The following is a 140,114-nucleotide window of genomic DNA, read 5'->3' on the forward strand; positions in this document are numbered from 1 at the left end:
TATCGGGATTTTGGCATCACGCAGCCGGCCGGAGTTCATGCCATACTGCACCCCTCCCCTCCCTCCTTGAGGCTCTTTTACCATCCTAAAGCAACAGCTAAGGAAAGAGGGCATCGTAGCCATTCCATTTTCTACTCCATAAGGCTCCTCGTGGCTGAAGCGAGGATGCTTTTGACAGAAGAGTCAGGGAAGAGGCATGCACCACACTGGAGGCAGCAAAGAGCATGGGCAGTGCTCTTTGAGTCAGTGGACAGACTGCGAACGCGCCTACCGTGAAGGAGAGAACGAAGCTGATCAAATATGACTTAGGAAGTCGGTCAGGATAGCACCCTGAGACACCTCTCCAGGCTGCCACCGGCCAGGCCGCAGGGACAACCCTTGCCCTGGGGGGGGGGGGGACACGACGCTGACAGGAGCCCCAGGCCCAAATTAAGTCACCGCAGCTCCTCTGCGGGGTCAAGCCTGGAGCAGGGCCAGGCACAGCTCTGCCCCAAGGGGGGGGTCACTACCTCAGGCCCGGTCCCCACAGGCGGTGGCGGCACCGAGACCACCCAACAGCCGCCCCCTCCCCACCGCCTCAGCGCAGCCCCCGACCCGCCACCGCGCCCCGCCGCCGACAGACGGCCACACAAAAGGCAGCTGCTCCCGCCCCTCTCCTATTTAAGCGTCCTTTCGACCAATCAGCGCCAGGGGAGGGATTAAAGGGGGGCTATAAGCTGGCGATTGACAAGCCCCCTCGATCCCGCTTTTCTACGCGAGGAGGGGGGTGGGGGGGAGCGCGCTGGCAGCCAATCCCCAGGTGCGAGTAGACGGCTTGGCCAATCAGCAGGGCGGTGGGTGGGGCCCGCCGCGGGGTCAGGCCGGGAGTGAAGGCGCTCCATCGCTCCTTCCTCTCTCTCTCTCTCTTTCCCCCTCTCCCGCTCCGCTCCCGGCTGGGACTTCTCACCGCGGGATCCCTCCGCCGCGGACTGGCGGTGCGCGCGCGTTCCCGTCCCCTCCGCCTGCTCGCTGCCTTCCAGCGAGGGATTATTTCCCGCGGTTGTGGCGGCGGCGGGGCGGCTCCGGCGGCGGCGGCGCGGCCCAGCGCGGCGGGACGGGCTTGCGCGGAGGATGGAGGCAGCCGGCGCCCGGCTGAGAGAAGGAGCCGCCCCGTGAGGGAGGACGCGGGAGCGCAGAGGCCTGCTCGGGTCCGCCGGGCCCTGCCGGGCGGGGACCCCGCGGCCAGGCCGCGCCTCAGCGCTCGGGCCTGCTCCCCCGGCGGCCGCCCTCGGGGGGCCCGGCCCGGCCCTGCCCGCCGCCGGGGGCTGCCCCCCGCGCTCCTCGCCGCCGGGCCTCCTCGCCCCCGGGGGGCGGGTTTGCCGGGGGGGCGGGAGCGCGGAGGGGGCCGCTTGGGGGGTGTCGGGGCGCCGGCCTTGCGGGCCCCCCTCGGGGCGCTGCCGCCCGCCCTCGCCGCCGCTGCCCCCAGCAGGGTGTGCTCCCTCCGGGCCGGGGGTAGGCGAAGCACCATGGTGGAGAAGCGGTGCCCGCGGCTGCAGCGGGACGGCGTGTACCGCTGGTTCTCCGAGCTGCCTTCCCCACAGCGTGTGGAGTTCCTCTGCGGCCTCCTGGACCTCTGCATCCCGCTGGAGCTGCGCTTCCTGGGCGCCTGCCTGGAGGACCTGGCCCGCAAGGACTACCACTCTCTGCGCGACTCCGAAATCAAGGCCAACAACCCCGCCGACCTGGGGAGCCTCACCAACCTGACGGACGAGGTGGTACGCAGCAAACTTTTGGTCTCTCTCGCCCTGCTCGGGTCTGCCCACCGAGAGGCGGCCGGGGTCCTCTTCCGTACCCTCACCCACATCGATTCGGTCATCAACAACTATGGACTACAACTCAATGAGGGCCGCACAGGGGATGAGTTCCTGTTGCTCTTCACGATGGCATCCAACCACCCTGCTTTCAGCTTCCACCAGAAACAGGTGCTGAGGCAAGAGCTCACCCAGATCCAGAATATCATGGCCAGCACCAGCAAGAATCCCAGCACCTCTACCCTCAACACCATGGCAACCTATCCTGGCTGCCATAAGGTGGGTATCCTGCTTTTGCACACCGTAATGGCACTGCTGCAGGGCACTGGGTTGTGTCTTCAACAATGATTTTAAACCTTTCTGTTAGTACGGGCCTTCTAGTGATGACTGGCAGAGATCACTTGCTTGGTTGATGATGGGGATGGTCAAGTGGGGGCAAAAAGAGGGGATGCATGGAGTTTTTACGGGCTTGTGACATTGAAATGAGAAGGGGTTCACAAGCTGATCAACAGGCAGCACTGTAAACCTTAACTGATTGCTTCTGGCCATACATCTGCTGAGGGGACAGTCCTGCCAGTTGCATGGAAGACCAGTGATTTAGTAGGGGAAACAAACGTGTAGTATCTGTAGATTCAGGAACAAGCGTCTGTTTAAAAGTTTCCCTGGAAGAAGTTGGAAAGGAGGATCAGCTTTGGGAGTAGCTGTCCAGTGGCAAAGGCATCTTGGTGAGTCTAGGTTTCCTTTAGATGAATGTGATGGCAAACATTTTGAGTTTCTGATACTAAACTTAAAGAAATGTTGTGGTTGCCTGTCACCCTGAATCTCTCGGGTGTTGATCCTGGTGTCAGTGGTTCACCGTCATTAACGTGCTATTCGTTCATTCAGTTGCCAGCAATTAAGCTAGACAGTAACATTTTAAGAGGTGCTGTTAGTAATTAGATACCTTACTGACTACTTGAGTGCTCTTAGCCTGCTACAAATTAGGGAGTCAAACTGTCTTCTTGACTGAGTTTAACCTGCTTTAAAGTTCAAACTAAGTACCAGCTAAGTGGGTGCATGTGATCGCTTAACAGGCTGTAGCTTTTGAGGATGTACAGACTCAGTCAGCAAGTGACTATGTTAACCTTCTATCGGGAAAGATGGTGTATACCTAAAAGCTATGAAAATCCCTACATTGGAGTAGTATCCTAAATAAAGCTGTTTCTGAGGGCTCAGTACAGATTCCATTAAGTTGAGCACTGAATTTCAGACTGAGACAGAAATGTATGCTCAGTCTTCCCCTGAATACAAATTTCCTTCCAATTTCATGTTTCTTTGAATACCGCTGCTTTAATTGTAAAATTTAGATGAGTATTATTAGACTTAATATTTCTCTTAATCTTCCCTTCCTATATGTTTAAACAGTGCTTGTTCCTGATGTTCTGTTTTAAGGGGAAAGAACAATGTATGTGAATGCCTCTTTATTCAGTTTAAACCTCTATGTGAATAAAATATAGATGGGAAGAATACTTCACACAGAATGTAGGAGAGTATAATTAAAACCAGAAAAAGCTTCCTTTCAGATATTTGACTACTTGCAACTTCCCTTATTCAAAAGATGCATGGACCCTAGGTTTGAAAGGAAAGACTGTAAATCATATACAAGTTTTCCCAAAATAAGATGAGCAAAAAAAGATAAAATTACGCAGGCAGGAACATTTTTTAGAGTATGCTTGCAAAGCTTCACAAGTAGTGCACGATTTATGTAGCTGAAAAACTCCGGCACTATTTATGTCAATCTAAGATGGACGGAGAATCCATCCTACCATTTTTCGTGCCAGCAATAAGGCATACAGGACAGTCAACTGATGATTGTATTTTTTTCTTCTGAACTCATTGGAGGGTTGTCTCTTTAAAAATACATTTTTTTAAGAAATTGGTGTTGAAGAATACTGGTCGCTAAGTGCAGAATAGTTAAGAGGGAACAAAAAAGGTGACTTTGCTTTCATAGTCTCTTGAATATGCATTTTGTTTGAACAGATGCAGATTTCCTTTTTTAAGATTGTTAAATTTTTTTGATGTTGATAGCTGGGTAATTTTGCTACTTTTAGAGTAAGCAGTTGGCTTAAAACAGGAGTTGGATGAAGCAAATGGAAAAAACAATGTCTTTCTCCATTCAGCCCTGTTTAAATATGCACAAATAAATTCCAACACTGTGGGCTTAGATCTTGTGATGTTACCAAGTTAAGTTGTGACAATACTTGTGTTGTAACATCACCTAGAAAAAAACAATGCAGATGTCAAGAGAAAGTGCGCTGCACTGGGCTGCTGCCTGCCAAGAGTCCTGCGCTCTTCGTCCTCTTCAGAATTGGAGGAGAATTTCTTCCCCAGTGCCAGCACTTTCTCCTCATTCTTGTTGCTTTGCTACAGCTTGAGCTACGCTAGGCTGGTACTTGAAGTCAGTGCTGTGTGTTGAATTGTATGAATGCTGCTCCTAAATTCTCAAGCGCAAACCTCTCTGAACTCATCCTTAGAAAATGAACTGGAGAAGTGGTCACCATTTGAAGTCCTGAGAAACTTTTGGAAGCTGGAATGGAGTGGATGTGTAATGGCATGCAAATAGGGAGCTCTTTGTGAACAGGGCTAGTTATCCTTCAGCGTTTCCCTTGTGCCGAGTGTGGGAATAGGGACTAATGCTTGTGTGACTACCTGTTTTTCTGTATAACTAGGGGTCCGTTACAATTTCTGATGATTTACGTTTAACTTGTTTATTCAGGGAGATGCAACAAAAAAGTTGAACAGTGCTTTTTATTCTCTTTGCAGAAACAAATGGAAATGTGCTGCTTCTGCTTAGTCAGTCCTATTAAAATATGATCCAACTTGATATTAGCTACAACTTTTTTCCAGAGGATTGGAGCTTGCAGTCCTCTTTCCATCTCCTATCTCTTTCACATCTTACAGCGCAATCTCTCAAAATAAATTGTGTATAATAGTGAAGAGACTGAACAGTTGATTGTAAACATTTCATGATTCTTCAAGTTGCTTTGGGGTGGGTGAACACGTTTCAAGTTGGTTAGTGATGCAAGCCACTGCTTTTTGCTGTTGTCTTTTACTGTCTGCTGCAATTGCTGATTACGAGGAGGCTCAAAACAGCTGCCCATATATTTTTGCTTTAATTTGTGCTTTTCGAGATTATTCTTGCATTATATGAATCTTAACTTTACAGGAGAAGGTGGCTGTGGCTGGCTTTAAGTAGGTCAGTAATTATTAGATTCATGGTTTCTACTTGATAGTACAAAATGAACATTAAGTTTCCTTGCCCTGAGTAGGGAGAACACTGCCCTCTCTACAGCAGACTATTGCTCTAGTCTCTGTAAAGGTGATCATTTCTGCCCCTTGTCTTGTCCGGTATTTTCTTCTGGTTTTGAATGGTGCCAACGCTTGCAGAACTTGAGTTGTGGATTCTTCAAACTTTTTGCTTGTAGGCATAAAATCTGAGGTGGTTGCGCGGTTTTTAAAAATTGAAACAGTGCAAATTGTCTTCAAATGAAGCCAAGGCATATATCTAAAGAATCAGGTCTTTAAAAACTTTTGTTCCTGGGATTAACCGTAATGGGCTTATTTTTAACTGGAAATGATGCAACTGAGTTTTCAGGCTGGTTTTGCGCCTTAAGATGCCTATTCAGCTGTCTTTTATACCTTTGCCACAAAGGAGATAGAATGGTTTTCTGGCCAGCACTTAGAGCCTAGCATCTGAAGGCTCATTTCTATGCTGATGTATAGTGCTTAGAGCTGCAAACTGCTGCTCTCTTCGTAGAGGAGGGGGAGCTGGAAGCATCAGGGCACACAAAAAACAGTAGCCAAATGTCTCCTGCTGTGCATGTACGCATCCGGGTGCTTTGACAGGCAAACAGCCACTGCTGAATTTGTGACCCACAGAGAAGGGAGAGATGTCTCAAAACTGTCTCCCGACATCTTGAACCACCTATTCAGACTTCTGTTGTGTACGACTTTTGACAATAAACATCTATTTTCGCTGTGGGTGAAAACTTAATGTTTTTATTCGTTCTTGGTTGCTTTGAGGCTGTAGTGATGCTGCCTTTACAGAACCGCTTAGGCTTATGTCTTGTAGATAATGACATACCAGGACCTACTTGGGTACTGGCACTCATCTAGACACAATAATACGAATCTCTGCATGGGCTAACTTTTTCTCTCAAGAAGTCTACATGCGTTAGTAATACTGAGGACATAACTTCCAGAACTAGATCTCTCTCCTTGTATTTCTTGGAGTTATTTCATCTACTCATTGAGATCATTCTGTAGAAACAGGGAAATAAGATAATGCTTTGGCTACTTAGCGCCTGCTCTGCTAGCTGACTGACAAGAGCTCTTCAGTGCAGCTAGTGCGATGATCTGGTTGTGGCTTCAGCTGCAGAACCAGGGTCATAAATAGTAGGTCTGACTGCAGTTTGTTTGCAGCTGAAAGGAAATAAGAGTCAGTGACACTGTAGTTATGTGGCTGTTTCAGGTTGATATCTTGTGAATGGGAAAAAGGGCTCTTGCCTAGTCAGCTTCCAAATACTGCACCAACGGCTATTTCAAGTTTATAGCATAAGATGCTATTTTTCACCCGTGCTAATTCCATAGCCTCATCTAAAACTTAGAAATAACTAAAGGCTATGTATTGGGAGCTGTGTAGAGCTGATGTTCTGAGGGGTCCATTTCAAATACCTTCACCTTTCTGCACTGTTTGCTACAGGTGATTGAAGTTACATACGCCATCTTCAGAAATATTCAGAGATTTTTATTTCATCTGTGGAATGATGAGTTGGAAAAAACTATTACTTGTTGGGTTGAAACTGAGTCCTTAAGTCCTCACAGAGCAAGCAATCTAGCTGTTAAGTGATCTATGTCAGCTGCCTTTATGGCTTTTATGCCTTTATGCCTTTATGGCTTCGCAGGGATAGAATAAATCATGAAAAAACTAATTTTTAGCCTCCTAACCCACTGAAGGTATTTCATAGCTTTAGTAGATAACCATGTTAATAGCAGTTGCTAGCTAGGATTAGAGGTGTTTACTCACTGATATCAGTAGTTGCTATCTCAGGAATGATCTCATTTTCAAAAACACATGAAACTAACCTTGGGAGCTGTAGGGGCAGGTCTTGTAGCTTCCAGCGGGTGACATGTGCCAATCTCTGCATGTCCTTTTAGTATTTTGGGTACTTGAGGCAACACGGATTACATATGCCTCTTGATGTTCCAGTTAAGAAATGTGAGGCTTCCAGTTCTGGCTCATTTCTTACTGATATTCTTGTTTGGAAATTTTTGTGACTCTGATAAAATGGTTCAGTCTCAAACCTGCGATATTTTCAGAAATGAGCTTAACATATAAAGGAATCCTTGGAAGACAATGGTCTCATGTAGTAACAGTATTAATTACCAGCAAATTCACTTAGTCTAATCATATGTTACGTGGTGAACTTGAACTTAAGAACTTAAATTAGTTTGCTTGGGAAATGGACTGTACATCCAAACATCAGGGACAGAGCAGCCAAAAAATTTGTGTTGAGCTAATAATGATGTTGTTTTTTCCGTGAACTGTTTTCCCATTTTTTGCGCAGGCTGAATGAAGTTTTTGTTTTAAGAGTGCGTTCCACTTCACTTTTTTAATTTACTCTTTTTTCTACTAATTACCTTGTAACTGTTAGCTGTCAGTTAAGCAACATTGAAGTAGGCCTCATCTCTTCTGGAATAAAAATGCCTCTTGTAAGGTGTTGGACATTTTGAACTGTACCAGACTTCAAACTGTTTTAATTGAATCAGTGTACAAGCTGTATGCAGATCCTGCTTGGAAAAGCAGAGCCAGCAGTAGTTAACCACACCTAACAAGCATTCCAGTGTCTAACTTCAAAGGTACTGAACAGCATCCTTGTTTGGAAGTATTTAACCATTTGGTTAGCTTTTTTTTTAAATGTTTGAATTGCTGAAACTGAGATCCTGTCATCTTTTACCTGGATATTAGATACAGCACTGCCTCTTCTAGCAGGGTAGAGCTCTGATTCTTCTACGGACTTCTCAGAGCTGCAGTACCTGTGATACTTTTAAGTGTGCTCTGGTAAAGGGACATGTATAGTCATCTTCTATATTCACATACTGCAGCGTCCATTTTACTACTTGTTCTTGAGTCCTTTTTCTCCTAAAAAAAGGCAAATACAGGAATGTTATTCCTGAGACTATAGATGAAAGTTTCTGTGAATACACAGAATCTTATTATAGAAATGCTAGATCTAATTCATCTGTAGAAATGAGAACCGTTGTCATGCTTAAACTGGAATTTGACTTTACTCTTTGGCAAAAGAATTGAAGCAAGTTGAATTGAAGTTGTTCCCTATTTAGATTTGAAATGGGTATTAAATCTAGCAGAGAGATGTTGTCCAGATCTGTATTTCTTTGCATGGGTTTTGTAATGAGCAAACATATAAATTCCTTGCTCTTGCTTCATACTAAAATAGAATTTTTCCTTTGGTCCCATTGGTATGATTATCCAAGAATAAGCATTGGAAGGGATAAACTTTTTAACAGGTGTTCTGGCCAGTATAGGGTTTCAGGATTTTTGTAAATAGCTGAAGTGATCCAGAAATAATAAGATCAATTACTTAAGAGTAAGATCTTAATTTTAATTAAAGACCTGCCAAGTCATGATGATAAGTAGTGAAAGTGAACATTTTTCATGCATATTATGAATTATTTTCCAGTGTCTTCTTTTTTCCACCATGAGTAGTTTTATTGCACTCAAGCCATTACTTAAGTGGATATTGAGGAGGGGAAGGAGGGAGAAATACAATTCAGTGAATTTGTGACTTGTCAGATAACTTCTGCCAACCTTGTTAATATGTGAATTGTTGCAGAAGAGATCGGAGTGGCAATGAGTCATTCTGCCAGGGAAAGGCTTATGGTATCATTGCTTGGATTATACTTCAGCAGATTTTAGAATTGCTTCTTTGACTATCCTTTTGCCTCCCAAATGTATGTACTGGCCCTGTGGGGGCAATTTCCCACCCATATACTGGCAACATAAGTATGGTAGCTCTAAAGTCAACATAATATTAACGTTTTAAAGGCAGATGTCATTAAGGGCTAGAGGCTTGTACAGGAGATAGGACCATGCTACACTTTGAATTCTCTTGGGAAGTGTAAGGTAATCTTCCCTTCTGGTGGCTGTGCTTTTAGCTTGTGGTAGCATTCAGGTGAAGAAACAGGGGCATACTTGTGCATCAGTGCAGAGATACAGAGCAGTAGTATCTCTTTCAGAGTCTGGTTATAAGCAGTTATCTGTTTTGATTTTGAGGTGTTTTTAATGATTGGTTTGTAAAATTCAGATTTGATTTTTTTTGTTTTGAAGGAAAAATAAAAATAAAATATTCTTGTCATCTGTCTTTTTTGAAATATGCCTGATGCACCAGAAGTCTAGAATGAAAGTGCCTTGAATTAGCATAGTGTGAGTGAACTGGTTGCACTTGCAGCTTGTCCAGTAAGCTACAGTAAATCGTGGAAGATCAAGTAGATGAAACAGGCTGTTGTTTTGTAGTTTATTTGTATTAATACTTTTTTTCTGTTGCCTTTTATAGAGAGTTTTTCCCTTTAGTGTTCAAACTTTAACTCAGTGTATCTCTTCAGTGGGAAATCCTATGTATTCTGCCTGTTTGGCAAGCTCATATGGTTAACTGTTGGAGACTGTAGTGGTGGCAGAAAACATTGCATTAGCTAATATTAAAGAATTCTGAAAGTTCTTTGCAGAGCACAGCTTCGCTTGTTTGTCTTACGGGGTGAGTGCACATCTTTGCACAAACTAGAGTTGCCAGATGTTTCCAAATGCTTTTTTTGACTCTGTCTTGAATGGCAAACACGCAGTGCGATGTAATTAAAGTCCAGTTACTCTATGGTAGATTTATGTTCCTAGTATTAACAAAGTATTCACAATTCTTTAAGCAAAGGATTTTTAGTGGAAATTACTTAGTGTGTAAAATGCAACCCAGACTTTTTTGGTCCATCTGCTCTACTGAATTTATAATGGAGCCTTGTAGCAGGTGTGTGATTGTCCCATAGCATTTAAGTACTACATGCCTCATTTCGTTCCAGTAATAGTCTCACAGGACAAAAGCATCTGATCTATTATCCCATTTCACTATGAATTGCCTCTTCACCCTTTGTGTTCAAAGATGGATACCTTTTTGCCAACTTCCTGTGAAAATAGGTGTGGGACCTTTTGTAGCTGTTGAGAAACATGGACACGCCTGACTTGATTGCACCTGGTGCTTACATCTTTTTTTGGTAGACCCTGGCTGTTGGAACTGCATGAATTTCTAGCACAAACCAAACACTTTCAGTTGCATTCATGTCCCAGTCCAACAAAGCAACTAAACACGTGTAAATTTTAAGTATTGAGCAGTGTTGAGGACTTTACTAGGCATATGAAAAGTTGGGTGTGTTTGTGAGTGTTCCTTAAACATCCCTGTGGAAGAGCCCAGATCTTCAAAAGGAGTAGTTTTTAATTTTGTTCTTCTAGTGGGAGAACAGTCAGGTATTTACATATATAAGTGAATGCAGAACTGGTGCCTGAGGCTATGGTTTCACAAGCAGCTGGGCAGACTAATGGCTTGTTGCTACTAAGAGGAAGATGTTTGCTCAGTCTTGCTCTTCCTGATTTTGTAGTCTCAGTAGATTTTGAGTTTCAGGTCCTTGCATTGATTGCTCTTGTTTCTGGCTCAGACTAGGCCTGCTGAATAATCTCATGCATTGGTAGACTGACATCTGAGTGTTAGCAGTGTATTTTTTTCGAATCATTTGGGAACCTGAGTTATGTCCCTGTGTTGGGGAAACAGCAGCTTATCTGCCTAAGCATGCAAGGGCTGTATCCTTGCCATCAAGCTTCTGCAAACAGGATTGCACTGTGTTAAAGATCTTGGTGTTAACCTCAAAATAAGCTGCTGTTAATACTCACTAGTACGAAACTGGCAGGAGTGAATGGAGCTGACTGGTTTTTTTCCCCCCAGACTTCAGTACTCCAGTTCTGGAGTGCACTCTTACATGTTATCTGCATCAGCCTCAAGCATGGAGGTCAGTTTTATGATTATGAAAAACCTTTTTTAATGGAGACTTCCAAAGCAAGTATTGGCAGAAGCATTTATCTGTGGGACTTCCCCAGTATATCATTGGCCACCTTTGAAAACTGAACGTCAATGTGAAAAAGTTTTCCTGCGTGATCAATGGGAGAATGTGTTTGTGTGGCTTTTAGCTGCAGCCCCATTTAACTGACTCATTGCTTTTATATTTTGTTCACTTTTCCTGTGTAATGCATGACCTAAATTTCATACCTAACTAGGTACAGAAATCAGTATTTTATTCCTGCGGATCTTATATCATTGTTTCCTTAAATTATAAGTCATGTTACACTTTAGGTAGTAAGCTATGTTGATTTTTAGTATTGGCTCCACTTCAAACTAAGTCAGCAAATACTTTGCTATTAAACCATGTATTTTCTGCGTTCTGTTTAGTTATTTTTAAAAGGAACATATAATTGCTGTTTTGGTAAAATTCTTACCACATTAAGTTTGACTTCTATCAGTCCTGTTATTTTTATGAAAGACTTTGCTATATTAAATGTTAGGCATTGTCCCTGGGGAGCAAAGCTAACAGTTACTGAATCTGGCTTCACAGATTTACCATTTTCCATATTGACTTCCACTGTCTTGGATAGTGGCAGAGCTGCTTCAGGTAGCAGTGGCTGAAAAAGAAACACTACCTGTTGAAGTAACTGCTCGCAGTGATTTTTGTTGTGTGATTTTTTTTTTTTTTTTTTTTGTGTGTGCGTGCGTGCTTTTTGATGGATCAAGGGTTTTGGAGAGCTTTCTAGAACTTTTTTGCTGTCCCAAGAACATCCGTGCCTGTTAGTACATCTCTGATGCTGAGAAGAAAATCACTGTGCTCTGCTGAAAAAAATGTTATTGTTTGCTGGCAGGTGAAGAGGGAAAAATGTGATAATGGCTAAAATTCTAGCAATGACTTCAGATACCTTGACATGTTTGTCTTCAACCCCTGAGTCAAAGCAATTTTTTCTCTTCCTAGTTAACTCCTGGGGGTGGAGGGCTTCAGGGTGGCATTCTGTGATCCTTCTGTCTAGCCCTTGATGGGAACGATGTGCTTTTCAGTAGCTGGTGCCAGTTTTGATACTGTCTTTATTACTGTGGAGAATGAGGCACAGAAGAATTCAGGCTGAGTCTCAGTTGGTCATTAGGTAGTGATGAATTTTCTTTGTTATTCTCAGTTATGGCTACTACTTTATCTTGAAATTCAAGAGACAAGCTGGGTTTTAATCTGGAAAATGAGAAGTTCATCTGTGAGCCAGATGCTTTTCTATGGAGGGAGTAGATGCAACATTAGAGTTGAGTAAAAATAGTTCAAGAATCTCTTCTGCACCCGAGTGGTGCATCTTCTAGAGTCATTGAATAAGCCTACAGGCCACTCTGATGTTAAAACAATTTCTGAATAATCTAATGAAACTATGGATAGGTGTCACAGAGGGCTTCCCCTCTCCTTGGCCCTCTACAAAATGCTGTGCTAAGGGTAAGATTAGGCATAGTAAAGAATATTTCTATTGCTTTAACTCTCTGGGGTTGCTGTTGCCTTTGATTAGTCTTCATGGACTGTTTCTGCTGATGTTCTCAAATAATTTCAGTTGAAAAATCCAAAGTCTTCTGTTCAAATGTCTGATGCTGTACCCTCTTAGACCTTGAATGATTAATGAATTTTTCTGCATTTATAAAATGTCACTCCTGTGGCTTGTTATGATATATACCCTGAACATTTCTGGTTTCTGTGATGCCAGCTTATTCACCTTTGCTGTGGACTGTTACTGCTTTAGAAAACAAGCCTTTAACAGTTCTTGAACAGCAGATGCTTATTCTTTAATGGCATCTTGGCTCTCTTCAGAGATGTTACAGATCCTAAAAAGTCCAAAGCAATTTGCTTACCACTTCTCAGAATCTTTATCTCACTGGAATGCCTTGTTCTTTATTCAGAATCTAGTGACTACTTATGGTAGTCGTTTGTGCTGAGCCTAAACTAGGGATTACAGTAGTGTTCAGATATGATGAACAGTCCTCCCAGAATTTACCTGATGTTGAGTTTCTACAGCTGAATTTGGACGAGTCCTTCCTGGGCATTTACTGTTAAGCTTTTGCCAGTATTTCTCCCAACCCTCACAGGACAGTATCTTCTGCAGTTCATAGCTGATGGGTAGCTGATGGGTTATTGTTCCTCTGTTTTGCTTGGCCTCAAATATTAAAAAAAAAAAAGCTGTTACTATTTTGGAAATAAAGATTTGATTTGCAAAACATTTTTCATTATTTTACTTCTCCTAAACAAATCCAAACCTTTGCAGTATTGGTATGTTTAAGTCAGTGGAAAAAATTATTTAAAATTTGGAATGAAAGCTTTAAGCAGTCAGATTCACTGGTTATAACACCAGTCAGCTCGCTAACAAAGTGCTCCATTTGGAACTAATCAGAGCTTTGTGATTTTTCTAGGCCAGTTTGAAACTGCTTTGCTTTGATGTGCGACTGAATCAGATAGTACATGAGCTCAGTCAGTCAAGACATATGGGCTAAATTAATCTTTACCAAGTATATAAAAATTAAATCTTTATGGAAAGAATTGGAGGTTATGTATAAACAAAATGCAAATTTTAAACTGCACGCGATGCTTATTGTAAGGCTAGTGGAGAGAAGGGAATACAAGATAGGAGGCAATATATTGTAACAAACTGCTTGTTTAGAGATTTTTCTGAAACCATGTGGCTGTGTTCTTACTCAGTTTCAAGTACTGTAAGTGTTTATATTTGAATATTTGGAACCTGGTTGTTTAGGATAACATAGTCTTGCCTGAATCTAATTTTCTAGCTAGCTCTGTTACTCGGTTGCTCTTCTGAAATCTCCCATTGCCAGGAGGATGGTGGTGTCATTGCTCAGTCCGCTGGAACTTCCTCTCAGCAGCAATCCACTGGCATGAGAGTTTAATGAGCTCCAGGAGAGCGACGGGAGAGAGCAGCTTTGGTAAAGACTGACGTTGGCGAGGAGATTTAAACTATTGCCCACCCTCCCCCCAAGCTTAAAGTTCAATGGCTAGTCTTTCTAATGTGAAAGCTTGATATTAAGTTTTTGTTATTGGTGGACAGCTGTGCTGAAGAAGCATACAAGTAAACTTTATTTTTTTGATCAAAAAGTAGACTAACAGTGCTGAAAAGGAAAGCAGGTGCTTGTAATCCTGCTTTCTTCTGACACTCATCTGTCTTTCTGGATTGATTTCTTTGCACATATAAGCTCTTTTATGGATGTCGAGTATACAAAGTCTTTCACTTGTGCTACTGCCTTAAACCACATATAAATCTATAAACGTCAGTCTTAAAATGGAGCTTACAATAGGTCATTGTATAGAGTAGGGATGTGTTATTTTTGACTTGCATTGTGTATTCCGATTGATGTCAATATGTAAGGCTAATGGTAGGGTGAGCAAAGTATTGTTTTAAGTGTAAATTGTCCTAACTCATGGCAGTGTTCAAGTAGTCAGGGTCTGAGTGAGCCTTTCTTCTTACAGGGACCTGTAGTCTCTAGTATTAGTTACCATGAATAAAGGATAGCTGCTTTTGTTATGTCGAGATGCACATTTTCTCCTGTGATTTGTGAAAGGCTAAAATCCATGTTAAGTTCTAACTACAGCTCTCCATACCAGGATTTCACGTTGATTCAAAATGTGGCAATTGAAATTCAAGTAATGCATTAGTTAACATGAGTGCTTTTGTTAGTCTTAACTACCTCTTTAAAGCACACTTTCCTCTTAAGATACTTAAACCCTTGTGTTCAGTACTGCTAATGTAACTGTTCATCCACTTCTGCTTCTCATTACCTAGAAAACAAGAGAGTAATTGCCTTGCTTATGAGGCAGGCGTTGAATGTTTTACTACAAGTAATAGATGTTTTTATGTGTTGCTACATAATTGTGAATGCTCTTGTGGACAGCAGCAGGAGTGGGCAGTGTTCAGTTCTGCTTTTTCTAATGACATATGTTTGTTTCTGTAGTGTTAAGTAATGGTGAAAATATGTTTTTCTTATGCTAAATGCGGTTTAGAAGGTACATATTAGGCCATGAAGCCTGTTTTGATGATGCAGCCTTCTGCTTGGGCATTTTTAGTGTGCAATTTTTCATTGAAATACAATCATGATAGCAGGCTTTTAAATGGCAAAGACAAGAAAATTAATTTTTTGCTAAATTGGAATTCATTCCTTGTAATCTGTGTGGAAATACTTTGAAATGCCTTGAGTCTGCATCTGTGTAGATAGGTGACATAACATAAAAATGGTATTTTCCAAGAGCCCTTTTCCCCTAGTTTTCTTGTTGAAAAGTTAAGAACTGCAGTGTGGAGAGGTTAAGGGTCTTGCAATATCTCTACAATTGACTGCTGTGTGACTATTGTTTAAAAAAGAATTATACTTTAAGTAGCTTTATAGATTAGCCAAGATAATCTAGATTTGTGAATAGCTGCTGACTAAAACAACTTCCCTGAACTGTTACTTGTGGAATATCAATAGTAACACCCCTTGGTTTTAAAAGAAGCAAACGTCTTGTAACCGCCTTCGAAGTGGTTCTGCTCACTCCGGAGGAAGGTGTGATGTTTGCGCATTGCCTCAGTTTATTTTATTGGATTTTTGTGGTTTTTTTCTTTCCAGGTCACTCCAAGGTCTGAGACCCCCATCAACAGTGTCAGTAACAGTTTGGAAAATGTACTACATACATCAACACATTCCATTGAGGAGTCATTACCCAAGAGGCCTTCGGGGAAACACTCCAAAGGTGTGTCCTTTTCCGCATGCGTACTTCCAGTGAGGGAACGAACTCGTATCTCTTGATGGCAATTAGCATTATTTTAATTGTGATTAGAGACTGGAATTTTGCTTCTTCACTGCTGGGTTGGGTTGAGCAAAGGAAGTCATAGAAGGGTTTTTGTAGGAAGTGTTAGTGTATCAGTGAAAAATGGTCAGCGAGAGACAAGTATGTATGTTCTTCTGTTGGGAAATAAGCAAGAAAGTTCCTTATGAGTTGAAATACCAGCTTAGCTCTCATGAAGTATTATATTCTCAAAGAGGGAATATCTCTGACGTTCCACCTCTCATCCTCATAGTAGCAGGTTATTTCTTGGATGAAGCATATGGTGATGAGTGTTGCTTTACTGGGGAGAAGAGAAGGCATTTAAAACAGCAGTTAGGCTTCCACTTCCACCTTTCTCTTGGTTCCTAAGAATGTGTGAGAACCTGAGGGAAGAGGAGTGGAGGATAGGAGAGAGAGCTTGCACCTTTTTCAGCACACGTGTGCACCCTGAATGTTGTTACAAAATAAGTCTTGTTTTTGTAGTGTTATATTGCATGCTGACCTGGCTAAAAACTGGGCTTAGCAAATTTGAGTTAATAAGTATGCATTCCATTTCCACAGTCCAGTCTATGATTACAAATATTAAAATGTCTAGGTTAAAATGTGACTAACAGTATTTTTGTTTAATGCATACAAAAAGCACTGTTAAGTGAGGAAAGTCTTTGAACTGTGAGCTGCTGTTTGTGTAGACCAGCTTTTGTGAACTCTTTGTGGTATTAATAAAAATAGCTCTGCATAGTAGAACTAATGCAGGGGAGAATACCATCACATTAGCAGCACTGGTATATTGCCTTCAAATGTCATTAAAAATACTGTCATGGACCATATACATTTTTTTTTTAATTTGGAATTGGTCTTCAGAGTTCTGTTTCCTTCTCTGCCACTGGCTTGCTGCAAAACCTTGCAAACATAGTTTAATACCACATAAATGGTGATCAAGAGTTTTGAAGCACATCTTCACTCAGAGGAACTGATACAGATTGGAAAGGGTTAAGTATCCCAAGGAAATGTTCTTAGCTTGCCTCCACCAGACCTCCTTTTCTGTGACATACTCAACTATAATCCCAGTAGCTATAAGTAGCAATAATTTTTTACAGCAGAATAGTGCTGTAAGTAGCTATTTCTCCAGCTGTAAAAGCTATCAGGGTAGAAGAAAATGCAACACTAAGCAGAAGCATGGCTAGGTTTGTGGCTTTCATCTGATTAAAAATAGGACAGGGTTCAACACTGTTTTCATTTGTACTCAGTGATTGCTATTCCAGTACCATATATGCCAAGATTAGTCATGGTACACTGTGAAAATTAATTAGGTTTTCCTCTGATCTGTTTTTCTCTTATAGAATACCTGCTTAGTTTTCAGAGAATGTAGCTTTTTAATTTATAGATTGCCTTAGTGATAGTTGGTAAAAGGAGTTGTGGAACAAATACAGTTTTCTTACTAACTGATATTCTGCTTTTTGGTTCACCAGCAGCAAAGATTGTGTTGAGTTCTCCTTGATACATGATGACCTGTCTGGTCGGGAGTTCTGCCTCTTAAGGTTGGAGTACAACTGAAGATTATTTGCCAGCCTGGAGCCACCATTGCTCGCTTACAGATTTCTAATTCTTGTTGCAAAGAGACACATCTTTCAATTTTAGCAGGGCCTGCTAACTTTTTAACCTAGAGCAGATGAAATTCAGTCATGAGAGTACGGGATGGACAGGTTGCTTGACCAGTTGTGTAGTTCTTGTGTTGATATTTTCTAGTGAGTCTTGTTTCAGACAGCTTGAGAGGACAGGATTTCTTCTCACTTGTGGTCAGAAATAGTGAGCTGCCTAAGTTAGTTATTCCTCTCTTGGCAAAGTACTGGAGCTGGAAGTGTCTCAGTTACAAAGGCTGTACTAAAACAGAAGAAAAATGAGAAAGCTCACGAAGTGCGTATCCTTGTGCTTAGTTGGATTAGAGACAGTTTGTATTAATCCATTGAATGGTTTTAATCCTGATTTGTAGAAATGTCAGTAATATAACATACTCTGTATATACTTGGACAGTGAATGGGTTTGTAGTAGGCTTGGACCTGAAAGCTATCAGTGGCTGTACTTTCCCTAATCCACACTTTGAAACTAGCTTTTAGCATAAAATATTTGACGTTTCTACATGGGAGAGATGAGAAGAGTGGAGTATATTGCTGAATACTCTTTAACAAACTGTGGTGGAAGTCTGTGTGCGCTTGTGTTTGCATTAAGTGGTTAACTGGAAACATTCATACATGCTTCATGTAGAGACTTGTCAAATACATAACTTTGGAATAATTTCACCATCCTATCTGCACAGAATATTGCTGCCTTGGGAAATGAATTTATAAAATGAGTGTCAGTCTAAGAAGTCCATAAAGCTTTCCTTTTGTCTTGGAGCCCCAGCTAACTGTGGGAACACTGTCAGGCATTGGGGTGTGGGATCCATGCTGTAATGCCCAAGTTGTTGGGAGTGGTGACCAGATGGGGGCAATCATATGGTGAATTTTGCTAAATAACCAATTTTTCTATGCTGGTCCTTCAGTCTTAGTTAAAGCCCCTACTCCCTTCTTCATGTATCAGTGCTAAAGCAGAGTAAACCAGATGGACATTTCTGCAAAATAGAGTTGTGACACTAGGAAGATCCTGTACCTGTTGACATAAGCATTTCAGGTATCTGTGCTTTATGTGGACTTTCGTTTTGTAAAATAAAGTTCAAAAATTTGGCCTATGCAAGTTTAGAAAAAATACGGATGAGTATTGACATAGAAGAATGTGGACCTCTTCTGAAGTCTAATCGCTGTAACATGCAGTATAAATTGTGCTTTTTACTCATATTTTTTGATTGGTGATTTAGGGTTGTTCAAACCTGTTTTCACAGACATGGAAGTTACTTTAACTGGAGGTAACGTCAGGAAGTAGAGACTTTCCCTGTTCTCAGGGACTGGCTATTGTTGTTGTGCTTGTTAGCTGCAGACGGGCTTATTTACAGGTTTTAAGGTATTGACAGATCTCACTGGTCAAGGAGAACAGAGGCAAATACAAATAGATTCTTGTGTTACATGTAACTGAAATTCCAAGAGCGATGTTGCTAGATCTTTCTGTCTCTTTTTTTTCCACTGTTTCTAGAATGTAGTCACGTTTTCACTATAGTTTTAACACTGATCTGAACAAAACAATCAAATTCAAATGAAGGTTGGGCATTTTTTGCATACTGCATGAGTTGAGTGCCATGCTGTCTTGCTCTTGTTGCCCTAGGCTTTTTTCCGCAATACTACAAGAATTGAACCAGCGCAAATATAGCTGCAGAAGGTGTCAGAAATGTTGATTCCAGTTTCAAAGATGAGATTTCATGCTTGCAAATGCTTGCCTGATAGGCACATACTTTAGCAACAGTGCAGCTGTGTAGTGATGGTCCCTTCTATAGGCAGGTTTGTGTTTCCCAGCACAATGCCATCAAAGTCAGCAAGCTTACTTGGAGGGATTCTGATAAAGGCACCGAGGCTGGTTGTCTTAAATTTAGGATTTTATCCTACATTTTCTGGGGAGCCACCTCAGAACCTTTTCCCAGTAGCAAGTGACCCAGGTGGTGAAAGAAGGTCACTGGTTAAAAATAGTATATTCACTAGCAGCTTTTATTTTGCAGGCAATCCTGTGCTGGTAGCTAAGGGAAATTCAGTTACTATGCCAAAGTCCAGAAGGAGCTATCTGACCTACGGAAAGTCCCATTCACAGAGCTAATTTGTAACAAGCCTATCTGACCTTGTGTGGCAATTCCCAAAAGAGAGTAGTGATGGTTATCAAAGCTGAATGAAAAATTCAGCTTATTTTGTTTCTTTTTTTTAAAGCAATAGGAATTTCCCGTACACCAGAGATGTTATTAATTACTCTTACTGTAAGGTTCCGAGCAGAACGATGTGGCCATTAGGTGGATAGCACTGTAGGCAAGTACTACTCTGCATGTGACATATTTTAGCAATGTATTAAACATGGTCGGTGACCACAGCATATTTTCCAAAAGCACAGTGGAATAAAGTACATTAGACCAGATGTTGAAGTGCAGAACAAAAGAATCTTTATAATAAAAGCAATGTAAGTTGCAAAACATTACGGTACAGAGACTGTGCAGTCTTCACACTGTAATTTCTCATAATGCTGGGTAAAATTTTGATTTGTCACAGCCTCTGTCTTAAATTTTCTTGCAGTGGAAGTTCTGTGTTGATACTTATAAGATGTTCATTACTGCTATGTGGTTTGCAGGTGGCACTTACCACTGTTTTTCTCCATAAAGCAGTCTGGAAGACGGTTTCCTTGACTGAACAAATCTCATTTTCTGCGAAGTGACAAAAAATTCCCCTATTCTTGTGTTTCCTGTATATTTATCTTGCCTTTCCACTGTTGCCACACAAAACCTCAAAATTGTCTCTAAGCCAGTCTGATTTCAAATGAAGCAACTGTCGAAATACGATCCTTATTTAGTGAAGCTGAATCACAATTCTTGCAATACATGCATCTAGTGATAGGCACAAACTGCTTTCTGTGGACAGAGAGGAGTAAAGCTTTTAGATGTAAAATGGGTGCAGTAGGCTTTATTCTACAATCTGTACTCCATTTAGTACTCCTGCTGAGCACGGTAAAACTTCTTGCTTAATTGAAGGTATGCTATTAGTCCACATACAGGGTTGTGCAAAGCCTTGACAGTGTCCCAGGCTAGAATACATAGAATAGCGCATTACTTACTGGACAAAAGGAGCTGCAGTCTGTGGACATGAGGAAAAACAAACTTTAGAGAAAATGCATCTCAGTAATATATAGATTTAATTTTGGATTAATATTAGGATGTAAAATATATCCTTGTTTGCAGTAATCCTGTTGACCTCAGGTAGGATATGAGGTGCAGGTAGGTTAAGCTGATTGTTATGTGCAGCAAGGTTTGGTATCTAAATTGTTTCATTACAATAGTCAACAGAAACATGTGGTGTAAGCTATCCAGAACTTCTAACCACTCTTTTTGCTACCCAATTTATTTTCCTTGGCAAAATGTATTTGTATGGTCTTGCACCTTTTTTTTGTCTCCCACTTCCTTGACTCATCCTTTTTCCACAAGAAATCAGACTGCAGGAGCTCTCTTAGTTAATGGCAATCAACAGTCTTTTCCTCCTGAAATGTTTGACACCAGTTGTTCAGTCTGTTGAAGGCAGGGAAAAAATACGGGGCGAAAAAGCTCTGAAATCCTTTCGGTTCGGGGTCCAGACTTTATAGTGCCTTGTTCTGCATCGGTTGTGTAGCTGGATTATTCTATTTTTAAGTAAATACATCATCTCCAACAATATTGGGTCAACTAATGTTAGAGTAGGGCTTAAAGAAATATTTAGGCTATGATAATCCTTCAGGAAAAATCTCCCTCTACCAACTGTATACAATTTTTCAGCTGTTTGTATATGTCTTCATTTTACCTCTGAAGTAGAACTCTGTTTCTAAACTTCAGCAATCTTAGGTTGTTAGATCACACACAAGGCTTTGCATTCCCAACTTACTGTCTCTAATATACTAGTTGTTTTAGGAGTATCAAGTATTTAGAGTTAATTCTAGCAATCAGATCCAAGGATTAGTGTACTTCAAAAAAATATTTTGATGTTGCATATTTTCCCCTGTGCTAGAAGATTATTGCGTATTAAGAAATTTCTTGAAGCCTGTATGTTGCACAAATCATGCAGCTTGGTCTTCAGTAGTTGAAGTTGGAGTTCAACTAAGGTTGGAGGTTTAACTTTGCAATAAAGACAATACTCATGAGGTTTTTTAATTTAGTTTTAAAATAATTCAAAAACATTGCATTTCATCTCAAGTTTTTACTGATTGTGCAGTTGTACTCTGTGCTTATGTAGGCAGGCATAGAAGCCCGTTTTATGTCCCCAAAGCCAGAGGCCAGGTTAAGTAGCTCACCCTTGGGTTGTGTCAGAGCTGGGAGTGGAGTTCCGCACTGCTGGGGCTGCACTTGGACTCTGGCAAATTTATGTTAACTGTTAATAAGTTAGCTTTTGTACTCTCTAGAGGTTGGAGTCAGTATTTCTTTGTCATCCTTGTACCTCCCTTTCTACATAACAACACTTGTCAGGAGAGATCAGGGATTCCTATGACAAGATACAAAGGGAGAAGAGGGGAGAACGGCATGAGGATTCTTCTAACTGAATGAAAAGTAGACTTCTGATCTGCCTACTCATGCAATAATTGTCATAACCTTTTTGTGCAAATACTTAAAGGTGCTTCTTACTGAAGTTTGTAATGCATGGCCTAGATTCCTTCACGAGGGCAGCCCTTTGTGGTTCACAGGCATTTTTCATGAAGACCAAAAGGTCTACCGCTTGGCCAAGAGCTGCAGTGAGTTGGCTTCAGTGGAAAGTCATGCTGTGTGTATTTGCCCATGGCTCTTGTTTAAGTTCATATGACGGAAGACTCTGTAATGCACATTTCCTATAAGCAGTTTTAGTTGTGTATATGCCATATGCTTTGTTCACATATTCACCTGAAATAATGTTTGTATAAAGCATATACCTAAGGGCATTATCTTGAAGCTGCTGAGTGGTTCTTTCTTTAGTCTTGTTTGGGCTTCTTACTTGTTTTTCCTCAGTAAAGGTGATGGAATCACTCTGCTCAGGCAGCTCTGTCAGTCCCTACCTTATTAACTGTTGAGCCTGTTGATTAAATTCATTCAAATTGGACAGAGGTATTTGGAGTTTTTATTTACAGTAGTGTCTGGATAGAAGAGATTCATTCATGCTTCCATCACGGGGAGAGGTGAGAACAGTTCAGCCCTTACCGTGTTTTATCTGCCCAGCCACTCATTATGTTTCTTCTGGACTAGAGGCAACATGTGCTGATTCGTTGCCCAGCTGGCAGTTCAAGAGTCACTGTAGGGGATGCAAGACTGAACTGGCACCCTGCAGAAGTAAATGGGTGTGCAAGAGAGGCAGGTGTCTTGCAATGGTAGGTGTGCCTGAGGAAGGAAAGTAGCTAGTTATGTGTGTATGTTTAGGGAGTATGTGGAAAATTTGAAAAAATTTAAGGTAGACGTGGTAGATATGGAAAGTAGTATTGTTGTAGGCCTGTCATAGGGGATATGGGGATGGGGTCTCTGCAGAAGAGAGGAGACATAAAGCATAGGTCCATGGGGAAAAAAGGCTTCATTTTGCTCCTTACTAATTAATCTTGCTTTTATTTATTCTTATGTTATATAAAGACTTGTTCTGAATTTGTGTACTGGGCAATATAATTTTCTTATTAAACATTAGAAAATGACCAGCTTTCTGTTAAAGTAAGATTGACAGTGAAGCACTTGATTTTGAGTACTCTGAAGCCAGTTCAATTTGGCTTTAGTGGGAGTTGGATGATACTTCTGTTTATAATGAATTAGAATCAAGCTACTCTGAAAAATAAAAATTCTAAGAATAGTATGCTGGTAAATTCTGCCGTGCCAGGGAGTTTACCTCACTGTAATGCATTCCTCAGGCAGATTCCTGATCTTAGATAATGACAACGTAGTTGTCAATATCTAATGTGAGACTATAAACTCATATTTAATACTATTTGCCTTTTTCCATGGCTCTTCAGAAGCACAGGAGGCAACACTTAGGCATGTACATTCCTGGAAGGACTCTCTTGTATTGCCAGTTCATGTCTATGAAGTCCTGGAAATGCCTGCTGTGGCACATTAGTTGTTAATGCAGATGAAATTAATAGCCGTTACCTCCACAGCTATGGAAGCAATAGCATGACCTCCTGCCAGTAATGGAAACAACATAAGCAACTTGAGCTTTTAATTAAAAATGCATTAAATGAGCAAAACTAGTTTTTCTGAGATCTTTAGGTAATGGCTTAATGCAGAGCATCTTCTGCAAAAAAAATGTACCAGAGTCAGAATAGAATGAGTTGTGAAAACTTTACCTGGTGTACATCTTGGTGGAACTGATGCTTAAACCTACATTTATACTGAAAATCCTTTGTAAAGGCAGGGGGTGGGGGGAGAGGTAATTTGAAATTTAAAAAGTTACTGAAGGATAGAAAACATGTCATGCAGGACTTCAAGAAAAAACAAAGGTGAACATTAACTGCTGATTTTTGTCTCCTGGCAACTCCTGCTGCAACCTGATGGCAAATAGCTTGCTAGGACTGGACATTTCTGTGTCTGCTGCTTGAAGATTGAGGAAGGGATGTGTGAAATGTTCAGAAGTGCTCAGCTGTTCATTTCATCTCTTTAGAACTTAACACCCTTTAACATCTGGAAATGTCTGTTTTGAAATAACCTGTTTCGCTGCCATGTTAAACAGAGGGATACAAGAATTTAAAATAAATGGCTTGCTTATCCTATGTAGGCTTACATTTCCCCTAGACTAAATTGGACAAAACCCCATCACTTTAAAGAAGAATAGTGATTCACATGTATTCCTAGAAAACCATAATGTCCTTGCCTATTTTTTTACATACTGTCACAAGTGTACTAATGACTAAATGGCAATTTTCTTGTGTATGGCATGCTTAAGAAGCTTTTACAGCTGGTTAGTTGTTAGCTGGTAGATGTTCTTTCCCTTCCCTTATCAGTTTATTGTTAAATCCCCCATTTTCCAAAGCACATTTTTCATTTTCATGTACCTTTACATTTAGATTAATTCTTTTCTCCAAAAGGTGGCTCCCTGGGGGTAATAGGCTTGAAGTACAATAATTTTATCAATAGGTAGCTGGAGTTTTTACAGGTAGTTGCATATACAAGTTAGAAATGTTGTCATCCCTTGCAGATTTTTGGGTCCAGACCTGAAAATTCATGAGAACTTAAAGTAAATCTTAGGTTTATTGCTTGACTTTTGATGTCAGCATTAGGATTCTCACATTGGGGCTGTTTTCTGCAGACACGGGACACCGGCAGTTTTTGAAAGAATCAGACTACAGTAGGGAAAAGATACCAGACATTAGAGAAAGTGGTATAACATTAGAGAAATTGGTGATACTGGGAATTGGAAACAATAAATTCTGGTTTCAAGTAGGGCAGTAAGTCACAGGAGGAGATGCATTATCCTTAGTACTAAGCACTGACATGACATATTGGTCTGGTTTGAAAATGAGGTGGGTGGAAAGGAAGGATGAGAACATGTCACAATAAGTTGTTTACTTTGCCAGCAATTTTCTTTGCCTCCCCTACTACTACAGCAAATATTTCTTTACTCTGCTTCCCTTCTTTCTAATCTGGAAGTGCCCTTATTTAGTAAATGACAACACTTTATTTCCATGGAAGTGATCATGATTTCTCACATTCAGTATCTGGCACAAGGGAACAGATGGACTGCAAAGAAGAAACAACGAATGTAATAATACTTACGCTAGTGAGAGAGACCTTTTGCAAATGGTAACTCATGAGTCTAACTGCAGGACGTGCAGTTAGAGGGGAGGAAATTGGTCGTGTTTTTTAAACAGTGTTCTCCTGCACTTTGACTACCAGCTGATGCCAGCCTGGATTCACAGGTCAGAAGACAGTGGGTGATTTTATTATTTTTTTTTTAGACTGCAGATTCAAACTCAGAAGGAATTGGTGCCTCATGTCCTTTGAGGATCACTGTGCAAGAGCTACTGATTCTTGTGTTCTAGATATGGCGTTGCTTGTGATTTACTGTAAAGTCTTGTTTACCCATCCATCAAGCTAGGGTAGTTCTTGCTTCACATGTTTGTATAGCTCTCTGAGAAGAAACTCAGGTTTATGTCAAAATATCTGGGATTTTTCTAATTGGTGGTCAGAAAGGCTCTTTGGACACTTTGTAGACAGAAGCAAGTTTCTTCTCTTTGTTTTGCTTAAATAGTTAGATATTATTTCTTAAATTATATGTGCCTTCACTAACTTATATCTGCTTTTGCTAATGACCAAACAAGAAAATGGTGCTATTAACATTGGGTTCGTTATGAATAGAATCAAAATGAAGACAGAATGAAGTTGAGAACAGTCAAAGCAGTGAAATTCTGTGTATTCAATTTTATTTGGGGTTGTTTAAAGAAAGCTGGATTCTTCTGTTTAATGCAGGCTTAACGTAGTTTTCATAAACTGCATCTGTTGAAAAATGCCAGAGCAGAGCCAGATATTGAGACCTGGATTAAGAGATTTGACAGCTGTATGGGTAATGAAAGCATCTAGAGTTGTTCTTGGGTTGATGCTAAGAAGTAAGTTGAGAATAAAATCTCATTTGAGGATTGCAGATAGTGGAAATTGTGAGAAGTTAAAGGGGTTGAACTGCCCCAAACCTGCATATAGCAGGGTGTCTTGTACTTTCCTTAAGCATTTGATGCTAGTGCTGTGTTCCTGCAATAGAGGAATTGTGGCTCTGATCCATATGGTATATCTGTTACTGTGTGCCACACAAGTAGAGGAGGAGACAAATAGTCAACTTGTTGAGGTGCTTTGTCAGATTTCATTTCTAATTTCATTTTCTCTTGCTCTTTTGTGCTGGAAAGTCATAGGCTGTAATTATGCAAAACAATGGTTTTGATTAAAGTAAATTTTATTTCTCAGGTGCATGGAAATGCTAAGCTAAAAGGTTAATGTTTCATTTGCTTTCTGACTTGTTTTTTATCTCCCTGGAAAAAAAGCAGTGGACTTGCTGCATTACTTCACTGCCTGGAGTGGATGCATTTCATCAGTGTATGGTGCAGATGCTATTTTTAACAGTAACTCAAAGGGGTAGCCCTGCTAAAATTACATCATTAATATACACAGCTGAAAGGAAATGGCATAAAACACAACAGTGCCTTAGATTATCTCTATTGTGTTTTCCACTTCTGTGGATGAATTATTCAATGTGTATCATTCAAGCAGAGATACAGTGGGACCACCATGTTTGCAAAGCATGCAGACTTTGTTTTCTTGTAAACAGTCCTGTGGAAGAGTGTAATAAGTGAACTTTGTCTGCAAAAAGAGTAGGTATGAAATAGGTATTAGTGGCCTGGGGAGCTCAAAGTTTGTGTTCCTTCCTGTCCCTGTTATTAAATAGTTCAGGGATTTGCTAGATATCCTACTATTGCAAAAGATGGTGAGGAACTAGTTTTGCTCAAGTGTTTTGTTTCATTCTGTACTGCATGCTGAAGAATCTAGTGGCGAGTGTGGAGATTCAAAGCTTCAAGACTTTGAGGTTTTTGGTGGATGGGGTTTGGTTTTGTTTCTGTTCTTTTTACTTCAGTTCCTGGGCATTCTCACTGCCTTGGCAAATACTAGTAAAATGTACTTTGGTCTTCTCTTCCCTCTTGTATTTGCTTCGCAGATGTGTTACAGAAACAGTTGTCTAGTAGTTGTACAGTATCTCAAAATAAGCTTAAATGCTGAATTAGAACTTTTTTCTGTCTCTTTGAAATACTGGTCAAATCTTGTCTGGGATCCAGAATGAAGGAACAATGATTTATACAAAAGTATAAAAGGGAACAAGAATATTAAAGCCTGAGACCAGAGACCTGAAAATGTCCAAGGACATAATTGCCAATAAAAGGAGAACCTCATAGAAGTTGTGCAGAGGGATATTTGTTTCTCACTGAACTAAGCACTTGAGTGCATTTGTGGCTCTTGGCAAGACTGTATGTACTCAAGGTTTTGCCTGTTCTAGATTAGTCCCTTAGTCTGGTGTTTTTATGCAGTATGCAAACAGAATATTTTTTCATTGTTAGCAAGGTTTTCATGCTATAATTCTTTAGGGGGGAGAAAAAAAATTGAAGCTGGTATAAAATTACTTTGTCCATGCTGCTCATGCTTGCTTGTTATTGCAGCCTTAGTCATGAGTTTCAAGATGCTGATACTGTTCTCAAAAATGCGGAAAACAGCACATGCTTATTTACAGGAGCATTAAACTATGCTGGTCTGGAGTAGCTGTCTTTCAAATAAGACTAGCTGCGTGTGTTCATGTGCCTTTGAGTTTGAAATGCACGTTTCTGCTGTATTTTTGCTTTGGAGTTGGAAACTCTTAACTCCTTTAGGTAGCCGAAGGAATCCTTCAGCCAAGGTTGGAGCAGCTGGCGATCTGATCTCAGCACTCTGGTGTTTTATCACCAGATTGCCCTTCAAGCCAGGGCATGCTGGCTGAGCAGCTGCCGCGTTATAATCTCACTGACAGGGGTCCATCTATGCCGATATATGGTTACATGCTGCAGCCCACAATCTGTATTTCACTGTGCTGTTGAAGAAAAATAAACAAACATATGTTTATATAATATGTATAATTAATATGTAGACATGCAATGTTCGGGTCCTGACTTGGTGGCTTTTAAGCTTAAAGTGTTGCTGGGCAAATCCTCATTGGATGCAATTGTGATTGATTACAACTGTAATTGTTTTTATGCAGAGGGGACTGAGTCTTATTAATAAAGAGTGGATAAATAAACAGTGGATTATGATTATCTAAGTGGGACCCAGAAGACTTGAATAAAATCTTGTGTGATGAGGAAAAACTAACGGGTAGCAGGTAACCTTAACTCAGTTCCCATTTTCCTCATCGCCTCCAAAAAGGTGGTTTGTTGTTAGTTCAAACTGCACTCAAAGGTGGCACCTTGCGTTATTTCACTGGTGGGTCTGGTGTGTTGGTGTGAGACTCGATTTGTCCATCTGTATTTAGGACATTGCTCAGAACTTCAAAGCAAATGCCAGCTCTAGATTCCCAGCTGTGGTGACTACCTGAATGTGTCATGTTTTCCCCATCTGGTTTCCTTTCAGGGTGCATCAGTGAGGTTTGTATTCTCTTTCTAAGCTCAGGATATGCAGACATGTGAACTTCAAAGGCTTCAGCTGCATTGGGTTTGTTTCCTCTGGTGATGTGTGGGATTTAGTGAAGCCTGGGTTTTCTGGGGTTCGGTACACTTTAGCACAAAAACTGTGATTAGGGAAAGGGCCTACACTACCAAGAGTGTTTTCCGTGGAAAACTGACTTTGCATTTTTAGTTTTGTGGGTGAATATAGCATTCTGATTAGAACTAGTCATCTGGCTCGCCTTGGGTTTGCAGGGGTTCAGTGAATTATGTGCCAGAGAAAACCCTTTCTAGGGAAGCGTGAAACTTCTCTAGGATGAGCTAACCTTCTCTTAAAAATAAGAAACAAAGCCAATATTTTGTTTAAAAGTGATCTAAGAGCAGTAAATAATCAGTTGATCAGATAAAACTAGACTAAATATACAACTGCATGTTACTTAGTAAAAGTATTTATATACAAAGTTGAACATCTCTCTTGATTGCAGAGATATTTTTACTAGCATGGGCTGTGTAATTAGATATGGGCAGCCTGCTTATTTTAATTGCCTATACAAGAACGTATGTTAGTGGTTACTGAAGCTGCCTTCAAACGGAGCATTTGGGCTTATGGTCACTTTTGCAGGAGTACTTTTCAAAATGAGCTGTGCATTCCTCCGAGAAGTCTACTCGTGTTAAATCGGAGAAGGAAGATGAGTCATTGGGCCGGATTTCTAAGCAAATTAAGTACACAGCTGCATTCATAACTTACACATGCTTTTCTCAGTTGTCTGAAAATAGTTAATTGGCTGCAGTTACATGTAGAATTAGCCAGCTTGGGGAATTAGGCAGTAAATGTATTTTACAAATTAAATTCTGAAGTCCTTTAAAAAACAAGCAGTCCCCCAGCTCCCAAGCAACAAAATCTGAGCACGTGCTTAATCTCAAACACTGTGACTAGTGTCTCTGAATTTGTTGTAGGATACCTTTAAGTCTTCAGTGTTGCAAGTGTTTACCTGAAATCGTGCTTGAAAATGCAAAAGTGTTTCCATGGTATTAAAAAACATAGTTAAGGATTCCTTTTTGGATATGTTCTGCCTGACATTATAAAGAGATACTTCTTAGCTTGATTAGAGCTGCTTGAATTAAGGAATATGTTTTACCTGTTGCTCAATTGTCCCTAACTAATGTCAAACTCTTGCAGCGTTTCTTGGCTCTGTATCATAGCTCTCTTTCTGCCCAGAGCATTATTATATATATTTCAACAGCATATCCTTGGTAAGTATCTGTTTCAAGGCACAGCACCTGTTTAGTGACATGTGTTGGTGCTCAGATTTAGTAAGGCAGTGGAGCTGTTACACAAATATGTCCAATACAGCAGCCCTTTCTGGATAATTTATTCTGGAAAAGCTTTTTCTGGCATTAGAAAAGAAAAAAGGCAACTTGTAAGGCAGTTGTCAGTGGCAATGGCAGGCAGTTCAGCAGCAGTAATGCAGAAGTTAGTACTCTTGGCCTGAAGTATTTGGTAAGAAAAACCTTCAAATTAGTGTTTGAAGCTGTATCTTGATTTTGAAAGCAGCTGACTGATTCTTCTGGGTTTTGCATTTTCCTGTCCAGATGGGAGTCTTCTCCAGCCTTCAGTGCAGACAGCTTTTTGTTTTATTTAAGCTTTTGAATCCAATGAAGTTGCGAAACCATTCTTTAGGTTGATTGGCTTTTGCGGTTGGCTAAAGTGCTGACAGTATCATTCAGTATTACTCAAAACAATGTATGAATTCAATTAAAATCTTAAAAGCTGAGATACAGACTTTTTTTAATATCTGTCTCTTTTGGAGAAACATAAGAAGGTCACTTAGTTGGCAAGTTAAATAAGCTAAACTGAGGAAATAGCAGGAACATGAAAACTACTAGTTTGATTGGGGGCGAGCGATACAATCCCAGCATATTATTGCTTCCTATATGCTGCCAAAAGAAAGCTAATGTCCTTGATTTTTAAAAAAGCTGTGTAATTATTTCCTGTGGAATATTGCAGTTCATAGTCTTCAGTCTTGGTTTGAAATTAAAGTAGGATTAACTTGTCACTTAAACTCATGTTGTAAGTATGTGTTGTTTTTCATCTTAAATATTCTCTAAGTTGGAAGAACCTTTTTTTTCTTACCAAGAAAAATGACAGTTCGAGAGCATTTCTTCTGCTAATGTTGCTGCTAACAGAAATTTTTCATTATGTCCATGAAGCTTTAATTTCCAGTGTCTTCCTGTGTGTTTTTGTAGAGGCAACAGCCAGCCAGAAGACTTTCTTGCTAACTAGTAAAACTGTTCTGTTTGGTTACGAGTTTTTTCCTAGCTGTAGCTTCCTTTTTAAGCAGACACCATGGAAAAGCTGCTGTCTGCTCTTCTACTTTTAGTCTTAAGAGATACCAGCAGAAAACTGGACGGTGGACCCTGTTATGAGGCTGAACTGGGTCCTAACAAGTCCAACATACCTTAAACTTGAGTTCTGTTTTCTCCCTTTTTCTCCACAAAACCATCTGTCTTATGAAGAGAAGAAGATCAACTTAGCATTGACTTTTAAGGAACCACAAACTCTTAATCTTAAGAGAACTAAAGGCCAAAAAGTGGAAATGCGGGGAGCAGCAAGTGATACGACGTGCTCAGTAACTGCTAGCCAGTAGTTCTTGCGTCATGTACTATGACAGACCCTGCTTCATCAGCTTCAGTCACAGGAATGGGCGAGAAGTAGCGGCCCCTTTTTGTCCTCTGCTAAGTTTTCCCTCCTTTGTTTTTCTAAATGAAAGCTGTGATGGTAATTAGTCCTGTTTCCTCGATTTGTGTTAGCCAGGCAGAATTAGTTCCTGCAGGATACTTGGCTTAAAGAATTTGGTAATCAGAAAATGACTGCTCCATTTGGAGTCTCAAGTGAATGTGTGACTTCTTTTGAAGAGTGTTTCAATGATTTTTGTGTTGCTGTGGTCATTGCTAAGTTTCAAAGACACTGTAAATGTAGTAGTCTTCTCCCTGGAACTCAGTCTTTGATTTCCTGGATGGGTCAGGCTTCATGGATTCTTTTGAAGATACCTGATGTGGGAAGAATAAGCAAAGATCTTACTGCGCTTTCATATCAACCACAATTTTTCTGCCCTCTTTTGGAAGGGGGAGGTAAATGCTGTGTAAGTTATGGTTCAATTTAAATATTTCTTAGCAAGCAGCCGCTTTATATTTGCATAAAGGTTTTGGGATCACTTAAGTGTCCCAGTTACACCTCTTCACATGATGTTTTCTCAGTCCGTAACCACTGTATTATGTGAAAACAGGTTACCACTAATATAATAATGAAAGGTCATTCTTACATGACAGCTCAGTATAGTGAACTGCAGAGAGAATTGCTTCATCCTTTCCTATATTTGACTTTTTCTAGAAGTAGTAAAGTAAGATCATTTTCAAAAAGAAACACTTATTTCCTTACCTGTTTTCCCTCACTTTTAAGGAAATAGTCTCAACACAGTTCTTGATGCTCTTGAGTGGAAACATTTTTTCCCCTCTAATATAGCTGTAGATAGACAAGCTCATAGCTGCGTGATATGCACTTGTCACTTAAGTTAAATTTACCTCTGATACTTTTTAAATTGTTTGATACACTTACATTTTAAGAATATATATGTCCTGCCTTTTCATGTTCTTTCCCTGCCCAGAAGCAGTTTCTGTAAGTACGAACATTACATACCAGAGAGCATCTCTTGTTATTCCATTATTTGGACTCTGGCCCATCAGTATTTTGATGCAGATTGGGTACCTCTTAAAAGGAGTAGTTTGTGTGTGAGTTAATGTATCATGAAACCATCCAAGGTGTGCTTTTGCTGGTTGTTGAATAGAGCAGAGTTCAAGTTGACTGGTTTCAGTGTCATCCTGTTTGTATTTAGTTATTCGGAACCTGTTAGGTCCAAGTTTGAAAGTTTGAAGTGAGGCTTTGGGGACACTCTTCCAGTGAAATCTTTCTCTAAAGAAGTCTCAGGGACAGATCAACAGTGCCAGCTCTTTCTTGGCTTTAATGACAAAACTATTACAAGCTAATATTGTAGTTCTCTGATTTGTTGAAAGGAGTTTTAGTAAATAAACATGAGACTGACCTGATTTGAGGTCCTGGGACATATCATTAACACCAAGTTCTTGGCAAGCTGAAAGATGCTGATCAATACCTGAGTTATTTAGATATCAGTTCTCACTAATCTGCTCATCTTACAGACTCTGGCCGACCATTTCTGTATGTGCTTTGAAAACCTAATATTTGATTCTGCAAGTTTTCTTCAGGCCTCCAGTATTCCAGTTAATGAATAATTTAAGTTTTGAGAAGTAGGAGGCTAGGGAAATAAAATAAATCTAGTTGATGAGAAAACTTAGTCTCGTATGTTTGTGGCAGAAGAGGATCAATATATTTGCTGGTAAGAAGAGTGTATCTTAGGTTTTTTTCATTCTCCATCATAGCCTAGATAAAAAGCTTTAAAAAGATCAGAAATGTGAAAGCAGGAAGCTTTCTGAAAAACAGGCAAAAAAACCCTCTTAAGCTGATACTTAAAGCAGTTTTTCAGCTTCAATTCAATTGATCAGTTGACCTTTTTAAAAAAAAAAACAAACAAAACCACAAAACCCAAACTTCGTAATTTCATGTGCTTTGTTGCCGTAAATATGCTTTGAAACTAGCAAATAAACTGTTTCTTCTGTTTTGCCTCTCTTGTGCCTGTATGTATGGGAATATAAATACTGGTGGGTTTGAGGGTTGAGTGGGGAGACTTTGTGGGTTTTTGTTTCCAGTTTTTGTGTAGTCGCTTGGGATTACCTTCCGATGTCTAATGGACAACAGTAATTGAGTAATGCTGCTTTTGAAGTATTTCTTTTAGAAAAACAAGAGGAGATGACGTGAAGGTCTTGGTGTTGCATATTTGGTTACCACTTCTGGGTAAACAAGGATGTGGGAAGTATTTTATTAGTTCCCTTTTGTTAGGTAGACCTTTTCAGCAAAAATTCAATTGCTGTATTTGTGTTTGAATGCTTGTTTCCATGAAGGTACAACTTCATGAATGAAAATTAATAAATCTTTAAATCCAGAAGCGTCAATTATGATTATGTACTTGGCCTCCTGTATAACACAAACTAAAGGATTTTACTTACGATTTTTTTTTCCTGCTTAAAAATAAATTGTAGCTTTTCTGCTCTTTTGTCAAGTACCATGTCTCAAGAGCTGCACAGGTTCAACCCAGTCTCATGACACTCAAATTTTACCACCTGAATGCTGGAGAACAGACTTTCCATGCTACATGCCACACAAGCTGAACCTACATGCAGTGATTTAATAAAAAGGAAAATGACTACCTAGGTATGGAGTAGAAATTACTCTTTCAGACTGTGTAGTAAATTCTTCCTAGTAGTTTCAATGTCATTCACTTTAACCCAATTGCTCAGCTCTCATGAGGTGCTCCTGGCTTGCAGTCTTATTTGTAGTTTTTGTCTAGTGTTGTACAAAAAAACCCTCTAGACTCTCATGTATGTTTTCTTTTGGTAAAGAAAACTGCTAAAAAAAAAAAGTGCTGTGTAAAACTTCATTAAACCAAAGGAAAAACATACTGGTACAAATTATACTGATATGCACAGTAAAACTGGTGAAAGATGGAATGGGTGTTTGATTTAATTCTAGAGTGCTGGTGTTAGTCCTGAAATATTGGATATTATGAAAAAGGGCTAGCCTTCAATCAACACTTGTGATTATCTTGAATTTTTTTACTTTTTCAGGAGGAACACAAAAATTTTTGGTGTGGATTGAGACCTTGATCTATCTAGTCCTTTTACTGGTTAACAGTGGCTTGATCCAGAAGTTGAAAAAAGGGAGTTATAAAAAACACAACCTACACAACCAGCTGGTCAGTGGCTGGTGGCAAGAAAGCCAGAGGGCTTAATACCTGGTAGTGAGGAGAGGGAAGGCGTTGTCTGTGCACTCAACTCATCAGATGACAAATGCACTAATATCAGCCAAATGGGTAAAAATCCCAGGCTAGAATAGGAAAACAGAACTGAATAAAATGTCTTCAAACTCACTGGATCTGTTTTATCTGGACACTTTGGAACGGGGGTGGGGGGGAAGCACTATTTGAAAAGGAGAAAAGATGACTTAGTTCCTCTAATGAGTGTGCTTTCTGACTCTGCCTCTGTGCTGTAGTATTTCAAATGCAAGCTTCCATACTTGATACAATTCTATGTACAATTGAAAACTACATGAAGAACGTTTCTTTTGTGTTTAAAAGAAAGCAGCAAATAAAGTAATAAAAAAAAAACCCACTTAGAAAATTTGATTACAGAAAATCTCTGTGAGTGAATGAAGATGTTTTTGTACTGTCTGCTGCCCTTGCAAAGCAGAGTGCAGCAAAAGACAAAGGTTCAGCTATTGAAAAAATCTGATTCCTAGTAACTACGAATGCATACTTAGGGTTGTGTGGCTATGTCCCAGTACTCTGCCCTTTTCTGAACGGTGCCACAACACAGTTTTAACACAGAGGGTGGCACAGCCTTGATGGGAGCCTCCTGCAGCACTGAAGTTCTACAAACCTCCTTTGTGTTTTTCTACCCCTTTCATACGTCATTTGTGATCTCGTCCGACTGTTTCACTTACCTGCCTTAATTTCCCAGATAATTATGGATAAATCTCCATGATGAAAAGTCTTCTGTGCCCCTCTGCCAGTGCAGCTTAGAAAGCCTAGCAGTGAGGGAGGCACGTACGCATCCACACACAAGCACTTTTCTTGGATCGTTTTACAGGGAAGTGCTGGGAGAGAGGAGCAGACAGAAAGGTATGTCTCTGAGATCTTGCATCATGACTGATACCCTGCCAAGCTGCTCTGGTCGGTGTCTGCCCCATGCACAACAACAAAACCTAACGCGGAGAGCGTAGCTGGGCTACTTGTGGATGAGTTCCCATTGATTAGTTCCAGACCTAAAGCTCAGATTTAAAGCAGTGCAAATATACTTGCTCTGGCTATCTCCTGGATCAGAAACATTAACTTTTTTTTTTATCCCGTGGGTTGGGAAGCTTGAGTTTTGCTGAATTCAGCATCCTGAAAAGACAACAGTATCATGTGTCCTTAATTCCGTACAAAGGTTTTTCTGGTCATGGAATCATTTATAGTGATATTGGGTAGAGTCAGCTCTTTGAGCAATATCCCACGCTTTTGAGAGTAAATACGGTAAAAAACAATTCTTTTTTTTTTTTTACTTTATAATTTGTTAGACAGCAAATTTAATATCCATTCTCTCCTGCTTGGTAGGTGGCACCTTTTCCTTCCTGAGTTTTGTATGATTGATTGCTCTGAATAAAGTTAAGCTTCATGGTAGGTTTAGGAAGGCTATTTTAATAAAACCAACCACAAGTTAAATAACACGAAGAGTATGTGAGAGGCCACATAACAAAAACATACAACTTGACAAATTAAACAACTAGAATTTTTTAGACAGATGATATTTTTCACAGTATTAGCTAGTTGGGAGAAAATTACTGGAGCACTTCGTATAGCATTAGAAATTATCCAGTCAATTGTCCCTAGAAGCATATTGCTGCTGCACAGTGAACTATATTTCATGCTCTAGAACAGACCTAATCTGACAAGATTCAGTTTAGGATCACTGCAGTCAGTGCAGAAATATCTACCTAACGGTTCACTTTGCTAATTGCAATCATTTTCCAAAGGATAAATTCACTGCAGCAGATTATATTAACTGCACAAGTTCAGACCAGAACTTTAGCATGAGAAGGTTATGTAACTGTCAGCACAACAAAATCCACAAGGTGATTTAAAGTTTGTTATTAACCCACATAGTAAAACAGAAATAGCTGTATTTTATATTGATAGGTAATGCTATTTTGCTTGAATCACTGTAGAGAAATAATGAATAGATAGAAAAGATGGTATTTGACTACTGTAGAAAATACCAATGCTAAGAACAGTTTCAGTAAAGTGACACTGGATTTGCTACAAACGACAAATGTTAAGTAACACTTGCTACGTCTTTCTGGCTTTCTTTGTCCTACTCCAAAAACAGATGTTGCAGCAGTTGATACTAGGCTTTCTGCAAGTTATTTGCTCATCCTTCAGCTGTTTCACCAACAGTATGGTGATACCCCCCCTCAATATCCACTTTACATGTTCTTTCTAATTATAATTCTGAAGTATGTATAATTCCAGTCAATATTCAGTATATTTTAACTGTGCTCACCATTAAGAGTGCCCTGAATTCTCTTAAGTAAGTGTACCAAAGTAGATTTTTCTTAAAATGGCAAGAAAACATCTGAACCGTGTGCATGTTTAAATCTTCATGCCACTACATACTGTCTAGATAGCTCATCGATATCTGGCATGCAGAAGATTTATTCCTGTGGTGCTCAGCATGTGGTGTAACAGCGCGGTAGTACTGTAAAATCATTTTAGAAGCGTGAGAGGAATCCACTGAAAACTTTAAGAGGAGCAAGTCTCTACAAAAAGCATAATACGCAGGAGAAAGTAGTAAGTAATGAATTGACATTATTCATACGCTCAGGGATTTATGTTATTGTAATTGGGAATTACATGGAGAAGGAACAGTTGAGATGATCACAAAAGGAATGTTAATTCTGTATTTTAGACAGGCACGAACATCTGTAGATCTATTTAAAACTGCCAGTTCTAAAAATTTTGACTGCAAATAAATAAGACTCAAAGAGGAGGTTTTTAAAACAGCTAAGACCTAGGTTGTAACATTTTTAAATGAACAGGACACAACAAAAATTTTTAAATGGCCACGATACAGACTTCAGGTCACGATTGTTTCAAGGTAGAGGAAAATCAAGCTCCAGATAGGCAATAGGGTGGCTTTGGCTGAAGTCTCGCTGTGGGGAACAGGGAGATGTGAGGCTGATGAACACAGGTTGCCTGTTGTAATGTTGTCGCTGTGACTTTTGCACTGCAACTGTTTTGTCAGTGATATATGATAAACATAGGTTTGAGTCTTATGGGTAATATAGTGTATAAATAGTCTTGAAAACAGGTAAACATCTTGTAAATGGTGATTCCCCAGAAACAAAATGGTAGGGCTCTGGGTTTTGCTTGTTAGAACCGCTAAGTGAAAACACAATAGACACAGCATGCATCCCTTCAAGCACCTGTCGCTTGGAGGTAAAATTCTAGCGACTTTGTTTTAGTGTAATTGATTTTGAATTTTTAAGCGAATGTAAATTGGCTTTTTACAAGAAAAATTCTGTGTGTGTATCCCCATGCGTGCAGTCAAAAGGCAGGAGGAACTTGCAAGAGAAATAGAGAGTCAGTAAAATAATCTTCATACAGTTTAGCATGGTAGAGTTTCTGATCTGTGCGTATTGGGAAATGAGAGTCTCTGAGAATTTAGCATATCAAATATCTGATGCGTAAGATCGTGTCTTTAAAGGCTGCATATCATATGTAGAGATGGAAGCAGTGACCTGTACTGTTATTCAACCCTTTCCACAGTAAGATCCTGTTTTTACTTACAACTCACTCAAATTGCAGTAACTGAGGCTGAAATTTTCCATGAAACTGCAGTCAAGGAGTCGTCGTGATGTCAACACAGCAATAAAAACACGCTAAACTCCTTGCAAAATCAGCCCCTGAAAACATGGAGACTTTTGCCCGTCTTTGTTTCTCTGTGCGCCAGTTTTCCCTCGGAGGGATGGTATTTGCTACTTGATGTTATTAAGATAAATCCATGCATGTTTGTGTAGCGTTCTGTCATTACGCCGATGAGTGGTATGATAAGGCCATGAGGAAATAAAGAAGTTTGCGTTTAGTGTATTGTTTGGGTACTGGTTGAAACAAAGCCTTGCTAAGGCTAGAATTGAAAGCGTCACGGAACAGTGGTATCAACCTTCCTACCTGCTGAGTGAGGCAAGCCCGAGCTGTGCACCTGAAGCACCGCCGCAAGTCGTCGAGTGCTCTCAAAGCAACTCCTGGCACTACCAAAGAGTTGTCACTTTTGCATGCATTTAAGAATATCCTCCTCATTCTTCTTATCTCTTTGCTTTTTCATAGTGAGTGTTGAAAAAGTGGAATTAAAGGGACTGGCACACAAGAAGAATGAAAGAAATGTTGAATATTCCTTTGAGGTAAGTTTTGGTGATTGGGTATTTTTTACTATGAAAGAAGGGAGGATAATACTTAAGGAGGAGTTAAACAAATTCTCAGACTTTATTGTTAGATCCCAGAAATTGGTCTAGAGGAGCTCCTTTGGGATAGATGGTAGTCATATTTTTTAATCAATGATTTGGAAGTAGTCATAAATAGCTGTTGATGAACATTTGTGGATGATGCAGAGATTGTCTGGTAAGTGGGACACAGGCAAAAAAAAATACTCACTTTAATGCAGCAAGTTGTGGCAGAGTATATATTTAGGGGAAAATATCATGCCACACTTACAGAATGATTATCTATGTGCTGGAATGCAGAAGCTAGAAAGAATTTAAGTCTTAACCTGGACAAATGAGAATTCAGACTCTTAGGGCACTGCTGCACATATGGGAAAAGAGGTAGGATGGTCATTTATCTTTGCATTCAGCACTGAGGGGAGTGTGAGACTGTGGCATATGGTTCAGGCGTTCCTGGTTTTAAAAGGGGTGTTGAAGAGTACAGAAAATAGCTATGGAAATTATTCAAGGCTGGAGGAGAATGCCATGTAGTGAGAGACTTAAAGAACTTGACTGAAAGATTACTTTCAGTATCATATAAAAGCATTTTCAAAGGGAAGAAAATATTTTACGGTAAAGGGGGCGTTAATCTAGCAGAAAAAGGCATAACAGGAACCGTTGTCTGAAAATTGAAGCCAGACTAATTCAGACTGGAAGTGAGAATAGTTTCTTTGGAACGAGAGTGGTTAGCCACAAGCTGCTAGGAGAAGTGGCTTCCCCCCGTTTTTACGCAGCTTTTGGAGGTTCGGTCATTGCTCACAATTTCTGTGGAGGGATGACTTCATGCTGTGAAACCTTGTGTTAATAGTGGAGACTGGATTCTGGGTGCTGGCGAGAAAGAATGACAAACTGCTTTTCTCCCATCTAGTTGGAACAACGTATTCCAAAATTCAGAATGCAAAGCCCAGAAAATGTCTTTGGTTTGCTTAATGAGGCAACGGAGCCAAACAGTTGGTGAGAAAAGGAGAACCCGAAAGAAAACGGACAGTAGAATTTCAATTATCTACAACTTTTACCAAAAAGAAAGTTAGTCTTTAAAACTACCACCCAAGATAGAGCATCAGTTCAGCATCTTCTTGTGATGTTGACAGCGTTAACCTCTGCATGACTTGATTCATGGATAACGTTCTGAATTTTTTGAATCCCATGATTGTTCCAAATGTCATCAATATTAGAAAGGATTTTTCAAGAGGCTTTAAAAATCTTCATGAATTATGCAGTTGTGCGAACTCCAGTTACATATTAGTATCTTGTGAAACATCTTTTCCTATTACAAATTTTTCTATAAATACCAGAAATTACTTTTACCAGTATTTCACTTGACAGCTTGTAACTAAAAGAACAGTACGTAGTTTAGCTGAGCTAATAAATTGCTGTTTGGTGGGTTAGAAACCCAACTATTAAATGTTTTGTTTAGTAGCTTGGGAATAGAAGGTCAATAGATAGAGCAGTTTAGTGTTTTCAGCATCGCTTCGCAACGCTATTGTTCCTTGCATTTACGGTTCACATTGTTTTATAAGTATTGAAAATTATAACAAGTTAGCAAAACATAAGTTGTAACAAATGTCGGGTTATTACAAAACTAGAAAGAAAGAAATTTCTGCTATATTTTCTGAAATTTCTCATGAATCTAAAAAAAAATTCATTTATCACGAACTTTAAAAAAACAAACAAAAAACCCCACAGGCTTTGTAAAACCAGAAACTGCTTAAGTTTATCTTCTTTTCTTTTTTTTCCCCCCCTTACTTTTTGTGTAACAGCTCTGCAGAGAGGAAATTCCTCCATTATGTAATATATTTTGAAATACTCTCCTCTCACCAGTCTTTTTGGCAGCATTCTGATGGCTGGAAAAAGTTTGTGTATGTTTTCAGTTGTCATTGAAACTAGTGTCATGTGAGAAGACGGCCTCCTAATTCTTAAATACATAAAACCAGCTTCTTCCCCTATAGAACTGCTGAGGATCCATATGCTTTCCAAACGCCTTGAATAGATATCATAAGTCTGAAGGGACTTATCATTGGCCAGTCTCATGCTGATATTCTTCATGCCAAGAAATCCTGACTTTTGGCTCAGTTAAACTAATCACCTACCAACCAATAAATGCCGCTGTATCTAAGAATGTAATGACTTAATGCAGAAAGCGTATGGGAAGAGATACTGAACTATTTCCTTTTTCTAGGGCATATACAAGATGGTGTCTAAAGAGCGTAGCTAGAGCAGTAGCTGCAGGTTTCATTTCTAAGGTTTTGCCTTTTTTTGCAGTGGGGTGATTTGCTGCCATCTTCAACTTTGCATGGCATATGGTGTTGATTAATTATAAATAGGCACTGTGGTGAGTTGTTCATATTGTACATCAGATTCTACAAACCAGCTGTTTTCTTTAACAATAATAAGAAAAAAAAAATTCCATTACTTAGTAGTCTGTTCCTTAGTACTGGATGTCTGCAGTGTGCAATGGCTGTGTAAACTATGAAGTGCTTTTTTAAGCATTCAGAATAGTTGTTAAGTATAATAACAGCAAGAATCGGACAGCGAGGGAGGACTGAGTAATAGTTACTTGTGCACAAAAACAGTTTTTCCTTATTGATGTCACACGTTGCAAACTTTCTTGCAGTCTGTGGGGGACATTTGATACCTATTATTGATCTTTTGGAACCAAACTTAAATCCCTTACTATTAGTTACTAAACTGAATACTTTTTACTTCCTAAGGTCCTGTGGTCTGATTCTTCAGTGACGTTGGTAACCAAATCTTCCACTGAAGTGACTGAATTTATTTCAAAGGTAAAGGCGATATGAAAAATACTTTGAAAACGGAGAGATGTTTTGGCCCTGTATGTAATTTTGTTCAATGACATTTTTCAAAATGTACTGAGATAATACAGATAGATTGAATTTCATAAAATGTTTGACTTATAAATTGCTGTGCCTTGAATCTCATATAAGTAGCAAGTCTTCTTTTCACTTATTATTTGTAATATCCTCCACCTTTAGCTATCTCAGCTGTATCCAGAAGAAAACTTGGAGAAATTCATTCCTTGCCTAGCTGGTCCAGATTCATTTTACCTAGAACGGAACCACATGGACCTGGAATCGGACCTTAGGTATGCTGGGTTTTTTGTTGTGGTGGCTTTTTATCTTGACACTTGGCTTATTTCACCTAGTGGAAGAAAAACAGGAAATAGAAATATTATGTTCATATTCCAAATTACTTTCAAGAAATTAGAGCCTGATCTTAAGCATTATTTCTTGATGTTCTACTAATTCCAGTGCATAAGAATTGTTCAGATGGTAATAATATTCTGTATTAAGCTTCCTAGAGAACTGACATTTCCTCATTCCTTGTTAAAAACTAGTAGAGGATCATTGGCTTTGCAGAAGCTTGGTTTGGGCTCAAAAAATAGCCAAAACTGCTTTAAAAAAAACCCCAAAACTCAGGAAAAAATCGTTGCCCCAATAGTCATCATTCTGTATTGAGGGAGGGGTTGTGGGGATTTCCCCACCACCACCACCCTTTCACAGAGTTTTTTATTGTCTCAGTTGTTTTAGGTTGTTATGGTGTTTATTTTACTTTAATTTTAAAAAAAAAGGTAGGTTTGTCTGTATATATTACAGCCATTACATTTTTGGAAGCCGTTAACAGCTAAGAAATTTTTGAAGCCTTAGATAGTACCTCCTCACATCATCACAAATCACCTGGCCATTATCTAATCTAAAACACCATTTTAAAAATCATCATCTGTGGCCCGTCACATCAGTTCTCTCTTTCTAAATACTGAAATAGTTTTGCTAGGAGAATTTGAGGGACTTAAATTATTTTCAGCTACTACTGTCTCTATCTATGCAAAGTATTACATGACATTTTAAAATACTAATTAACTTTTGTTAGAGCTTCTGCTGAACACCTCTTTTCCCTAAGTCAAGACAGACTTTCGTCCACCATTGGCAGAGCCACAGGGGACATTGTTTTTCCATAGTCAGAGCCAGCAGGTGCATGCCTAGATTATTTTTCACGGCAAACAGCGTTAACATTTCAAACAGTCCCTTCTGTGCTTTGAGGATCACAGCCTGTTGACGAGAATGAGGGAGAGGAAGAGAGAACGCATGTTGCTGCTGCTGCTGTTTAGCTAGCAACAGCCTCTACAAATCTAGGTTAATAGAGCAGCAATCTGCGTTTACACAGCAACGGTTGTGTCTTTGGAGCAGAGAAAGAGCTGTTCTGTTAAGTGCTACATATTTGAAAAATTCAGAAATGAACTGTGATTTTTCAAGGTGGAAGGCACATTTGTGTGTGTGCGTATAGTTGAACTATTTTTTACTCAAAGACTTTTTAAAAATGACAAAGATATGGCCAAAATGCTCTCTTTTTTAAACAATTTTCTATACGTTTTCAAATCTATAGAAGATTTGGCAAAAGGCAGTTGAGTTTGCATGACGACGAGTTCAGTCATGTTGATAGAACACACTTTATACATTGCAAAGTTTTAGGAGATTGCCATTTTTTCCCCCAAAAGAGTCACAGCAATCCCAGGGAAAATGTGACATAAGTTTTACAGCCTTTTTCCCTACACTGCCAGACTCTGCATCTGCTGTTTATCTCGAAGAGGAGAAAATTAAATACCAGATACATCTATATTTTATGGTTTTCAGGTTTGTGAATTTGAAAGGAAATTTTCAAGTTTATATTTCAACATTTTCTGCCTTACAAGTGTTCAGTGTTCCTAAATTAAGCATCTTTACTGAGACACTGAACAGAGTGAAAGCAACACAACGGTAACATGTGTTTAAGTAGTATTAAGGATAAGAATATCCATATGTTTCAAGTCTACTTTGATTCAGAATTGCATGGTGTTACTAATTGGAAAGGTCTTTTATGTTTTAGCTTCAAAATTTCAAATTCAATTTCAAAATTTCATGTGCAGTCTACAATCATCATTGCATAGGCAGCTGCAAATCGAATGTAACAGAATGGGGGGGGTTGTTTGCTTTTGATGAACATGCAGGTATTTGGCACCGTTACCTTCCCATGTGGTGAAAAATGACCACGTTAGAAAGTTCTTCAGCACTTCATCTCCTTCACAGCAACTTCAGAATTCAAGTAAGTTCAAAGAAAGTTTAAAAATGAATTTTTTGCACTGATGTACATTTCATAAACTGATGCCATTTGTAACTTCTGTTCCCTGTTTTTAGATCCTGGCAACCCCTCCCTTTATAAAGTAGGAACTACGCTGGGAACATCTGGAAGGTGAAATATTTATTTTGTTCACATGTGTTCTGGTTAGTTGTAAAACCCCGTTACATAGGTAATTATCTGTCTCCCCTTGGGGATTTATTCGTGTCTACACTTTCATATTCGTCAGTAGAAGATTTTTAAGAAATTCTAGCCTTAGTGTGTGGTCTGCCCAAAACAGACAAATGGTGAGAATACTGGTGTAAAGTACTACGAGCATTCCTAGTGTTGTCATTTGTTCATTCTTTACATGCCTTGCGAAAACACATCTTATAATAATAACTGCAAGAGCTCAGTATAGGTAATTGCTTGAAGAAAAGTTTTGCAGTGAGTTGATCGCAAAGACGACAAAACTTAGGTAACCGACAGTTTGCGAGTCAAAATATAATTACTGGAAAAGGAAGATAGAATTCAACTTCAGCTTCAAAAATAAAGGATATAAAATGTAATTACCATTGGACCAAACTTTCTAGCGCTGTGACAGAATCTCTCATCATTGGCAGTTATGAAATCAGCAGTGGCTCTTTTGTCCTAAGAAATGTGTATGTTCAGGGGAGAATTTAGGGAAACCTTTTGACCAGCGTTATATGGGAGATGAGATCAGACGATTGCAGTGTTCCTGCTGGCAGTAAAACCTATGAACATCCGTTCTAAGCAGCGTTTCTCAAAACGTTTAAAGCTGTAACTACTAATTGGCATCAACACTTCAATGTTGAGCTGTGGTGATGGACGATTTCTTTGTGATCCGCTGTTTACTGCATAAGTTGTAATGGTCTCAATCACATACTTAAAAGGAATAATGATCATCCGAATTGGAGGCACAGATCTGGTCATCCCTAGTATAAGTCTTCGTGGGCAAAGGGAGACTAGAGCATCTCTGAAAGGTTTTTTTTCTCTCTACAGCATATTTGAATGTTTCCTTGTACAGCAGGGGTTTTCCTTTCGGAGGGAGGAAGGAAACCTCTTCCAAGGGAGGTAGAAGTCAGCCTTGGGAAAAGAAGGAAAGAAATTCTCTTGCCTTTCGTTAGGATTTAAGAAACTGAGAACTCATTCTCTTAAGAGGCAATTTTCATTTTCTCCAACAAAACCCAGAACCCTCCAAGGAGCCAGTATTGTGGGTTATTTTGCCACTTCCACACATAAAAAAAAATTCCACAGGATTATATTTGGGCTTCTTTTCTTCTTTTTAATAATGCAAAGCTGAACCACGGCCGTTCTCTCGAAACCTTTTTTAAATCACAGAGAGGTAGTAGAACATACAATATCTGTGATTACAGAAGGAAGCCTCTGCTGAAGCTGATGATAAGGCTTACTATTTGCCATAAACTGCACTGGTTTTATTGTGCTATTGAACAGCATAGGTCCAAATCTGTAACTTGGAACAAACAGTGCAGGTTTTACCAGAAATCCTGGAAGTGGTAGATTTGTATGGCTGTAGTAGCTGACCTCTGGGTGACACAGATTCAATGTGCTAAATCAAATTATGTTACTGTTTTGCAGACCTATATGCGGAGTGGCTGGCATTCAGTCTTCTCAGAATCACGTTCAGCACTCGGCTGCTGCTCCTGTTGCACTACCCCACTGTTCCCATGCAGGAGGTACTGGCTCATCGCTGGCCTATCGCACCCAGATGGACACCTCTTCTTCACCCATGTTAATGTCTTCCAGTCCACAGACCCCTCAGACACAGGAGCAAAATGGGATCTTAGACTGGCTCAGGAAGCTGCGGTTGCACAAATACTATCCTGTCTTCAAACAGCTCACAATGGAGAAGGTAGGGCCGTAGATTAAGAAGAGGCCTTTTAAATCATCCTTATATTCTCTAGTGCAGAGAGAGAGGCTGCAAACATCTGCATTAAGAATTGCAGAAGTTATTGGCAAATGCTGTGAAGGTTTGCACTCTCTTGAAGCAATAACATTTTGATGAAAACCTTCTTTCTGTTTTCAATCTGTGTTGTGTCCAGGGCCGGGGCTGTTTGACAGCTGCCGCCTGTTTCAGAATTCTTCACTGAATGCTTGAAGATCCCACTTGCTTGCTGTCTTAGGAGCTCTGCTTTGGCTCCTTGTTCATCCCTTTGATGTGCAGTAGATAACTAAAATTTGTTGATTTTTTAAAATTTCTGCTTCTTGATTGATTTTTTTCCCAAAATATTTGGTTATCCTTATTTTAAAAAATAGATTCACAGAGACTTCAGACATGAACATTAGCATGTTCGCGTACCTGGAAGTGAATGTGAGGTTTTTGTTTTCTGCAGAAATTCTTGTGGAAGAATAATCGCTTATGTATTTGCATAGTAAGAGTCACGAATGATACCTATGTGTGCTGGATTTTATCTAAATAGAATGCTTTTACAGCATTTACCCAGCTGCATCTGTAAAATTCATGTCCTCTTACTGTCTTTTAGCCTTGAACGCCCTCCAGTGGACTAAGTGCTTAGGTTGAGCCAGGTCTAAATTGGGATGGCTTTGTGCTGATTGTAGTATGTTGTATGTATTTAATTATAATCTGTTACCAGAGTCTTCTGATTTGATTTTCTTCACTATGTCAGGGGAAATGTATAGTGTTTTTTTCTTTAATAAATTAGCAAAACTGTGCATATTCTAGTGTGTTTTAAAAAAGCATGTATTATTATGCATACTTTGCTGGCTTTAATTTTCATTACATTATATTATAAATGTATATATTTTATTTTCATAATCTATGCCTATATTTTATTACAAAATTTAATTTTGGAGTATATTTTCCAATTAAACTGATGAGATGACTACACATTGATTTCTGTGTTAAATGACACAACGAAGAAAACTAGAGTGCATTTTTAAGAGAAACAGATCCTTAAACTCATTTATAGCACAAAGTTTTATTTTAATATGTACACAAATGACTTCATCTTTATTGTGAATAGTTAATATAAGCACACACCTAATTGAATTTTATCTGCAGATGTTCTTTCTTTCATGCCAGTCCCCCCCACTTTTATTCTACACTGATTCTATAATTTAAAACTGGAGTAGAGAGTTTCTTTGAATTAACATGTGTTAAAAAAATGGCTGTAAACTTGCCTTTCAGAATTACTCTTTACTGAAAATGTAAATAAGAATATTTCAGGCTGTAAAACTAAGCATGCTTTTTTTTTTTACAAGTTTCTGAGTCTTACTGAGGAAGATCTGAATAAGTTTGAATCCCTCACCATGGGAGCAAAGAAGAAGCTCAAGACCCAGCTAGAGTTGGAGAAGTAAGTCGGGGGGGAAAACTGTCTTTTTAAGGTCATAAGATATTTAATGCAAGTTTTACAATGGTCTTTGCTTTCCAGACCATAAACCTACCAGGATTCCCACCTGTAAATATGGATAATGCTTATCGCCCTTCCTCTGCAGTTGTGTCGGTTACTTTGAAAAGCTCTTGAAATGAGGGCTTACTAGATAACATTTAGGCCTGTTCAGGGTTGTGGTAAGGATAACCAAACGTAAAGAATTTGTGAACTCTGTTTTAAAAGGAGTAACATAAATGCCTGTCTTCACCTGTGACGTTGACAGCTCTTCTAAGGAGGGGGACATTTTTTAAATAATTTACAAAAGATACATACTGTTGCTTAGGGTTTTTTTTAAAACGTGTGTAATAGGTATTGTAAAGCAGGTGTGCAAAGCCCATTTAGATTTTGGGCTTACCACCTACCTGAGATTCCTGGGGTAGGAGGGAATCGGGCAAGCAAGCCACTGAGCTGTAGGTTTTGCAAGCTCAGGTGATGCACACAGAAAGTCAGGATGCCCAGCAGGACTTTTTCTTCGTAAGACCTGACAATTTTTTGGCTTCCAGTCAGTGCGGACGGAGCACAGCTACTCTGAGAGCCTCCTTGGTGTCCCGCGGTGACCCAAGCCAGCTGTGGCAGCTGCGGCCGCTCAGGCCTCTGCTGACTGCCGGAGCTGGGGTGCGGGTTGCCAGATGATACCCGTATGGGATCTGGACTTCTAACGTTGTATGGGGACAAACCACTGAAAGGCAGGGCTGTTGCAGGTAACCCTGGTCTCGGGAAGATCACAGCTTTATGTGGTGAAGGTGATATAAAGAAGGCCAGTGCTCTGTGCAAGCCCTTTGGGGAAACTGATGCAACAGATTGTCCTATTTTTTATGTCTCCACTTAGAGGGAAATGTTTATTCTGAAGCTACTGCAGTTACTTCAAAAGCAATTAAAAAATCCAAATCCATGCCCATTTATCAAAGCTCCTTGGCAGCATATTTCATCAGTCTTAGTTTTTCCAGAGTGTGTTTGCAAAATGAAAATTTTGGACTGCATTTGGCTTCTCTCCGGTTTTGGTGTGCATGGCTAGGTTTGGGACGCGCTTACGTAATGTGTGATAGAACTTAGTCACCATTTGGTGATGTTTTACCTCGTACAATTGAGAGCATTAGTGTTGTAATCAGACGGCAAGTAGTCCAAATGTAACTGCTGGCAAGAAGCTATCCTCAAGATTGATGTGATTTCCAAATGTTTCCATTTGAAATTAGCATTACGTTTACTGGATTATTTAGTGGGCTTTGTCTGCTTCAGTTTCATTCAGAAATTGATTTATCTGTTGTTGTGCTTTAGCCAGTTTCTGTTTCTTCATATGTTTCTCCATCATCCTATAGAGAAAAATCGGAGAAACGGTGCCTAAACCCCACAACACCTTCTTCAGTTACCAGCAGCGGTGTGGCAAGGGTTCCCCCTACTACGCATGTAGGGCCTATCCAGAGTATTCGTGGCAACCATGCTGCAGGTAAGAAAGAGGAGCAGAGGACACTGTTGTGCTCTCAGGGCTGAATATGTCCTTGCACAAGAGCAAGCTCATTCTTTTACTGCTTTTTCACCAACCTGTCGTAAGCTTTATCTTCCAAAATGTCGTCGGCTTAATAGGGAGCAATCAAAAAGTCCGATTCCTGTGGATATGGAGTGCAATAAAAAGTAGTTTCCTCTTCATGGCTTCCGTGTGAATGGCTAGCTGCACTAGTCAGCAAACGTTATGCCTCCAGACTCCTGCTTCTTAGCCGATGTGTATCTCTGTAAATCTTGAGCATCACTGTATGTTAGATGGTGTCATGAAACAGTTGTAATTAGGTCCTGTCAGGTAGGTGTTACCACTCTTGTTTGCACTCCCTGATTGCTCGCACACCCTTTATCTTGCAGAGCTGCGAGTGGATGTGGATCAGCCAGCCCACCCTCTGCCCCGGGAGGGCAGCTCTTCCGAGTACTCCAGCTCTTCTTCCAGCCCCATGGGGATCCAGACAAGGGAAGAGAGCTCGGACAGCGCCGAGGAGAACGAGAGACGTAAGCAGAAACAACCCAAGAGGGTGCCTGTGTTGCCCAGCGTTGTCTAGTGAAGCAGTTGTATTTATAGATGTTTCTGTCCCTAGGTTTAGAGATTCACTTAGACGGTTCAGAAAAGGAGAAGCCAGTGATGTTACTGAATCATTTCACTTCGAGCTCTGCCAGACCCACGGCTCAGGTCTTGCCAGTGCAAAACGATGCAGGCTCCAATCCGTCTGGCCACCACGCTCTGCCAATGCAAATGATGTCAGCGGCCTCTACTCATATCACCCCCATTCGGATGCTAAACTCAGTGCATAAATCAGACCGTGGCAATGCAGACATGAAGCTACTTTCATCGTCTATGCATTCTCTTTTATCTTTAGAAGAAAGAAATAAAGTTTCTCCTGGACCTAGGGGCAGCATAAAAATGGAAAAGAGCTTTGGAAATACAGTGGTGGATGTAATGTCTGCATCGTCTCCCCACCAGCCCTTGCAAGTGCTGTCAGGGGCTGCTGAGAACAGCTCACCCACATCTACTATTAACTTTGGTCCTCGAACCAAAGTCGTTCATGCTTCGACTCTGGACAGAGTGATAAAAACAGCTCAGCAGCCAGGATTAATAGTAGAAACGAGTACTGCTGCCACTGTAACATCCAGCACAGTCTTCCACGTGGCTCGTCCACCCATCAAACTCCTGGTGTCTTCGTCTCTTCCTACCGATTCTGCCATTGCCGGACAGACTTCCTGCTCCAGTAATATGCAAATAACGGTGTCCCCTGCAATAATAAATCCTCGGACTGCTCTGTACACAGCCAACACCAAAGTTGCCTTTTCTGCAATGAGCAGCGTGCCAGTGGCGCCAATGCAAGGCAGCTTCTGCGCAAACAGTAATGCAGCCTCCTCCAGCAGCCACCCCTCCACATCATTTGCAACCATGGCGAATTTGCCCAGCTGCCCCGCACCCAGCTCCAGCCCCACGCTCTCATCTGTTGCCGAGAACAACTTCTACAGCAGCAGCAGCAGCAGCAGCAGTAGCAGCAGCAGCAGCAGCAGCAGCGGATCCGCAGGGAGCATCCCAGTACCAAACCAGAACCATCACCACCATCACCACCAGCAGCAGCAGCCGCAGCCGCCCGGGTGCATGGTATGCAGCTCCTGCGGGTGTAGCGGGAACTGTGGTTCGAGTGGTATGACCGTCAGCTACGCTAACTATTTCCAGCACCCGTTTTCAGGACCTTCAATGTTTACTTTTCCATTTCTGCCCTTCAACCCTTTGTGTAGTAACGGCTACATCAACACGCAGCAGTACAACAGCAGCACGACTTTCCCCGTGGTCCACACCGCTTACAACAGCGGTATAGCACCGGACTCCGTAATGACTGGGCAGTCGACGTTTGCGGTACCGCCAATGCAGAACTTTATGGCAGGGACAGCAGGGGTGTATCAGGCCCAGGGAATGATGGGAAACAGCAATGGTTCAAGTCACAAAAAAAATGGGAATCTCTCCTGTTACAACTGTGGGGCCAGTGGTCACAGAGCTCAGGACTGCAAACAGCCTCCGATGGATTTCAATCGACAAGGTAAAAGCAGGTGGAGGGACTGATGCGGGACGTGGCTTACACGCAGAGCGTCGCGTTTAGCCGAGGGGAATGAGCTGCGCACCCCGAGGGCGGGAGGGAGCCCCATGGCAGTGCCGTATCTTTTCCTTTCTGACTCGCGTAAAAAAAATCTCGTTCTTGAAAGCTGGTGCTTTTGAGCTCTATTGGCAAAAGTTGAAACTTGCTTTTGCGCAGCCCCGACGCGGGACAGGGCCCAAGTAAGGCCCTGGGTCAGAGCCGGGTGCTCCGCGGGGCTTGCGCTGGTTTCTGGGAAGGGGGGAAGCAGGCACTGCCGGAGGGAGGCAGCTTCTGTGGACAGGTTGCAGAGGAATTGTTGCTGCTGCTTATACCTTGTCATCCAGGTCAGCTTTGGTTATAATCGCAAGTTCCCCTGGAAGTTTACAAACAGAACAGCTCTGCTCCCCCTTTCCCTTCCTCCCCAAAATAGTAACCTGAATGAAGAATTACTGTTCAAATGCTCTTGAAGGTCCCGTGTTTGCTGCTATAAATATTTTGTAGGGCATGTTGCTTACATGGTTACAGCGCAGGCTTCTCCAGGAGAGAGTTGAAATCCTTAATTCCGGGTGGGAAACAACTAAGAGAGAAACATTACCGAGAGCACTTTCTAGTCCCATTTTTCTTTTTTATTTTGATTGACATATTGTGTTGAGATAATTTGCATGTGGTGTAGGCTTAAAAAATGAAATACGAACTTTTGACTGGAGCGAACAGCACTGAGGTGTTCTATTTTACATTGTGTCTTGTCTACAGTGTATGTCTGTATTCATTTTTATACGGTGCAGACAAGGTCTCGAGTATTTGACCACTAAAAATTAACAAGTGACTGGTTTTGAGGCAGCAATTTACAGCAATGCTAAAATGTAATTAATTAGTGGAGTTTCTGTGGCTAATATTTTGATAGTGGCCAATGGGGAAGAAGTGAGACTGCCTCATCAGTCCTAATTCAGAGAACTTCAGAAATGCAGTCTGCTGTCTTTTTAAGCTGAATTTCATTTCATTACTTAAATTTCCTTTTAAATTATCCCAAACGAATTTTTGCCAGCCCTAAAACTACATCTAGGCCGGTGACTTTTACTGTATAAAACTATGCTTTGATTTTCCTTTCCGCCAGCTGCAGACACATGCTTGTCAGCCTCTTCTGCAGCTTCACCGCGGCGCTGCAAGCCGCTGGTACGCTGTAATACTGCGTTACGTGCCTAATAAGAAGCAGGTTGTTTTAGAAAGTTCTGAGACGTAACGGGTGTGAAAAGGTTGATGTTGTTTAATTCTTCTGTTTCCTCTCCCCCAGGTACGTTTAGGCTGAAATACGCTCCTCCCTCTGAAAGTCTTGACTCCACAGACTGATATTTTATCTGGCAAGAAAATACTGTAAGCCATGGAGATATAAGGAGATTGAAATACAAAACTGAGACGTCCAGTTGCTGTTAAGCTTAATGTATTTTTTAATCCAAAGGTGCTTTACTTTATTAGACTAGGTAGAAAATCTAGCTTAGGGGTGCATCAAACCCATTTTTGATTGCCAAATTCAAGCTTGGATCTTATTGTTGGAACTTCTGACTACGTGTCATAGGACCGATGCGTACTGGATGGATGGTGGAGCTGGCCAGCTGCATTTTCTGTTGCAAGTACAACATCCGATGTACTTTTTTTGCTGGAGAATGTTGCCATACGTGGACTTTCTAAGGTGAAACGTCTAACTCCAGGGCAGCTACGTTCTGAAGAGGAAGCTGGAGGCTGAAGGTAGGAGTGGCCGTTCGCCAGAAGGACTTTGGCACCCCTGGGCTAGGTAAAATGTCTACTTTTTTTCAAAAGTGATCAGGCACTAATCTCTGGGATTTTTAAGGATTGCACTACAGAAGAATGTAAAACTCTTCAAGCTTTCTGCACTTTTAGCAGACAGTGTCACTCTGAGACCAGTGCAAGAGGCAAAGAAGTTCCAACTTTTAAAAATTGGCACCAGCAGGCTATGTGACTTAACTACACAATAAAAATCTTAAGTAAGTCTCTCCTTTCCCTTCCAAAAGAACACACACGGCAGTTTCGGTTCCTTCTGGAAACAAACTTGTGCTTCATTGTCTCACTTATTACTAGATAGTGCTGGGTTCCCAGCAGTGGAATAAACTTAGTTTCCAAGGGTCCAAGTCCCAGAGACTCCAGAGTCATAAAGGCTTCAAGGATATTTTCCTGTAATACACAAAACAACCTTTACGTCCTGTTACTGTATATAGGTCTCTTTCACAGAAACCTTATTATTCTGCTTTTGTAAATGAATTTTAAACCATCCTAAAAAAAAAGAACTCTGGCAGCAGAGTTTGTAAGCTTTTGCTTTACTTTATATAAAAAAAAAACCCTTTGACTCCTACCCCAAGGCTTTTGCTACAGGATTCAGAAGTGGTAGAAGTCAAACATGTAAAAGGTAGTAAACTTCATTATTATCAAGACATTGAAGGATTTATTGTCAGCCTCCTTCGTTGCAATAGATTGTAGATGACTAGCTTTGGTGTTAACTACTTAGCGTACATAATTTGTGGGTGACAAATCTAAATTAGGACTTGAGAGGAAGCCAAACAAATCTTGAACTGCTAATTTGAAACAGTTTGGTCCTGTCTGGTTGAAAGAAGATACTAATCCTCATGGCTCACCCGAGGAATTTGACGGCATTAAATGGGTGAGGCCTTCTCTTTAAAATGTCTGACATAGAGATATTTGCATACTGTAATTTGGAAGACACCTTTAAAGTCTGAAGCCTTGTTTACACTTGGAGGTATTTCTTACACCAATTTAAACCACACCAGGATGAATAGTATTTGTAGTGGCGCAGCTGACTTTCCCTTGGAAGCGAGGGAAGTCACATCCGAGAAGGAGGTTTTGAAGTGGTGCAGAGCTGCCCCGAGGAGATCGGGCCTTAGCAATGAAACATCAGTGTGAGGGGTTAATGCAGCAGCTTGACAGTCGAGACCTTCCTGGACCATGTTCATAGGAAAGAAATGTTCTGGGCCATCCTTCAGCCCTGGTCTCGTCAGCCTCGCCGGGGAGGCAAGCAGGATAAATGAGCATCACCGGAGAGGCACGGTAACATGAGATGGCAAGAAATCAAACTCAGTCCAGGTAGCGATCTGCAGCTCGTAGCGGATTTGGCTTCGTGAAAACCAAAATCTAAATTTGCATAACGTTTGGTTTAAAAAAAAAAAAAAAGGTATTTTTTTATTCCTATGCAATGAAAAAAAAAAAGGCAGATTTGTGTATTCTCAGCCCAGCTCACACTACCCGCAGTATTGCACACCCTGTTGAAATGCTTCTGGTCGCTCGGCCTGCGTTTGAGGAGGTTACCTGTACTCTAACGAACACCTTCAGACCTGCAACACTAAAGTGATGAAAACTGACAATGCAATTTACTTTGCCTTAATGAGCTTGAGACAATGGTAGGAACAATCGGTCATACTGTATTACGCTGAAGGAAACGTGCAGTTTTCAGTGACGATGTTTACTATTTACAGCTTTGAGGGTCTCTCCAGTGGCCTGGAACATGTGCTGAAAGCCAAACCTTAACTTCCCCCCTCGCCCCCCTCCACTTTTTTTAAACAATGTTTTAAAACTGAATTGTATTTAAATAAACTGTATTTCAACACACATGCAAGTGTTAAAAACCCTCTCAAAATAGCCAAAATCAACAGCAAAAAAAAAAAAAAAATTTCTGTACCAGTTGCATTTTGTTTTAATGCCCAAGGCTGGGCGCACAGTCTCGTCTAATATTCATCACAGAGTCGAAACCGTAACAAAAGGACTGTAACACTGAACTTCTGCCCAGCAAACTGTTTCATTCCTTCCTTCAGAGCTTTCTTTGGGATCGTTTCCTTTGTGTAAAGTTAAGGCTGATGTTTCTTAAAGTGGCTTATGTGTACTTTTAGGTAACGTTTTAAAATGGTGAAGTCTGGTTTTAGAGTAAGTTCAAATTCAGAAGTCTTGGGTACCTTAAAGCAACACGAGTGTAACAGAGAAATGTTTGATGAGCCAGCAGCAATTGCAGAGCCTTCCCTCAGTCAGAGCGAGTTGTGGCTTCAGATCTGCTAGTGAACGCTGTCCACTTTGTACCAAGAACAACCAAAGTTGGTAAGTCCCAACAGAGCACTTTAGTTCCACAAAAGAATCCTTAATCTGTTTTTAAAAGGCACAAATCTTATCTTTCCCACCCGAAAAGTAAGGCAGCTTGTTTTAGAATAGTAGTTCCAGCTTCACTGGCTGAAAGAACCCGTTCTTAAAACCTATTTTTATACGCTGAGAGATGGAGATTTCAAAGAATGCTATTTATTCCTAGCTTTGTCCTACAAGTATAAAAAGAGTTAGTTCTCAAAATGGATTTCACTGTGGAATAGAAATGATTTTTAAGTGTAAGACGGAAGGGAATCCCAAGTCATCTCCCTGCAGGGGCACGGAGAAGTTAGCGATGAGTCTTCCCTCGGGGGAGTGAGCGACACGCGGTGCCGTTTAAGAAGTGGTTTCCATTTGGGAGTGTTGGTGATGGAAATACTCGAAACAGGATGGGATTTACAGCAAACTCCTCCTCGCACTGGCAGTCTGCAAATTAAGCATTAATAAATATGCCAGGCTCGACGCTAAACGGCAGGAGAGCGAAGAGGGAAGCCTCATTTTAGCAAGCGAGGTATTGATCAGAGAGTTCCATGATACTTCTCCTTAAAACAGCATGTCACACTCCACTTTTTGTGAAACTTTTTCATACCACCGTCATTAAATCTTGGCAAATTAAGCGCCAGACTTCCGAAAACAATGGTCTAACACTAGAACCTTTACCGTTACCCAAAATTCTGTTTCATGCTATTTTCTCGCTGGCAAGCTTCAGGGTGAAGGTACTCAAAAATTAAACGTAGTCTGCGGTATTCGGCAGAGCAACACTCCTCCCCGAAACAAAAAATGCCGTCATCCGAAACCTCTGCGTATGGGGTAGCTGTCTGGGTGTTGGAGGTCACGGACACTCGGAGCTGTGGATTCGGGGTAGTCTAGAACGCCTGTTAAATGAGATGGATGTGGGCAAATCTGGACAGAAATCCATGTAACTGAGCACTTGCAAGAGTCTAGGAAACGCTTTTGGTGGTCGAGGCCCCGGTAACTCTGCCCATCGCCCCTGCCCACCGCCATCTCTTGGAATAAACCCTTGGAACTACCCGTTTGCTCTCTTAAATTTTTCTTACGGAAGCAAGAAATGTGTTGGTACTGAAGCAGAAAGCAAATCCTGTGTGTTTTCAAGTGCAGATTAACAGCTTCTCTTGGACATAACTTTCCACTAGGAATGAAGGAAACTCCTGCTCCCATTTGAGCCATTTCTTTTACTTCGGTCAATTCTAGTATTACGAATTGTGCATGTAACTTTATAAATATTTTAAATAGTTTTGTAAATATTTAATATTCAGCTAATTTGATTTTGAACTGTAAATGTCAAGTATTCTGGTATTGGGATTTTTATGTTTTATTATACTTTGTTAAAAGTAAAATTGTACATTTTTAGAATGTTTTTATCTGAGTAAATTTAATGTATGGAAAATAAAGAGTTAAACAGAATCCCTTTGTATTTTTTTAATTTTGAGGGGCTTCATCTGTGTGGGGGCTTCTCCAGCTTGGCAGTTACCAGGGACTTTTTTTTTTTTTAATTCCTTTTATTACTTTTGCTCTCTTTCCACCCACAGACATCTGCTTGTGAATCACGGATCTATTACGGTGTTTGCAATTGCTCTCCTCTCCCAGCCTTGGCTCCCGGCTGAGCCGAGGAAGCCGAGCTGCTCTGATTCTTACTGAGAGCGGCCACGGCCGGACTCCAGCTGCCTCCCCAAGCCCGTACCTGATGGCACCGGGAAGGAGGAGCTGCGGGGAGGATGAGCAGGGAAGCTTTGCGCCCTGTGCCGCAGGAAGGCAGCAGCCGAGCCTCCGGGCTCTGCTCTGCCACCTCGGCTCGCCCCTCGCGCAGGGTACGTCTGCGCTGACTGCAGAGGAAGCCACAGGTTGGGGTAAGCAAAAGGAATCGCCGGCTCGCTGCGTCCTTAAACCTGTTGTGGCCGGTGCCTGGGGTCATTCCTGACGAGCAGAGTCCTGCTCGTGAGAGCACCGGGATTCTGGAGCCGTGAGGGAGAGGTTGGTCGAGCGGGAGCAGAAACAAAACAGAGATATGGAAACCTGTCCGCGGGTTTCCGCGGTCTGTACCCTTCTAGAGAGCAGAACCATTTCACAGGGCGATTACACCCAAAATTCCTCCTCCTGGAGGGTGGTAGCTCCCTCGCCGAGTTGTTAATGACGATCAGTATCAGAGGGCTCGGTACCAGTGCCTAGTCGTCGTCAGCAGGACCTAGTTCAGCACCTTGTGCGCCTCGAAGGAGGTGGAACAGACCCCTCTGTGCCCTTCCCTACAGAGATTCGATGTACGAAAGCTGTCTAGAAATAACCACACAAGCCGTAAGTAAGTTGGGATGTAATCCATCCATATCAGCACTGTATTAATTTTAAAAAAGCAACATTTGTACAGGAATATCAGTCAATCACGTTGTAATTACAAGTATGGTTGTCAGTTATGAGTTAAACAATTTCTTACACGAACAAAACTAAACATAGAACAAGCTGCATTTAGAAGTTTACGTTGGAGTAAAAACACAAAGAACAATAAAAAATCTGAAGTAAGCGCTGTGAACGAGATGCATGCAAAGAGGTGTAGATAGGTACAAATTGTACACCTTTATTGAGCTAGAGTGCCAAGACGCAGTAGTATTGCTTCTTTTTCCCCTGTTATAGTAAGATAGCTTCCAGTAACAGATGTAGTTAGTTCACAGACACATAATATACAAGAGTAATCTCATCCTGCTACGCTTCACTTGACAACGACTCTAGAGGAAAAACACAGGTCCTACGAGATACCTTTCCTCTGCACAGGCTGCCTCCCTGCTCAGGACAGTAGTAACACCGAGATCTTCCAAACCCCACGCCAAGTGGCAGGAGACTTCAGCGGTGGCAAAAATCATTTGTTCGTCAACTCTCGACAGCAACTCCTGGACGCGAGCTGCTTCGAAAAGCCGTTCTCCCTGACACCCCCCCCGCCTCGGTGGTAACGTGCAAAACAAGTGACAGACTGGTTAGGCAGTGTGGGTTGGTAATTCCAGTGGCACGGCCGAGTCCAGCGTTGGGTACGGAGGTTGCGTACAACAAAGCCGTTGGCCCGCTCGCGTCCGAGGGCTTCAACGCACGCGCCCTGCCGAGCAGACGGAGACGGCGAGGACGGGCGGCGCTCCCGAGACGGCGAGCGATGCGGGCGCTGCTCGCGTCTCAGATTGCACTAGCCTGCTCCGCGGCCAGCTGCACGCATCCTGACAGCCCCGGGTGCTGGCAGCGGGTCCCTCGACTACCTTCTCCCAGCAGACTCTCTGCCGGGCAAGGGAACGGCAAACCTCCGGGCTAGGGGGGATGATCTTTTGGAAGCGAGCTCATATGAACAACAGTGTTTCACTGAACACACAGGGATGGGAAATTCATAACAGACTGGAGTTTATTTCAGCGTGACCTGTCCAGGTGTGTATTTTACAGTTAAACACTTCCTAAAACTACAATAAAGCTGTGGTGTTTGGTACGAGTATTTCAGAAACCGGCACCATTCCTAAGTTTGCGGTGCCACAAAAAACTGAGACAAAAAGAGTTGTACTACCCCAGCTCACCCCAAGCGCTTGCCTTAACTCACTGCAGCACTGACACGAGTCTCATCGAGCTGCAGAAGACAAAGCTCCGCTTTGGAACATTAAAACATATTTGCTCTCATGAGAAGCCTTCCCATTTCAAAAAAAAAAAAAAAAAAAAAAAAAAAAGCTTTAAGGAATCATGGGGAGATTTTCCAGAAAACTGTCACACGAAACACTTTAGCTCCTCCCTGGTGCCTGTTTGCTCGTTAGAAGTCAATCGAGTGTCCCTTTATTTGCAATCGTCACATGCACAATTGGGTTCCATTCATAAAGTCCAGAAATGTAAATGTGCCTGTGTGGAATATTACAGCAGGTTTCGAAGCTGGAGGTGCTCGTCTGTACTGTTTAATAGTCACAAACAAGGCAAGGTAAGATGAGACACCTGCTAAAGCAAGACTATGCTAAGGTACTGAGAGCGTAGGTGACATCCGTTTCTTTCCCTGGGGTGTGTGTGGGGAAGAGTGGGGGTGATGGCCAAGGGTCAACCAAAATCCTAGGCTAGAAGCCGCTTGCGTGTCTTAGACAGAAGATTGCACTCCGAAAGTCTCCTGAGAGGCGTACACCATGTACAGGAACCCATCCTCATCCTTCTCGCTCTCGTACACCTCGGATATGGGCGTGGAAACGCTCACCATGCTGTGTCCGTTCACCAGGAGGAAGAAGGCCTGGTTGGAGTTCAGCTGGAGGCGTCGCCTGTTGGGGGGAGGTTGGGGGAGCGGGGTGGGGGGGAAGGAGTTTGACAGTGATGACTATGCATTTCCACTCACATTAACAAAGGCTTTAGGACAGATGGCAAAACAAAGTTCTCCACCACTGACAGCAGTAAGATGTCCCCACCCAAAGCAGCCCTGCCACTGGAGAAGACGTTTGCTTCCTACCTCAAAGCTGTAGTAAATTCCTCTACTAAGTCAGTCAGATACATCCGCTGACAGAAGCCTTTATTTCACTGGAAAAGCTACGCTCCAGAACGGCATTAAACTGAAGTGAAAAGGAGGAGGTACTCCTGGCCGGGACGATGCCCGTACAACCAGCGAACACGCAAGGCCTGCAGGACCTCTGGCTCGCAGCTTAGCTCAACAGCATCTCACTGGAAATGTAAACCCAGGCTGACCTTGAGAGATGCATGTGAAGAGGGGAGGGAGGACGGGCAGAGCTTCCACGCAAAGTCCCTGGACCTTTTAAACTCACTTCGTCATCAGCTCTGTAACAGCCTGCGTTTAACCTTTGGAGCATCTTGCCCGCTCTTCTCCTCCCTCCCAGGGGAAGCATCGTGGGAAGGGCAGAGAGCGACAGACTTCGCAGACTGCGTGGCACAGTAAACATCTAACTTCGGGGTTTTCCCTTGGATCGTTCATTCCAGTTGGGAGGAAATAATAGGTATTTCTGCTAAACAGCCTACTGGAAAGCAGGTTTGCAGAGAGGAGCTCTCTTACTACTTCCTAAACCAAGAGGAATTCAGATATGTGGAGGCGCAACCAAAGAAAGAAGGAAAGAACAACAGAAGAGCTTCCTGCCGCTTCCGCTCGCTGCTGAGGGGCAGCAGCAGCAGCTGGAAACAAGGATTTATTTAGCCTCCCAGCCACAGCCCTGGAAAGGGACCCTTCCAAAACCAAGCTCTAATCACTCCAGAGACAGCGGGTGAGAGGAGGCAGTAGCTATCTGAGGCTTGGGAAGGACAGGCTTTGCTATGCACAAGAGGAGCTGGCTGAGGACCAAGTCCAGCTGGTACCAAGTCATCTATTAACAATGAAGCCAAAGAAAAAAGGTGGGAAAAATCCTTCAGCTTGCTCTTAACTTTTTTGCCCAGGGCCTTTAATGTTCCCGAGAAATTCTGGAAGACTTGAGCAATCTGGTTCCTGCTTCCAAAACCCTATCTCACTGTCTTACTCCTGCAAGAGCTGGGATTTGCTTGCCATAGGCAGTTTTTGTACAAGCCTCGGAGGCAGGGAATTGTTTGGACACGTGAGACAACTTGCAGTTTTTACAGCTTGTGGCCCCCACGAACCAACTCCCTGCTATACCATGACCAACAAAAAGCAAACTGGTTTGCCGCTAACTTCCAAGTTTACCGCTTGAGAACTCTTACTAATCAAATATTCCTTCTACGCCAGGAAAAATGCACTTCTAGCAGAACGTCTGACCACAATTTTAGACCACACAACTTCCACTCCGTGGCTATTTCCCCTTTGCCTTTTCTTGTAAGGAAAGCTGAAGCACCGGAGCGGAGTGGTACTCAAGCCACAGTCTGTGCAAACAGCTGGGACAAAAAGACACTGGTCTGAACATGTGTTTTTCAGGCCTCAACACTGTCATTGAGGGAAACCTCATTTCACGATCAAAGGATGCCAACATCAAGCCTAAGCAACAGCTCAGAGCTCTGGCTATGAGCTCAAACTCCCCCTTCTGCGGGTGGGAAGAGGCAGGCACTCCGGAGAGGAACTCCCAGGCAGAACACCGAGAAGGCATCCTAAAAGAGCCAAGCAGAAAGCGCTGGAGCCCTGGGCCAGAAGCACCCATGTTAGACAGGGATTCACGGCCCCAGACTCCCTCCTACATCTCTGGGAACCAGTTATTCCTCTTGAAAGCAGACTAACAGCTCAGCTCTTTTCAGAGTTTTTTCTCCAGCAAAGCCAAAGGAAAAGCACCTTCTCATTAATTTGTCCTAGTGATGATACCAAGCGCTTGCTAGATGAATTTTCCATTTAAAGAGTTCCCAAATGCATACACCAGGTGGGGAATTAACAAAGAATCACAGTCTTAGGTTGATGCAACTTACACTGAAATCACAGCATACTACCTGATAATTTTGATTAGCTCGCTCATGTTGACATGATCTGGCACCAGGAACTTGGTCTTATCCAAAACTGGAAGCTGCTTCTCTCCCTTGTACCTTTCAATGATCACCTAAGAAGAAACACAAAAAGAAAGGAGCAGAAGAGGTGAAAGGCAGAAATGGTGACTGGTGTCCTCATCTCCCCCCTCCATTTTAAACACAGCAAAGCACAAGCCTTTATGCTAAACTCCATTTCCCTTCTTTTGTGAATGTAGTATCTCGAATCTGAAAAGGAACAATTATTATTATCTTCACGTGCTCCTCTTGTTCCGTTTGCAAGAGTCACTGCACAAAAGGGTAACAAACAGGGATTTAACAGCACACGTCCACAGCTTCAGTGCAGTTTTAGAACAGTTCATTTGCTGGAATCATTTAATCTAGCACTGAATTACCCAGCAACAAGGAAACCCAAGAAAAGATAGAGCACACTTCCCTCTAACACATTACAGTGGCTGACTAGGGGCTTCGGCTGCTACAGAAGTCTGCAAACTCAAGCAGTTTTCACCAGAATTTCTCCAGTTTCAGGCCATCTCTTTCTAAGAACTACACCTCCAGATTAGTATGCTGTTCCATTCACCTTCCATGGTTACTCTAATACATGAGCGAAAGCTACTTTTGAAGGGCATAAAGCCTCAAAGGAGAGAATTTCCTCATCCTTAATCTCAAGACAGCATGCTTCGGAACCAGTAATTCTGTCAAGATTGTTATGTAGTAACTACTTAATTCACGAGGAAATTGCAGATTTGCCAATTTAAGAAGCACCCTGCCCAGCAACTGTATATAGTTCCTGCTTTTAAGAAATTATCTCAGAATTCGTGTGCTCCCATTTCCACAGCCATGTGGGTTTTGTTGTTTTTAAATCAACGGTAGCTACGTGACACCATTCACTTGGATCATTTCCATGCTCACGGGGTCTGGCTGTGTTGATATTCAAAAGTTGCACAGGTAAAGAGATATTGAGCCAATTTAATTATATCAGAGAAAGACTTCCTTACACCAGTTTAAATAAATGCTGGCTCATTCTGGAAAAAAAACTAACACTATTTTTAAAAAGGTAGACCATAACCAATAGAAAATATTTCCAACAGCAAAATGAAGGATGTTGACAGCACAGGAGGGATTTACTAACTAGTGTGACGTTGCCATCCTATCTCATCCAGAACTGCTAATGATAATAATGAGGCAGTGACTCAAGCTAGGACATGGACAGGCAACCACAGCAAGCCTCCCGGGATCCCAGCAGGCCTCTGCCATAGCTGCGAGTTTGCATCACTGCATCTTCAGCAAGTTGCTTAGGTACCTCTGAATTTCTGCTAGTAATATGTCCATGGCTGACTTAAAATGAGAGCTTTGCTATAAATCAATGGCTTTCAATCTGTGGTCACAGAGCTTGGGGCTACGGCTAAGTGATCTGTGAAAGGTGGGTGAAAAAGCAATCTTCTGTCAGGAAACAAGATCTGTTAGGAAAGGCTTTTGGGAAAACTGCACATTCCAGAAAAGTCAGAAAAATCTCTCCTATAAAATATTACTTGTTCCCATGCCCAACAGCACAGTAAAACACCAGCAGCAGCTTTGAGATGAAAGAGTTTAAAGCTAAAGGAAAGCTGAAAACCTTTAGGTTTATATTTGACATGGAGGCAACAACTGCTTCTGCTAATGGACTTGCACTGGAACGGCAGACAGTTTGCAAGCAGTCTGTTCATAGAAGAATTTCCACTCACGAGGATCGTCAGCTCTCATCACTAAGAACCAAAGGCTGAGATATCCGATTACGTTCTCTCTTCTGACCCCCAAGATCTCCTGAGACCTTCCCTGTTCCACCAAATGGCCATAAGGACGGTTGCATTTATTGCTTACTGTGGTGACAGGCATCACACAAAAGCCCACCAGTTGTGAAGAACTCATCAGCAATATATCACAATCCCTGCCTTTCGCTTCCTAGGATGCTTTGCTTTGCATTTCTAACCTTGAGGATGCCATAAATAAAAGAAAATAAAAATTCAGGCAGCCTTCGGAGCTGACCAGCTAAAGAGGAGTGACAAGGTGAGGGCTGATCCCCACTTTGAGGTGGCCCAACACGAAGTGGAGGGGTTTGACAGCCAAGCAGCATTTCTGGAGACCTCAAGCAAAGGCCCATTTCCCGGAAGGCAAGCATTTCTGTCTTTCTCAGCACAGATTGGTGATGAAAGCCGTATCTGTCTCTACATTACTGTGTATTCTTATTGGTTAGCCTCTGCAGACTCTTCTTTTGGAGAAGAAAAACACTGAGACGAGAAGAGCTGAACACTCAGGATAATCTCAGAGCTCAGCCTGGGTGTGGTTTTCTCTGAAGTTACAACATGCAAATTCAATACACAGGAAACCCCATTTCCTCCAGTCCCAGCTAGCACCTTGCTCTACCACACTGACTGCCGCTTACTAGTTTGAGAACGATTCTGAAATCCAGGCTTAATGACCCTGAACGGCCAAATTTTAATTTGGTCTCATCAGCACAGCTCTTTTACAGGTTTCTAACTACTAAAAAGAACAAGAGACTGGAAATTGAAGTGAAAAATGAAAAGAACCAGACTTACTGGTATTTTAGTTGGATGCTGATCTCGAATCAGTCGTACATCTTCCACTCTTTGCTCTGCAAGAGATTAAAAAAAAGTCTGTTCAAACACCCACACTTAATGCTGTTATTACCTTATTTCTCCACCACTGAAGAGAGGGACAGCATGTTAGTAAAGGCCACAAAAGCAAATTCAGGCAAAGCAGTTTTCAAATGGGACAGCGCTGTCACAAGTAAAACCTCTCCTTTGACAGATGATACTTTGCTCTTTAACCCAAGGTGACAAGTGCTGCATGCACGCTGCCTGGGACTCCTAGAAAGTGGTAAAGGAGATAGCCTCCTCCCCACACCCCCCACACCCCCATTTTCTGCCCACTAAAGCAGACATTTAATCTCATAAATTTATGGCATCAAATTACACCACCCAAGTTAATGACTAAATATCCTGTACTATTTCTGCGAGATCCCAGAAGAGGAAGTTGTCAACAATTACTTGAGACCTAAGACTAGCCGAAGCCTGGCAGCATCAGCTTACGCCATGCGTTCTAGTATTACCGAATTACAGTTTTCTATTTTGATTACGCCGCACCCATTGTTGCAGAAGCTGTTGGTAGGTTCTTGCGTACCTAGACATTTCACCGCTCCCTGTGCCAGTTTTCAGGATAAAGTTCACCTCTCCTCAGACATAAATATTAATAGCACAGATATTAAAAACCAGGCTGAAGTACACATCCGAGGCAAAGTAAACAGGCGCAGTTGCTTTTAGAGGCTGTTGCATCTGCTTATACCCTGCCTACTTTCAGATTCAGTGAACTCAATTTTAACCTCTCCAGTTCTTTTTCAGCAGGCTGGGGCTTTCCAGGCCATCTCCATCTTACAAACACCTCTCAGAGAGAAGATTTAGTGTTGCATCACAGCTTTGACAGACACCTACCTAGGGAGAGGTGCTGCTCACGGGAGAGGAAGAGCTTAGATCAGCACTCATCAGCCCAACTCATCGCTGGTATGCTAATGCACAGGACACACTACCTGTCCCATCACTCAGCAATAACATCACGCAGCTCTCCATTAGTCCACATTACGTTTGTGTGCATGAAAGACATCTCTGCGCCTTCTTATGAGCCCAGTAAGGAAATGCAACTCACGTGAATCACGGTTTTAAGCTGGAGGTGAATCAAGCAGAACTAAGGCAAGGAGTATGCAAAGCCTTCACCTGACTGCAAGACCAAGAACCTGAAAGCCATCCTGCTTCACTTCTCGCAGCCCAAGCCATGCTCTTACAGACCAGCATTAACACTTCAAGGGCAGAGATTACTAGCTATTTAAAATACTTTTTAAGATTAACCAGCAACACAAGAGATACGGGGAGCGCATGAGACCAACCGTCAACCTAGCAAGCACAGAGAGGTTTGACTAACTTTTCAACTGAAACAGGTTTGTTCACGGCAGTGTTATTCAGCAGAATTTCCTGGAGTAGAAGGAACATAAACCGGACAAATCGTTGAGATTATTGTATATGGCATGTTCAAAATCAGGCCTCGGTCAGCCACAGATAAACACTGTTCTCTGACGACATTAGTTGCAGTGGCAACTGCTTGGCTGCCATCCTAGCTGAACTTAATACCTGCAATAGAGGCTGCTGACAGGCGACAGGGTCAACAACAGTTTTGGAAGACTCCTAGCTTAAATGCAGACCGTGTTAGATCAAAATTCTCCCCGCTTCAATGCGGACAACAGCTTATGTTTAACAGAACAGCAAAGGCAACGGTGGGCACACCAGAAAGCTCTCTTAAGCAGCTTGACTTCAACCCAAAGGCAGAAGGAAAAGAAAATCTGGATCAATTACTTCCACCAATTCCATTTTACGTACAGGATTTTATAGTTCACGCAGAAATAGGTTACGCTGCCAGTTCTCGTTACCCTCGGAGCGTTTCAGCCTACCTCACCGACACACGTGAACAGATACTGAGCTCTTTGATTGCTTTGGTCCCATCCTAAGCACAGCAAGAAGCGTTGGCACCGCTCTATCAAGGCTGTTCCTTCTAGAAAGAGACTAATCTCATTTCCCCAGCCATCATTACACAGCTCTTTTCGATGCCTTGCTAGTTTCCAATAACTAAACGGAGACAGGAGGCATATATCCCAGTCCCCTCGCAGCTCCCCGGGTAGAGAATTCCTCGCACCGTGCCAAGCACCAAACTGCAAGTGGAGCTTAATTCTCCTGTCAATAGCGCAGACGAAGCCGGACACTGAGCAGACACGTCGGGAGGGAAGGGCAGGCCCAGCTCCTGGCACACAACGCAAAGGGATGTTTCCAGGCTCCCGGGAATTTTGCAGTCGATAATGGATGATGTGGAGAGGCGATCTCCCCACCCCAAACCCTTCTCCCAACGCAGTGCAGAGCTCACCCCGGCGCAGCGCTGCCACCCACCTCCACACCTCGTTCACACACACACCACCCCCACCCACCCACCCACCCACCCACCCAAAAAAGACCCCTAGCCCAAACCTCCAGCCTCTGGCCCCCCAGCGGAGAGGCTCGCCCACCTTGCCGGGGCGGAACAAGCCCCACGGCCGCGCAGGGGAGCGGAGGCCGGGCCGGGGCTTGCCTCCATTTCAGCCCCGAGCAGGCGGCGACTCCCTTTCCGCCCCAGCAGCCGGGGACACCCGCGCAACCCTCGGCGGAGCGGCACGGCGACGCCGGTGATCGGGGCAGGGCGGCCGGGCCCGCTCCGGCCGCGGACCCCCGCCGTCAGCAGGAGCCGGCCCCTGCCTGAGTCTCACCGCGGCTCCTAACGAGATCTGCCCCCTCCCCGCCCCGCCGATTCCGCCCCGCAGGGAGGGCAGCGGCCGCCGGCCTGCCCCGCCGGCCGCCCCCGCAGCCCGCCCGCCTAGCGACGAGGCCCGGAGGGGGCCGGGGCAGCCGGCAGGCCCTGTCAGCGATTCTGCCCTGCCGCGTCCCTTCCCGGGGAGCTCACCGAAGGTGCGGCGCTGCTTGAAGCTCTTCTCCGAGGGCATGGCGGCGGCGGCTCGGCCTCAGGCCCGGTGGCTGCTCTGCGCGGCGGCAGCGGACGACTCCGAGTGCCGGCGCCCGCCCCCCGCCGCCGCCACCGGCAACTCCGCCGTCAGCTGACGCCGCGCGTCACGGCGGGGCGGGCACCGGCCGCGGCGGCGACGCCGACATCTTGAGTGTGGCGGGGCGGACCGCCCGCCGCCTTCCTGCGGCTGGTCGCCGCGCCCCGGCGCCTCGTCCCGCGGGGTACACGGCCATGGCTGCCTCAGTGCCCTGCCATGTTCCTCCTCGGCGACACACAGCCATGGCCGTCTCGGAGTGCCCTGCCAGTGTACCCCCTCAGCGAAAGACAGCCATGGCCACCTCAGAGTGCCCAGCCAGTGTACTCCCTCAGCGACACACAGCCATGGCCGCCTCAGAGTGCCCTGCCAGTGTACTCCCTCAGCAAAAGACAGCCATGCCGCCCAGTCCCGCCACTCCCCAGCAACAGCCATGCCGCCTCAGAGTGCCCTGCCAGTGTACCCCCTCAGCAAAGACAGCCATGGCCACCTCAGAGTGCCCTGCCAGTGTACTCCCTCAGCGACACACAGCCATGGCCACCTCAGAGTGCCCTGCCAGTGTACTCCCTCAGCAAAAGACAGCCATGGCCGCCTCAGAGTGCCCTGCCAGTGTACTCCCTCAGCAAAAGACAGCCATGGCCGCCTCAGAGTGCCCTGCCAGTGTACCCCCTCAGCGAAAGCCATGGCCACCTCAGAGTGCCCTGCCAGTGTACCCCCTCAGCGAAAGACAGCCATGGCCACCTCAGAGTGCCCTGCCAGTGCACTCCCTCAGCGATACACAGCCATGGCTGCCTCAGAGTGCCCTGCCAGTGTACTCCCTCAGTGAAAGACAGCCATGGCCACCTTGGGGCACCCCGCCATGTCCCCCTCAGCAACATACGGCCATGGCCGCCTCGGAGTGCCCTACCATGTTGCCCCTCAACAACGCACAGCCATGGCTGCTTCAAAGTGCCCTGCCAGTGTCCACCCTCAGCAAAAGATAGCCATGGCCACCTTGGGGCACCCTGACATGCCCCTCTCTCAGCAACACATGGCCATGGCCGCCTCAAAGTGCCTTGCCATGTTCCCCCTCAGCAACACACAGCCATGGCCACCTTGGAGTGGCCCACCATGTCCTCCCTCAACAACATGTGCTTTTAAGCGACTTTGCCTCCCTGCAGAGGTGCAAGTTTAGTGATTTGCCTTCAGTTTGCCTTCAGCATACATAGACATGAGTATGAGGAGGCCGTAGTAAAGTTTACGTTCGGGGAACAAAATTTTAGGAGCAGGTGTTCCTATTCACTTCGAAGCCCACCACCCGGTCTCGTGCAGTTTGTCAGGAATTGATTAGATCGCAAACAATTTCAGTCGCAAGCCAAGTTTGCTCGCGTTCATCCTGCAGATACCACGTCGCGATTAAAAATGCCCAACTGTTTCCTCCTTTAGCAGCTTTCTGACACAAGCTGTTGGCTGTAGACTTTCAGCTGCCTTTCTTTCTCTTTCTCTCACATATGGTCCCGGCACCGTGTTTTGAAATATAAGAATGATTTTGAAGCAATAGGGCTACACAATCTCGCTGTACAATCCAACTTCTGCGGCTGAAGGGACAGGGAGTTGCAGCCAGCAGTGTCCTTAGGAGTTCAGGCAGAAGGACCATTTTCTAACCGGCTTAGAGATTATCAGGGGTGTTGCATTTTTTGGGGTGGAACGCCGCATTGAAGTTAGAGTGCTGCTGCGCTCACACGCTGGAATGAGGGTTCGTTACCTAATTTTGTGATTCAGGGTCATACAGTTCTGGTGGCTGTATAATTATAGGATGAGACCATTAAAGGTGTGACTAAGCAAGGAAAGAAAAACAGCCCTAAGGTCTATGAATGCTCTATCCATCACATCGCTGTCCAGGGACAGCAGGTGAGACATAGTGGATGATCATCAAAAGGCTGATACATCTGAAACTTAAACTAGCAATCCCAAATTTCTGTTTCAACAGAATTCTTTCTTATTTAAACGACTGCCTTTTAAAAACCATTTCCCGGGCTGAGGAAATCCCGCCACGCTCTCGGACTTGTAGCTCAGGGGCTGCCGCAGGCTGTGTGGCTGCGGGCAGGAGGACAAGCCCCGGTGAAACCACATAGCGTTGTTTTTGGGGTGTACAGGTGAGTGCCGGTGGCAGGGCCGACAATACCCAGTGCTGTGTGTCGTGCGGTTTTCCTCCACGCTACCAACTGTTAGCAGGGCTGCAGCTCAGGCTGAAAGCATCCATATGGTGCTTAGGAAGAGCCACAATCAGAGTATCTGCTGACAGGCTGGGCTATCACATGTTCCACTCATGAATAATCTGCAGAGACTGTGAGAAGGAAAACTTAGATCCACACCGAGACTCGCTTGACCTTTCCCTCCTCATCTCAGCCTTCGCCTGTGTCTGCATGTCGACAGCACAGACAGTTGGCGGGTCTGGATTTGAGAAAGGTGTTAGGCGCAGTTGGAATGACAGCATGGACATAGCCTTTGGGACCAGCTCTGCCTAAGCGCAATTCTCCACCCCTAGTGAGAAAATGCTGCTTTTGAAAATGCTTTTGCTTCAGACTTGGTGACTGCGCTGGAACAGAGCCCTTGAAAAATCTAGCCCGCAGAGCATTTTTATTCTAGTCTGAGAACACTTTACAAAGCATTTAGCCTGAAGAAGAGAAGACTTAACTGAAGGGAGACATTATATCGTCTTCAAATATGCAAAAGGTTGCTGCAGAGCAGGAGGGAATTAGCTCTTCTCTGCATGCAGTGAGTCTAGGACAAGAAATAATGAGCTTACATCTTGGAAAAGGCGATAGAAATTAGACGTTGGGTTAAGGGTAAGAATCGTTGCGCAACGGAATAAATTGCCTAGGAAAGCAGTGGAATAGTCACCATCGGATATTTTTATTTAACAAGAAGTTAGTAAAACATATGTTCTGAAGAGTTTAGGGAGAATTGTTCTTATCTCAGGGAGAAGGATGGGGTAAATAATCTCTTACAATACCTGTCAGCCCTAGTTTTTCATGAAGCAAAAGAGATGTGATTTGCCCAACCTTACAAAGCAGGTTAGAGCGGAAGCTGGGTTTGGATTCCAGCTCAGATCCTCGTGTCTGCACCCTATACAGCAGGCTATACTAAATCTTAAGTCTGAAGTAAAAAAAAAAAGCCAGGTTTTCCCAACTGTTGTATCTTCCACAAGGTTGGGGTTTTTTTTGTTAAAAAGCCAGTATGAATGGTGACTCCAAATGCTAGCTGGTGTTTACAGCATTTCCCTGGGGAAAAACTCCCGCTTTTCCTGTTTTTTTCATATGAGCTGCCTCACAACAAAGTGAGTGTATTTCACAATCAGAATTATAAACCATCCCCTCATTTCTCTGGTACAACAGTACCGAAAAGGCTTTTTACAGTGAATAGACGAAGCTGTTCCTCTGCAGTGCTACACCCTTACTGGAAGACAGCACTTTAGTGTCTGGGGCTATTAGCTCAGCAGCTGTCAGCAGTATTAAATTCCCCAGAAACATGGAGAGAAAACCCCCATAAAATAAAAGGAAGGGCGCTGTGCTGAGAGTAACTTGCATTTAAACCTGAATCAAAATACCTTCCCTCAGTTATTTTCTCATGAATTGTTCTTATTGATCTAGCTCAGCTAAAGATCAATGTGGGCCTTGACTTTTTAACGCAGTGTGCAGCCATTACCCAGCTACTATTGGAGATTTTCAGACAGAATCAGATTGTAGCGAATTGCTTGCAATGCCTTAAAATAACTCTTCTGAGAAGTTTTAATCTTAAATTTGTCTTCAGATGGCGACTACCCTATGAACAAATTCCCAAACTTCAAATTTCTCTGCAGAAGTCACCTTCTGAGTTAGGAGAACTCTAGCAAGAAGTGATGAGAATGACAAAATACCTCTCTCTTGTTGGCATATAAAAGTGTAATTTGAGAAAAGTGAAACTAAAGAAACCGCTCGCAAAACATTTTCCCTGTGTCGGTTTTCACTGAAGTCTAACAACAGATGAGCCTGTCCCTCAGTGGGAACGCTAACACTCTCCCTCTCCTCTATCTGGCCACCTATTTCACAAGACTTTTGGAATATAACACTTTCAAGATTATTAGACAGATGCTTTTTAGGATGGTAAATCCAAACTAACACACAGACGTATGCAATGTCATCACAAAACCATCATTTTCTTAGAATGTTTGGCTGAAAACTCATTGCACTCCCCCTGCAAGAAGTATTGCCCAAGACATCATTGCCATGTACCGTAACCCTGACATCAGTTACTGCTGCTACTGCTGTTCCAGCAAACATTTCTTGGCTTCAGGATCAAGTTTTAAACGGGAGCCATTGGTTTCACAAGGAAACACAGTAAATCAGTTGGTGTAAGCAACAATAACTTATGTTTATGTACTACCTTTCACTCAAAAAGATCCATAACGTCTTGGCAAGCAGTAACGACAGTGTGAGTGCGGGAGGCGTAGCAGGGAAGTTGTGGAATAATACAGCATGCAACAAAGTCTTCCACTGATTTTTTATATTCCTAGGATTTAAGCAATTCCACACATATTCAAATATTAACCGAGTACTACGTAGCCTGTGGCTTCAGTAAACACCCTCCTTATTTACATTGTGAGAAACTGAGGCATGCAGAGGTTCAGTGACCCGCCTGTGATTGCACAACCATTGCTCAGCAGCCGACCCAGTAATAGCATCTCGAACACCTGACTGCCTGTCCCGTGATCTGTCCTGGACAGGATAATGCTGCTGCGAACTGAGCTGCCAGAGGTGTTGGGCACAATGAAATTCTTCAGGCTGGACCGTGGCCAAAGCTGGAAGAACAACAACTGCTTCTAGTAGAAGTGCTATAAAGTCTTTGGTGACCCTAAGCACTCATGACCACCGCTGATCATCAGATCGACTAGTATCTCATTGCAAGGTCAGTGTGTTGAAGAGAGACCATACCCTCTTTCATAAGGAGAGGGCACCGAGCTCAGCTCTAAAGCAGAAGGATGCAAAACACCTCCTGAGTCATCGGCAGCATTTTCTGCAGTGCTCTGGATTTTCCCCAAAGAGCCCAGTCTGTCCACTGGTCAGTTTATCCTGCAAAATCTGGTGAGATCAACGTCCAGACAGAAAAGAAGAAGGTGGGAAATACTAAAATGAGGATGAGGAGAGCTATTTTCCAGCTTAAAATAGCAAGGAAAGAATATCTGAGATGGAAATATGTACATCACCAAAGCAAAATTCTTTGGTCTTTCTACTGAAATACTCTCTCTTCGAAGTGTCCTGCCTCCAACGATGCTTATTACAAAGCAGAAATCGCACTGCAGGCTTATGCCAAAAAAACATGCTGCAAATACTTTGTGTGGCAAACAGGGATGGCAAAGAGGGTTTGTTCATCTGTCTCGGCCAGCCTTGCCATACTTTTCTGTCCCTCTTGCCAAATGGAAAATAAATAATTCTCTCCTAGCTGTTCAGGTTATAATTGGCTGAATATGCCATCAGCTGGCTCATCCCTGCTCAGAGGCTGGGAAGGCATAAACACTTCCAGGATTACAGAAAATGAGGACACTAACTTTGGGACGAATCCAAAGCCCTTTAGAGTGAGCGTGAAGACTAATTGACTATAGCGAGAGCTGCATCAGCTCCTTAATTGCTGAAGGGAAATAAAACAATAAAATTTCCCCTTTTAGTACCTACTTTTTCAAGAGCCCTGTGGTAATGGCTGCAAGCTGCCTGCCTGAAACAGCAGGACTGGAAATCTCTGGGCTATTACTCTGGTAATGTTTACAAAGAAAGGTGCTCAGACACTTGGTAGCGCCACAGAGGATGGGAGACGATGATAACGTACTTTTACTGCTTTCCCTGTCGTCACAAATAAAGCTGGTAGATTCAGATAATGGATTCAGTAACATAGGGGAGAAAGTGCCAATTTTATAGTCGGATGACAGGGTGGTAAACACTGAACTTGTCAGTTATATTCAGCTATAAGCACTCTGTTCTGCACCAGCTCTCCGTCTCCTGTGCCCCAAGGAGCTTTGCTGTGCCCAGCCTCCAAACTCTCCGCTTGTAACTATTGTGTGACGCTCTGCAAGAACAGCACCGGAAACCTCTTCTGTCTGGGTCTTGAAACTTGGAGTGGTGACAACGATTGTTTCTCCTCTCTGATGTGATGAGAGGCTGGGATTCCCTCACTCCGCTCCATGGGAAGGGGAAACACGGTCAGCCCGAGCACTGAGAGCCCACAGGGCTTGTCCCATTGCCTCTGACTTTGCTGGGCTTCGCTCCCTGCCAGGTGACATCGGTGCATCATGGAGGTGGGCACTGCCTTTCAGCCGGACAGACTTTTCCCCTTCTTCCTCTTAATCTGGAGGAAATGGGCATGGGGCGATGGAACTCCGTGGGAATTGGCATGGATTTACGATGGGCTGTCCTGCCTTCTGCTGGGTTGGACTGGAAAGGGGGTCAGTGGGCCAGGGGGAAAGTCTGATCAGTGAGGGATGGAGCAGGACACAGCGGCTCAGCATCCATGGAGCCAAGGCTGTGGGATAAAGTTGTAGGGGTCAGGTGGGTGAGGGAAAGGGAGAGAAGGTTGTAGGGTGGTTAGGCACAGCAGGAGGATTCAGAGGAAAAGGAGAAAGAAGAAAGTCCAGATAAAAATAGAAAATGCAAAAGAGGGAAAAGCATGTGTGTGCTGTAGACTGCTGAGTTTCTGCTCGAGGCAATGTCACCAAGGACATCTTTTGTTTCATTCACACGAAAATCCTTGCCACCAGTACTTTTCCTGTCCTCTGCACGAATCCATCAGTTCCTAAAAACAGACAGACATGACAAGGCCTTCTAGAGCTGCGTCAGAAACTTTGAGTACCAGCTGAGTGTAATTTAACACAGGGGAAAAACCATGTGATTCAATACAGGTGGAAAGCAGCTACAGACATATTTCCAAACAGTTGATGTTTGGTTTAGGTGACTCATTGTCCATGTGCCTTGTTTTAGATACTTGGAGCAGCTTTTCTTAATTTAATCAGAATTGTGGGCACTAAACTTGTCCATCACTGAAGCCCCAAAGGATTAGCACACTATTAAAAATGACATCCTCATTCTGCACGCGGGCAGTGTTGGAGGGAGGAATGCAGCGGTTCAGGCTGTAAGAAGCCGCGTGTTTACTCATTCCGTGGTTGTAGCAATTTTGTTCACACCACGAGCCTCGCAGCCTGGATTCATCATCTGATCGTCCCGCATGCGTGGCCATCCAGATCCTTGGAAATCAGGGTATTGCCCCCCTGACAACAAGAGCTGCCCACTAGACCCTTGGCAAAATCCTTGGGCTGTCCAACGCAACCCAAACACCTCTTCTTGTCTGGTGGGATTGATGTCCAAAGGCACGTTCCTCCTTCATCTTCTGCCAGTTGCTTGCTCTGCAGGCGAACAGCCTCCCTGCAGTGACCCTTGTGGGCGAGGTTTGGAGACTTTCTGCATCAATTAAATGTCTGTTTTCCGGTCTTCTTCCAGTTTAGGTATTTGTCTCTTGATTGGCATGGTGACCGCTGCCTTGAGACCCTCACTGAGGGTGAGGCCTGTCGATTAGGATTCAGGGCAGCACTTCTGCCAGCATTGCAGGGGACCCTCTTCTGCTGAGCGCTTCACTGAATGCACAGAGTTCATTTCACTGCAGAAATCCCAGTCGAACAGCGACTTCACAGCAGAGGCGCAAACGAGGTTGGCTTTAATTTTTGTAATTATGTGGAAACAACTTGATTTCCTTGCGAGCGTGTTGTCAATGCAGCCCTCGCAGTCCGTTCCTGACCAGTGGAGCTGGATGAGGACGTTGAGGGACCCCGAAGGACTCTTTCAGGAATGCAGCTGTTTTGCAGAACAGCATGGGAAAGAGGAGCCATTTGCAAAAACTGTCAGGTCTGTCTTGCAGAAAAACATGGGAAAAGAATGAATTGGAAAAAAAAAAACCCACCCCAAACCAAACCAGGTCTGTCCTGCAGAAAAAGGAGCCGTTTGCAAGGAAAGGAGGTCTCTCGGGCAGCACCCCAGGGGACGGCACCGGCAGGGCCACGGGGCGGGGGGGCCGGCGGAAGGGCGCCGTGCGGGGCGGTAGTTCTCGAGGAGCCTCGTTAGCGCAGTAGGTAGCGCGTCAGTCTCATAATCTGAAGGTCGTGAGTTCGATCCTCACACGGGGCAAGCAGTGGTTTCCTCCTTTTCCTCCTCCCGCGGGCAGGCAGGACTCTCCAAGAGACGGGAATACATATTTTTTATTTTTTTTTTTTTAATCGAACTGCAGCAGGGGGTGGGACCGGGGCGGCGGGGGCGAGCCCCCCCAGGCCTGGCACCGGGCTGCACCGCAGGCCGTTACCGGCCACGGGCTCCCCTCCACCGGCCCCCCGCCAGGCGCTCGGTCCCCCCGCACGCTAGGGGGCGAGCGCGGCCTCCCGCTGACGGTTGTGTCGGGGGCGGGGATAACGGCTGCGGAACGTCCGTTGTCCGCGGAGGGGGGGCGTGGCGAGGCGGCGGAAGCGGCTCTGATTGGCGGCGCCGCTCGGTGGGCGGGCCCGGCGGCGCCGCGCGGCGCCGCGCACCGCCCCGTCGGGCAGAGCGGCTGCGGCCATGGCGGTGTGTGCCCGGCTGTGCGGGGTGGGCCCGGCCCGCGGGTGCCGCCGGCGGGGGGCGGCGCGGGAGCAGCGGCGCGGTGGCGCCGGTGACAGCGAGCCCGACACCGACACCGACCCCGAGGAGGCGGGCGGCGGCGGTGCCGCGGAGGACGAGGAGGCGGCGGAGCGCATCGAAGGCGGGCGGCCCGCACCGCACCCCGCCGAGGCCGGCCCGGCCGGCCGGACCCCGCTGTCCCTCCTGGAGCTTCCCCCCGAGCTCCTGGTGCAGATCTTCGGCTCCCTGCCCGGTACCGATCTACCCAGCCTGGCCCGGGTCTGCACCACCTTCCGCCGCATCCTCCGCACCGACACGATCTGGCGGCGGCGCTGCCGCGAAGGTACCGCCCGCCCCGAGGTGGGGGGCCGGGGACGCCCTGAGGAGATGACCCCGGGGGGTGCAGAGAGGAGATGGGGCCGGGGGTGCAAGGTCAGGGCCCCGGAGGATGCAGGAGGACCCGGAGGGTGTGGGGAGGTGGTGGGGGTGTGGGGTGGGGGGCCTGAAGGGGTGCGGAAAGGAGATGGGGTGTGGGGTCTGGGGGTGCAGGAGAGAGCTGGGGCCTGAGCGGGTGCGGGTTGTGGGGCCATGAGGAGTGCATGCAGGGCTCTGTGTGTGGAGAGTGGAGAAAAGGGCAGATCTCGGGTCCTCTGGGGCACGGTCCCTTCTTGGTGGCACTTTCTGGAAAAGGGGTGACGTGCGAGCAGCTGTAGCAGAGGGCAGCAAGCTGGGGTTGTTCCCCGGGGTGGCAGCTGGAGGGGAGGAATGGGGATGGGACCAGGCCCTAGCAGATGATGTCGCCGTGTAGGGCGTCCTTGGGTGAATCCTGAGGATGGGCTATTTCAGGGAGCGAGAACAGGGTTTGATCAGTCCCTGCAGAATGGGGCTGCACTGGGGAAGCAAGGAGTCCTTGGGTGTGCAGCTGGGGGTCCTGGAGCTGTGGAGGCACAGCAGGTAAAGTGGGAGCAAGGAGCCTGCTGGGGTCTACTGAGTGGATGGAGGAGGGCAGGCCTGGGTAAGGTCATCCGTTCCTGTCCCGTCTCGGGAAGTATGGGGCCAGGTTCGGAGGGGTTCCTGGTTTGCATGTGCATTTCCCGGGGAGTGTCTGTTGCAAGGATGCTGTGCTGCATTAATGCAAAGGCTCGGGGGCATTTTTTTTTTTCCAGCAGTACCTCAGTTCTGTGTTGTTGTGGCCCTCCTCTGTTAGGCTGCGATTCTTACTCTTTACTCCTCATCCTTTTCCTTACATCAGCGTGGCTCTCTGTCCCTTGTTTGTTAATCCAGTGGCTGTCCCACCCTCCCAGGGCTGTTTTGCTGTGCTCATCGTCTCTCTAAATAGTGTGATCCTGCCAGGTGCATCTGCTGCCAGCACATGAAGTCATGTATATTTTGTTGTTGTTGTTTATTTTCTGTTTTTAATAGCAGTGAGGGCATCGGGATGAAGAATTTAGGTACGTCAGAGTGGCTGCCTGCCATAGGCAGTGGGATTTGTTCAAATGCATTAAACCTCGCAGGAATGAATTTGTGCCTTATCAGCACTCTCCAAGAACCCTTGGACAGTACAAAGGCTGTACCTAGAACTTGTATACCAAAGCATTCTTATTTCTTAGTTCAGCATGGGATGATCCCATTGTCCCAATAACTTAACACTGTTTTTTTGGAGACAGGCTAATCAAGTGGTACTCATTCTTTCCTTATACTCCTCTGCTGACATAGAGTCCTCATGGACGTTTGTGCATTTCATGAATGGTTTGCAAAACTTCACTGGTTAATTATTTTGATAAGTTATGATCCTGGCAAAATGTTTGTACAGAAATGTATATAACTTTTAAATATAGGCTAGATTGTCTTGTAAAGGAACCACTAAATTAGGCCTGATGGGGAAATAAACTTATTTATTAAATTCATGACTGCTCCTTGGATTTTCTTGCCAGTAGATAAAGCAGTGTTCAAAAGCTTAGCTGAAATTTAAAGAAAAAGTGGGCTTTGTGTGGCTAAAACCAAACCAGAGAGGAAGGGAAAGTATTAAGACTGCACTTTTGCCTCAAAGCCCTTAGGCTACAAGGTGAGAGGTGCATAAAACCAATTTTTATTCTCTGTTCACACACTGTTTCTTATGTTTCCCCAATGTATCCATTCCAACCACTGTCAGAGAGCGTATTGGTGGACTGCTGGTGTGATTGAGGTAGATCTTGTGCCAAAGGCATGGCGCGCAAGCTGTGCTGAACAGATAAGGGTCAGGTTCCTGGCTGAAAAACTTACTACATCTATGAAACTGTTACTGCAATCTTTTAACCAGTCATGGTTCTGCAAGCGGTGCCTAATCTGGACTTCTTGCACTGTTCATAGTGCTTCGCATTGCTCTACACAGCAGTGTAAGTAATTGCTGTTGTGGTAGTACTGTAACTTTGAGTATTGGTACACGTGAGTATAAAATTGGTCACCACTTTATGGAGCTACTTTGCAGTTAATTTCTCTGCATGTATTTCAGTGGTAAGTTGCACATGCTCAGCTACTGAGTGTCTTCAGATGTGAGCATGCAACTGTGTGATGAGTGCAGCTACTTGAGGACATATATGGACATCAGGTATTAGTATATAAATACACATACAAAATTTAGAATATCCCGTACTGTATTTCTGTATAGCCGTACATTGGTGACTGTATGATAGTCAAACATAAAATGTAATTACTTTTTGTAATCTCTTTCAAAAACAAGCCACTTCCCAACTGAGGACAGTTCTTAACTGTGTGCGTGTATCTGCCTGAGTCTTGTTGTGAAGCTGCTTGTCCTAGAAACAGAGTGAGAGCACGTGTGCCTCTCCTAGCATACTCCTTGTGTTGATGGCTTGTTCACTCTGAAGCCTACTGATGATGTTCCAGAGCTGAGCTCTTTGAGGAAGTAACTGGTAAACTTCAACTTTGTGTCAGTTGCATATGCAAAACTTTGTGTTTTCAGAAATGCACAACAGTAAAGAGACAAGAAAGACAATCCTAAAATTAAACGGAACAGTTCTTCTCTGAGAGAAGCTGATCGTTGCAGTGCTTTGTTTTAGCCATTTTCTACCTTCATCTTGGACAGGAGCAGCGCTGAATGTAAGCAAAAGCCCGGCCATTGCCCAAATCAGATGGGGCACTCAGTCCCTCGAGTGTTGGTATCTTGCCCTTGCACTGCTGTGGGCCGACTCAGTTATAGATTAGTCTTGAGAATGTGTTGTGATTAGTGCAAGCATCCAGAGGACTTGTCTTCCTGAAAGTGGAGTGGCTTTTACTGGTGGTTGTGAACTGGAATAGTGCTGGGATTAACCAGAAGTAGTTGTGTAACGCAGGCACGGCAGTTAGGCCTGTTGTCCTTTTATCATTGCAACTGTTTGGGGTAAACAATGTCTCTGAATTGCTTCTTTGGCAAGAAGAGGATTGCAGTCACTTTCTTGTTTTCTATAAATAGGAGATTGCTGATCTCTGCAGTGGGAGCAGAATTAAAGCGTGTTTCACCCTGGCTGGTGGCCTGACCTACCTTGATTAACACCTGATAGTCCATTTTAAATGGTAACCACTTTCATCTGAAAATAAAACAGCGCAAGTGCAGCAGAACACCTGGAAACGGACCAGTAATTCAGAATAACCAGGTCTAGAACTTGGATGAAAAGGCTTTTGTTTGTGAAAACAACCTCCAACAGCTTTTGGACCTGCTGAAAAATGTCAGCCAAGGTGTTAAAGGTGCTAACCTTCAGCAAGTTTTATAGAAAGAGATGCCTGTGGAGAAGAGTGGGAAATTTGGTTTATACACTCAGTGAGGGGACTGTTGCATGGAGTTCAGCTCTTACAAGACTCCAGAGAACCCACACAGGAGTTTGATGTACAACTGCTCCTGCAACAGGAACAATTTGTTGTAGTGCTGCACCCTAGTAAACGGGAAGGTGGTTTTAGTAAGTCAAAAGGCTCTAATCTCCCTTTATGTGAGGTTAAACCATTGTATAGTGTGTTTCTTTAGTGAACCACAGTGGGCTTTTCTTCATCTCTGACCACATTCTTTGTCAAGATGCCGTCTAAAAGCTAATGGCTGTTTCTTGCTGCTAATGGCAGGTGCTCACTAGCCGTAGCCACCCTTCAGAGGGTCTTCCTTAGATCTGTTTGTAATCTGTAGATCTGAAGCTACCCATCTTTTGCTTTAGGGTTTCCGCAAATGCTTTCATTTGTTGCAGATCAAATCTCCTTTTGCTCAGCTCCTTATTTGTGGCTGGAAAATATCTCGGTGGTAACTACAAGCCTTCCCCTGGGAGAAATGTTTAGGAAAGTATTTGGTGTATTTTAATCTGCTAGTTCGGCCTTTGGAAACAAGAAGCCAGCTCCAAACTTGTCCACCTGGTGTTTCGGAGATGCTAGCCTCAGAATCTATCTTTTTTGTGGTCTCTGAAATAATCCAGTACATTTCTATGCCTTCTGTTCTGTGTACAGGCTTGTAAACACGCATCTATCCAGGAATAATTGGAGGACTTGATTAGTCAGGGCACAGTTGAAACTTAGCAATGGTAAGGGTGTCAAGCTCTACCAGACATCCTAATGTCCTCTGAATTGCGAGTGTCCACATACAGTGCTTGCGGCTGCTTACTGGCGTTGCCATGCTGAGTAAGAGAGAAAGAAAAAGCAGTAATTTGGTCTTTGATATGAGCACAGGGCTTCCTCCCTACCTGGATTGGAAGAGCCTTGTTTGTTTGTTTTTTAAACTTCAGTGTAGGCCACACAGAGGGAGGTGTGTGGCACGGCTCCTTGTAGAAAGGAGAAGGGAACGTGAGGCTTAGAAGAGCATATGGTGAGAGCAGGCCAGGGAGTAAATTACGCTTGCAAAAGTATTAGTGCAGTTCATAATAAATGGAGACTGCCTTTCCAAGTCCTTTCAATTCCAGTGCATGTGACCATGGAAACAGCACTGTGTCACTGTGTGTTTGGTAAATCTTTCAAGCACTCCTTATAAACCTAATGAAACAGGCTTTCCAGCTGGTCAAGTAAGAACTTTAAAACCAATTTCCATCCTTGCTTTTGAAGCAGGATTAAGCAGCCATTTTCTAACGGTATAAATTTTGTGTGTGAATTTCTGTGACTATTAACTCCTTCAAATACTTTACTCAGTGAGCTGTTGCACTGAGATACGTTTCCTTAAAATAGACTTAATTGCACCGAAGTGGAATTTCCCAGGAAGCTTGAGCCCTTCAGAGCTTTCTTGGAAAAGGCTTTCTATTCTCTGTAAAGAAAACCTTATCAGTTTTATTTTTCTGTAAGGATCTTGAAGCTCTACTTACTGTTAGTTTTATGTCCCTCTTGTCTTCTGGGTTAAAAAGAGATGGCCAGCTTTCTTGCTTATGATATTTGGAGTTTTTGTAGGCACTGTGAGCCAAGAGACTGATTTTTCCCACCCAGCGGCTGTCATGGTGTTAACAGCTCATGGGTCAGAAGAGCTTAAGTGATGCACTTACCCGGAGCTAAGCCATCGCTCTGGGATTTTGACTCTTTGTAGTTGTTTGCTGAACAAAACAGGATAAGGACTAGCTATAATAAAATGTGATGAGTGTTAAAGCACACTAAAATGAGATTATTTTTTTTCTTGATAATACTTTCTTATAAGCCTTGGATGTCTAATGTCAAATAGCGTGTAGCAATATCGAAATTCTAAATTTTTGTCTTTTTTTTTTTTTTTAAAGGAGTTTGCTATTACTTGGGAGAACTTTGAATCTTTCCAGGAAAGATTTGAACTGCAACACTTAGGAAATGCACCTTTAGTAGTGGTTTGCCTTTCATAAAATTTCACTGCAGGTTATCAAGGTCACTTGCATGAAACTGGGATAGAGCTTTAACATCAAATCGCTTCCCACCCCACCCTGTTGTTTCAAGATACCTGCTGGCAGTGGGTCTACCGTGGCACTGCACTGTGACTGCACTCAAAGTGATTTACAGATCTACTAGGGAAAACGCTTTGCGAAAAATCAGCACCTTCTGGCGGAAGAGAGAACGTCACTGTGCTAGTACTGCTGCTAGAGAGCAACACAGAGGAATGCCATTTGGGCAGGATCCTCTGCATGTCTCCTCCCTTTCTGCTGCAGTATAAATATCTTCAGTGACACTGAATTTAATCTAGCTGCAATGCCTGCTGCGCAAAGTGTGCATCTTACTGATTCTGTGGCCAGGTGAGTATTTGTTTACATGGAAAGAGTTGGCCGTTTCCAAACAGCAGGCTATGACCACACTGTTTCTGTCATCTTATAAAGATCTCTAACTTTCTGATCAGCTGAGGAAACATACTGTTCCCTCCATCCCTTTGATGTAATTACCAAACACATACCCACTTGTGTACATATGCAGACCAGTGGTTGAAAGCCTTGATAGCTCTGGCAGGAGGGATAGATGCAGGGTGACCTGCAGGTTGGGTCTGAATTTCCAGCCTCCGGCGGAGCTCTGGTTTCACAAATCTGCAGAGCGGCTGTGTCGGGTCAGCTGGCTGTAGCCCAGCACTAAATAGCTTGTTTGTGCTGGGCTGGATGTACTTTCCTGCAAGCTCGTCTGTCTGTTCTCTGGCTGATTGTGCTTCCTCATCCCACCTTGTGTTTGATAACGCTTAGAGCTTCCTCTGGCTTTTGCTACGGAAGTCAGCAGGAGCTTTGCCACTGACCTTTGCATCTTTTAATGAAGGGCGATGCGTTTGTTCTACCTTCTGCCCGCTCTTACCTTTATTGAACTTGCCGCTTACCCAAAGCGATGTTATGCAGAACCTGTATTCCCCGTAGGCGGGCTGACAGTAAGCTTTGCTTGTGCTTTATCATCGTGTACGTGTACCGCAAGTGTATTTATAGACAAGAGGAGGTTGAATTCATTCAGGGAAACTTCTGCTTTTCTCGTATATGAAAAATGAATTCTCAGTTTGCAGCACGTTACCAGCATTAGGTAGTGGTATTTGGCAGCCACGATGGATTGTTAATTCAAGGAAGCTCGACTGAGGATAAGTTTCATATTTAATGAATTGCTGAGGGTCTTCACAGATGCACTTTTGTGTCAAATATCTGGCAGATGTTTGATATTGCTAGGGAAAGCTGGTGTTTGATCTGTGGTATAGATGTCTTTGATGTCAAGGAGGGTAGTTTTCCGTACTGAGATCTATCGGGGTCACTGCAGCAGGCTGTTTTTTGTTGCTGATGATTTTTTGGGATCTCCCTCCTCTCATTTCCTCCCTCTGATCTTCTAAGGATTTCTTGCATTGAGATATTAGTACTTGCTTTTATTTTTTTAAAGTTTCTTAGAAGTTTGGCGTTGACTTCCTGAAAATGAAAGGAGAGAATCTCATTTTCTGCTTCAAAGCTGCCCTTAAGATCTCTGGATTGCTTTGTTTTCTGGGTGTTCTGTAAGCAATCAAAGACATTTGAGTGTACAACAGACCCATCTCAATCTGATCTGCTTTCAAGTGTAACCATATTTGTACATGCTGATGCCTGTTTTATGTCTCCATTTCATTCTTTTTAAAGTCTGTGACCTTTTCTTTAGGATCCTAATAAGCAGTTTTCCCTGTTGGATACCTCAGTGGGAGTAGATAATTACTACACACAATCATGATTTGATCTAAATGGGCATACAATCCCAGCTGGAATGAGTATGTCTTCCACATTTCACACTCTTTCTGGTCTGGGTGTAAGCATCTGTAACTTTGCTGTGTTTGTGTGTTCCTTATGGTGTGTTTGTTGCAGGCATAGCTTGTAAAATGTATTAGATTCCCAAACTGCAATGAAATTACATCTAGTTTTCTGTTTTCTCTTCAAAGCAGAAATAAGATTCTTGGACTAATGTGGCAGCTTGCAAGAATGCACCCAATAAGATCTCATTTTTGCTCAAACAGTAGATACCAAGATCCTGGTAGCAAACGCCTTTGTGCCAGAGTTGACATTATTATCTGTGTCGTTGCAGAATATGGCGTCTGTGAAAACTTGCGGAAGTTGGAGATCACAGGAGTGTCCTGTCGAGATGTTTATGCCAAACGTAAGTGATAAAGCTGATACAGATCTGTATGTCCTTGCTTAGTACCAACTTTGAAAGCATATACATGTTGAATATTTGTTAAACGTTGACAGCGTAAGTTATTCAGACTTACTTGCTAATGGCAGGGGTTTCATCTGTGAAGTTGACGTGTTTGGAGTTTTATTTAATACTAAGCAAATGCCAAGAATTGGGATGACTATGCCCCCCAATCATTTGGTGGGAAAAGAGCATGTAATTTAACTTTATTATAAAGTGTATTGAGGGTTTTTCATCCTTTCCTGTTTTTCCACTTTCAGATCTTGTTAAGGAATTAACTGATATTTTTTCTTAGCCCTAATGTAGTTAAGTCTTGATCTCAGTGAAAGGACGCTGTTACATGCTGACAGGGGGAAAGTGCCGTAGGTAAAGGGATGAGCGTTCCTCTGGGCTGCTCCTGAAGGAGGAGAGCCTGGCAGGGCTGGGCCTCTGCCGAGGTGTCAGTGCGTTTTAGGAATGTCTGGGGGAGTGGGACCCCGACTCCTTAGACCCACTGTGCCATTTGCAAGGTAGATGTACATCTTCTGTCTTACAGTAGGGAGGGGTGAGGGCATCATCGGATGAGAGAAACTGAGGTAGGCTAAGGACTGAATGGGGGCCTGGATCCATGGTGAGGCTGTCTCGCCTGTCACCAAATCTTGCCCTTGGCAGTCAGAAGCTGAGCTGGTTGCTCAGAGCGCCTCACGAAGCCCCCAGGAGCTCCCATACCAGCACTGCCAGGCTGTGTTGTCTCAGTTCTCCACCACAAATTTTGTGAGGGAGTTACCTGTGGTCTGTAGGATAAAGAACAAGATTTAACCTGCAGCACATGAACTATGGCTTCTGGCTGTTCAAAGAAGGTCCTGCTTTATGAAACAAAAGCTGTAATTGTCCCAAGTTACAGTCATGAGAGGTCTCTGTGGGCTTTGCAGATCCAAAATCTGGCTCAGCTTCTACATGTACTGTATTTGCTGAACCTTGAAGCAGTGATGACCTCAAGCATTGATCTTAACGCTGGAAAAAAGAACAGGTAGAAAGGGTTTAATCCTATCTTTAATAGACTTGCTGAGCATCCACAGGAAAATTATTTCATCACCTAGTGTCCCTCTTTACCTGTTCGTGCACTAGGACTGGAACTGCCTAATTTTCCTTGGTGGGAGGGCTGAGTGATGCTGAGCCAGCACTTAGATGTCCGCAGAGAAGTCTCGTTAGCACCTGAGGCCTCCCTTCCCATTCAATCCGGTATCTCTGTATGACACTGGTGTGGTAACAGCACATACTGTATCGGATCTTAATTCTGCATTGCCAGTCTTAAATGGCAGAACATCTCTTCATGACCTGTAGTCTTTTTCGCTACAATAGTTCCATGGGTCAGAGATACTAAAGTGATATTTAGTGCTTTTTTTATACACAAGTTCAGTGTAAAAACGGCCTTACTGGCTCAGAACAATGGTCCCTCTCTAGCCCAGTACTGTATCTTGCAGCCATGGCTGTGAGCAGACACCAGGGAAGACCGAGAAGAGGGCAAGCCTGTGCAATACTTTCCTAGGTACTCTCCCAGCTTCTGACTGTTTTCAGGTTGGGGGATTTCCAGAGTCTAATGTGGTTTGTTGATTTAATAGCCCTCAATAGGTCTGTCTTACACATATGTTTCCAGTCTTCCTTTGCACCAAAGTAGTTTCTGAATCCATAGCATCCATTGGCAAAGAGTCGCACTTCACGTGTGAGAAGCACCTCTGTGATAGACTTTATTGCACTTGTGAATAAGGACTGTGTCCGTATCCATTCAGCAATCCTAACTAGCAATGGTTACTCTAAAATCAGAATGCTTGGCAGCTGTTTCTGGCTTTCAGGGATGCACCATCTCAGCTCTCCTGCTCAGATTCACAGTTTGCCCTGTTGCAAACACTTAGTGGAACAGTTTCCTGGTGGTGTGACCCCCTTTTCTCTACTGTCCCATAAACCTCTTTAATTGCAGAAGAGTTAATTTGGGGCTACTGGCAGGACTCACGTGCACTTTTCTGTCCACCGAACGTGCTTCTGTAAGAAGTAGTGTGGGAAATGGGGAACTGAGCTTCAGTGCTAGAAAGCATAACTAATCCAAGGCCTGGGCTACCGTCCATGTAGTTACTTGGCCTAAGTGGTCTTCTTGAGACAGTGGTGCTCGTTGACAGTCGCACTACAGAGTTTGAGGGGGACCCTGATTCCAATTTGAATTCACTGGATGCCATTTGTAAATATTGTCTGTGGGAATCTTGAACATGCCAAGTTCTCTGTGAGTAATCCTGCTGACCGGGTATACCTGAGACTGGGGCTGATGGAAACAAATGGTGCACCACAACTGGAAGTAAAGTCAAAAGAGAGTTTGACTTTGCTGCGTGGCTGGTCCAGATTCATCGTACTGTTACGTGCTGGTTACAGTGGAGCAGAGCTCGCTGGTACTTAACCTGCTCTGTCTGTTCAGGTATAAACCCACGAGTGAAGTCGGGGCGTTTTATGAAAATCCTTCCCGACTACGAGCACATGGAGTACAGAGATGTTTACACCTGCCGTACGTACCTCCTGCTGGTTGATGCTTCCTGCACTAAGCACACACAAGATGCTGCATGGAGTGTGATGTTGCTTTAAGCAAATTATTTTGGGGTGGACCTCGGGACAGTATGGGAGGGTGCTGGTTTTGCAGTTCTTTCTGTTGCACGTTAGTGGAGTATACTGACCCTTTAGAGTGACAATGTGAGTAGGGCAGGCAGTGAGGTATGTTGGTCTCCTTTTGAAGTGCTTTGAGTTAGAAAATTATCCTGCCTGGGCATAAAAAGGAGGGTCTCTGTTCACAGTAGGGGAGCACTCACTCTGCTCTTCATGATTGCTCTCTCTTAGAAGGAAGTATTCAGATACCCTAGTGAGGGCTCCCAAAAGTGAGCTTAAATAAGCTCTGGACTGGCAAAAAGCTTTATCTTGATTCAGATGAGCTGCATTCAGATCCACAGCCCTTCCCAGTGAAAAATGCTGAGGGTTCCCATACTAATTCCCTCCCTGCACAATGAATCCTTTTAACCACCATCTCCCTCTCCAGGAAACATTCTGCTGCTGTTTCAGAGATTGTGATTTGCCTTCCTCAGTGAAATAGCTGCTCTGGGTAAACTGTTCTTTCCCTCCTGATGTTGTGTTGAGGGAAGAATAGTAAAGCATTGGAGTTTAATGCTCACTGTTCGGCAGGCGTTGGGGGGAAGTACTGATTAGTTTACATCAATTAAGGAAGCCAGTACTGCTTGGTATTTGGAGGGGGTGTTGAGCTGTCTTTAATGCTCCTTTGGGTCTGCAGACTTTTGCAGACTCAAGTTACTAACTCACTGGTGCTTGGAATGTAGTTTTTTTGCGCATGCTAATGAGTGGAGTGGATGCTGCAGACTTACCTGTGCTAAAGAAAGCAGTCGAGCATGGGCCACGCAGAGAAGATGGTGTCTTTAATGTCAGTCGTGACAGACAAGCAGCGGCAGTGCTACAGCAGGAATCGGTAGAAAGTTTTAGGTTTGGCAGTCCTGCCTGTCAACACCAGCCTTGTTCTGGAGCTGGATGGGAAGGAGAGGCACGTCCACGCTGCCCTGCAGGACGAGGGATTCCTTTGTAGATTGCTGCCTGGGCGTTTGCTCCAAACATGCATTGCGTGGCTCTCAAATGGCATTTTGTGCTGTTCCCTCAGTTGTTAATTCTTTAGCTGCAGCCCCAAACTTCCGATGTCTCACGCCCCTTTTCTCTAGGGGCATGTTGTATTACTTGGGGAGCAGCCAGTGTGGTTTAAGATGGGATTGCCCGTTTCCCCCTTTTTCCCCTCCTGTGTATTAAGACCGTGTTGCCAGGATTTACCATGTGAGTGCTCCCTAATTCATATTCATGCAGCATTAGCCAGGTCAGCTCAGATCACTTTCCCCAGGGTTTTAAGCTAGCCTTAAACTTCGCTCTTTCCACTAGCAGGTCAGTTATCACCAGCTGGGGGGCAGTAACTGCTTACATTGTTCAACTTGTCTTGCTTATAGATGCCTTGCTGCATCCTGAGAGTCTAAGAGAGTTGTAGTGGATCAGGTCTTTTCCACTCAAAGTGAGCTACCTCTGCTTTAAAGGCTGCCGATTTCGCTGAAAACTCCCACGTTAGGTTTTTGCATTTTTCTGCCTGTGCTCTCCAAGCTGAACACAGGTAACAAAATAAGATTTAGTTAAAACAGTAACATCTGAAATCATCTGCTCTCCTCCTGTTTTAATAACCCATTCTGGGGTTGTAACTTGTCTGTTCATACCTATGGTGTCTGTGGTGTGCCAGCGCTGCGATGCTTGCTTGAATCGCTGTGCATTTGCTCAGTGTCACTTCCTTGTCCTGTGTCTAACGAAGAGCACAGGCATTAGAGCTTTCCCAGGCAGCCTTCTGTTGGTGGGAGCTTGGGCATTCCCTGCTTGTCCTAGCCCTTCTCCAGCTGGTTTCAAGCTGCCTTCCCATCTGAAGGGCGTGCAGGGCTGCTTGTGGCAACGTGGGTAATATCCAGGCTGGGTGGGAGTTGTACTGAAGCGTCCAGTGGATGTATTTTTGCTCCGTTTGGCAGGATGTGGGCTCAGAAATTTGGATAGGCAAGAGGCTTCTTCAGGATTGAGAAAAATAGGCAGTGTGCATAGCAGAGGAAAACTTGGAGAAAGACCCAAGTGCTGTTTTCTTTCGAGGAGAAGGGAGGGAAACAACTGTCAGATCCATCCTGTCTCCTGCCAGGGAGAGGCAGAGCTGGAATTCATCAGGTTTTCCCTGCAGTGAATATAGCTGCTGGCTCGCTGGAGCCCAGAGACACCCCAGGCTTGAAAATGGTGCTGTGCTTTGCTTGAGACTTCTTTGGGCCAAGTATCAGCATTTTCCCCAGTAACTTCCTTTCCCGAAAGAACAGGAGAAGGAGTCCACAGTACCCTGAGCGAGTGAGGGAGACGACTTGTCTGTTACGGTGTCCCTGCCGTGGGTGTTGGTGTGTCAGGAGGGTGAAGCTGGGTGAAGCACCGCTCACATTGCAGCTTGTTTCCCATCAGCTCATCTGGAGACTTCTGTGGTACCAAACAGCTGGGGTTTTAAAAAATTAAAAAAGAAGAGCTGCCCGCAGTAGTGGTGCAAGCTAAGCACAGAAGCTGCTATCCAGTGGGTAGGATTCTTCTGGAGGTGAATGGGGTTTTTTTGGCCTCCTTCCTCCTCTGCAGCCCCAGGTTTCTGGGTGGTCGGGGCAGATGGTGAAGCAGGCTGTGTCTGTGACTCAGCCACGTTTCCTGAACTGCCATAGCTCCTGGTGAACTGAGCTGCAGCTGGAGCCGGCTGTTTGCTCAAAGTGAGCACATAAACTGCCCTCGACAGACGTGTGTCTTGGAGTGGAAGGGATTGCCGTGTCAAGCAGACACTTTCCGCGCTGTTGAAAAGTCCATTGATTGTAGCTACAGCTCTGAAAGTGCTTCTGACAGGGGCTGGGGGAGGAGGGACATCCTCATCACTCTTGCATAGCTTAGCATCAAGTTTTCTGTCCTAAAAATAAAAAAAAAAAAAAGCTGGGTTTTATCAGCTCCATGCCAGACAGCGTAGCAGGCAGATTGTGGTGGGTGGAGCACCTTATGCACATACCATTTATTAATATGTAATTACTGCACTGAGACGAGAAGACTGGGAATGTGGTTTGCTTGCTTGCCTTAATGCTGTTTGTGCTGCACTCAGTTCACTGGGTGAAACCTGGCCATCAATCTTAAATTGTTTACTGCACAGGAAAAAGGCTCCTCCAGGCCAGTTGGCAGCGGCTCTGGACAACCCTCCCTGCTGTCCTAAACCTCTGTGGAAGTTCTCTGCTTGGTGTAATAAAAACACTCCTATAGTTCTTGCTATCTTAAGTAGTTAATGAAACAAAGCTGTTGTAACAGCTGCACTGAAACACAGTTCTTCCTATAAATTGATGCAAAGCAAAAACCATTATTCAAGCCAGTGCTGTAGGTTAAAATGGGTTATTGTGGCCTTCTGAGTTAAACCACAACAGCCATGAATATCATTGTAAGGCAAGTGTAGTATCTTCTTGCCATCTTCATAGAAATCATCTGCATTCTGTTGTTCCTGCCCAAAATGCCAGATTGCATGTAATGTCTTCACGTGAAGGTTACTGGTCATGTCAGGAAATTATACAGACAGAATTGATGGCTGACTGTGTAAGGACTGGAGGCAAGCAGCCTCTCTAAGCTTTCCTCAAGAGAGGAGGTTTGTTAAGATCATTCTGTAATAGACATTTTCTCCTGCTTGCTGAAAACGTTCCTACTTGTCCTTCGATTTTGGTGGGATTGAAAGTGCACCTAGCTCTGAGATGAGAATCGGAGAAGCCTCACCTGCTGCAGTAGGCTTTGAGGGGGACTTGGAAGCAGCTTTTGGGCACTGCTGAAATGTAGCTGCTTACGTAGAATTTTTAAGGCCGTTACTGACCTGGTAACACCACCAGATCTCCTGAGCTGGCATGGTCTGTGCGCTTTGCCCGTGTACTCTCGGTGGCTGTTTTGAAGGACGCTTAACTTTGGAGACAAGTTTGTCTATACAAGGCAGGGAAATTCTTTCAGACTATTCAAATTTCCCTGTTCCTTACTGCCTTTCTGCCCTTCCTTATTTTCTGTTGCTTTGCAGTCTGAGGCATCAAGTACATTTTTGGTAACTGGAGACGGCAGATACTTTATTTGTTTTTAGCTCTGGGTATATCATGTGATTTGCATTAACGGGACCATGTTGCAAAAGTTTTCTGAGAATTCCTGGTGAGGTATCTGTTTGTGTGAAGTCCTGGAAACTAACTCGTGCCCCTGCACCGGGCCGGGAGCAGGGCTGCAGAGAACAACATAAATCTGTGTGAGCTCATGGGAGGCCTCAGTTCAGAGCTGCCTGGCTGTGGTTGGGTGTAACCAGTTTTCTCTTCCTTAGTAAAGGCAGTTGTGGGTGGTATTGGTCAGTGTTGTGTGCAGTCTGGTAGCAGCCTGCTTTTTTCTTTCTTTTCCCAAAATCCCAATTCCTTAGCTTGATGTGCTGACTTCAGTGTCTCACTGTTCCCTAGTGCTGCACCGATACCGACACATCCTGGGATTATGGCAGCCGGACATTGGGCCCTATGGGGGACTACTGAACGTGGTGGTGAGTGAGTACCTCATTCTGGGGGCTGTGGTGTCGACGACTGAGAGTCTTTTGTATACCGCTTTGTAGACCTGGTTGCCAGCTCCATGCTATTGAGAAGTCTGAACAGTCAGCCCTCGAGCAAGTGATTGGGACCCAGAGGTTGCTTCTTGGATCTTTTCATCATCACCACCTTTCTCCAGATCGTCCTTTTGTTTTTCAGCTGTACTCCAAACAGCCACAGGAGCACGCAGAAAACATGAGCAATGTTTCAGGGAAAGGCTTGATTTAGAGTTTAATGCTGATATTCCAGTGGCTGGCACAGGAGTCCATTCCTTGTGCATCGAGTACAGCAGAGGTTTTAGCACTGCCCATCGCTTACTGCATTATGTTGCCTGCAGCTGAAGGTTTTGCAAAGGGTTTTGCCCTTATGTTCGTGCACCTCTCCTTCCTGTAGTTTGCCATACTTTTCACCAGCCATGTCTGACTAATGCTTCAGATGTAGTGATACGGGAGCATGACTGGTGCAAGACCCGTGGAGTCTGGCAGCTCTTGTGCTGCTGGGGAGAGCAGTTAATGAACAACATTTGACTCTGTATTGGTGAGAGCTGGGCCAGAAGTTTGCCTGAAGCCCTTGTTCTTTGCACCAAGGTTCAATAGCTGACAGGTTGAAGCATAACAAATCACGAGGCCTTTGGGTTTTGCAAGATTCTGTTCCACGAACTGGTATAAGTGCATCCAAGTGCACCAATACTTACATGATATTGTGACCTTACAAAGACAAGTGTGCCTCTGTGGCGCTGCTCTGCTTTTGTCTCAGATCTCTCTGTTTAGAAAATACCCTTTCTCTGGAATTGCAGGGCTTGAGGGGAAGGATTCTGTTAGGCGTGCAGGAAGAGGGCTGGCACTTGCACCTCTCAGCAGAGGAGATTGTTACTTCCTGTGCTGTCTCTGAGTAATAGAGCCAAATAATTCCTTGTCCAAAAGGCGTGGATAATCATGAGAAACAGAATTCGTCTATTCGAGTATCTGCCAGCATGAGCTCTCAAACCAATTAGAGTTTGACTAGCTGTGTGGTCTCTTCAGTGCAGTCTCTCCCTCTGGATCCTGCACACCAAGCATCCGTCACAAAGTCGTTTGCAGTAATAAAGGCCTGATCATTTTCCAGTGGTGCAGGAAGCCTTGTCAAGAAACCCGCTCCCTTTTCACCAAGGGTGTGCTGTGAGTGCGTATGGTCTGGTTTAATTGCTGGAAAGCAGTTTGGAAATGCAGCAAGCTGTTCTACAGCTCCTGCCCTGTTGCAGAATAGGCCCTGGAGTTGTTTGCTGCAAACTCAACGGAAAACGTGCAAGGCTGATCTCGTATGCTTTGTCTCCCATCCCTCTGCAGGTGGACGGTTTGTTCATCATCGGGTGGATGTACTTGCCACCTCATGACCCTCACGTTGATGATCCGATGAGATTCAAACCTCTCTTCAGGATTCATCTCATGGAAAGGAAATGTGCAACGGTTGAGTGTATGTATGGTCATAAGGGACCTCATAACGGCCATATCCAGGTGAGCTCCTCGAGCACTTTGAGCATCATCTGTCCTAGGTGCGATGCGTGCGTGCGTGCACGCACATTGGCTCTGGAAATGGATTCATCAAAAAACTGTGTGAGAATTTTATTTAAGGATGTGGCTTTCCCCACCTTGTTATATGTGTGGATGCCAGCTTTACGCTCATTATGTGTCTGACAAGTTGTGTGGGCTGTTCCCCGCTCTGAATTTGTTCGCTGGCAATAGTACAGCAAGGCTGTTATACTGTCTTCTGTTGGGCTGGAGCACAGTGGGAGGGTGGGAGCACCAGTATGTGTACAGGCTGGGGGAAAGGGTATGTAAAATGGCCTTGTGCAGCTGGTGAATGTGTCCAAGCAGACACACAGACCTGTTCTGTTGTACAGCTCTCTCTAAGATGAGACATTGAGAAGGTGATGTAGCATCCATTCAGTACATTGGATGCTTTGAAAAGCTTCCTGAGAGGTTGTTTCCTTTTCTTTGAAGAAGGAAGCTCAAATAGAGAAGCAACATAAAACTAGTCTCTTTCATTAGAACGCATTGGGGTTTTATTGGTTTTATTTCTCTATTCTGTAGCTGATGCACTCGATATCACTTAATGGTTTTTCTGTTGTAGCAAATTTAGTAACGTTTCTTGTGTAAGGCATTTACTCTAAGCAGTCTTAGTTACGTCATCCTAGGCATCTCTAAAGAGGTCTGTAACCTGTTAAATTCTCCTCCACGGTAACTACAGATTGTAAAGAAGGATGAGTTCTCCACGAAATGCAACCAGACAGATCACCATCGGATGTCAGGGGGAAGGCAAGAGGTAAGAGTGCTTTGCCAAGAGTCTGCATTAAGGCTGTTCGTATGTCCCTTTTCTGAAGATAAAGCATTGCTGTCTAACCTAAGCTTTTAGCTAATGTTGGAGTCTGGGAGGTGGTCTTCTGCCTTCTGATTTCTGTGTGTCGAACATACATGAAAACCCAGGCTGGTAGCTTCTGGCTGATTTACTATGATCTTTTTTTAAGTGAGTAGAATTGATCTGTGACTTGAATCAAAACTTAAAGTGGCCACATTTGAATAATTGCAGGATTTTGGGGAACCTCTTCTGTACTTGCCAAGGTGTGGTTTAAGGATCCAGTATATGGGATCAATTCAACGTTACACCTGCTAGGATGTCTGGGTGGAGACCCGTACCTTACCTCAGTGGGTAGCAGGGTGTTGGAGCAGGCTGTTAACGTCCATCCTGTTGAGCAGAAAGCTGTTTTAGGCAGTTCTCTGTGGCAAGGTGCTCTTTGAGCCCCAGCACCCTTTTTCTTCCTGTGCTGTGACACCATTCCTGTTTGATAGCAGGCCTGTCCAAAGAAAGACAGCAGCATGCATTGTATACCATGCAGCACTCGCCAGACACTGATCTCTGTGGTATTGCTGTCTGTATAATTTAGATCTTTCAGACACAGGCCTAATATTGAGTACCAGCTGCATTTGAATACCTCCTTGTCAGTGGGGCACCTTTCTACTGCTTGTCATCTTGGTTGAGGGATTAAAAGCTTCGTTTGGTTGTTTATCCTGTGTCTGTGTCAGCTATACCCAGCAAGGCAGATTCCTGACTGAAACTATATGTTTTAAGGTGCAGGGATAAATGTCAGGATGAAAACCTTCAGCTAATACCTGTTCCAGGTAGTGGTGTTTGCTGCCAGCTAGTTAAACGTGACAAATCTGATACTTCAGTTGCTTCTAACAAATGCTTTAAAATGTCTGTCTACTAATGGGAAACAGCTGGGTGAAAGGTTTAGTTAAGTGTTTTCTGGTTCTGTAGCAGATGAGAAATGCTTTAATACTTTCAAAGCACTGCGTTAAGTGTGCGTGGCATTATGGTAATTGGAGGATCTGGCTTTAGAAGATAAAGCAAGCAGGTTTGGAATATCACTTGGTAGGCTGCAGTCTTAGTGTAAGCTGTTGTCATGCTAACTCATGGTAGGGTATTAACTTGTCAGAGCTGGTGTAGAGGTACTTCAGGAGATGTTTTCAAAGCACCCTTTGGATCCAGATGCATCAGTATTAAATCAGCAGGATTTAACCTCCTAAATCTTCAGTGCCTTTCAAAAGCTTCCCCTTTTGTGTTTAACATGCCAGGATAGGGCACAGGATTCAGCTTATGGGCACACAGGTGAGTTATTGCAAGGTAAGTCAGGACATAAAGAAGTAGTACATCAGCTACTTTGCAGTAACAGGTGATGCTTAGGCTTTTATTCTGTGGAGGCATATCGGTTCTACCTGTAATTTATTTGAAGGGGAGCATGTTTATTGTGTGGCGTCTGGCAGGTATAGGGCAGTTACCATTATCACTACTTGTTAAGCATATTTCCAAGCCGGCTCTGTAGCAACACGTGCTTGTTCCCAAATCCAGCCATGATCCTCTGTCTTTGGCAGAGCATATGCCCTCTCTGTGGCTCTGCTGGTGAATCATGCTGACGAGGCGAAGTCATGTTGGGGTACATCACTGTCGCAAATGAAATGCCTTGATCTTCCCCCTTTTCTCTTCTCCTTGTGCTGCAGGAATTCCGGACGTGGCTAAGGGAAGAGTGGGGTCGGACTCTGGAAGACATCTTCCATGAACACATGCAAGAGCTCATCTTGATGAAATTCATCTACACCAGCCAATATGAGTAAGGGCACCAGCTCTTTCTAGGTATTGAGACTGCTGCAACTTCAAGAGCATATTGGATCATTTGTTCTGAAGATGAGATGCTTGCAATGGGCTTTAACAGCCAGAGGAATGTTCTGTATCTGCAGGCTCTGTGCAAAGATACGGTGAAGCACAGTCCTTTGTAGTTGTACAGAGGAATGAGATGTAATGACAGCAGTCATAATAAGGTTCCAAGTTTTTTACGATAACTATGCGCAGCAAGGTGGTTTTGGGTCGTTTAACTGTGTTTAATTTGAAGACAGCGCAAATACCTGTGATCCCAAGGAGCTATCTCCTTATTATCCATACTAGTAAGCAATATGCTTTGTGGTGTGCTAGGCAGAAATCACACAGTCCCTGAGAACTTGTTTTTTTTTTTTAACCATCACTCCAAACTTCTAATAGCAGCCACCTCGCTGTAGCAGATGTTTAAATATGCTTCACTGTTAGGTTCTCCGGAAATCCTAGGGAGTGAGGAGGTTTACTGTGACCTTGCTGCAGGAGCCTCCTGCTGTGCTAACGAGGACTGGCGGAGGGCAGTGAAGGGAGGGAGTGCTTGCATAGGTCTAAAGCGAAATCTGTTAAGCTTGTTGGTATTGCTGAAAACACAGATCCCGCCTCTCTCTTGATGACATCCCAAAGCTGCCCGGAGGAGCAGACTGCAAACACATTCGTCATGTCGAGGGATTCTCTCTTAATCTCCCTAACCTTTTGTTTTTTGCACAGCAACTGCTTGACGTACCGACGCATCTACCTCCCTCCTAGCAGCCCTGATGACCTTATAAAGCCAGGTCTCTTCAAAGGAACGTATGGGAGCCATGGGCTGGAGATTGTCATGTTGAGCTTTCATGGAAAGAAAGCGAAGGGGACTAAAATCACCGTGAGTGCATTTTCCTTTCTCTCAGATGCTTGTTAAAGTATTCTTGATGCCATGGATCCATAGGAGAGATCTCTGTCTGGGAGGCAGTCAGTTGTTGCCACCTGAAACCCTGTTCCTTCTCGGGGTTGGTGGCATCGGGTGAATCTTAACACATGCAGAGTAGCTAGAATGAGCTCTGCAAAGTTTCTCATGATGCCACCTGGCTCCCCCTTCCTTTTCTCTCCCTTCCAGCTGCTTTCTGTGAGCAGCTAGTAGCAGGTCACTGGAGATCACTTGGCTGTATCTGAGGAGCAGGTACCAAATGTTGGCAGCTCTTCACTGAAGCCAGGCTAGCGAGCTCCTTCCTCTCTGCAGGGAGGGATTCTGACAAAATGCAGTTGCAGCTTTGAGTTTCTTTCACCCTTGCAAGTACAGCCTGGCTTGTAGCTTTTGATTTAAAATTCTGTTTCTCGGAGAGGGAAAGCAGAGATGACGTAGGACAGCTTGGGGAACAACGAACAAGGTCCCGGCGTTTTTTTGTTGTTGTTGTTGTTGTTGTTGCCAACTTGGTGATTGTGGAATAGGGTGAACTATGTAAAAGTCAGATGATGCACGTGGGGAGGATACAGGTCTGAACTCTAGCACCCTGCCTCTGCAGCCATGCTGTTGCTTCTTGTCTCTAGGGAGATCCCAACATCCCAGCTGGGCAGCAGACTGTGGAGATTGACCTGGCGCATCCTCTGCAGCTACCCGACATCGAGAACCTTCGCGATTTCAGTGAGCTCTCTCGCATCGTCCTGGAGGTCCAGGAGCAGGTGCGTCGGGAGGAGCAGGAGCAGGAACACCGGCAGGAGGAAGAGGACTGCTCCCAGCAGGCTGCCTCCCAGCCTGCTGCGAAGCCCCTGGGCGAGGAAGGTGCCGAGGGGGAAGAGACTGCAGCTGGGGCGGAGGGGACGACCCAGGACAAGGCACCAGCTTCCCAGCCCTTCGTGCTACCCATGGGAGTCATATCGAGGAATGAAGACTATCCCCGGACCTGCCGAATTTGGTAACGGGGACTACTGGTTCTATAGCCTTGTCATGCCAGTCACTTTTTGAAACGGAAGGGGGGAGTCTTTGAGGCGTGTTCTGTATTTGCTTGCCCTTTACCTGCATGCGGATCTCCCAGCCCCTTGTGCTCAGATTTTCTGCCGCTGCTGCCCTATCTCCCACACTCTTGTTTGCTCCCTCTCTTTCTTACCACACTGTCATCTGCCATCCTGCTTCCTTGCTAGATTTTATCCTGTTACTTCTGAAGCTAGCACCTCTCCTGTATCCACCCCTCCCCTTTTTTTTTGTGTGTGTGTTTTGTTTCCCGGAGCTGCCCAGCTGATATATTTAGAGATCTATTCAAGCCGCTTCCCGTTTCTGTGTGTGTCGTCACTTGTGTTCCTCGGCTGTGGGAACACGGTGCTCTCTCCCACCCCTCCCTGGCCTCTGGTGCTTTGGGGTCAGCTCTGGAAGGTGCTGAGCACCCTAAGCAGTAGGTGCAAGTATGCGGAGAGCCTTGTTGAATGGGACCTGGAGTCAGTGAAGCAGCATACTAAATGAAGTGTGGAAAAAGAGCCCAAAAGCTGAGGCTTAGGCAGGTGACCTTCAGCCAAACATCTGTGCTCATGGAAAAACCTACCAATAGCTAGTTAATCCCAGAAGGCCCCTGCTATAACAACTGAGTTGTGTTTGAATAAAACCCTGCTCCACCTGCTGCTTGCTTGGAGGTTAGGCTGACCTTTACTCCTCCCCAGCTCCAGTGAGATTTTTCTTTCTCTCCCTTCGCCTGGGTTTTGTTGCAAGGTTTGCCTCTCCGGTCACCCTCTCAACATGCCTTTCCTTTTCTGTGAGGATTGTCTGGGCCTGGGTTGATCCTTGAGTTGCAGAAGTAAATCTCAGATGGATTACTGGGCTGAACTACAGAAAAATTCAGCCTTGGTGTGCAGATGCTTATTAGAATAGCCAAAACTCCGAATAGCAATAGAGAGTTTCTTTTCTTAAAATGGTATCAACGGTGTTTTGTGCTGTGTGATAAGAACTGAGTGTAAAACTCCCTGTTCTGTAGCACCTGGCAGTGTGTTTGACAATGGCTTGATCATTTTGTGTTTGGGTTTTTTTTTTTTTTTCTTTAATTAAATGTTGGGTAATTATGGCTGTTCTCACATCTTTTTTGCTATTCTTCTCTCCTTGCAGTTTTTATGGGACGGGGCTTATTGCTGGCCATGGCTTCACCAGCCCCGAGCGAACACCGGGTGTTTTTGTTCTCTTTGATGACGATCGCTTTGGATTCATCTGGCTGGAGCTGAAGTCCTTCAGTCTCTACAGCCGGATCAAGGTCTCCTTCCAGAACGCCGAAGCGCCTTCCCGTGAGGCTTTTGATGAAATGCTGAAGAACATTCAGTCGCTGGCTACTTGACGGGTGATTTGTGATGGACAGGGCTAGGGGTTGCAAAGGCTGCTGCACTCCCCAGCCAGGGCTAGGATGGGGATTCCTTGCTCTCGGTACCTCTGAATAAAAGCATGCACTTTTAATAAAGCCTTTTTACCCCAAAATGTACACATCCCGGTTAAAATATCCATGACTGCCCTTTCCTCCCTGCCACTCCACACTGCTCCCTAGCAGTCCTTGTTACCCAGTCTGTAACATAGCTTTGTATAGCTGAAGGGATCCTGCAGAGGAGGAAACAGACCTTTCTTATTGCGAAAAGAATGTATTGGAACCAAAATAACTCAAGGTCAGAGCTGGATCAGAAGAACATCTAATTGACTGGATGGACACAAGCCTTCTGCTCTGACCATTAGCAGTCTCCCGTGGAAAGAGCCCTTCTTCAGGGAAGGGACTCATTTAAGCCTTTGCTGCGCTCTAGGCCGATCTGTCCTCCTAGGAGACTTGTTTTACCCTCCTGAAAACCTGTGCGTTCCCCTGCTGCAGGCTGGCTGGCTGGCTGCTTAATGATAAATTGCGTCAGCAGTGACAAAGCAGTCCTCCTCTCCAGAAACCTTTCTGTGGGTGCAGTGTTGTCAAGAGAGGCTGGTGTAATACCTGCATCCTTGGCTTAGTAATTGGAGTGGGTGGTTTCCTTTGAGAAATTCCCTCAGCTTGGCAGCAAGGGAGGGATTCCCACTGTAAATGGCAGTGTGTGTAGCGTTGCCCTGGCTTCTGGAGCTTGATGGATGTGCTGTCCCTGGGGCTCCAGCTCTGGGTGTCTTCCTGAGCAGAGATGAGATGATTCTTTTTTTATAGGAGCTGGGTATGGAAGTGAAAATAAGTGTAAACTGCAGAAGCTGGTGCATTCAAACTGGTTTTGCACCTGAGAGGTTCACCTCAGATCTTTTTAAAGTGGGTCTGAAAACGTAAAGGAAGGAGAAAAAAGAAAACCAACTGTGAAATAAGCCCAACTGCAGCCTGCTGACTCCTGTCTGTGATGGGCAGCAGAAGGTGCCACGTGTTGCTGGTACTGATGTGACCCCAGTTACGCGTCATTCTTGTATCAGGTTGCCCTGTGCAGTCTGAAGGAGCGGCGAGGGATTCTCCTGATACTGCTGTGGCTTGTTCTGGCGCCTTTTACAGTTGGTGCTGACGGGTGCTGCTGCTCCGCTCACAGGACCCTTCTGTTCCCTTTCTAGTCGCACTTGTTTCATCCCGGATGATTGCTACTTCCACAGAAAGCTCCTGGGCTTAATTTCTTTCCATGATACCTGCATTCCACCGGCAAGTGTGGGCTGCAGGCGAGGAAGCAGATTCCCCGTAGACTGTCCTATGCAGGAAAATCCTGGCCAGTGCTGATCTACAGACTCTGAGTTGTGCTACAAACCATCAGCATTTGCATCAGCGCGTGTTATTAATCCTGTGTAGGAAGAGATGATAGGGATCCTTGTGCGGAGAGAGAAGAGCCGTTTGTAAGGAAGCTCTTGCTTACAAGCAAAATACATCCTTTGTTGCAGTTGCTCTCTGGCTGTGATGATAAACTCCAGGTTTCTTCTCTTCCAGCCGGATCAGTGTCTAACAAAACTCTGCCTTTACATCTTCTGCAGGTTTTGGTTTGTAAATGTGTCCGTACATGTGTTGTGTTGGGAGGATTCAGGCCCCTTCTATGGAGAAGTTTCAGTCACTGCCTAGTTTCACTGACTGCGAGCAGCTTTTATTCTCGCTCTCACAAGGGCTTTTTGCCATTTCTGGCTCTTGAGCGTTCCCTCAAGCTGCGTGAGAACCGAGTCTCCAGCAGAGACTGAGCAGAGGGTCACGTCACTCAGGATTAATTCCTCTTTGGATATAGTTTTACAAACCTGTGGGAATTTGAAGGTGATTTGGGGCACTTTTTCCTTTGTTTCCTACTGCTTTGTCAGTAGTGGAAAACCTGCCTCAGTGTTAGAGGTGAGGATCTGAAATGCTATTACCGTTCCAGTGAATCAGCTATAAAAAGTAGGTTGTTTCTGAGCAGCCTGTTAGAGGTGTTCCTGTCGGCATCAGCAGAGGGAAGGGTTGACTTGGATCTCAACCCATCACGCAGGGCTGGGAGAGAGGCAGGGTGGCAGTTCTCTGAGCCTCGGCGTGCGGGCAGAGAGGTGAGCCGAAGCGAAAATCGGGCATCTCGGCCTTTTGCTGCAGCTGCCGAGCTGTGTGCAGAAGGAGAGCACGTGCTTCATCTTGCAGACAGAGGTTTCCAGCTTGATGATGCAGATTTCTGGGATACCTAAAGACGTTAGGGGTCTGTTCGGCATCTGGGTGGCCAGTTTATCTTGGAGCTTGCTGTTAGGCTGGTGCGGCCAGTATGTTGGCTGCTTTGTGTTCTCCCTAACAGCCTAAGGGGATGAGAGAGGTCCCCTTGGGCAGCTGTTTCAATTGCTTGTCCCTTAAACCAGCTCTGCTTCAGCTGCAAATGGATCCATAGCTCTGATTGTGGATTCCTCCTTCCTTCAATGTCCCCACTCACCCGAAAACATAAAAATCCTGAAGTTTTACATAACTGACTTAATAGTTCTTGCTTTTTGTTTTTAAAGTAAGATTGAAAATCCAGACTGTATTGAATGCACTACAAGCACTTGGCCTGAGACCCGACTCACTGTCTCCTAAGTACAGACGCTGACTCTGTAGCCGGTCTCCTCCCTGTAACCTACTGTGTTGGGTTGGCTGAGTGTGTAAACGCGGTGTAGGTATGTTCCACTGCTGTGTCATAAAATGCTTTTAGTAGTTGTTACCTGCAGCTTACATTCCCCTTGATATCAGGAGTCTGCTGGGGAGTGCAAACCCATGGATAGCAGTTGGCAGGAGTGTTTTGCTCGGTGCTGAATACAGGCCTGCTTTGTCACTTGGGCCAGGACGTGTTGGTTGGCTGGTGGCACAGTTTGTGCATCTGCTGTTCTCCAGGCTAAGACGGTTCTTCTGCTCGTAGCTTGTCCCTTCTGAACCTTTTCAGTGGCAGTGTTAAGGGTCTCCCTTCCGAAGGCGAGACCTGCTTGGCTGGCTGGAGAGAAGGGCTTTGCAGAGGCTTGATGCCCTGCAGGAACTTGTCACAGCTCAGCTTTGCCCTTGTAGTAGCATCTTTACAGCCTATCTGATTGGCCTCAAAATGTCAGAATGTGCTAGTCCTGATTAAAGGCAAAACCGCTGATAGACTGTGGCTTTATTCTGTCTAGAGCAAAGGCAATGAAAATAGCAAATTTTGTATTAATGCTCCTCCTCTGCCTCCTCTTCTCACCTTCTGCTCCTCAAAGCCTGGCAGCCTTTTGTGGCATTTCAGAAGAAAATTCCCTCTGATTTGGCTTAGGGTGAAGAAAGCTGTTAAGACGGTGAATTTGGAGAGACTGGCATAAATGCTCTGGGTGCTCCTGTGCCTTTGCTGGATCCTCTGTGCATGGCTACGCCGGTGCTTTCAGAGAAAAGCAGAATAACACGATGAGGAGTTGCAACTTGCAGCTCGGAAAGCTTTGGGAGAGGGGAACGAACAAGAGGAGCGCAGCCAGATTGAGTGGCAGGCAGTGTGGATCCGAGCATCGCCCGTGGCCGAGGGGGATGCGACCGCAGCCCCGGTCCTGCCTTCCCTCTTGGTACCTGTGGGAAGCAGCGCCGACAACACAGTATTTTGCTGTACTCGCTCGTCTTTGGGACGGGCTGTACCACCCCCCTGCGCAGTATGTCTCGGTGCATACCCTGCTTGTTTCCTGAACCTTAGTTGTCCATCTTGTTGGGATATTTCTGTGAGCTGTTGACAGGGATAATGTGTGGCGGTGCCTTGCAGATGGTGATAAATTTCTGGTGCTGACGTGTCCTCGTCCTGTTCGCTCTGTAGAAAATCTTGGGGGCAATTGGCTTTATTTCTTGATCCCAGATGGGTGGAAAGTGCTGGGGAAGATGGAAAACAACTTGTCAGGGGTAGGAATACTCTCTGGGCAGAAGCCTTGCGGAATAAACAAAGCGCTTGCAATTAGGTTGCAGAGCAGCATCGCCCAAATAGCCACAGCAAGACCTAGGGCTTAATTCTAGCTCAGGAGCAATAAGCAAGTGACTGGCTTACGTGCTCGGGCTGCGTTGTGCTCCTAGATTATGCTTTCTGTGTTGTCAAAACACATGGGTTTGGCCAGCTGGAAAACAGAAGCATCAAAGGTCCTCATCCAGCCAGTTTGTCTGCCTTGGGCCTGATTTCATAGCTATAAATGTGCTGTGATCAGGCGTTGTGGTTGTAGGAGACTCACTGCAGTCCACATGGACTTGTCAGGCTTTTTTTTTTTTTTTTTTTTTTTTTTATTGAGGAGGAGGAAAAGGGACGGAATTACTTGTAACTTTGGCTGTCAGCTTCCCTCCGGAATGAACAGTGCGGTACTGCCACGGCTGCTCTGGAATGGGGCAGCAGAGGTCGGATGGCAATTAGTTAGGAAACTTGTACTGGGGAGAAAGCAAATTCATGTGCAAGCGTGCTTGGAGGGGTAAGCTACCAGGAAAAAACAAAATGCAGCTGGCTCAATGTTTACTTTTAAACAAGGATGACTTTTTATTGCTTTTTATTAATTTAAAACTAGTGGGACTTAATGGGAGTGTTGGGTGTTGTGTGGAAACGGGTTGTATAATCTCAACTTGCTAGTTTAGGAAATGATAATATATTAACTCTGTCTTGTAGCTGGTTGCTCACGTGGCCAATAATCTTCTGTTGTGTTCATCTGCCAAAGGATTGCGTGCTGGCCTTCGCGCCGCAGGCCAGACGGACAGCATAACTTACCAGTTGGACAGTGAAATATTTGAGATGTGTGATCAGGCGGTGGAGTGGAAGATAAGTTACCAAACTGTGAGTGCCACTGACCTTTTTTTTTTTTGTGTGTGTGTGTGCTGAATTAAAATGTATGATTCTGGGTTTTGTTTGGATTGCAGTCTTTTTAATTTTTGAGGAAAAGAGCACTCGGATCAACTGTGTTCATTAGCTTAATTAAAGCAATCTGCACTTTTTTCATTGATTAATACTCCTACTTCCCTTAAGCAGGTGTACCCTGTTTCCATGTGTATTTTGTACTCACCACTTCAACATGACACCGAGGGATTTATCTGGGCATCTCCAGCAGGCTTTGAGTGTAAATAAGTCTCTGTAAAGTACCCCGTGGTATTTATTAAAAATGAAGGTGAAACACCAGAACCCTGCTTCATACAGAGGGTAGTGCAGAGGGGAAAGGTGAGCTTTTCTTTCTAAAATCCCATTTGACATCAAACACCTTGGTTTCATGCCGCAAATATCCATGTGGAGCATGGTAACTGTAGTTTAAACAACTCGCCTGCCCGTCTGCTCCCCTGTCTGCGGGATGGGGTTTTGCCTGTCCTTTGGTTTGTGGGTTTGAGAGGAATGGGCTGTATAAAAGCCAGACGTGACTTTGCAACTCTTGGCCTACTTCATCCCAGGTATCAGAAAGCTGAGCAAAACGCCTGTGTTACTTTTACACCTGATCATTGTTACCCAAGGAGCCTTTTCCAATTTCAAATAATAAAAAGGAAAGTTTTGTGAACTTACTTCTGTTTGCTGCTTCTTTTTTTGTTTTGTTTTGTTCCAACGGAAAGCAGCGGGTGAGTTCCACCCTTCTGATGTGCAGCAGCCTGTCTTCCACCACGCGATAAGAATTAATTTTCCCTTGCTTGGATACTTGGTGAACAGTTAAACTGATTTCCTGAAGATGCGAGGCACACACCCCCACACCTCATGCTGTGAAATCTCAACTCTTCTCTTGTCCCTGTTTTCTATTTCCCCCTGCATCTACCCCGCGCAGCTCCTGCCCTGGGCTGCCCGCGGTGCCTGGCTCCCTCCCGCAGCAGATGCCGGGGCCGGCAGAACTAACGACCTGAGCCCTGACGAAGTCTTTCTGCCCTCCCAGCCACAGCTTTCTCTTTCTGAAAGGAAGAATGTGGTAATCCTGATTTTATTTTTTTATTTTTTTTATTCTTCCTTCCACTTAGCCTGAAAGAGATCAGCTGGCACAAAACTAACATGAGGGATGAGGAGGGGGAGGCAGCGTGATGGTGTAAGCCCCCTTCTTTATGGAATCAGGCTAAGAGTTGTCTGTATTTCTTACACCTTTTTTCATCTTTCCCTCCCCGCCTTCAAATTCACACCCGCCTCAGATCTGAACTGCTCTTGCTGCTTTTCCAAAAGAGTGATGATGTTGAAATGGGAGTATTTGTGGCGTGAGCTCAGCTGCCGTCAAGGGGTCGTTTGTCCTCGTGCAGCGGGTCCTGTGCCCGGTCGTGTGCCAGGACGTACGGTGGAGTCCCCGCTTCGGTGCGCGTGGCCCGAGTCCTGCCTTTACTGGAGTGGATGTTGCGCTTCGAGTTTTGCAACCCACTTCTGCCAGTAAGTTTCTTGGCAGATGACTATTTTTGAGAACAAACCTTGGCCGTGGAGCGCTAAACTACCAAAGTTCATGCATGAACTTTTAATCTGGAAATGGCTCTGCCTTAATGCTGGTAGTTAATCAAGGCCAGAGCGCACTGTTACAGCTCCTCGAGTGCAGTCTTCTGTGAACGTGTAACCTCTTCCATTTCCCCCCTTTTTTTTTTTACCACCAATACCTTCCCCTAATCCCACGCATTAATTTTCTGATGCTAAAGGCACATCTGACCCTATTCCTTTACGTGAAGTGTTCTATGTACGATCACACAGTCGTTCAAGCCTTAGCAAGGGAAAATAGTAAAACATGTCTAGTAAGCATGCAATAACTCCTACCATATGTTTGGCCTTCGAGGAGCACAAATGTAGTTTCTCAAGTGGCAGCATTTCTGAATATCAACCACATGCACCTCCCAAATGCTGGCTTGCAACCCTCCCTCTCCTTCCAAAGAAACTCAGAGATGTGAAGGTTCGGTGCTGGGCAGCTTAACACCTCCTGGAGAGGAGCAGGGCAGCGCAGGGCTAAGCCTCGCTCCCCTCCTTTGCCGCAGCCCCTGGCCGAGGAGTGAGGAGGTATCTGTGACCTGGCAGAGCTGTTCCTCAGCGGGTGGGTTCTTCCTCCCGCCTTGGTGATGGATGAACTGCTTTTCCCATCTGCTAGGGGTAAAGTCCCGAGTGTCATGGCCAGTTATGGGCTGTTTAACTGCGGAACAGGCAGAGGGTTGTCCCCGTAGTTGTTAGCTTAGAAACTGAGGCCGTGCAAGGGTAAATTTTTCCCTCTCTAGGAAGACGGTTGCTGTGAACAGGCACGTCCCACGCTGGCTTGGGGACTGTGTTTGCAGCTGGGTCTTAGTCTCCTCTCAGGGCTGTGTTTCTGCTCTGCCAAAGAGGTCACTACTGCCGTTTGTGGTGATGCTTCTTCCTACTTGGCTTGTTTCTAAAAACCACAAGGCTTTGGTGCCTTAACGCGGAGTCAGAGGTCTGTTGGTTCCAGCCAGGAAGGAAGGTGGGTCTCCCTTCTTAATGCTGCAAGTATGTGCCTGAAAATCAGTTCCCTGTGTGAGCCCAACTCCTGGCAGCAGCCGGAGACCTTACCCTGGGGTAAGGATGGGGTGTGAGAGCAACATCGGGTTTTGCCATTCCCTCTCAATGCAATACTTCTGCCTTTCTGCCTAACGCTTATTTTATTTTTGGCTCTTGGGAGACGTGTGCTGCTGGGCAGATCTGGAGCCTCGTGCTGACTGACCGGCCTGGCAAACCAAACCGAGTTTGGTCCAGATGTTGTGTAACCTTATCCAGAGCATCAGCACCCTTAGGCTGTGTGAAACACCATCTTGCACTCTGTCTCGCTCCTGGTCTCCCTGCTCCTTCAGGAATGGGCTGGAACGGAGGCTTTTATTCAGTGCTGCTTGGGAGGGTTGGAATTTTTCACTGTTCTCTGCTTATCAGCCATCTATTTTACCCTGAGCTCTTTCCCTCCTGTGAGAGGGGAGCGTCATCTGCCTTCCCTCCTGGGGCAGGAGGGGATGGAAGGGGACAGACCCGCACCATCACTCCCAGGGACTGCATTAGAGGCTGGGAGTCCCCGTGTTGATTCCAGGGACCAGGGGAAGAGGGAGAAGCCTTCCCCACCTCGCTCCTTGATCCAAGGGCTGGTGTTTCCCAGTTTTCAGGCCTTTGGAGGCACCTAAATGGGGGAATGTTCGGCTGTCCAAACTCGGGACTGCCCTCTCCTCTTTGCATCCCTCCCCGGCGCATAGGCTGGGAGGAGGTTGAGCAATTTGGTGCGTGCTCTGCTCACGCCGCTTCCCAGCGGGGCTTTCTTCCTTCCTCCTCTTCCCAGTGCAAAAGGGTAATGAGCGGCAAGCTCTACGGGGCTAATTAAAGACGCGTGAGCTCGCTCTTGGGTTCCTTGGAGTTGTCACCCGTCGGCTTGCACGCTGCCGTCCCCGCTGCCGCATCCACGGGGGTGCCAGGCCTGCGTGACGGCCTCTCTTCCCGGCTCCCCGACGCCTGCGGCTGTGCCTTTGGGACCCGGGGTTTAATGTCACCGCGTCCCTTTTCAAACGCCCCCCCACCCCACCCCACCGCGGGAGTCACCCGCTGCCGGGCGGGGCTGTGGCGCGCCGCGCCCGCCAGGGGGCGCCCAGAGACCGGACACGAACACTCGTGGGCCCGGCACCCCCGCGGACGCTCGTGGGCCCGGCACCCCCGCGGACGCTGGTGGCGCATTGCACCCCGGCACCCTGAGACTCTTGGGACCGGGCACTTACGGGACTCGGGACCCTTGGGGCATCCCCCCCAGGTGGGGACACTTGGGGGCACCCACGGGACCTGGGCACCCCAGGGGACTGAGTGGCAGCACCCCCGGGAGCCAGGCACCCCCAGGGTGCTCTTCCGCTGCCCTCCGTGCCTGCACCGCCCTGCTGACAGGCAGCCTTGTGCACCCTCCTTCCCGGCAGTGCCACCGTGCGTGGGGGGCTAGCAGGGGAACCCGGGGACCCCGGCGTGTGGGTTTGCCAGCAGCCACACCTGGAGGATGCCTGGCCCAAGGAGATGTGGGGACGGTGCTTTCTCCCACCAAAAACGAGTGGGAAGGGCCGAGCCGGGTAACGAAGCTCTGACCTCTCCGGGAACGCGGCACGAGGCGAAACAAAACACTGATGTGAAGGGCAGGGCAGGCGATGGGAGTCTGCGGCCACCAGCTCCCTCTGAATTATTCAATAAGCAGCTCGTTAGCCGACCTGACGCACTTCCTTCCTTGTTTCCTGCTCCATCGCCCTCTGCTCTGTCTCGCCGTCCATCCGTCCAGGCTGTCGGTGGCCCCGGCATCCCCCTGGTGCAGGCAGGGTCTGGGCTGGGGGGACAACGCTTATTCCTGCTGGGGCTGGGTCGCCCATCGGGGCTCGTGGGCTGCTCTGGGGTCACGCTGGGAGAAGTGCAAGCGGGAGCATCTTTCCTGCTCACCCACCGACATGCTGTCGCACCACCCACCCTTCTCCACCTCATCCCGAGCAAACTGGTTCCCATCAGCTATCTCAGTCTGTCGCTCCGGTACCCAGGGGATAACCCAAACCCGCTGTGAACATTTTGTGCCGCCCCTGAGCCAGGGAGGATGTAACTGCTTTAAATTTATATGTAAATTCACTCCCCTGCCTCTCTCCCTTTCAGCCTTCGTGTCTCACCTCTCTTCGCAGCGTTTTTCTCGGGGGCTGGCTTCTCCCTGGGGCTTTTTCTCACCTTCGCATCCCTCGCCTCACCTCCCGGAACCCAGATTAGTCACGGGCTGGGGCAGGTCTTGCAGCTCACCCTGGTGCGTGCAGTCACCGCTCTTCCCACGGAGCCTCGTTTGACCCCGTGTCCCTCAATCCTCGTTACCATAATACCCAAGACACAGAGCAAGCGTCCTTTTGGCAGTGACCTTGTTACCTGCTCCAGTGCATTTATCTCACCCTTGCTCCCAGCATATTAGGGGGGTGATTTGCAGCCAACTGCCTGATGTCCCGTAATCCCGGCTGGAGGAGGCGAGCTCCGTTATCTATCAGTGTATCAGCAGTGCTAGCGCTGCCTGGCTCAGCCCCCTGCATGTTGCTGCTAATTAAAAACAAACGAGGAGGGGATGGCTGGCAAGTGACACACTGGATGGCTGCGACTGATCCGCTCCATTTAGGAGTTCTGTGAGTTGCTCGAATAAATAATGTGGAAATTTAATTTTCTGCCCGTCTAGAAGGGAGAGATCTCAGATATTATTTGTGCTCCTTTCTGAGCATCTTGCTTGCTGTAAAGGGGAAACCTGCCCTCGCTGGGACCCTTCCCAAAGGCTCCTGCGTAGATAACACATTTGTTTCATCCACGACCGCATCTTGGCTCGTGCTGGTTCGTTAGGGAGAAGGTGCCAAATTGGCCCTCAACCGCGCGGTGCCTGACATGAGGGCAGCTGGAGGCAAGCACCAGCCGGGGGGGAGCCTTCTCCTCTCCAAAACAAGCAGATACAGCAGCGATGGGGAAAAATACGGCTTAGAGCCGGCAGGCAGCTGGGAGCCAGGCGGCAGAGGCCGTACCCCGGCCCTCGCCGCACTGCGTGTGCAATTCCCCTCTCCCTCTTTGTTTTCTCTAATTGCACAGCGAGGCCTCCCGGGCACAGCCTGTTTCTTACCCCGCGCTGGTACAAAGCTCTGTGGAATGGGGCTGGGACGTGCTGACCCGGGAACGGGGAATACGACCTTGGAAGAGGGATCTAACCGGTTTGGGCTTCGGCGGGGAGCGATGCTCGGCCGCTCAGCGAGCCGTGGCCGTGATGGTAACTCTCCTTTCGAGTGCTTTGCCCCAGGGCAGGGTGTAAGTGCTGCTCCCAGGGGTGCTCTGCCCATCGGGATGGGTCACCCCCACCCCAGCTACCCCGGCTGGGGGCATCCCCGAGTCCCCTGGGGTGGATGGAGGTGTCGGGGCAGCACGGCAAACAGCCAGAGCAGGGTCCCCGCTGGGGTCTCAGCAGATTTAATGCTTTTCTTTAAGCCTCTCGGGCGGGATATCAGCTTCTCCCGCTGGGCATGGGTGCGAGTCCTCTGCAATCTCCTTTTGCAACCGTTTCCTTGCCTGCGGCTGGGTTGTTTCATGTATGAGAGGGCTCAGGGAGGCAAGGTGGAATTACAGCATTACAGACAAAGCCTTAATATAATCTTCCCTGCATGAACGGCGTTGCAGGGGGAAGACATGGAGAATGTTCTGCGGAGCGGGCTTCAAATGAGGCAAGCTGCAGTTCAGGATGTACGCTGAATTGCTTCATCACCGCTCCTAATGGCTTAACCAACAAAATCCATATTCATAAATCAAAACAGGAGCGTGAGCGACCTCTGTTCAGCTCCGCTGCCGAGCCGTGGTGCATTTTGAAATAAGGGCAGATTATATATTGCAGGCAGCAGCTCTCTATATATCTTCTGCAGCTGCCACAACTTGGCCTTGGTATTTACTGAGCCCAAGGAGAGACGATACAATCAAATCTGTCTGTCGGCGTCTGAAGGATTAGCTGAGTCAACCAGGAAAAAGCTGAGCTAATTTATCATGCTATTTTCAGTACTGAAATGCACCCTGGACGTAATTTCACCCTCAATTACAGATCCCGCAGTTCTACAGAACGTAATTGTCAAAAATGTTCTTTTTCAATGTATTTAGTGTTTGGATTTGGGCATTGCAGCGGTGTGGTGGCAGCTCTGCGACCGAGGCTAGCTGATGAGATCTGGGAAGTGGAACCAGCGGAGAGATCAAATGAATGTCTCTGTTCTCTCTGGCCAAGGAAAACGTGGTGCAGGGAGGAGAGCGTCACAGATGTGTTGGCAGAAGGACCTGGCGGAAGGTCTCTCGCCCACCATGCAGGGCTGTCGCCAGCACTGGGTCAGATCAGCTGCGGCTTTTTCTGTCCCCCCGAGGACAGAGAATCCACCGTTTTCCACCCTGAGCCCCCCTGAAGTGTCACTGCAAAGCCCAGCACAAAGTCTGCCTCTGCCCTTTGGCAGCTGCCCTTCGGGTATCTGCCCCCCGAGCCAGGCGAGCATCCCCTGGGATGCCAATGCCAGCCCCAAACCCTCTGCTAGCCCTGGCTGGACCCTCCCCAGCATCAAAACATCCCCAAACTGGTGCCCGCTCTCCCGGACAGCCTCCCCAGCAGCACGCCGAGGGCACAGCAGGCTCCCTGCCGCAGCATCCCCCTGGCCGATGCCCTTCGGCATCTGCCGGCAGATGCATTTCAGCCACCCTGAAATAACTCCCTCTGCAAATTTGGGCTGCCGGGGGCAATGCCACACAGTGCCTGCTGCAGGCTGGTGTGTTGGCTCTCTGCTAGGGAGATCTCCCAGGAAATAATAAGCCATTTCAAGGAAAAAAAAACCTCAAAAAACCCAAAATCAAACCAATATGAACTGCAAGGACTCTGCAGCTTTAACAAAAACTGTCTTACTGAAAGTTTAGCCGTTTGCTGGTGAGTTTGGCAGCCGCGGAGGAAACGGGCTTTGCAGGGATCCCTCGGGGCTGCGGGGCTGGCTGGTTTCCCAGCCCAGTGCGGGTGAAGGCAGCAGCTCGGTGTGACGGAGGGGCCAAAAATAGAAACTTTACCGTGAGCGGAGAGGAATAATACTTTTCCTGAAGCCGTGCAATAGCCTTGAGGCTGCTAACGTAGTGATAAGCAGTTGTTTGCCTGTGCTCTGGAGCAAGCGTGTTTTATCTCTTCCTTGTTCCAGCCCTGGAGAAAAAGCCCAGCGATTTTGCTGCCGTGGGACCACCAGGTCTGTATTTTATTATTTCTCTATTCCGGCAGCGCCTGGAGACCTGACGTGAATTATGTAGCATGACACGGCTGACGGCCCGGCCGTGCTCTTGGATTAAAAACCAGAAGCAGAAGGTGCAGGGGAGCTCTGCAGCTTTTGAAGGGGATGAGCTAGGCAGATCTGATGCCTTCATTAGCGGTGGTGTGTGGGTTTGGGGAGCTGTGGGTGCCGATGCCCGGCTGAGCTGCTCCCACCGGAGCCGCGTCGAGGGGCGAGCGCGGCCGTTTCGTGGCGCCGGGAGGAGGAAACATTTGCAGCCGCCTGCCGCAAACAAGAGGCCCCGAGGAGGAAACACCGCGAGCTGGGCTGGGGAAAATCCCAACCTCCTTGTGCAAAGCCCAGGGCTCGAGGAGAGGATTAAATCCCAGATAAAACTGGGATTCCCTTGTCCCTCTCCTGTCCTGCCCCAAAACTCGTGCTTTCAGGGGAGGTGGTGCCACTGCCTCGTGCAGGAGCACGGTGACGCCAGGCAGTTTTAGTGGTGCAGAGTTTGGTGGGTAGGAGAAAAAGACTGAAGTTAAATGTTGAGCTAATTAGCTTTTCTATTAGCAAGCAGCTCCGGGTGATAATGTCTACAACAGTTTAGTGGCCGATTGCCTCTTGCAGCACCAACACAGCACAAGTTTAGATGATTTTTTTCCCCTTTATACAAGTCTCTGCAAATCCCCTCCTTTGCCTTGCATCTGCCCTGAAGCACGGCCGATAAAACCAGAGACTTCTCCCAGCTTCAGCCCATCTCCGGGAAGGAGGACGATATTAAACTTGAAACAAATTACATTGTGCATTCGAGTGAGGATGCTCGAATGCATTTTCTTTTCCTAATGACGGAGGCAGTGGGAATTGCAGCACCATTAATTTCTCCTTTTGCCTCCTGCGAGTTGTCAGCAGCTCTCCCCTTCGCCTAGTAACTACCGCATCCAATGGGTTGGATGCTCTGCTGTGGCCCCGGCACCTTTTGTACGAGCTCAGTGCTGAAAAATAACCGGAGCAGCCCGGGAAATGCCGCAGGGCGAAGCCGGGAGCCGCGGGAGGTGGCAGGGATGCAGGGTTTGCAGCGAGCTCCGGAGGAGCATCCAGGGCTGCCGCTTCCCATGGCGTTTCCTTCTGTTTTGTGCCTTTTGAACCTTTCGGGGTTTCTCGCTGTTGGTGGAGGGTGGGGAGACGGGGCGGCTGCCGGGCTTTAAAGTGTCTCCAGCCTGGAGGAAGATCAGCCGTACTGCCGGATCTTGGGATGGGAAACTGCTGCTCAGAGGACAATAAAGGTTATTAAATGTCAGGGGGAAATAAAGCTGCCTTTTTTTTCGTTTTTTTCTTTTTTTTTCCACCCCCCCCGGGCTGAACTGGTTTGCAGGCGCTTTGTGCCGCAGGCAGAGCAGCGGGAGATGGGGACCAGGGCACGGGACTGGCTGCCTCGGGGCATCCCATCGATTCTGGATTCAGGGTGGGGGGGGTTACTCCTTGAGCACTTGGGGGTCCTGGCCATGGGTCAGGGACCTGCAGACCCAGCCTTACGCAAGGGCAGAATGAAATGGGTGTATTCCCTTCGTGGGCGCAGCCTCGCAGGAGGTTGCATGGGTTCGGGCTCACGCTCTGGGCTGCGGGATGCATCCAGCCGCCTCCGCCGCCAGCTGCCAACGTTGCTCCGACCCTTTGCCGAGCGCAGGGTTGTGGGCGATGGCACGGGAGGCGGTGACGCCGGCTTCGTTGGCCTCCGCCACACCTCTCCTCCCAGCCCCTTGCCCTCGTGGCTCCGGCAGTGTGAGCAGCAACAGGTCTTTCCAGTCCCGCTCCGGCGCTGCCTGGGGCCGTGTTTTGGCACGCAGCCCCTTCGGGAGCTCCCATCACGGCTCTCGGGGCACGTCGGCAGCGGGGCGGCACCCAGGGAGAGGGAAAAGCACTGGGTGCGTCACCAGCTCGCCTTGTTTATCTTTTATTTTGACAGTCGTAGCTTTAATTAATCATCACGCACCAGTAAATGCTTGCAAAACTGTCCCCGTAATGCCAGGCTGTGTCCGCCCCGGGACTGAGCTCGCCGGGGCACGCAGGGCATCGCCTTCTGCCAGACGCTTCTCGCCCGCTGGAAGGAGAAGCCCCGGGGAGCCAGCGCCCACGGGTTGAAGGTAAAAAGCAAATAGGTGCTGCGGGGCTCCCTGGGTAGCGTGCTGGGGCCGGAGCAGCCCCTCGGGGCTCCCGGAGGGTGGGCATCCGCCTGTGGCACGGCTGATCCCGCCTGGCAAAGCCGCTGGAGTCTGCTGGGAGAAAATATCGGGTGCTGGCCTGCACCCCGCATGGCAAGAAGAAGGTGTGGAATGGCAAAAGTTGGCAAATTGGATGTAGTTTGGAAATGGGGCATTTTTTCAGATGGTGAGCAGGATGAGCCCTAGGATCAATGGCCAATGATCAAAGTGCAGCTCCCATGAGATCCCAAATCGCGGCATCTCCCCTGCTCCCCCTCGGAGGCTCATCCACGGCACTGCTGCGACGCTTTCCCCTGTTTTTTTACCTCTGCCGCGCCGCTGCCTAGCTCTTCATTTTAACAGATGGCTGGAGTGACAATTACTGCCTCAAAAGACTATATTTATAAATTCCTTGTTGGGCTGTTATCCGGCATGTGCTAGAGCTTTACACAAACAGAGAGCCGAGAGTCACTGCTGGCTGTTGTAACTGGAAAGGAAATTATATTGCACAAAGCACTTCAAGAAAGCGCGATGGGTTTTGCCGGGGAAGCAGCTTTGGTGGGTGCATGTAAAATGAGTTTGGTTTGCGTAGATTTGGTGCATGTTAAGAAATAGTCACCTGGGGGTGACTGGTACCGGCTGGCTGGCATCCCATCCCATCCCATCCATCCCATCCCATCCCATCCCATCCCATCCCATCCCATGCCATCCTATCGCATCCCATCCTGTCCCATCCCGTCCTGTCCCATCCCACCCCATCCCATCGGAAGGAGCACGCCGCATCACGGAGGGCTGCAGGACCGCGAGGCAAAGCTGCCTTTCATGGCTCCTGGATTTAATTTAATTGCCTTTCTTCTTTTCTTGGTTATCGTGCTCATGAATTTGGAAGCTCTTAATGCAAAACAATTAGGGATGGGATTCCCTGGGGATGGAGTGATTTCCTATCTGGAAATGCAACGGGTCTTTCGTCCTCCCTGTCCCTGCCCGCTTGCTGCTGCGCACCGCGTGCTGCTGATTGGGAAGGTCGATGGCGATGCCCGATGCTCCGGGCTGCACGGTGAGGATTGCAGAGGATGCTGGCGATGTCAAAGTTAAATCAGCCGGCCATTGGGAAGGACGACTGGGAGGGCAGGGAGCTCTGCGGGGAGGATACACCTAAGCGGGGTGCTCAGGAGAGGATGGGTAAGGTGGCCCGCTCGGGAATCCACGTCTTTGTCAGGATTTGGAAATAAAAGCAGAAAAATAGCATTTGGTCCTCTGCCAGCGTGTTGTGCCCTTAGCATCCGCGTTGCTGGGCTCGAGCCATCTGCACCATCTTGCCGGTGACCTTCCCTTTGGTGCTGCGGCCGCCAGCATCTCCCACGCATCCACTGCGCTCGTCCTGAGCTGCTCATGTCCGAACGCCCCGGGGACCGCGGGGCTGCCACCCGCTCCTCTCTCCCGTGCGTGGGGCGGCGATGGAGCACCACGCTCTGCCTGGGTAAGACGGCACGGTTGGAGGTGATACTTAACCGTGGCTTGTCACCCTTTCTAGCAACTGAGACAGGGAAGGGAGAGGGGACATAAAACATGAGAGCTGTGCTGGGCGAGCGCTGCAGGTGTCAGCAAGCAGCGTGTTTCGGGGAGGCTGGCGGAGGCACCGCAGGGTTTTGCCCAGCGTCGGGCTGCGGTGCCAGGCTGCCCACGCCGCCTTTCCCTGGGAAACCCGGCGGTTTGCACAAGCAGAGGCGTATGCTGCCACGCCGAGGCCCCTTCTGCTGCTTTGGGAGCCACCCCATGATGCTGGCGAGGTCCCCGCTGCCGCCCCAGCCCGGTGACATCGTGATAGCAGGAAGCCGAGCCGTCACTCGCCGATGCAACCTTTGCACTCCCGGCAGCCCTGCGTTTACTCCTCACCCGTCCTGGCTGCCTCGCACGGGCGGGAGGGATCAAAACCACCTTCATTTCTCCCAGCTCTGCTGCTGCTGGCACTCCCTGGGTAGTTTGCTGTGCTCCCGTGGGCTGATTTACCAGGAAGGGAGACGACGAAGAGCAGCGCGCGGGGGAATTATTTAAGTTGTAGGTGCAGCGGGAGCTCTTCCGCAGGGCTGCCTCGCCATGCAGCCAGCAACGGTGTGTATGCAACGCCCACGCAGGCCCCAGCTATTTCTGTATTAAGTGTTTGACGGAGCCAAACACAATTTGGGCGTATTTGCAGGGAAAGCACAGGGAGAGGAGCCCCGCTCCTGTTGCTGGAGCTCATGTGAGCCTGGCCATCTGCGTCTCCCCGGGAAGGCATTATAAATAGGTTCGGCTGCTTTCCTTTTCTGTGGCATAACTTTTCGGCACTCTGCAGATTACAGGGAGGCTGAGGGTAATTATAACACCTTCGTCCTAACTTGCTGACACCTGCCTTCCTCGCTGAGCTCTTCTAACGCACGTGCTGTGGCAGATGTTTGCTAACCAAGAGGACCCCGGGGAGACACGGGGAGGCTTTTTCCTCCCTAAAGAAGTGAGCATCAAGGAGGCACGTGTCTTCGACAGCCCGTGGCAAGCTCCGCTTTGCTCAGCGGAGAGGTAAGTGGCAGCTGATGGTGCAGTCGTGTCCCCCTGAGGTGGGATCCAGCCAGGCGGTAGCCCCAGGGAGGGCAGAGCATCACCCGAACTGAGCCGCGGTGGGGAACGTGTGTTCTGGCATCTTCTGCTCTGCGCGAATAATGCACCAAATTGCTGTGTTTTCGGGCTTGTTTCGTAACCTGGCTCCCAGCTGTGATATACTGGGGCAAGCCGGAGGTCAGCGCAGGGCTCATCCCCTCCAGCTTCTCTGCTAGGTCTGGCTAAGGTGGAGAAAACCCTGTGTTTTAAACCACGTGAACACCCGGCAGAGGAGAAGCTGCTCGGCAGCGCCTGGCTGCGTTCGGCTGCTTTCGGCTCGGCTGGAGTCGGCGCAGAGGGGAGATGGTTTCCCATGCCCGGACCGGTGATGTGCCACGCATGCAATGTGCCAGCGGGGTGTGAAGCTGGGAGTGCAGGAGGATCCCTGTCCTTAGGTACTTTCATAAGTGAGGAGAAGGAAGCTCTGGTGATCTCTGCATCAGAGATTCAACCAGGAATAAGGAAACGAGAGGGTTTTCCCAACCGGTGTGCCAATAGGGGCGTTCAATACGGGAGGGTCCAACTTAATGCCATAAACCAGATTGGATTAGGAAGGATTTGCAAAGGGCCAGTCTGGAAGAGCGGCTTATTTAGGTTTATAGCAGCTGTGTCACAACCATACGTGGTGTTGCAACACGCTGTTGTGTTGTATGCTCGCATTGGGGTGTTGGGTTTGAAGGCTCAGTGAGCGGCCGGGAGCTCCTGGGCTGGGACGGGGGAGACGGTGCGGGGTGGCCACGGGAGGGTGGTCTGGGCTGTGAGAGGGCATGGGAGGACACGGCTAGATAAGCACCAGGAACCCGACGTCTTCCTTGTCTTGTGAGTCTGAACCAAATCCCTTAGCCCATGAGATCGTGGAGGGTGACTATCCTTCGGGGCTTGGCTGGTTTCATACTGTTGTGGGTCTTTTTAATGCATATTAATTTCTCGTTATGCAAGTGGCTCTGTGGGGTTGAAGTGTCTTCTTGCCCCTGTCCCACTCCACGTGCTTTTGCTGTGCTCTGGGTGCGCTCGTGGGCACGGCCCTGCCCAGGCTGCGGCTGCAGCCGCGTCCAGCCGCAGCAGAGGAGCTGCCCCTCTTTTACGGGGCTCAACTCACACCATGGGGTCAGCCCGGCCCCGTGGCGTTTGCATGCAGGACCTGGGCTTTGGGGCTTTTATCAGAGCTTTTATCTCGTTTCTTCCTGCTCTTGCTCTGCCTCCATTCCTTACAGTGGGATTTTGCATCACATCCTTCTGTCTTTGAAACCCCGGCTCCTTTCCGGAGCTGTCGGCGCCTTCCCCTGTGCCTTGTGCCCAGCCCCGCTCTCCTGGGCTGCTTTTTGCTCAAGGGCATGAAGCAAAAAATTGCCCAATACTTTAGTAACTTCCACAAAAGAGGTGCTTCCCCTTGTAGCTGCCGAGTAGGTGGGGATGTCACCATCTGCTCAGCACCGATTCCTCCTCTCTGCCTCCCTCCTGGTGCTGGAGAACCGGCCCCGGCAGATGTGAGCTTGGCTCTCTCGCGGCGCCCGCCTACTGCTGGAGTCGTGCTGTGTTGTGATCGGGGAAGGAAAATAGGCCACTTATCGCGTGCGACAGACACAGCCACCCTCGGAGCCTTTGTCTGCGAAAAGGGGAATGGAGTGATGAATAGCCACATCAGTCTGGGGGCAGAGCTGCAGCTGGGGCCCCAGCGCCGGTGGGTCTGTGGGTGCCCACGGGCTCCCTGCAAACGCACCGAGGAGGGAGGTGGGTGCTGGAGGATGGATGCGGCTGCAAGCGTAGGGGATGGTGGGAGATGGTTCTCGGCTTGGGGATGGAGCTGGGGAGAGGGGTCGCTCTCCCAGGAGGGCGTTTTTGGGGGGCACCACCGTGGAGACGTTTCCACAAGCTGCTTGGAAAGTCTCGAACATCTCATGTGGGTGCAGGTGGGTTAATAACCCAACCTGAACCTTGACGGAGACGGGCTGCCCTGGTCCTTGGCTGCTTCCAGCCGAGGTGGTGTGCCATGGCAGAGTCACGGGGTGGATGCTCTCCCAGTGCCCCGGCGAGCAGCCCGGGGCCTCTCCTTTCCTCATTAAGATGAATCATTCCTGGGGAGGGCTGTGAGTTACCGAAGCAGGCTGCGTTTGGTTCGGTGCCCGGAGCGTGCGTGCCGGCGCACCGTCGAGGTTTCCACCTCCTGGGCTCCGGTGCAAATCCCAGGTCAACAGCAGAAGCAACAGATAAAAAACACGACCTGCAAGTTGTACTTTAAAGATCAGGTGTCCACATGAAAACCCAACCAGCAAGAGCTGGCGAGGGGAAGGCAGTAAAACCCTCACCATCGTGTTATATAAAAATTGGGGATCTGGGATGTGTTTTTACACGTCATTTGCAATTTCTGAAGTCTGACTTAATTATAATAATCACCCTCAGCAGACAGTCAATTAGTAATGCTCTTGGATTTCTGCAGAGCTCAAACTTTGTGTCACAAACGCGTTGTTCCCTCCGTGGGCTGCTGCTGATGTGTGCGGGGAGCAGGCAGCATCCCCTCCGCACGGGGACGGACTGGGCGTTGAGCAGTTCCGTGCTAATTGGCACCATCCGAGCTCTCCCGACGAGGATGCTCTGTGGCAGGGGTGGCTCACCCATCTCCCTCGCTCCTGCGTGGCTCGAAAGGACTGAAAAAACCCCGTGGAGGCTTTTGACTCTCTTCCAAGGGTGCCCTTGTGCGGCAGCAGCTGGGTTTGGCCCGGCTCTGCCGGGGATGCTGCAGTCCCCTCAGCACCGGTCCCAGTAATATTTCCCTGGGTTCATACAATTTGCTGCTCATGAGCCAACCCCCCCACGGCATCTCCTGACGGGGGGAAGATGCTGTTGTTATAGCCAAGCCTGGTTTTTGCTCCCTGTGGGTAGCAGAGCAGGACTGGTCGTTGCTGCTGGTCCTCCAGGCTGTGCTGGGTCAGTGATCGCCGTCTCCCTGCCCGTGGGGGATGCTCGGATACAGGAGTACGAAAAGGGGCTCTGCTCTGGGTTGGGGTGATGCTGGAGCAGGGAGGATAAGCAGGATGGGTGATGCCATGCTGACACGAGGGCTTTCCAGCCTCCCCTCGCTGTCACGGGGTGCGTGCCACTGCCTGGGAAGTGCTGCAGAGCTGGGGGGGGCTGTTGCTTCCCCAAAGCACCCCCCTTCAGAGAGCCCGTTGGGTTAACGTGGCAGTGGCTGGCCAAGTGACGGGGTCCTTTTGGGAGGGCTGAGATGCCCTGGCAGAGGCTGGCAGGGACGGAGGTGCAGGGGTTAGTGGCCTCCTCTACGTGGTCGTTTGCTTCTCTTTGTATCAGAGACTGCCCGTCGTTGTGAGCACCCCAAAATTGCCACTCAGGCATGTAACACCCACTCTGGGACAGCCCTCCCAGAGGTCTCGTCCTTTTCCTCTCTCCTATCTCCTGCCACGAAACCCCTGGAGCTTTTTCTCCAGGGGTGCCAGGGGAGAAGCCAGACTCCCCTGGCACTGCTTGCTGAGCGAGCAATAATTCCCCTGAATGCTGCCCTCGTCCCGCCGCACGCTGCACCGGCTGCTCTCACCTGGTTTCTCCTCTCCGCTGGGACTTTTCTCCCTCTGATCTCAATTGGGTTTTTTTTTTGGTATTATTATTTCCCGGAGTGGCTCATCTGGGAGGAGCAGAGCAGGTAACTCGCAATCCTCAGGGGTCTGGGTGATGGGGAGGCTTAAAAACCAGCTAAAGGTGATGGAAAGGGCTGGAGAACTCCCCTTTGATGGGGACCCCACCTGATTTTGTTTAATATTTTGGATGTCTGCTTGCACAGGGGCTTGGACAGGCTGTTTTGAGGGGGGCGATGAGCTTGGGGTGGGAATCCCGCTGCAAGGCAAGTGCTCTCGCAGGGGCTGCACGCTCACCCTGTGCCGCAGGAAAGGGGCCGGCACGGCTCTCGGGAGACGTCGGCGCTGGGCCGGCCGTGAAAACCGTGGCGAAATTACACAATGAGCTTTTTCCTTCCCTTTCCTCCGAGCCGGCGCCGCAGCCAGCCGGGCTCTGCACGCAGCCGTGCGTGCCTGCGTGGGCACCCGGGGGGGGACGCGATGCGCCTGAGCTCCGGAGGGAGGGATCGCATCGTCCCTGCGTCGCCTGCATTGGCTGCTCCCCGGCGTGCCGGCCACGCCGGACCCAGTCTCGCCGGATGCCGCTGACCTGCCGGCGAGCCAAGGTGCGCCAAAGCTCCTGGGTGCAGGTAAAAGCCAGGGGAGGGAGGGCAGCAACCGGGGGACACCAGCTCCGCTGTGACCCCACGCGAGGACAGGCCTCGGCACGGCAGCACGGTCCCTCCCGCTGAGGTTTAATCCGTTCCTCTTTCCCCATCTCATGCTGGGAGGTGATAACCCGCTTTCTCGTGGCCCAGCCGCCGAGGCGTTGCCGTCCTCTCTTTAAACTCAGCCCATCGGTCGGATGCATTCATCCTCCCCAGGTCGGATGGAGGGTCCCTAGGTGCCCCACGGGTCCCCGGGCTCCATCAGCAAAAGGCTTTGGCCGTGCTGCCGTGCCGGCTGCATCTTTAACCGTGAACCCAGCAGCAGAGGCTGGAGGCAGCATCCCCCGTGGGGGGCTGAGTGTGTTTGGGGCAGGGGAAAACCTCCCGTGCCTTTCGGGGAGCTCATTTCCAAAATACAGCCCAGCCCCCGGGATCCCTAGGTGAAATTTTGCTGGGTGAAAATAGGAATTGCCGAATAAATAGCTCCATTTCGGGGCTCCCTGGGGATGTGCGTGCGTGGTGGAGGGGGGGTGAAAGCTGTGCTGCTGGCGAGCATTAAAGGAGAAGCCGCAGCTCGGCACAAAAGCCGGTCTTATGCAGCGCAGGTCTATTCAAGAGACATTTAATTCTCTTCTAAAGTCCAGGCGAACGGGGAGCTGCCATCTGGTGTCTGATGGCAGCAGGAAGAAAGGGCTCTTTGCAAAGCGGGGCAAGTTGGGAGCTTGCCGGGCTTCAGTTTGTCTTGAAATGGCTCTGTTATTAAGGCTGAGCGAGCTGGCTTTGTAAAGTGACCCGTGTGGGTTAACGCTGGCTTTGGAAAGGGGAAGGGTCCTGCCTGCGGCTGCCCGACCCGGCAGGCAGCAGAGCCCCGCAGAGCGATGCTGGGGCCGGGAGAAGAGCCGCAGCTGGGGAGGAGACCCACGGGACCAACGGTGTTCACATCATCTGCCAAAAATCCTGCGTCAGGGGCTGCCAGGGGATGGGACCCCGGCCGCAGGCTCTCGCCCCGCTCTCCGGCTCTCCCTGTCTTGGTGCAGCGCTGGGTGCTGATTCTGGCATGCACCGAGTGCGTGCGGTCTCTGCTCTGCCTGCGCGAGCACAGCTGAGCGCAGGTCTCAGCTCACAGCCTCGCCGGTATTCGAGGAATTATTTTTATGAAGTTGCAGAGGCTGTAACTTCTCTGCCTGCGAAGTGGCTGGGCAGTGCCTGCAGTCGGGGTAGCACGGCTGTGCCTTGGCGAGGACGCAGTTTAAGCCCTGATAAAACGGGGAGCGTGTCCCCGCTGCCAGCGCAGGGAGCAGAGCAGATCTGCAGCGGGGACAAGCAAGCTCAGTGTGGGGGAGTTTCAGCTTCCCTAAGTCCCAGGGCTTGTTTAAGCAAGGAGGTTTGTGCGTTTAAATGTTCGTGGGGCACTTTGGGAGGAGGGGTAGGTGTGGTACCTCCGGATTTAGGGTGGTTTGAGGGATCCAGCACTGGACGGGTCTGTGTCCCCCAGCTGTGACCTTTCTGCCGGGGTGTTCTCACTGCGGGAGAGACACGGGGGAACAAGACTGACCAGTTCCCCCGGAGGAAACAGGCCGTTCCCTTACGGCACAGGGAGTTTTCCTTGGCAGAAACAAAGCTTTGCCCACGGTGCCTTTGCCGGGTTGGCTCAGCGCCCGCCGCGGCGCTTCTCACCGGTGCAGAGGTGCTTTGCCAGGATGGATGCGTGGGTGCAACGGAGGTGGGTGGCTGCACGGTCTCCCTGGGGAGTGCCGGTACCCGGAGCTGCTGCAGCAGCCGCGGTGCAAGCGGCATGCCCGTGTCGGACCCCGTGGTCCGGCTGCACAGTGGGCGATGCAAGCCCAGGGGCTTGCGGGGATCTGGATGCACTTGTGGGTGTGTTGTACACAGGGCAGACGAGACAAGCGTGGATCTACCGTGGCAGGCTGCAGCGTGGAAAAGTGCCAAGCACTGAGAAATGGCACTTTGCCCTGTCCCTCCGGCAGCAATGACTCCCTGTTTCTCCCCCCCACAGCGGGGTTGTGTCCTCTCCGGGGCAGCAGGACATTCAGTGGGAGGAGGCAGCGATGCACCGTCTCCCTTCCCGCAGGTTAGGAAGGACATGTCCCCGACACGGCTGGGAAATGGAGATGTGGGACATGTTTAAATCACCTCTGCTGCAGAGCAAGACCAAGCCCTGCCGTGGCCAGGGCAAGATGCTGCCCACGCACTGCGGGAGCATCTCTCTCGCCCCTTGCACATCTCTCCGGCTCTGTGCAGCAGCGAGGACGAACGCAGCCCTTGGTATGGCATGGATTCACTGCTGGAGATCTTGGTGGAGCTTGTGGCTGTGTTGGTGCATGGTGGCCGAAGGAGCAGAGCCATCCCCTCTGGGCTGCCAAGCCGAGTCCTGCAAGAATATTAATTGCGTCTTTTCCCCTTCCCCAGAGCAGCATCTCTAGCGGGCGATGCGAATGGGCTGAATGTCCCCAGGGGCTTTCAGAGCCCTTGTGCTATGTGTCTGGGTGCCATCCCAGCACCCAGGGAGCAGAGGGACTGGAGGGATGTACTCTCGTAGCCACGAGAAGACAGCCAGAGGTTTCTTCGTTTCAATTACAGTTTTTAATTGCCCCTGACGGCTCCAGGCTGGAGCACCGTCTCCATGTAGGACGCAGATGCGAGTGTGGGTTCGAGCGCTGTCATTATGCAGGATGCCGCCCACGGCCTGAGCTGATAACAAGGATTAGCTGAGTTTGTCATCCAGCTCTGGGGACAGGGAGGGCAGGGGCTTGCTGGGGGCCAAGCCCCACAGCCGGGGAGCGAGGAGAGCTGGGCCACAGACTGGCTGAATCCTGCTCCCCACTGGGATTTCCATCACAGCAAACTGGGATTGGATCCCGCTTCCCAGGCATGAATTGCTGAGGTCTTGCAGCACACCCGACCTCAGCACCCAGCACACCTGTAAAAAGCCCCAAGGGGAAACTCCATGCAGGTTTTAGGGATGCTGGGAGAAAGCATCTCATCCTGAAATCCCTGGAAAATGCAGGCTTGCCCGGCAGGATGTACCAGGAGTGGCACGGGGACACACGCTGCTGGCACAGTGAGAGAGGTGCTGCCGCGGGGGTCTGGGCGGCTGCTGGGTTCGGGTGGGACAATGGGGTCCGTGGTGCTGGTGGGAGGGGGAGTTTCAGGTTTACCACCTCTGCTGTTCTCCAGTCTCGGTCCCGTGGGTGCCAGTTCAGCATCACCCAGTAAGGCTTTGAGGGTGATTTTTTTTTTTTTGCCCCCGTGTGTCATTTCTCCAGGCTTTGCAAGGAGATGAAGGAGTTCAGCTGCAAACCCAGACTGGGTGGTCCTGTTCCCTGGAAAGGATGTGCTGGGACCAGGGTGGGAGGAGGATGGCAAAGCTGCGACATTCCTCTGAAATAGGGCAGAAAAAAGGTCCTCCCTCATCCCCACCTCCATTGCTTTCCATCCCAGCTCCTCGCTCCTCCCTTCCTCTCCCAGCACCGGGTTTCAACACACCGTGGGTCCCTTCTGGGCTTGCACACGCCTGTCTCAGGGCAGAGCCCGGTGACATCTCCCATCCCTCCCTGCCTAATTCCTCAGGGCACTGACCCACCAGCAGCCCCAGGGCTCGGAGCTGCACAAACCAACTTGGTTTTGTTCATCTCCCGGTGCCGGCAGCAGCGTTAGCCCTGGGTACCAGGGCACGGCGGGTCCCGCACCACCCACAGGTCTCACAGCGCCCACGTGCTGGGGGGTCAGCAGGTTTTGCCCCCATCTTAGAGAGCTGAGATGTCGCAGGGGTTGATGCAGGTGGAGGAAGCAGCAAAACTGGGCAGTTCCTTGGTTGTGATGGGCCAGAAATGCTGGATTCAAAGGCAGATCATGGATGAAAGCTGTTGGCACATGTATGTGCAGCTCTAGGTGCATCATTCAGATCTACCCCAGCATTTCTTTTTAGTAAAAAACAGGCCTTTTCCAAAGTTTCAGGGCACTACGGATTTCCTGTGCCGTTTCCATGCATGGCTCCAGCCAACTCTTTCTTCATTGATGATATTCCCGGGCTGGTGTCTCCAGTGGGAAGACATGGATTAGTTGTACGCCAGCTGCCCATGGGGAATACAGACGTGCTGGAAGATGCTTGCTTGCAAGAAAGCCGGTACTCAGCTACGCGCTACCTTGTCTGTCTGGTTGAGCTTTGTGGTTAGAGTCAGCCCAGGAACTGCAGGACCCGAAAGATGCTGAAGCTCATGATGATGCTGAAGCTCGTGACACTGTAGTAAGGCTCCTGGGCAGCCAAAAAGCCCCTTTTTATTCTAGAGCCTTCGTTCACTCTCAAACTCGACCCAGCAGTGGCAAGCCAGGAGCGGGATCCCCTGGGCTGTGCCTGGGCGGTGGTGGGACGTGCAGCCGGGCTGATCTCCACGTGCGGATGGAGCCGAGTGCTCAGGCTGCGGGAGCTGGGCCTCTCGGTTTGTATTTTGGCTATTCCTTTCCTGGATTTGTTCCGCTGCAGCAACGACTGGGTTGTGGAGCGGGTACGGGGCTGAGTTTGAGGCTTGTTTTTGGTTTTGAAGCTCTGCTGGGCTCTGTGCTGAGAACCCAACAACCTTGGAGGCTGTGGAGATGCCTGGGAAGCCCGGGCACCCATAGCAGCTGCCAGCAACTTGAAATAGCTTTTGTGGCCTTCGTTCAAGGGCAAGGCTTTATCGTGAGCTGGTCAGCGAGTGGTTAAACCCTTTCTGGCCCTTCTGCAAGCAGAATGCACTTACTAATGCTGCCTGCAGCCCTGGCCAGGTTTCTGCTGAGCCTGCAATGCTCCTTATACCCATTGTGAGTCCTGGGGTCTCGCTCAGCCTGCACCCCAAGTCCTCTCTCCCGGAGGGTTGTGGAATGTGTGTGCATGGAGAAGGATGCGAGGGACGCCGGGAAAATATGGGTCAATGTGTTTTAGAGCAGTTGTTCGGGCAGTGGAGTGTGCCGAGAGCTGTGTGCGAGCTCTTGCAAACTGCTGTGTGCAGAGCAGCCCCTGACCTGCTGCCTGGAGGGGACAGGGACGGGCAGTGATGCCATCTGCCTGCTGCCTGCTGTGCACATCTGGCAGAGAGCTCGGGGGTGCCTCTCGGTCCCTCCTGGGCACAGGCATGGCCTGAAGCAGAGCCAGGGGCCACCACTGCCCCAGCACAGTCCTGTTTTCTTTCTGGTGACGTCTGGAGAAATACATTCTCCTGGACGTGGCTGTCTCTTATGGGTGTGCTGGCGCTGGGTTTCTGGGGCAAGACAGACCTGCCCAGAGCCAGAGCTGATGTCTGAGCAATGCATCTTCATTTATATTTGTTTTCTAGAAGTGGAACTCCCTAACCTTGGCTATGTCTTGCTCCTAAGCAGTGTGTTGCTTGGAGCAGCTTCTGCAAAGCTCTCCGCTCGGCCGTGCGCAGGATGGGTGGCAGCCCAAGGGCAGGCTGGGCACGGGAGGGGGCTGATCAGCGGTGCTGAGACAGGCTGTGTTCCCCCCCCAGTTTGCAAAGTACCAGTGCAGAAACGCTGTTGTCTCCCCCGGTCATTCAGTGGGAGCAATTCTGATTGGGATGGATACTTATAAGGACGCCCACCTGGCAGAGGAACTTCTGCCATTTCTTTACAGGCTGCACGTGAAAGGGGACATGGGACTGTCACACGCCAAGGAGCGCCCAGCTCACAGGGTACCTGCACAAAGTCTTTTGGACGGGACTTTGTTCGGCGTCGCATCCATGCCGCGGCTGTTATCTGAGCAGGCGGATTTGTTGTCCCCACCAATTCCCTTCCATTAAGTGTTGAACTGAGAAAATATTCTCAAAAAGCTCTGACAGCTCGGTTTGCGGATCTGCCGCCTTCTGCTACCGGGCATCCTCCTAAATGCGGTGCACGGGGCAAAAGCAAGGTGCAACTTAGGGAGGGAGGCACATGCTGCAAAGCACGGCTGCATGAAGGTCCATCGCCTGCATCCTGGCCTGCCTCCCCTTAAAATACAGCCTGGGTGGTGGGAAACGAGCTTGCGCTGCCAGCGTTGTGAGGAGGCAGCTCTGAGCCCAAACCTGCGGGCACTGGAGGGGCTGGCGGAGGAGGTCCCGGCTCCATCGGTGCAAAAAGGGACTTTGCAAGCTGCCTTGGGAGCGGGAAGGACCGGGGGGCGGACGGATGAAGAGCAGCATGGTCCCTGCAGCTGGAGGGGCTGGTTGGAGGGGGTCACGCTGCCCGGGGGGGGCCAAGCCGGGCTGCAGCTGGCTGGCTCCCCGTGGGCACGCCGCCAGTCCCTCCTGTGCCGCAGCGTCTCGGCTGCTCCTCTCCGCCCAACGGCCGATGCTCTCGGCGGCTCACTGACCGCAGCAGCGTCCTTGCTGCTCTCCCGGCACCCAGGTTTTGGTGCCTGCGGGGGGAGAGCGGGGTTCAGTGCGAGGGAGGGTGGGAGAGCGGGATGCCAGCGGAGGGGGGAGGCGACTGCTCGGTGTTGGGTGCATGTGGGTGCACGAATTTCTGCCACCCCAGGCGACTTTCCTTTGGGTCCCTGCCGTGTCTTGGCCCTGGGGACCTGGGTGACAAGGGCTTTTCCCAGCCAGGGTGATGAGCTGTCTGACGCTCAGGGAGGGTGCAGCGTTGTGCTTCCATCTCTGTCCTGTGGGTCCCAGCACTCCTCTGACCCAAAGGGGCTGTGGGGAGGAGGAGGGCACTGCTGGGAGAGCTGCTCCTCCTGTAGCCGATGGGTTATTTTCCCAGCCCCTGAGCTGGGACAGTGTGCTCTGCTTGGTGAAACACTTCAGATTTGGTTTCATTTTGAACTTCTTTTTGTCTGATGAACTGGACATTGGTCCTTTGGGGTATGCTAGCATTTGAGCTGAAAGAAATCTGTTTTTTTTTGGTCTGGGGGTAGTTGCTTGTGTCCTGGGATCAGTTCCCTCGAAGGCAGCAGGGCTGTGGCAGTGCTGCCATCATGCTGCCCTGGGGTTGTCACTGCTTTACCTGTGCTCTGTCCCTGCTCCTGTGCCCTGCCGCCTTGCCCTGTGCTGGCCCCATGCCTGGCTGCTGCAGCGGGGCCGCTCGTACCGGGCTCGCTTCTCAGAAGGTATCGCTTGCCACCTCCCAGGGCAGAAACACGCTCACTGAGGACATGAGTGACTCTCTGACGAAGAGGTGGCTTCAGGGCAGCCCCTTCTTTGCCCCTTTTGCTGCACAGCAGCTGCCACGGTACCGGCCGGGATGTGCATGCACCGGAGCATTGCGGTCCCTCGCCGGCCGGTGCTCCCCATGCTTTCCGGAGAGCAGAGCTGCCTGTGGCCACCGTACCTGCTTTGCAGGGCCTTTGCAATCTGGGTTGGACACCATAACTAATGACTCTAATTGCATTCCAGAGCCCTATCTCCACATCCCATTACAGTTTCTGTTGTGTTCAGCATCCCCTTTCCATTCCCAGTTTAAGTCAGTGCATGTTTAACACTGGGATGCTCCACCCCGGAGATGGTCCCATTTCCAAACAGGGTCAGGCGGACCCGTGAGCAGAGAGGAGGGAAGGGGAGAGGAGGATGCTTCTCCGGGGCTGCCTTGGAAAATCACCAGTGTGTTTGCCAGCTGCTGGCTCACGCCGGCCCACTTTTGCCCGTCAGGCTGCGAGATGTCACATCCCAAATGTGGCATATGGAGCTTGGGCTCAAATTGTCTCTTTTCTGGGCTAAAGGATGAAAAACCCACTTGAACGGTGCAGAAAGCACACAAGCACTGCATCGGTTTGCTTATTCACGTGGCTGATGGAGAGCAGCCGGCTCTGTCTGCCCGGTGCAGCCCTGTCCTGTCCCTCCCCGCTGCTGATGGGCACCCTGGGGACATCGTAGGTGCCGGCCTGTGGTCTCCTTGCCCAAGGTCCATGGTGGCGGTTCCCCGGGGCCCTGTCCTCACTCTTGTCCTCTCCCTGTCTTTCAGATGTCCTGCGGTAGCCTGTCCCCCACAGAAGGACCTGCCTGCCTTAGCCAGCCCGTCCTCCCAGGCATCCTGCCAGTGATGGCCTCGACGCCCCAGTGAGGGGCAAAAGGACGAGGAGCAATTCCCCCCAACACCGCCACGTCCCCCGGGAGAGCCATGGAGGCCCCCCTGGACGTGCCCGTAGGGAACCTCATCGACTTTGATGCCGAAATGCCCACCTGCATCCCCTCGGAGCCCTCTCCTCCCGCTGCTCCCAGCGGCAACGGGCACCTGGGGGACGTGGAGGACGTGGCTGGGGAGGAGAGCGATGCCACCGAGTCGGCGGACAGTGAGAATGACATGGGTGACTCTCCCAGGCGCTGGGGTGGCTACCGCCGCTCCTCCTCCAACGAGTCCTTCTCCTCCAGCCAGAGCACCGAGTCGGCCCGGGACGAGGCGACGGCCGAGTGCCGGGAGTTCATGCGGCACTACGTGGAGAAGATCTTCACTGGGGGGTGAGCGAGCGGGGCCAGCGAGCACTGCTGAGCCTGCTGCCAGGGGACATCCCGCGGGATGGGATCTGGCTGCTTTCCCACTCCGGGAGCATCGGTTTGTGTCCTTCCCCGTGCTTGGCTAATGCAGCTTGTTGCTCCCGGCCATAACGCAGTGTCGGAGCTAAGGGGGGGATGCGGGCTCTGACTTGCACCCCTCTCTCGGGCACATCCCGGCTCATCTTTCACCCCCAGCTTCCCTCCCCTCTGCTTTCTCCCCTTTCCCATGCCAGGGGCTCACCGTGCTGGGGGTCTCACCGTGCCGGGAGTCTCCAGCTCCTCTCCCCCACTGGGCATCTCTGCTGATGCTCGTGTAAATGCCAGCGGCTCGCCCGTGCCCCAGGGCCCTGCGGCAGCCCCTGGCTCTCCCTCCTCCAGGCCTGCATCCCCCCCCCCAGCTCCCATCGCTGTGGTCTCTGTAACGCTGCGGCTCGGCGCGTCAAGCAGGATTGAGCAAACGGAGCGTGATGAGCAGCAACAGGGGTTGGTTTTGCTCTGGGGCAGAGTGCCTGTCTCTGGAGCTCAGTTTCTGCTCGGGCTGTCCTTGGCTCTTCCCTTCTCCCTCTGCCTTTGGTTTCCCCCCTGCCAAGGAGGAACAAAAGAGCAGCGTAAGCCGAGGGATGACAAAATGGATGCTCCCCTTCCCCTCTTCCTCTGCCTTCCTCCCGGCATCGCGGCACCGGGATGCTGCCGCCAAGGGGGATGAGGTGGGGGAGCTGAGCCGTGCTGGCTGGACGGGGCATGCTGGCCACATCCTCAACTTTAATGGTGTTTTTTTTCTTTTTCCCCGTTTCAGAGAGGATTTGGACCAAGAAGAGAAGGCCAGGTTTGGTGAGCTCTGCAGCAGCGAGAACGGGAAGGGCAGGGAGTGGTTTGCGAGATACGTGAGCGCCCAGGTAAGGGGAGAGATGGGCGAGGAGCGGCGATCCTGTACCGGGGCTTTGGAGCAGCCTGGGCAGGAGGCTCGGGCCAGGGGAATTTAGCAATACCCCAGAGCAATATTTTTGGAGGGCAGGAACTCGGGGAAAGGGAGGAACTTCAGTACAGGGAGATACAGAAGTGAATAAATGCATCTCGAGGCAGTTAAATACATTCTTGTTGCAATGTGGGAGGGAAATCATCTGTTTTATTTAAAATGAAATCCCATCAGCACTCAGAAACGTCCTATTCCCTAGAAAAACAATTCCGAGAGGCAAACCGCTGTCTCCGAGAGGGAGGCCCGACCGCCTGCGCTCTCTGCCCACCTCCCTGCGGCGGGGGGGTCCCGGGGAGGGGGCTGAGGTTGCCCTTGCTGCTTGCGGCAGGTAGCTGCCCTGCAGAGCTGTGCTAAACCCCGGGCTTTGTGCCTGCAGCGCTGCAACTCCAAGTGCGTCTCGGAGCAGACCTTCTACCGCCTGATGCAGTCGTTCGCCCTCGTGCTGTTTGAGTAAGTCGGGGGGGTGGAGGGGGGGGGTGTTGGGGCTTCGTTGCAACCACCTAAAGCCCCTGAGATCAGAGCCACGGCTCGAGGAGGGGCAGCAACCACAAGGCTGCTTGGGTTGCCATCGCTGGGTGTCTTCACGGAATCCTCCCTCCGTGTCAGGTGTCACCAGATGGATGACTTCAGCCCTGCCAAGAACCTCATGACCATGTGTTTCACCTACTACTACGTGGGTAAGAGGCGCCTGCACCCTTGGGCTTTGCTTGTGCTGGAGACCGGTGGTGAAGTGTGCCCTGTGCATGGGAAGGGTGATGGAGGGCTACCCAAGCTTGCCTTAGTCTGGCTGACTCCGATATGGAGCGGAAAAGAGCCTCCATGGCCAAGAAGCTGTGCAAACCTGCCAGAGACCCTCGCTGGGGTGGTAGCTCATGCTGATGCTGGTTTGTTGTTGCTTCTAGCCAGGGATGTTTGTATGTGGCAATCCCCAGATGTTCCCCGACCCTGGGCACGTGATGTGAACGCTCCAGCCCAGAAGCACCTTGGCTCATTGCTTGGTGTGTGTGGTCACTCCTCCACGGGGGGCTGGATTTTCTATCCAAAAAGGGGGGGAGGATAAAGACCTACAGGAATTGGGATGGGATCTGGGCCGTTTCCATCTGGCTCCTGGTCTCCGTGGTGCATCTTGTAGCTGGGAGCAAGTCCCCCAGGAGCTGGCAGCACCCAGGACCATGGGGCCAACTGAGCTCCTGACACGTTGCCCGCAGGCAAGACCCAAGCGCTGCCCTTGGAGGCCAAGGAGAAGCCCATGGGCAGCATCGACTCGTACCTGAAGTCGGCAAACAGTTGGCTGGCGGAGAAGAAGGACATCGCGGAGCGGCTGCTGAAAAACACGTCGGCCAAGACAGAGAACGTCAAGGGCTTCTTCGGGGGCCTGGAGACCAAACTGAAGGGTCCTACCACCAAAAAGAGCGAGTGGGTACCACTCCGTTGGGTGGGCAGGCTGGGCTGAGGTGGGCACCCGTAACGTGACCAAGCCAGAAACCTCCTGGGTGTAGGGCCACCATGAGCCAGGGGTTATCATGGCCATGGGTAGATGGTCTCTAGCCTGGTCCCATGCTTCATACGTTGGTCATTGGGCATCTCATGGTCTAGGAGTCCCGTGTCCCTTGGGCACGGAGATACGTGGTTCCAGGAGACGGTGCTGTTGCTTTGTGGTCTTCTGCATCATCTCTGTACTGGGTCCAACTGGGATAGACATCACAGTCTCTTAGCCACCTTTCTGGCCCTGGGGACAGTGGCATGGGAGCAAGGGGTCTTTCAAATGAAGGTGCTTCCCTTCCCAGGGGGGCCCGGGCTTTGCCACATGGGCTGTCAGGGGGACAGGCTTTTTGGGAGCTGACACTGATTTCTGTGCCACAGCGAAGGTGAGGACAAACCAAAGGAGAAGCTGAAGAAGATGGGTGAGTGGAGCCAGCGTTGCTGAAGTAGGCATGGTCAAGGCATCCCCGGGGAAGGAGCGAGGGTTGGAAGTGGTATGAGATGGCCAGCATTGCCAGAGCTGTGGGGTGGGGAGAAGAGCAGGAAAGACCGATGCTGTCTCCTCTGAGCTCCTAGAGAAGTGCTCCAAAGGAGCCCTCACAGCTCCTGACTTTGGAGCAATCACAGCTCTTGTCCCACAAGGACATCTTGTGGCATCTTGTCCTCAGTGGCACAGGTGGCAGAGGTTTGGGCATCCACTGCCTTTGAGCTTTCGTGTTGCACCAGTCTACCCCCTGGTAGCTGTGTGTGCTACCAAACCAGTGGTCCAGGTCCTTGAGTATCCTCCTGGGACATCCATGCCTTGATCAGAGCTATATCTGCCCGCAAAGGGCAGCCAAAACTCTTCGTGTTGCTGAGGATGTGTGGGGGATGAGAATTTGGTTTGCAGACCTTGCCATCACGGCTGCTTGGATGCCAAGCTGGCAGCGGGGCACAAAGTCTGTGCATGGGTGGGAAGGTGGGAGTCATCCAGACCTTGGAATCTAACTGTGTGTCCCCACAGTTTCTGTGCAGAGCCCAGAGGAGGAGAAGAAAGGAGAGAAGATCTACCTGTACATGCACCTCAAGCAGCAGCCGATCTGGTAAAGCCTGCCTGGGGCGAGCTGGCTCCTGCCCGGCGTTGGCCTCCCCAGGGAGGGGATTTGTTCTCCTTGCCCATACATTCCCCAGAGCTTCATGAGTGCTTTTAAGCTGCTGCTGCCCCTAAAAGAGGTGGCCATGGCTTTTGCACAGCCCTTGTGCTAGTGAGAGTGTGTTTGCAGCCACACAAGGAGCTGGTTCAAAAATGGACCAAATCTTCCAGACTTGCTTAGCCCCTCCTTGAATCATCTCCTGGCCCCTGGGAAGTGGGTGAGCTTGGTCCTGGGAGGACTTGGGGACAGGCTGGGGGAGATGGGAGGTGGCCATCCCCAACATCTCCCTCTCTCCCTGCAGGCACAACCTGCGGTTTTGGAACGCCGCTTTCTTCGATGCCGTGCACTGCGAGCGCAGGAAGCGGTCCCCCACCACCAGGTAGGACATGTCCCCGTGGGAAAAGGAGACGCCGTGTCCCCCCCAGCCCCGTGGCATTCCCCCATGCTCCCGACGATCCCTAAGCATTACCGACCAGGGGGAAACGCTCTGCTTTCCGCCCCTGATTGCAAATCTGCTGGGACCACTGGGCTGTGGGGTGGGCGGGTGACGCTGGGGTTAAACTGTGACACATCCTCTTAGGGATTTGGGAGCATGAAGGTTTTCTTGCTCGTTTTGCATCGGTTTTGCAAGAACAAAGCCCTGGAGGTGTGCCCAGGAAACCTAGCCAGGGTTCAGGCTGTTGGTGCTTCGTTTGCAAGCAGATCTGGGAAAAGATGCTTGGTGCAGCCCTTCGGGGAGGTGCAGCAGACGGGGAGGGGATGCCCGGGGTCTCGGTTGTCCCCAGGAGGGCTGTGGAAGTGCTGCCAGCATAGCGTGGGGACTGACCCCGGGGCAGCCAGCAAGGACGAGAGCTGGAGACAGCAGCGTGGTTGGCCCAGAGAGCTTGGAGGATTGGGGTAAACCCTACAAAGGGAAGGGGCTGCTCGTTTCGGAGGGTGGCTGTGTGCAGGGAGCATCTGGGTGCCCGGCCATGGGGACCCCATGGGTTGCAAGGGTGGGCGAGATGCTCGCCAGGCTCACGCCCATCTCTTGCTCCACCATGGAGCTGCCGCGAGGGCTCGAGCAATTCACTCCTCTCTCGACCGCAGTTTCACCCCTCTGAAGGCAGACCGTCCTGCTGCGTGCCTGTGCGGTGCCTTGAGGCTTTGAGCTCTCGGGGTGAGCATCATGGAGCTCGGAGCATTTGAACAGTCCCTTTTCTGAGCAGTGACAGCACTTCTTGAAGCAGCCAGCCCTCCTGCATCCTCCCCAAAACCTGACCTAAGCCACGGCAGCCCTGGCTCACACCATGGGATGCTCTGCCAGGCTCAGCGCACCGATCGATCTGTGCTTTCTCCTTTATTGCTTTCCTTTTTTTCCAAACAAGCCACTGAAAGAACCTATTGAACAGTAATGTAACCATAACTGCATTTGCTTTGATTAAGCCCCAAATTAGCAGCAGCAAATGTCTCACAAGGACATACGCCACCGGCAGCTGCTCTCTGCTCCGAGTACCTTTCTCAATTAATCTGATGGCCGAGTCTGCCTCCGCTGCAGAAACAAGCCCGAGTAACAAATGAGCTTCGGGAGCTGCAGCCTGGAGTACTCCGAGTACCTCAGGGGGCTTGGAAGGTGGTGGTGACCCCCCCTTAGTCCTCTGGAGAGGATAACGGAAGCCACTGGGTGAACTGGGATGCTGCTTGCTGGACTGAGGATTAAAATCCCTGGCAGGAGGAGCTGGTTGGCGAGGGCTGGCGTCCCGTGGGCTGGGTTTGAAACGCCCGGGACGGCGCTTGGCCATGGCAGGCGTCCGGAGGGTCCGTGGTGATGGGGTTGTGACCATCTCTGTGGGGCGGCCAGGGCATCGCTGGGGTGGCCAGGCTGCATCCTCCCGGGGCTGCAGCGAGAGCTGGGGAGGTTTTTTCTCCTCTCGGTGGGGAGGGCAGGGGATGGGGGGAAGGAACCAGAACTAAACTCCTCTTTTTCTCTCTCTTTCCTCTCTCTGCCTCTAACAACCTTCTTCCGTCTCTTCTTCTCTCCTTTCCCCTCCATCCCTCTATCTTGCATGATCTTTCACGCACCACTTTTGTCGGCCCCGTTTCTGCTGCCGCTCCAGAGGGAACACTGGGGAGGAAGAGGAGAAGAGGTGTGTCTGTCCCCGTACTTCGGTGCATTAGTGTCCAGAGGCTGACGCTCACTTCAGGTCCAAATCCTGCCCTGGGGAGGGGGGTAACGTGTTTCAGGGGGGCTCTGAAAGGCCCTTTCTCCACCGAGGAGGAACGGCCACTGGAGGTTTGACTTTGTGTGCATCACCCTCTCAAAAGGGCCAGAAAGGTTTAGATTGGTTCCTCTTTAACGCGGCTTTTTAAAAAGAAACCCGATCGGTTTCAAGCTGTGACATTTTACTGTGGGAATCGGATGCCCAGCTGCTGGGGGAGCCGAGGGCTGGGAACAGTTCCCCGGGCAGGTTTTGGACATGAACTGAGTCTCTTCGTGGAGAAAGCATCCCCCTCTCCTGTCCTTCCCGCTTGCTCCTGGCTTCTGCAGCAACGTAGAGGTGCTGAGGATCTTTTGCCAGCTGGAAAAGCTGTTCCTTCTGTTTTTTTTTTAATGCACTCTTGTGCTGCCATCCCTAGATAAAAAGAAAAATGCAAACGGGGGCTGCATGTCATGATTGTGAGCGTGTCCTCTGGGCTACAAAGCTCAAAGCCAGCGACATCCACCCGCGTTCCGAGCTGGAATCGGGGCTGGGGCAGAGTCATTGCTCTCTTGCTGGAGCGTGGGATATTCGATCTTGGAGCAAATCACTCCAAGTGCTGGCATTAGCAAGAGGATGAGGGTTCTTTGAAGCCTGGCAGTAAATCTTCCGTGTGGCTAAGGCATGCACCGGCAAATGGATAACTTAAATATTGCTCAGATAGAGCATTGCTCAGGTTAGCTGTGCAGGGTGAAACGCTGCTGCTGAAAGACGAGCGATGCCGAGCGGCCGAAGCCACGTCTCACCGGCGCCGTTCTCACCAGCGCCCGGCCGCGGCGAGGCTTTCCTGGGTATGCCAAAATACAGGCAAGGTGTTAGCACAGCCCGTGGGGTTACACACCCCTGCGCCTGCCCCGCCGTGCCGGTATAAAGATCAAAGGGTTTGAGTAGAGCCACATGTGGGCTTTCCCCCTTCCCAGGCGTGTTACTCCCAAATAACAAGCCAGAAGCACGGCGAATTTTTCTTGGGCACTTTGATAATGTTTTTTCTCCCTCCTTCCTCCCTCAAAAACATAAAAAGGCAGGAAAAAAATAGTTACAAACATGCTGCTTCTGTAAGTGGGCCAGTGAGATCTGTGAAGTTTTGCTTCCAGATTTCAAAGCTCCTTAATTTGATTCTTCTCCTTTCTTTTCAGCCTCCAGATTTGGATGTGGTTTTTATTTGCTATCGTAAGCTTTATCTGGGAGAAATTACACCTTTTTTTTTTTTTTTTTTTTTTAAATCCCTTTAAACATACTGTATAAGTTTCCAGAGCTCTATAAATATAAGCAGCTCACCCCTGGAGACCGAAGGCTCAGCTCAGCAGCTTTCACATGCCTGGGCTGGGCTGACTTGAGTGAGGACAGGCTCCCCTTTGTGGGGTCAGCCTGACTGAGCACTCATCCTTTTCCAGTTTCAGCAACACAAACACGCTCTGGGGCTGAGCTAACCTCACTGAATTTACTGTGAGACACCCTTCTTCCCAGCCGCTGTTTCTACCCAACACAGCTTCTCCCATCCTGCTTGGCATGCCGGTGAACAAGCGTGAGCTACAAGCGTGCGATCCGCTCCTAGTGTTCTCCTCTTCCTTCTCCTCCATAGAGCTATTTTTCTTCTACCTATTGCTGTTTTTCCTTGCTTTTCCTCCTCTTATCCTTGGCTGTAACCTCACCTGACTTCTTTTTGGGGGTGGGAAGGGGCTGGCTTCACCCTGGAGCTGTAGCTTCCCCTGCGTGCATGCACTGAGCCCTCCCTGCCACCACCTGAGCGTTGCACCGCCACGGTGACATTTCTGTGACACAGGCTTTATTCCCAAAGCCCCCCAAGTGGGTCACCTGGATGGGGACTCCTGCCACCTCCTCGAGTTGCTTGCAAACATCTAGACCTTAAAACCCGCCTTCCTTTAAGGCAATGCTGCAGTTGCGTTTGCCGGGGAGATGGAGCGGAGCCGGGGCATCCTCAGGGCAGCACTGTGATTTTGGCACTTCAGCCCCCGAGTGGGGCCGTGGGGAGGGGTACGGGAGCCCCCCGCGCTGTCGGAGGGGAAGGTATGTTTGAGGAGCAGCTTGCTCGGGACTTGGGGAGTTGGAGCCCCGCTGCAGATGGGGGAGAGGCGCCTGGTACCCTCCTGGTACCCCTCCCAGGTGGGGGGGGCTTCAGCAGAGCCCTGCTGGGATCCCCAAGAGCTGCAAGCCCCCCCTGCTTCCTCACTCGTCCCCCTTGCCAAGGCACCAGCACCAAAGGTGAGAGACGCGAGCTCTGTGCTGGAGAGGCCAATGCTATTTCCTAGCTCTTAATCAGGGCCTTCAGGAGAAAGCCAAGGTTGAAGAAGACTTTTTTCCTGGGGCGTCTCTTGCTTTGCCCCAGGGCGAGAGATCTGCGGGTGGATGTAGGTGTGCGAGCTCATCCAGCACCGCACGTGTGCTGGCAGCCGAGGGGCTCCCGGTGCCCTCCTGTCCTCAGGCAGCGTGGCCCGGGGAGGCCGGGGGGGATGGAGGCAAGGGGTCCCGGGGTGACGGTGGTGCCAGACAGGCTTGTGCCTTGCAGGGAGAAGTGGTGCCACATGACGCAGGAGGAGCGTGACGACAGCCTCCGCTTCAACGAGAACATCACCTTCGGGCAGCTGGGGTGAGCAGGGCATGGGGACCGTCCCTCCCACAGCCGGGCTCCGTGGTGTGTCCTTGCCAGCTGTGGGTGGGACACCTTACAGATGTTCCCCCACTGGGGACATCCCTTATGGTGCAGAGGATGCTTGCTGCTTCTCCCCGAGACCCGGTCCTGCTCCTTACATTGCAAATCCAGGCACCACAGGGTCCCAACACGCTGTCCCACAGCTGAGCATCATCCCAGCGCCCCGTACAAGGTGCTGCGGAGAGGAAGAGGAGGGTGGGGGGAAGAAAGGGCAGCCTGGCCCTGCCCTCGCCAAGAGCATCTCTGTCCTTCCTCAGCACCTTCATTCACAACATGCTGGCGTTCGGCCTGAACAAGAAGCTCTGCAGCGACTTCCTGAAGAAGCAGGCGACCATCGGCAATTTGGATGAAGGTAGGGGCGAGCCCGGGGGGGTGCACACCCCCTTTGCGGGGTCCTGGAGGGATGGAGCCTGCCTGCCTGGCCGGGATGCTTCGGCACCCTCCCAGCACCCTTTTCTCTCTCCTCCGCAGAGCAATACAAGCTGCTCAGCGACCACATCGAGCAGATGGCCACCGAATAGCCGCCTGGCCGGCACGCTGCGGCAGAGAGACGGCAGCCGGAGCGGGTGGGGAGGAGAGAGAAACCCACCTCTGGGGTTACCTGAAACTGAAGCTGGGCTACTTAAAAAAAAAAATCACACACACAAGCTGCAATAAAACCTGCATGATCATCCACCAAACTTTAGAGCTGCACCAGGGCAGCCTGTAGAAATAGGAGCCAAACAGCCCCCTGCCCCTCGCCAGACCCTCCCGCATCTATTTTCAGAGTAGACAGTCCCAAAAGTGTATTTTGTCAGCTAAAAAAAACAAACAAAAAACAAGAGAAAAGCAAAAAGAGAGCGACTGCCGCAGCCCGCAGGTGTGTTTATGAGAGCTGGATCGCTGTGTCTCCAGCCCCCTCCGTGAAACGCTGCCTGTGGTCTTCGGTGTTTCATAGCACAATGGCAGTGGGTGCAGAGCTGCCAAACGCGTTTGCTGCTCGGTGCCTTTCCGAGGCTGCCCTGGACAGTGGTAAATCCGGAGGAATCCAAGGCTGCGAGCCTCCTGCCGCCTTTCCCCGCCTGCGTCCGCTGGGCGAGCACAACGGAGGCTGGAGCTGGACCAGGGATGTGGGAGATGATGGCAGGGACCGCATCCAGCCGCTGAGGCCGCATCCAGCCACCGAGGGAAGCCACTGCCGGGGGAGAGCAGCCGGCTCTGCCTCCAGTTTGACCCATCTCCCTCCATAGTGAGGCACCGGGCGTTCGCAGCACATGGGTTTGTCCTGGCAATGCAGGAGCTGGCTGCTGAGGATGGTGATGGGATGCAGCAGCCCATGGGAGGCTCTGGGTCAGTCTGGCAACAGGTTGTGTTGTGTTGTGTCGTGTATCCAGGGATGTCACCACCGGCCGGGGACATGGGCACTGCGGGGGCTTGCTGGGAGCAGAGATGGGGCTGGCGAAGTGCTGCTGCCTTCCTCGGTATAAGGCTCCTTGGGAGCTGGAGGGAAATCCTTCCCTTGGGAAACCTTCCCTGTGCTGCCTGTGTGGTTTTGTACCTCTGGGCAGAGAGAAAACACGTTTTGCTCCATATCATTAGCCTGGATCAGCAGGAAAAAAGCCATGGCCTTGAGCGGGATTGCGGGGAGAGGAGGCAGAGGAGCATCGCATGAAAGCAGCTTGGGAGGAGGTAGCAAAGCAGCAGCGAGACAGATTCCCCCTGCACCCACTCCCTGCTGCATCATCAACGTTGGGGCTGCCGCTGGCTTGCAGCATTTCCCAAAGCCTCCTGGCTTCCCGCAGCGGCCGTGATATTAGATTAATCGCCCTCCTTCCCCGGGCTGCAGCTCGCTGCCCTCTCCTTCCCCAGCCCCTTCGCTTCAGCTGACCATCAATCAAACCTGAAATAGCCCTGTCTTAAGTACATCTCCTATTCTGCTCGAGTGATGGCAGCTACCCGTTACGCAGCGTATCTGGTTTTTCCCCGCAGACCTTGGCACGGTGTTTGCAGAGAGGCTGGGGACATGGGGACATCGCTGCTCCCCTCCGCACGGCGCATCCCTGCTCCGATGGGACCCAGTTGGCTCTGCCCATGGGGTCAGAAAACCCCAACCCCAAGCAGCCAAGGGTCCAGCACTCGGTCTCACCCCAAAAGCATTGTTCTGAAACGTCAATCCAGGTTTCAAGGGACCATCAGTCCATTTTTCCCCATGCTGTCAGCTGTATCCCATAAGATAAATAACGTAACGAGTTTTTTTCCACGTAGCTTTTAATTTCTGGTGTCATTTCCTAGCCCCCAAAATCGATGCTTTGACCTAAGCTGGGCTTCCCTTGCTGCTAGGGCTGGGATTCTGCTCCACGCTGGGTCTCGTAGGAAGGATCGGATCCAGCACTGGCTTTCCTTTGGCCATTCCCAAACCTGGGCAGTGTTACCGGAGAAAGGTTTTTGTCGGGGCGAGGGGCTGCTGGAGGGGACTAACGTGCACAAAGTGCACGTTAGTCCCCTCCGGCAGCCCCTCGCCCCGACGAACATCTTTCTGATAGAGAGGATGTGCAAGACCTGCATCCTGGAGCATCCCATCCCCACAGCATCCCCGGGTCTGTCTCCACTTGGGTCTTTCCCGAATCTTGCTTTGTTTCTTTTATTATTTTTCTTTTTCCCCCCCCAACATGAAAAAAAAAAAAGTTTAGCGGGGAAATAGGTATTATTTGCATGTGTATTTTTCTAAAAAAAAAAAAAAGAAAAGAAAAAAAAAAGAAATTAAAATAAAATAAAAAATGTCTATAAACCCTTCCCGACTGGGACTGCGTGAAGGATGGGGTGAGAGAGAGAGAGACTGGAATAAATTGTCTTAAAAATGACTTTCTCGCTCAGCCGTTGTCATGTCTTTTAATCAGATGGATCTTCTCCCCGCTGCCTGCTCAGCCCCGATGGTCCCTGGTGCCTTCCCCAGCTCAGCCGCCGCCAGCTTCTC

At 47.5% G+C, this 140,114-nt stretch overlaps 4 protein-coding genes and 1 non-coding gene across 9 annotated transcripts; 4 read left to right on the plus strand and 1 right to left on the minus strand.

Annotated features, from left to right (window-relative positions):
* Nucleotides 1–1,432: 1,432 nt before the first annotated feature.
* ZCCHC14 (zinc finger CCHC-type containing 14) lies at nucleotides 1,433–56,414 on the plus strand. The gene is made up of 13 exons (XM_050904089.1): nucleotides 1,433–2,069; nucleotides 15,557–15,680; nucleotides 38,561–38,634; nucleotides 41,424–41,495; nucleotides 41,706–41,815; nucleotides 43,715–43,809; nucleotides 43,902–43,956; nucleotides 45,442–45,715; nucleotides 47,086–47,177; nucleotides 48,572–48,699; nucleotides 49,107–49,247; nucleotides 49,334–50,809; nucleotides 52,137–56,414. Exons 1-13 carry the CDS (start codon nucleotides 1,506–1,508, stop codon nucleotides 52,190–52,192), a joined length of 3,261 nt encoding a protein of 1,086 aa, XP_050760046.1. The 5' UTR covers nucleotides 1,433–1,505; the 3' UTR covers nucleotides 52,193–56,414.
* A 2,293-nt stretch (nucleotides 56,415–58,707) lies between these two features.
* On the minus strand, nucleotides 58,708–67,005 carry MAP1LC3B (microtubule associated protein 1 light chain 3 beta). Its single transcript, XM_050903817.1, has 4 exons — nucleotides 66,938–67,005; nucleotides 63,982–64,037; nucleotides 61,373–61,479; nucleotides 58,708–59,268 (listed from the first exon to the last, which is right to left on the minus strand). The coding sequence occupies exons 1-4, from the start codon at nucleotides 66,975–66,977 to the stop codon at nucleotides 59,094–59,096; spliced, it is 378 nt and encodes a 125-aa protein (XP_050759774.1). The 5' UTR covers nucleotides 66,978–67,005; the 3' UTR covers nucleotides 58,708–59,093.
* An 8,136-nt stretch (nucleotides 67,006–75,141) lies between these two features.
* Nucleotides 75,142–75,214, plus strand: TRNAM-CAU (transfer RNA methionine (anticodon CAU)). The gene has a single exon. It is a non-coding gene; the product is annotated as a tRNA-Met (tRNA).
* A 423-nt stretch (nucleotides 75,215–75,637) lies between these two features.
* Nucleotides 75,638–102,680, plus strand: FBXO31 (F-box protein 31). 3 transcript variants are annotated; one of them, XM_050903804.1, is made up of 10 exons: nucleotides 75,638–76,019; nucleotides 83,624–83,695; nucleotides 86,175–86,261; nucleotides 90,796–90,872; nucleotides 92,241–92,408; nucleotides 93,142–93,216; nucleotides 94,950–95,059; nucleotides 95,806–95,959; nucleotides 96,622–96,986; nucleotides 98,162–102,680. In XM_050903804.1, exons 1-10 carry the CDS (start codon nucleotides 75,638–75,640, stop codon nucleotides 98,382–98,384), a joined length of 1,713 nt encoding a protein of 570 aa, XP_050759761.1. In that variant the 3' UTR covers nucleotides 98,385–102,680. The 3 variants fall into 3 exon arrangements, with proteins under 3 accessions (XP_050759761.1, XP_050759762.1, XP_050759763.1); XM_050903806.1 differs by lacking the exon at nucleotides 75,638–76,019 and adding an exon at nucleotides 81,389–81,858; XM_050903805.1 differs by lacking the exon at nucleotides 86,175–86,261.
* Nucleotides 102,681–111,083: 8,403 nt separating this feature from the next.
* On the plus strand, nucleotides 111,084–139,572 carry KIAA0513 (KIAA0513 ortholog). Of its 3 annotated transcripts, XM_050903809.1 has the most exons (13): nucleotides 111,084–111,107; nucleotides 128,133–128,626; nucleotides 129,459–129,558; nucleotides 130,015–130,088; nucleotides 130,245–130,315; nucleotides 130,847–131,054; nucleotides 131,502–131,542; nucleotides 132,124–132,202; nucleotides 132,555–132,632; nucleotides 134,350–134,379; nucleotides 137,018–137,098; nucleotides 137,419–137,513; nucleotides 137,633–139,572. In XM_050903809.1, exons 2-13 carry the CDS (start codon nucleotides 128,289–128,291, stop codon nucleotides 137,680–137,682), a joined length of 1,245 nt encoding a protein of 414 aa, XP_050759766.1. In that variant the 5' UTR covers nucleotides 111,084–111,107; nucleotides 128,133–128,288; the 3' UTR covers nucleotides 137,683–139,572. The 3 variants fall into 3 exon arrangements, with proteins under 3 accessions (XP_050759766.1, XP_050759764.1, XP_050759765.1); XM_050903807.1 differs by lacking the exon at nucleotides 134,350–134,379; XM_050903808.1 differs by lacking the exons at nucleotides 111,084–111,107; nucleotides 134,350–134,379 and adding an exon at nucleotides 113,222–113,269.
* Nucleotides 139,573–140,114: the final 542 nt, after the last annotated feature.

This window comes from Gymnogyps californianus, chromosome 12, assembly GCF_018139145.2.
Source record: "Gymnogyps californianus isolate 813 chromosome 12, ASM1813914v2, whole genome shotgun sequence".
In the NCBI taxonomy this organism is placed as follows: domain Eukaryota; kingdom Metazoa; phylum Chordata; class Aves; order Accipitriformes; family Cathartidae; genus Gymnogyps; species Gymnogyps californianus.

Bases quoted from the DNA above. Each gene is read 5' to 3' on its own strand.
- ZCCHC14 (XM_050904089.1), top strand. From the start codon at position 1,506: ATGGTGGAGAAGCGGTGCCCGCGGCTGCAGCGGGACGGCGTGTACCGC. The intron at 38,635-41,423 runs GTAAGTTTTGGT...TTACTTCCTAAG, and splicing joins ATGTTGAATATTCCTTTGAG to GTCCTGTGGTCTGATTCTTC. The intron at 48,700-49,106 runs GTAAGAAAGAGG...TTTATCTTGCAG, and splicing joins TCGTGGCAACCATGCTGCAG to AGCTGCGAGTGGATGTGGAT.
- MAP1LC3B (XM_050903817.1), bottom strand. From the start codon at position 66,977: ATGCCCTCGGAGAAGAGCTTCAAGCAGCGCCGCACCTTCG. The intron at 64,038-66,937 runs GTGAGCTCCCCG...AATCTCTTGCAG, and splicing joins CAAGCAGCGCCGCACCTTCG to AGCAAAGAGTGGAAGATGTA. The intron at 61,480-63,981 runs GTAAGTCTGGTT...GTTTCTTCTTAG, and splicing joins AGCATCCAACTAAAATACCA to GTGATCATTGAAAGGTACAA.
- FBXO31 (XM_050903804.1), top strand. From the start codon at position 75,638: ATGGCGGTGTGTGCCCGGCTGTGCGGGGTGGGCCCGGCCCGCGGGTGC. The intron at 92,409-93,141 runs GTGAGCTCCTCG...CGGTAACTACAG, and splicing joins CTCATAACGGCCATATCCAG to ATTGTAAAGAAGGATGAGTT. The intron at 95,060-95,805 runs GTAAGGGCACCA...TTTTTTGCACAG, and splicing joins ATCTACACCAGCCAATATGA to CAACTGCTTGACGTACCGAC.
- KIAA0513 (XM_050903809.1), top strand. From the start codon at position 128,289: ATGGAGGCCCCCCTGGACGTGCCCGTAGGGAACCTCATCGACTTTGAT. The intron at 134,380-137,017 runs GTGTGTCTGTCC...TGTGCCTTGCAG, and splicing joins GGGGAGGAAGAGGAGAAGAG to GGAGAAGTGGTGCCACATGA. The intron at 137,099-137,418 runs GTGAGCAGGGCA...GTCCTTCCTCAG, and splicing joins ATCACCTTCGGGCAGCTGGG to CACCTTCATTCACAACATGC.